This window comes from Oreochromis niloticus, linkage group LG9 (genome assembly GCF_001858045.2).
Source record: "Oreochromis niloticus isolate F11D_XX linkage group LG9, O_niloticus_UMD_NMBU, whole genome shotgun sequence".
Taxonomy (NCBI): Eukaryota; Metazoa; Chordata; class Actinopteri; order Cichliformes; family Cichlidae; genus Oreochromis; species Oreochromis niloticus.
Window position 1 is genome coordinate 10,823,388 of NC_031974.2, and position 123,010 is coordinate 10,946,397.

Genomic DNA, 123,010 nt, shown 5'->3' on the forward strand with positions numbered 1-123,010 from the left:
GGAATTGTGTGGATTCACAGAAATTCGACAGCATCCCCGCTTTTCACCAAACATGTTGACAAAGAGAAAACATGCCTATGATTGCCACTTGAGCTGTGTCTGAATGGCAAAACTATTTGAGCAAATTGCGTTGAAACATCGTCTGAATTTTAACACCTGGAGTTACTTACCACATTTGCAACTTTATCTGGGAAAAAAATATCAAGCTTAATTTGCCCCAGGAGATGCTTTAAGGTCACTGTTGCTTACTGTTATGAACTCTCGCAAGTCATATAAATGTATTTCTGGTAAGATAAAGTAAGTATTCTCCTAATAAATGCAGAGTCTGTTTTACGCCTTGATGGCTGTTGAATCAAGTCTTGTTAACCTTTACAGAGCTATCTTCATAATTATGCAGACAGAACATTTTCATTGTCTGGCTTCTTGTTTGGCATTTTCTAGAAATTGGTTTTGAATGAAAACATGATACAGGTGGATACAGTCGGTTTCCAAGAATAGCAAAACAACACTGCTTGTTTATCTGTTCTCTCCTCTTCACCCTGCACAAATAGCAAAAAGAACTGTGAAAAATGTGACTGAATTCAAGCTTTTTTCCCATTTAACCAGCACCCTATCACTGACTTCGGAATAACAATAGTTGCAGTGGAAATGACTGTCATCAAAGACAGAGATGTCACTGCAGCCCATGTTCTATGGTGCAAGGAGTATGAGGCTGCCTGCATCTGCTCTAAATGTCAGGGATTGTTTGATTTGAACATGTTTATTCCTGCAGTAGTCTTTCAGCAGTTCTTTTTGGGGGGATTTTTCTTTTCAGACTCTAGCCATTCTTTTATTTATTCATATTTTTAGAAACATTACAAAGAATAAGGCAAGGCAAGGCACACAGAGCACTGGTAGACAGAGAAGGTGTTGGGTGGATATGGAGAAGCAGTGTGCGAAAAGCTAAGCATATCCTCACAGCAATTAAGGCGGTAAGTAGAACCAATGTTCTGCTAATTTTATATACAATTACCACAAAAAGTAAGGACATTTATTGTCACGATCCTGGGTCGTGTGACCCAGTGTTTGAGTTGTCTTATATTTTTATTGCTTATGGTTTATGTTTAAGTTCGGCTCATTCTATTTCACCTAGGTTGGCAGTTCAATGATTTTTAGATCCCCTTTGTGTCATCACCCCCTGTGTTTAAGTCTCTCTCGCCCTTCATGTGTTTCTCTGATGTCCGTCTCATCTCCAGTTTCCTTTTTCCTCTCTGTGTATTTATAGTGTACCTGTTCCTCGTCACTTGGCCATGTTAAGTCCTCGTGTCTTAGTCTGTTATGTGTTTTATGGCTGCGTGTGCTGTGTCATCAAGCTTGTGTTGTCATGTCTGCGTCCCTTTAGGTTTCCTGTTTTATTTTGAAGAGGTCTGGTGTTCCATGTTCAGTGTGTTTAGTTTCACTTCCGCTATGGCGTCATTGTGTCATTCAATTAGGTGTTTCCCCATGTGTTTCCACTTCCCCTGATCACCTCCTGTGAGTATTTAGTCTCCGTGTTTTCACTCAATTCCTCGTGCGTCCAGTTACGGTTATTGTTTGGTTTCACCTTGGTCTTTGTTCTTGTACTGTTTTATTATGGTGTTATTTTTGTGCCACTATTCTGAGCGCATGTAAAAAAAAAATTTGAGCGCACGTAATAAACATTTGCAGGGTTCCCAGGATGCCATCCTGGGAACCCTATGAGACCACAGATTTGCTGGAAATGCATAGGAGAACATTACAGTAGTGAATAGACCAATTACAGTCATTCAATCATGTACTTGGTTTGGGTTATGGCGTAACTCATGTGGATTTATTGTTACGACGTACCTACAGCACAGATGCAGGGTGTACCATCCTTCTCACCCTATGACCTCTAGGATGAGATGGTAACATTTTCTTGTCATTTTTTCTTTAAAAATGTATTCTGTAAATTCCTAGAAATCATCCACCCTCGAGCGCCCAAATAATAATTTGGTTACAAGTGCGTCTCTCCCACTCATTCATACTGATATAAGTATCCTTGTTATAATAGGGGATATTATAGGACTGGATTATGAAGTGATTTGTTTAACGCAGCACTGCAGCAAAAATAAATCTCCACTCATCACTCATTAACACTGACAGATCATTGTTGCAGCAGCGAACAAACGTGTCCCTCAGTGCCACGGCATGAAAGATGAGCCTTTGGCTTTGAACTTGAACTGTACTTGCCCCTTTTCTGGTCTCTCAGAACCTCATTTGAGAATACTGCTAAATTGCAAAGGCTTTTTATCGAATTTAATTTGATGGATTTGAAGTGTGTTTGAGCAAGTCTGAGGGGGTATGTGACCTTGTTCACTGTGGGCATACATCAGCTCAATCTCTCACACTGGAGCATTATGTGTGTGGTTATTGATTTGTAAAATAATTTCCCATATGCTTTATTGATATGTTGAAGTGCGTGTGAAGTGGACATGATGCCAAGCTCTCCTTCACTGTGCTGAGATGTGTGTAAATAATAGCCGCATTTTTGGACCTGGAGGAACTTTTCTCATAATTCTGCCGAAAATGGTGTGAATTATTTGAGGAGGTATCTGCAAGGCCTGAGGACAGATTCGTAGAGCTTTTGATTTTAGGGTCTGTATTAGCTTCTACTTCAGCGTAGTTTTGCTCCCAGCACAAGAATGAACATAAATGAGCACAAGCAACTGTCATTTTAGAAAACCTACATAAACATTTGTAAAGCATTAGTCATGTAAACAACAGCCTCTGCTAATGAAGAAAAATGTATTTATTTATGCATTTATTTATTTTTGTGAATACTCCAAGTGATGATGCATTTGTTGACAGCAAAGCTTCTGTATACATTTCCAATATAATGCAGTCCTTTCATGTCATTTTCTCTCATGTTGCAAGAAACTAAAAAATCCAGACTCAGATAATTAGACAATGGATGGAGAGTTTGTTATTAAATGTATTATTTCCAGGCTGGGTTGGCTGTTATAGTGTAAAAAACAAAAATTAGCTTTTTTCCTGATTTCTTAATTTTTTTGCATAGTTGGAACATTTACATATTTCAGGTCAAGCAAATTTTTATTTTATTGACAACTTGAATAAATTGAGTTTTGAAATGATGAGTAAACAGTTTTTAAATTATGATTTCATTTATTCAGGGAATAAATTATCCAAATCTACCTAAATCTGTGTAAAAATGTAATTATATGCTGGACATATTAACTGTTTGTGCCACATTTGGTAGCAAAAACGGTGATCACGTGGTCTTTCACATCACTGTGGAAGAATTTTAGTCCACTTTTCTTTGCAGAATTGTTTTGATTCAGGGACATGAACTGACATGAAATAGTTTAAGGTCATGCAAATGCACCTCAATTGAATTTAACTCCAGACTTCAATAAGGCCACTCCAAAATCGCCATTCAGAGATGGATTTGCTGGTTTCTGATCATTGTCCTGCTGCATTACCTAAGTACGCTTGATGTTCTAGGCACCAGCTGATGGCTCAACCTTCTCCTTCAGGATTTTCCGGTAGAGAGCAAAATTCCCGGTTCCACAAATTGGGGCAAGTCATCCAGAAGTAGAATGACTGAAGCAGCAAACCAGCCCCAGACCATCACACTACCACTACCATGTTTGACTGTTGCTCTGATGTTCTTTTCATGAAATGCTGTGTTAGTTTTATGCCTGATGCCTGATCAGTCCACAGAATATTTTTCCAAAAGTCTTGTGGATCAGCATTTTTTTTTTTTTTTCGACAAATGTGAGACAAGCCTTTGTGTTCTTTTTGGTCAGCAATATTTTTTGCCTTGAAACTCGTGTCGTGGATGCCATTTATGCATAATCTCTTAGTTAATCTTGAATTATGAACTCTGGCCTTTAGATATGGTACTGGGATCTTTTATGACCTTTTGTTAAGTAATAGATTAGGTAGCTTTGGTAGATTTGGTTGGCCACTCTTGAGAAGGTTTATCAATTCCAGGTTTTCTCCATTTGTGGATGATAGTGGTGCGGTGGACTTTCAAAGTCTTAGAAATGGCTTTCCAGACCGATAGATGTCAATGACTTCGTTTCTCAGCTGTTTATGAGTTTCTTTAGATCGTGGCATGATGTGTTGGTTCTTCAGATCTTAACCTACTTCACTTTATTGTACAGGTTATTTTTAAATGTTTTATGTTTGATTAAACGGGTCTGGCAGTAACCAGGCCTGAATGTGGCCAGTGAAAATGAACTGAGCTTTCCAAAAAATATGGTTAATCACATCTGATCCATGATTTAACAATGGAGGGCGGCTAATACTTTTTCACATAGGCTTTCTGTAAATAAACTCCTCATTTACAAACTAAATTTCATATTTTTCCGATCCATCCATCCATCCATTCGCTTCCGCTTATCCTTTTTCAGGGTCGCAAGGGGGGCTGGAGCCTATACCAGCTGTCTTAGGGCGAGAGGCGGGGTTTTTCCCCTTATGTTAAAAGTTATTTGATGATCTGAACCACGTAAGTGTTTGTTAAGACTTTGTTGTGGATTCGCAGTACATTTTCCAGTGTGTGTGTGTGGCCCAAATCAGCATAGAAGTAAGAAAGGATTGCACATCAGCAGCATGGATAATCAACTATATGGATTATCGCTTTTTGAACTCCTCTTGTAAAAAGATAAGCTGTGATCTATGACTGTCTTCTTTTGTGAAAGTAACCTGCTTTGTGTTTTTGTTTTTGTGTTTCAGCACTGAGTTTAGGAACAAACACCAATGACCTTCTCTGTTTGAATGAAATGAATGCCAAAGTACAATCATTCCAAAGCACAGATGAAATGTCAGTTGCAAGACGCAGGGTGACCGGAGGGAGATCAGTGTTTCTCAGGAAGATGTCTCTCCCTCTGAAGTAAATCATCTGGACTAGTAGAATTTTCCTTGATCAGTTCAAATTGTGACAAGACTCACCAGGTGATCTCAGCTTCTTTAATCTGTCTAATGCAGTCCACCAGGCTTTCCTTTCATCAGATGTACTGTGTTTTATCCCCACACACCTACTCTTGTTCCCAAAAATTATCATACTGGCATACTCAGCAGGTGGGCGAATTGATGGCTGGTTACAGAATCTCAGGTGAATGAAAAGTTACAGCAGTCTTATCATCATGAAACCTGTGAAAAGGGGAAGTCTGAATAGTTTTTTGGATTTTGTGGTCCTTGAACTTCGGCTTTGGTTTTTCCTTCTCCTTATAAATGTCACTTACTGTCCAGATTCTTAGATGACAAATATTGATAGGTGACATTATACCAACATTCAAATTACAAGTCCTGAGATTGGCGCTCTGACATGAGAGAACTTGTATATTTGCTTAGAAACAAAAGTTCAGTACAAGAAAAAGACTTAGAGTAGAGCAGCATCAAATGGAAATCGCAAACTAGGCACTGAAACTGCAAATCATTATTCTAATATATAGAACTTTTCCTTTCCATGACTGCATACTAATTACAAATGCAACTGTGAGATAATCCACCCCATTTCAATTAATTGCTTTATTTCAATAGCTGGGGAAGTAGTGTAGTGTAGTATAATGAGTCTTTGAATTTGAATGTATTGAAAGTCCAATAATGAGTATTTTGAAAAAATAAGGCACTAGTAAAAAGTAGATGAATACATGAAAAAAGAGAAAAGTTACTCAGAACACAAAACCGCAGATTATATATTGAAGGTAAGAGTTTTCCATTGGATTGGAAATTAAGGTTGAGCAATGTGTACAAACAATAAGGTGAGCTCCCTGCCTAAAAATTCACAACGACCAGTTTTTTTCCCCGTTAGTTATTCCAAGATGGCAATAGCAGCATTCATTGGACTCAGTTGTGACAGTGTCATGGTCCTGTTTTCCTTCTTTTTTCTCTTTCTTTCTCCTCTCAGGTGGAGCAGTGGGCTGGCGCTTTAGATTTGCTCATCTGCAGGCGGGCCCTCCAGTTTTCACAGGCTCTTATCATCGACTCATCAAACCAGTATTTAAAGACCAGATTGAGCCTCCACAATCTGCCAGATTGTTGCCTCCTCAGTGGTAGTAATTAGGCTACCAATGTTTCCCCCTCTGTTCTTGCCTTCGGAATTTTCTAACTCCACTTTCTTGTGTGTCTCATAGTAATCATTTGGTGTTTTGATGGCTGTAAATGCTTCCCTGTGGGGAAATTCAAGTTGACTCCTGCAAATCCAACTCAACTTTATCCTGGAGCCAGTCTACTTCTACTCAAAAGAGAAACACTTACCAATTGCTCACCTGCCTTTCCACTCTCCACTGCTCACCTCCACCTCCCCTTAGCACCTCTGGCCTGCATGCTTGCCTCCCTGCACCCTGCTATAACAAAGTAAACAAGTAAGCAATCAAACCAGGACTTAAAACAACCTCAACCAATCACAGTTATCTTTACCTCTGCCAAATCTACCCACACATACACTTCTGCAGCAAAGATTCAGCCTATCTGTTTACTCACCTGTTCAGAAGTGCTCAATCTGTGACTCTGAAGTTCTTAGTAAATAAACTGCTGAACTGTTTCTGGTCTGAGTCCTGCACTTCAGTCCATATTTGCTGACATTATGACAGAGAGAGGCTCAGAAGTCACAACATGATGCTCCCACATGGATTGGCCGCCACAGAGTCCACACATTAATACACTGAGAATCTTTGGGGTGTACTGGAGAGGACTTTAGTGGTCTGACACTCCCATAGTAAAAACTGGATGGAAATAATTATGACATTGCATGAGCTTATCAAAATGATGCCATAGTGAATGCATGCCATCATCAAAGCGAAATATAGATTGAAATTTTACTGTGTGACAGGTACAATAATATGTGATTGATATTTACCAACCATAACTGGTCAGTCTGTGACAAACTTTAACAGTTTTGAATGGTGGAAATAATCTCAACATATATTTTTCTTGTCTATAATGAACATTTTACAAAAATATACATAAAAGTTAAAAGTATTAGTAAATATTTGCCTGTGGTATAAGAAAGCAGCATGTGGTGGAAATAGTTATGTACAATACAAAAGTTTGTATTTAGCTACAGCGCAAATGCACCATCTCTGTAACAAGCACATCAAAACAGCTTAACTTATTCATAGCTATTGTCACCAGTTTAACTTCTCAGTGTTTTACACATCCTGAACATTATCGGAATATTCATGAACTAAATTTAGGTGCTTACCTGCTTGTGAATTGATAATCAATAATCACGTTGTGGGTCCACTAAAGTCACATAATTCAAACATAATTCATCCAGCATCATTACTAAGACTGCTAGAAATGTAAACCAGTGATGATCTGCTAATACAACTACAACAAAAGAGCTAATGGAAATTGCATACTGGCCAAATAATGACAAGCTGATGGGAACGGAGCATATCACTGCTCTTATAACTTGTCATAGTGTATTGAGCTTCTGTAATGGAAAAGCTTCATTTAAACCAGCTGTCACATAAGACATGGTCCATAGTCGCATCTTTCTCTGAAAGAGAAACACATTATTTCCACCAGAGTATACAAACTTAGTTTGACAGAGTAATACTGGGAAGAAATTGTCTGAATGGGTGACTAACGCATTACAGCTGCAGGAAAAGAAGCCTGTTCCATAGTTGTACCCTGCTGCCATTAAACTATGTAAATTACCATCTTAGCATGTAATTGTTTAACTAAGACTGATGTCTAAATTTACCTGGAAGCGGCACAAAGCGCTCTCCCAAATTGAGGCTCTCTCGCTTGTCCATGTCTAACCCGTTTCTAAAAACAACAACAACAACAACAAACAAACCAAGCTTAAAGGTGGCATCTGGCCACAGAGAGTGTTTGGCAGTGTTTTTGCGAGGTGGTGACTTTAATGAAGATGCATCGCGCCTGTTTCAGGTTTATCTCCTATCGTATGGCCCAGCAGATGCTAATGTAGTGTACAAACTCCACAGCAGAAGCCCCTCGTTGCTAAACACCACTGCATCCTCATCAAGGCTAATACACCGTAGATCCAAGCAGCACGTCTGTTAGGAACTTTCCAAGCTCTCCCTGGGAGTTCACTGTAGACGCAGGATTACAGCCAAGGAAGAGTGTATGTGTGTCCATGTGTGTGCAGTCTTATCTGATAGGGCTTGGGCAGCAGATGGTTATTTTTTTAATAATTATTTTAGCTCTTCAGTCAGCGTGTTATGCTTAGTGTTCTTCAGAATTCATGTACACTAAATTCAGACTCTGAAAGCAGACAGGAATGTTCGCCAGGAGTATATTGATGTTATATCGGTAGACAGACATGCTGTCTACAAGAAAACGTCAAGTTATGGATCAAATACGATCTCCTGACTTCCTAATACTCAGTAATTGTACTGCATTTATGTAGTACAGCCTGGAGAATTAAGCAATAATTTGGGCAACAGAAGTGTGGAAAAACAACTCACCTTGTATTTTCATTTTCACATGAAAATGCCAAAAAAAGTTAAATGCACAGGTGGGAAAGCTGGCATTAGACTTACTTCATTAGGTACACCTCTCTAGTACTGGATTTGACTGCCTTTTTGCCTTCAGGCACAGATTCAACAATGTGCTGGAAACATTCTCAGATTTTGATTTGTACTGCTGCACATGCATGATGTTGAATTCACCACATCTATCAATGTAACAACCCTAAAGGTGCTCTTTTGATTCGATATCTGGTGACTGTGGAGACCGTTTGAGTACAGTGCACTTATTGTCCTGTTCAAGCTTTGTGACATGGTGTGTTATCCTGGATAATATGCAGGTCATAAAGGGATGAGTGTGATCAGCAATAATATTCGGGTAGTCCCCTGTACCATTATACCACCATGTGCTGGTGATAGAAGGCTTTCATACCAAATTCTGACCCAACAATCTGAAATTTAGCATTAAATTGAGACTCATCAGACCAGGCAACATTTTAACAATCTTCTATTGTTCAATTTTGGTGAACACATGTGAATTGTAGCCTCAGTTTCCTGAGTTTAGCTCCTAGCTGATGTAACAAGCGGTTATTTGATGGTTATTTGATGGCCAGCTTGAAGCAGGCTGGCCATTCTTCTTGTCTGTCCTCAGCAGTATTTTCTCCCAGAGAACTGCTCCTCACTGGAAATTTTCTCTTTTTCTCTTACAGCGCTAGAGATGGTTGTTCTCATGTGTATTTAAATAATAATACTTAATAATCCAATAACACTGACATGTTAATAAATAGCTATGTTTTCCTCTTCTTCTTCCTCTATAACATTTGCAATGATGCAAAGGCAAAAAAAAGAAAAACTGTAATAATGATTTCAAACTCCACTTCAGCTGCCAGTGGTGGGAGGATGAGAATTAAGTACAGGGGCTGGCTTTTACCTCACCGGTAACTGCATTTTGACATGACTTTTTGTATGTTCAGCCAGTTTTGTGTTGCACAGACACAACCTAACAATTTTCCCACTATTAAATTCTAACAGCGCCGCAGTACGACATGCTTCAGCTCTATCAGACAGGAGCGGGTGGCACCACTCCTTGTAGAATAACATGCATTAAGCCCACGGCCTGTGTTCAAGTCATTTTTGAGTCAGTCAGCGGTCCACGGATATTCCAACATGTCTGCTGGAGCTCCTAGACCCTCAAAAGCCTGATTGTATCCCACGCCTGATTTCAGTGCTAATTCAAGCCTCACACCCAATATCATTTGGCAGTAATGTGAAGGTAAAGCAGTGGCAATCTCAAAGGCATCCTTCAGTCCTCACTTCCATATGCTCTTTGAGCCAATTTATATTTAGTGTTCTCTTTAACCTCTGTGTTATCTGGAATTCACAGGCATGAAGGACAGAGGATGAAACGAAATGTTTATTGAGTTGTAAATATTGTAAATGGAATCATGATATGGCGCCCCCTCCTCGCTTGGCTTTCCAATTATGGAAGGGTAATAAGACTCCTTTGTCAGGTCAAATCCAGCATGTCTAGTTCTGTGATTGCTCCAGAGGTAAGTAAAAAAACTGGCATAAGTGCTATGCTCAGGAGACACGCTGTTTCTGGGAGAGACTGTCCATCATCGGGTACCCGGAGCAAACACGCAAAGACGTTCTTGTTGACAAAATATGCTTGTTCCCGTTAAAACAGGTCGTTAAGTCTTTATTAGACGTATCCTTGTGACGTCCTCATTTGTCTCACTGGTCATTATGGTGTAATTCAGCCTCTGTGTAATTGCTTTCCATGTTGTTAAATATGGTTAATATTTACAGTAAGGCTGTGTTTTGCTCACACTTGAGTACCTTTATGGCACCAAGAGAATGCACCCAAACACCACATCACACCCTGAATGTGTTCAATTATTGACGAAGAGACAAGCGAGCTAGCTCCTGCACGATGTTCACATGCTGACTGACTGACTGCTCCAATGCTTTGTTTCAGTCTGCGTATTGATGCGGGAACAATTGCACAAGCAGACATTTATGAGCTCGTGTAAGAGCGAGTTAGTCGGCACATAATAAGCTGGCGTGTGGAGGTGAATGAAGCACATCTGCTGCAACAAAACACTTGAATTAAAGGAAACAACCGCATCATTTTGGAAATTATTATAAGGGAAAATAAGGAATACAGCTGCCTCATGTTTGGACCCATTACATTTTTACTTCAGTGCAATTAACTTTCCTTAAACCATCTCAGTAGAAAAGCAAATCCATTTTGATCGAGCGAGACATAACTAACCTGCAACAATTTGTCTCTGATTGTTTGCAACACAATAAATTAAGCCATCTTTGCTAACTAAATGAAGTCTTGGTCCTTTTATGCTGCTTAACAGAAACTCCCGAAGTGTGGGAGAGACCAGAATAAAGCAGCTACTAAGATCTGTTTTAAGCATCGGGTTAGCTATGCTGGGTAGTTTCAGTGAGGAGAAAAAGGAGCCTGATTTAGGAATCACAATTCTTATCCCTCAAGATTATGATTCAATTATCGAGCCCAAATATCAGGTATTATAATTGATTATGCAAACATTTTCTTGCAGAACAAAAGTGTTATGACACACATATAGAGATGATTTATTCAGTTTATTTTACTACCATGTAATATTTCAACCAACCAGTTCTGTTCAAAGTCACTGTCTGACTCTTACACTGTCCAGAATCGCAAATAAATGTATTTTAATTTTAGCACAGCCTTCAAAAGCCTATTAGCCTGTGTGAACACCTCAGCCATGTGTTAACATTTTGTCAGCTGGGTTTCAGCTCTCTGAATAATCTTTTTCTAAGCTATTGAGATAAAATTTTAATGCAAATATGCTTCTAATTGCAATGCAAAATGCAAATGTTTAGCAGACACAATACCATGAAAATCAGCTTGTTTTTAGCTCATACAGCTGATGAGCTCATGCTATTGCAAGCAATTCGTTGTCACAATATAATGAAATGTACACCTAATAGGTCACTTTCCATATTCTGGTCAAGGTCAAGGTTACATTTCTAGCAATATTGGTTATAGTTATCATTTATATGCTCCTTTCCATTTTCACAAGAATTGCTATTGCATCTCAGGCACAAGCTTCTTGTACTACTACTCCTGAACTCAGACTATCATAGTCTGAAGCTGGGAGCTGGACCCAAACACAGGACTGAAAAACAGACCTTTAATTAGGTAGTGCAGAAAAGTCCAAAACACCAAAGCAAAAGACAAAATCCATAAACATAATCAGGAGCACACAAGGACAGGCAACACAAACACCCTGACAAATATTATAGGGAAGGCAGGGCTTCAATACTCACACTGAGGCAATCAATGGAAGGGGACACAGGAGGGTAACGAGACACGGTTGAAACTAATTAAAGCGGCAACTAGGCCAGAAGTAAAACTAAGAGCAAAACACGAGAGAGGAAAAAACAAAATAAAACAGGACGATTCTCAGCAGGGGAACACTGAAAAGAGCTGAGGGCTTAACAAGAAGATACACAAGAACCTACACTAAATACTAAAACATGAATGAACACAGCATGAACAGAATAACAATACTAATACAAATAAATCAGGAAATGAGTAAGTCCACAGTGATATTCAAAAGTAAAGCTGGAGGAAAATAAGAAAAATGCAGCTGAAGAGTAGAAAAAAAACAGCCAGAAAGACTCCAAAACAGACAGAGTCGATGGACCACCACACAAACACTTTCATTGGGAGGTGAACAAGATTTATTTGTCCTGGATATGAATGCGTCTGAGCCTCCTGACTTCTTAGTGGAGTTTTTGTTGGCTTATGCAGCGCGGCCAACCAAAACGTATCACTTTGTTTTTGTACTTCATACATTACAATAACCTGGGAGCTGTCATTTATCCCGAGCCAGATGAGCTACTGTGTAACGCTCTGGTTACATAGTCACCCCATCAAAATCCCCACATGTTAAGGAAAAAATAAATTCTTATTTGTACACCTACTACAGTTCAGCAAAGTCTGTCCCATACTTGTTCACTCAGCCACAAATCCTCAACCTCAGAGGGGCTGGACAAGCAAAGATTTGACCAGCTGGTGGTGGCAGCAGATAAAAAGCCAGGGGATGACCAAAGTAAAGTGCTGTTCAAGTTTTAATGGCAATTCCTCAAAAAGCTTTTGAGATTCAGCCTGAACAAAAGCACAAAAGCCTCACTCAGTCACACTTCAAGAGCTGTTTTTGCCTTTTAATAATGTCCCACACAGTTAATGTTGTGTCTGCTAAAACTCTCACACTTCTAATTTCTGCAGGTGGATGATTGAAGCCTGCCGACAAAAAGACGTGTCCACAGAAAGTGGGTCTGTATGTATTGATGGCTTATAGCTGTGCCTAATGGAAGCTTAATTACCAGCCCCAGTTGCAAGGCTGGTATTGTTTCATGCTTTTGAATCTCTCTGTGTGTATGTGTGCGTACGTTTCATCATGGCAACTGCAGTTTTGATTAACCTGGTTCTGCAGGTTTTCATATGCCTTTCTGTTTATCTTGCCACAGTTAAGAAAGTGTCCAAAGACAGACAAAGTGATGAAACTGAGATCCTTTTGGTTATCCTGAGACAACCAGAAGAACCAGTGGCTGGATTCTTCAGTCAATGATGGCAGCAGTAAGAAAGACATGTTTGGGAATCTCCCGAGTTGGTGACAGAAAGCAATGATATGAATTATGACATCTGTGGGTAAAGATGAGCAGACTGCTTATTGAATGATATAGAATATGTTGTTCTGCAAGACAGCTTGCAAGTGCAGCTGCCTAGGAGCGCAGATTTAATGCAAATATACAGTTTTACATTGTGTATTATGTTGTGTAATACAGAACGTAAAACTGTCTTACTATCAAACATGGCAAACGTTGTTTATGCGTGTTGTAGCAGTTTTCAAGGAAAGCCTCTGGCTTTCTGCTTATGAAACAACCTCTGCTCACCCACACTGCCACTATAATATAACAAAATGATATTCAAAGAATACAAACCCTACTAACGTCATAGAAATATTTTAGTGTCACGGAGAATCAGTTCATTCTGGGTTATACTCACTGGGGTGTTAATAATGAGCAATGATTTAAATGAGATTCTGTGGAATAACGGCTGAGAGTCGGGTTAATACATGGATGTGACTTCAGTGCCCCAGTTGCAACTGATTTGAGGCTGATTCTAAAACATGAAATAGTAAAATCACTGCATAAACAGTAGTTGCAGACTGCTGACTATCAAGAAGAATTAAACATGTTTTGTTGGAGATGAGGAGTTTTGAAAAATTATCTTTTTGGCCTATTTTCAAAATTTGGTCCTGCTTTCTTGTTTGTTGTCTGTGTCCGTGTTTACTTGAAGTTACCAGCTTTTAAGAGAGTACGTTAGATTGTTCTGTAGATCTGCTAGAATGGCAGAAACCACAGGAAAATCAGGGTAGGCAATGACTTGAACTGTCCTTTTTGACATACAGCACACAACAGGAGATGTGTGTGTCATTCTAAATACTGGAACTACTACAGGGGTTACTCCTTAGGTTAATTATGGGCTAACTCTGCATCGTCGTGGAATTTTTCTGTGTTTACATGCGTTTGCAACTTGCAAGAACAAATATAATAAGACAGAGAAAGAAAGGAAGACTAAGTACATAATGGGAAGGGCAGCTGAACACAGGTGACACTTGTTAAACCATAGCAGTAATCACACTGGTGGAAAACACACAAGGGCAGGAAGCAGAAGAGAGGGATGTATTAAATTAAAAAAGAACAGAAAACAATGCAAAAAAACAAGTGTGACCTTTGACATGGGCCAAGTCCTCACAACTGCTGCATTATGCATGAAATTAATGAGCTGGTAATGTCAAATGAAAAGTCCAACTCAGACTGTGTAAAATATGGATGTAGTCAAAGTGACATCACCCATTTGTTAGTGAAGTCATCACCACTTCAGCTTTTTGGAACTGGATGTGAAGAGCGAGCGGTGGCTCGAAATGAGAAACTGGAGACAGACCGCCTTCATACTGTCAAAATCTGTCAATTACAATTTAGTTCTGGCCTAAAGGATACCGTGCTTTATCATCTAGTCTGAAACTTGTGATCGAGGCTATAAACTCATCAGGAAAATGTTGACTGAGGTCATAAATTCTGTGAGAAGATGGGTAATTTTCTCACAGATGTCTATCCGCCTGTTAAGTGAAGCTGTACTAAGTCTATTCATGAGCCCAAGTGTCTACTGCACTGATTGAGGATGTCATCTTTTGTGTTGTAGTGGTTTATGTTTTTTTTTTCTTTTTAACTCAATAGAAACAAACACTCCCAAAAATAATATTCGACCTTTCTCAAACCTGTCAGGCTTTATATTAACACTATTTATGTGTAGCGAGGATACACTATGTGCTCGGGGTGTCATGGACAACTAATATTTGAATGCTTCAGAAAAGAATCACCCTCAGGCGCACTTAGATTTCAGGATGGATATTTAGCTTAGGATCAGAACCTTTTCATAACGACCAATTCAAACCATGCAACCATGCAGAAACATTTTAATGACTAATCTCTTGTTGTGGATGGGCTCAGACATATTCTCTTGGTTAAAGTTTTGTCGATTTATGTTTGTCTTTGCCGATCTGGGACTCTCAACATGAACTTTGAGAGAGAACCATTTAATCTTCTCTGTGGGTTTAACCATAGCTCTGTAGCTATCCAGCTAACACATCATCATATCTCAGCTTGCCAAAGTTTACTGACCTTCCTAATGTCTTTGATATTTAATTTTCTTAGTTATGTCCAATAATTTGTGTTTTCAGAAAACTACTTCAGTGAGAACATGGTATATCTTTAGATGGAAACTAGCTTGCTAATTTCCTGATAACTTCCAAGTTAGCTAAACATTTTAAGTCCTCTTTTTCACGGACGTCTCAAAAGTTCGGCTGCACAATTATTCAAATTTGATCTCAATCAAATCAAGATCACAATTCCCACAATTAAATAAACGTGATTAAGCAAAGTGTGTTGTCCCCCAATATAATGCAAACAAAGTTTCAGAAAATTAAGGACTCTTTAAATCACTAGCTTGACCATGTGCTTAAAAAAATTTAAATCTAAGAACTGTACAAAACTCAACTCATTAAGAGTTCATCTCTTAGCTAAATGTACATTCTTTACTCATCTGGGCACTTGATGTGAATAATTGCATCAAGATACCCAACAGCTGTGAGATCTTTGCTACATTTGGCATACAGTGCAGGTTTTTTTCACACTAGAAAAATAACTGCATCACAGGATGACATATATTTTGTCTACAGCTGTTCCCCACATGGTGCAATGTGAAATTTCCTGGACTGGTCTGGATGAGTAACACTCCTTTAAAGGACATTTGTCTGTGAAGGTTCTCAGTCATCCAGGTCATCGTAGTCTAAGGAGCTTGGATAGAAAATTGTCTGGACATCTTTAAGTTTATTGAAGATGTTTCACCTCTGATCCGAGAAGCTTCTTCAGTTCTAAGAGCAATTGGTGATTTTAAGCTAGATTTTAAGCCCTATGGGAGTGTCCCCAAGAGCGTTATGGACCCCCTATTGACCCTCTATCTAATCACTCGAGCCAAGGTGTGAAAGCGGGTGTGGGTCACAATCAGCCAAGGTTTCGGGTGAACCCATTGTGAAGCCTAGCCCCACCTTGTCAAGTGATTTCCTGAGCTCAGAAGGCTCAGGATGTGAGTGGGCGTTAAGGCGTCTGGGAAGGGATCTCAAAGCTGCATTAAAGATGGCAGACAGTTGGTGCCACCGCCTCCGTTCAAAGATGGTTGTTCACAGTGGACATAGATGGCTTCATTCACTCGTCTTTCGAACCATCTGTCTTCTCTGTCCAAAATGTGGACATTGGCATCCTTTAATGGACAAATATACAACAAAATTCAAATGTCTGGGACAGCAGAAGGTGACAAGATCGTCTTGGTAACCAAGACTGGTTAGACTGTGTTGCAGAGTTGCGCTGCAAAGCAAACACACCACAAACTGCAGTATAATTAACACACGAAGGCTAAGAAAAACAACATCAACACAGAAGGCCATAAAAAGGTGCTTATACAGCATGTCAGCATATCCATCCAGGCCACAAAGATAAGGCTGAATTCACCGATGTAATCTCGTTCCATTTGGGTAAAGATGTACGTTGGTGTGAGTAATGGAGGTTACAGGAAAATGGTGAACTTAATGAACAAAACGAAAGCAGAATGAATGGAGTGAAATAATATATATTTGGCTTCTATGTAATGTACTTGCCTAATTAATAAGAATATAGCACAGGGTAAAGGTGAAGCAATTGATTTAGCCTTGTAGTTGGTACAGTTTATTATTGTAAAAACCTTCTTCTAAGAGCAGCAATAAATTAAGTGAAATGAATGAAGAGGACCAGTTTTATTTTGATGCAAAGATTTATACATTAGCATGACTGTAGCACAATGTGAACGTTCAAGCAGTGGTATGGTTTTATTAAAGTGGAATATAAAAAACCCAGATACAATCCCAACTGATGATTTTATTGCAAACAAAAGAATATGACCATTTTTAACTCTCAGTATTTGATTACTCTGGGGAATTGAGATGACTGACATCAGACTTTACAAGCAGATACAACCAGACAAACGTTGCCCTTGCTGCTGGCCATCACAAATAATGCAGGTTTTGCCCACTTTTTTATTGGTGCTGATACTGCAGTGTTAATACAGGGCCAGTATTCTGATATCAATACCGATACTGAGACTTTTAACATTTAAAGGCAGCTTATCTAGTGAAAGCAGTGTACCATGACTTATGAGATGAATTATCATCAATTTGCAAATTCTGAATACGTTTTAACAACCACTAAATCACTGTGATTTTTACTTTCCACAATATTTAGTTAAAACAACAAAACACACCTTTCAGCTTTTCGTGTATATTGAAATTAGATTTTTTGGAGACATGGAATGTAAATGTGCCCGTCTCTAAAGGACTTAACCTCTGTTTAATTGTGCTATAAGCTGATAATTAAATAGACGTGACAGTCAGTACAAAAAGATTCAGACATTTTTCATAGTGCAAGTTCATTTCCAAAGGATAATTGGTTAGCACAAATCTGTGGGCTAGATACTGAACTGAGAGGACAGAAACAAAGCATTGATCCTATCACACTAATATTGATCTATTACCAATACCAGGGTTATCAATACCGATAGTATTGATATTTGAATCAATCCGACCACCTTGATTCTTCACTTTGGCTTTACTTTTCAGACCCAGAGGCTGTGGCCACCTACTACATCCAGTGAATGAGCCAATCCCCATCTTTAAGTAGTGGTAGCTCAGTCCTGTTTCTGAAAGAACACACTTGATATACATGAACCTTAGCACCCCATAGTTTACAGACTACAGTTATTTTTGTAGGAATTTTTGGTCCTTTCACTAACTGTAAATGCCCTTTTATCTGAAGAAAAACACCCCCCAGGCATCCACACCACCAAACTCATCCTCACCAAAAAAGGGTCCAGACAGTATGAAATCATCAGTGGAGGAGACACTGACTTCTATTTTTGTCAGGGAAAAGTAGACATTTTAACTCTCCCTGCCTCAAAATGTGCGAGGGGGGTCAGGAGACACCGAGCTGTACTTAGTGAAAGATGTATGAGCTCAGCTTCGCAGACAAGAGCCTCAGGGAAAGAAATGTAAAGTGGGAGGAAAATCATTAGCTTTGTTTGCATGTTCTCTCTCAATTACTTGTCTACCAAGTCTCGCAGAGCAGTGAAAAAAGAATAAGATTCGCAGCTTGGATAACAATTTATCATTCGCTTTTGTGTCACGGATGCATGTGGCTTCAAAAACCTTCCTCGGCTGTAGCTGCCTGAATTACAGCTCTCGGCTCATCCCCTGCCCAGGCTCAATCACAAAGCCACATTTCACAGGGAAGGGGGATGTGGGCGCCTCCGTATTGTGACAAAACTATTGCTCATTCCACCTCTCAGTGTTTATCATAGTACAATTTCCCCCCGCTGCCTCGCTCTCGAGGGCATGATTTATGACACGCTCACCCTCAGCCTCATCAGAACGACGATGCGTTCATCACGGGGACTTTTCACAGGCATCAGTTTTGTTTAATCCAAAAGCAGAAGAGGAGAAGAAGAAGAGAGGTGGAGATGGATGGAAAAGGGGGGGGGGCTAACCAGAGAGAGTGAAGCAGACTAAAGGAAGGAGGGAAAAAGTCAGCAACCACTTATCTATACATCAAAGAGGTGACACTGCCTTGCAAATTTGCTAAAGCTCATTTGTAATGTTTTCCGCTTGTCACTGGCCTTAATGCACACAGCTCATGGGAGTCACAGCCTGCCACATGATCAATGGAAAGAGAGGGAAGTTACATCTCACCATTAAACGCTTTTGACTCGCAATATGCAAAGCGCAGCCGCTATGAGTGATGCGTTTTTGCGCCGGCTGGGGGGAAGTTGTCAGACAGATTATAAATTGCGCTTTTGGTGCACAACCGAAGGCACGCTCCCCTGCATGTAAAGGCAAAGGCTTTGTTGAGCACTCTTTCAAAGTCACCCTCGGCCTCCAAATGCCTGTGAAGCAGCCTGTGTAGTGGGACCACTTTTGGGACTCAGGCCAGCTGTAATGGGAGAGGAATCAGAGCTTGTTATCTATCTGCCATGCTTCACACACCCTTTAATGATTTTGCAGTGATTATGAACTGTCTTCAGGGTCGAGAGGTCTCCACTTTAAATCATCTCCTAATAGGCCAAGCTGGTCATTTATGGATTAGGAATAAAGAATCACTTGGTACTTTCAGGACTCCTGAAGTACTTTGTTCATCAACTTTTTTTTTCCCAGGTCCTTTGTCATTGCCTACACTGACTCCTTATACACGGTGTTAAGTGTGCCTCCTCCTGAGGAGGGGCAAATGAAGTCAAACAACTTCAACGTGTCATTTATCATGATTATTGTATACTTATTGAATCTTTCTGGGAATCCCCCTGAAAGTTGCTTCACGCTGAGCATTATTAAAAACAGTTCAATCCACAAGGTATTTAAAGTCTATTAGAGCATAATCATCAATTACAGATGCTGTAATCTATTTTTTGGCTTTCACTAAACACCTCGACCGTTAAAAAATCCTTCACATCTCCGGCAATCCTAGGAGACATATTTGACAACCGTTTGAATATCGTAGACTCCGGTGAAAGAAAGGGTCTTTAATTTGCAGAGTGCAGGGGTTTGGGGATCCGTTTGTAATAACCAGGTTATTGGAAGAGGTAAGAAAGTGGACCAGATCTCATTTAGTAGGTGCATTTAAACATGGAGAATCCCAACATGCGTCTTGACAGAAGCTCAGTCTTCTTACTCCTCCACAAATTTGTTTATGAATATCTCCACAAAGAGATACCTGAGGACACTCAGATGGGGAGTGGAATCCAGTCATCAGTCAGTGGGAGAAAATTGCAAACTGGCACTCCGCTTCGCCATTAGCAGTGCATTAGGAGCACCTGTCAGCTCCTGGGTCTAATTCGCCCGTTTAAATTATAACCTGCTAGTATAAAACAAACCTTGTGAAAAGATTGGGCTTTTTTTTCCTGCTGAACTCTGTGCTTCAGCCTCCTCTCCTGCAGGATTAGCAGCAGTAGATGTCGTATGAAGCCGCACACACACGCACGCACAATACCTTTATTGCTGACTTCAGTGCAGGTAGGATATTGTGTATTCATTGTATGTCATAAAACTTTCTGCTTGGTGCAACAAATCCAAACACAATGAAGCCCCAGAGGAAATTTTAGCTTTTCTTGGCCTGATATTTCCTCCTGTCGCACACATTTCACTGAATATATCCATTCAATTTCCTCAACTCTGTGAAGTCCATTTGCTTGGAAGGGGACTGCCTCGCCCTTCCCACGCACAAGAAAAGCAATAATGATATAAATGACCTCACAAATGAATGGAGATCTCGTAGCTGTATATCAATTCTCCTACTTAAGAGGAAGCTGAAGGATTTAAAAGAGGACCTGGTCGGGCACTGTGTGCAGTGGCTCACACTCCCCCAGGAGCACACTGTGAAATACTTGGTTAAGCTGTTTATTGATCTTGGAGGAAAGGTATTCCCAGACTTGTGCTTCTTCCTGTGGCAGCAAGCTTTTTAGAGGAAGACCTCTCTGCACAAACAGTCACTGCTGATACACATCACGTATCCATCCACCCACATGGTCAACAGCAGATATCAGACAGAAAGCACCCACACATACACCCATTCACAGGTCGTAAAGGACACGGAGACATACAGCGCACCCCGCTGAGTTTCTGTTACAGTACAAAGGATATAAAAATGTTTCTGTGCCTTTATCAGCACCTGTTAACCTATTTAACGTGGTTTAATTCAGCAAGTGACTTCTCAACTGTGCTCAGTATCAGATGAGCCAACGTAAAGCAAAAGGAAATGTCAGAAAGCTAGACACATAAATCCATACCCAGACATTCTGAAAGAGAACACATTGTTAAAGGATATGATGCAGCCAGTTGTCAGTGATGTATTCATTCCAGCACACTGTTAACAATGTCTGACCGTTTAATGCTTCCTGTCAAGGGTTGGAAAGATCTGCAAACCAGAAACAAATCACAGTTATTCAGATACAAAGTGATGAAACAATTTTATGCTGCAACATGTATAATATGATATAACACGGGTTCATTATCATTTATCCCGACTTTCAGTAAATCCAGGTAATTGTCTGTATGGTGATAACAGGAAGTACAAATCACTTTCACAAAGGGCTTCCCCTCAAGCAGATTTGCCAAGATACACACAACCAGGCTACGGTCCAAAAACAACTCAATAACCACACATTCAGCCAGCTTAACACTTTATTTTGAAACAGTTGTTCATTGCAGGACTGGCTGATGTTGCTCTGATGTTTCAGCTCATAATCTAATATTGAAATCTGAACATTTCAAAGAAACTTTTGCATCTGGCATTTTCCTATTGCAAGGAACATGGGGGGTGGAGTGAGAGGGAGCACAAGCCATTGTACTCATTTGGCTAGTCCCAAGCCTGAATGAATGGGCAGGGTTGCAGCATCAGGAAGGACATCCAACACCAACTTTTTGCCAAATCTTTATGCAGATGAGAATAATTCCATACCTGACTGATAAAGGTCCAGATGGAGGCAGATGATTGTGTAGCAGCCAAAAGAAGATGAATATTTGTAATTGCTAGGACAACCTAATTATAAGTATCCAAAATGATCTAGTCAGTTATTATAGCAGAAAGTCACAAATTTCTTTGGTAAGAACTGTTTGAATGTTTGGTTGAATGGAAGAACAGACAACGTCACGTCCTCTTTTCTGAGGATTTCCTCTGACTTTTTCTTCCTACTTCCTGTGCGGATCGTGCCTCGTTCAGTTTGGTCTCTGGTTAATTCTGAAGGTTAGAGCCTCATGTCCAAAGATCACATCAAAGTTTTTCCCCTGTAGAAACAAGTGCGGGTAAAAATGGAGGCTACAGTGCTTACTTATACTTCACTGCTCATCATTGATTGTGCTACCTACTGAGTCAGCTTTAACTTTACTCTGGGTACTTTACTAGCTTTGTGTTAGCATGCTGTCTGTGCAGAAGAAGAGTCGATACTATGTTTTCAGCGGCAGACAATTGTTTATACTCTGTTTATACTCTACATATACTGGGCAGTTAGCACTTTTTCATTTTCTTTTCATTGTGTGCAAAAAAGGAGTAATATCTTTACCTCCACTCCTCAAAATTTTTGGACCACTCAACCATTTTTGCCCATATGCAGATAATTCAAGAATCTATGCGATGCGATTAACAACAATATTGTAACTGAAATCTGATTAATGTATTCAGTAAAGTGTTACAAATGTTAATCGATTACATTAATGTTACTTTGCAATGTGTTTCACACAATAACAGTAGTATGTACCTGTTTTCACCGTGCTGTCATTTATTCGCCCTCTGATTCATCCTGTTTGTCAATTTCAGATTTTTTTTCTTTCCTGCCAACTGTTGTGGTCCCGGTAGGTTTTTCATCTTTTGTCTTTCTCTCTCTCACTCTATCAGGTGGCGTTGTGGGTGGAGTTTTTCCTTCTGTCCATCAGTTAAGTCATCAGGGTGGTGTTATTTAAGAGCAGCCTGATGCTGCTTTTCTCTGCCAGATAGTTATTGTCAGGATGAATTTAATCAGGTCCTCTTTGAAACCTGCTTGTTCCTGGTAACGCTGTTTCTCCATGTGAAGCCCGTCTGTCTCACTCCTCCTGAGGAGTTTTACTGACACTACCAGCCAACCTCTGTTCTACTCTGCAAAGGAAAATACTTACCTGTAACTCACCTGTCTGCTCGCTCTCTGTTGTTGCCTTCTCTGCCTGCCAGCAAATAACTCCTCAGAATTTCAAAGTATGAGTAAGGTCTCAGACTCTAGTCTCAAGCATTGCAAGATTATTTCATACTCATTTTGGCCCTTCTATCCTCTTCTCTCTGGCAGAGCTCCCAGTCGTTTTCCTTCTGAGAGACCTCTTTGCTGAGCCACTTGCCCCCTTTCAGTTAACTCGCCGTTTCTTTTCAATAAAAACTGTAAACCTGCCAGTGATCTATTGAGTCTGTTTTTTGAGTCCATTTTGATACTACCAGCATGTGTTATTTTTACATTTTTACTTGTTTCTTTGTTTGTTGTTTTAGGATCTTCCAGTCAAACATTCTGTGCTTTACAGTACTGGGATATCTTGGCAGACTTGTTTTTTTGCTTAATTCTTTTTGAAAAAAGAACAAATGAATATTATTTAACCCAAAGACAGAGAGCTCTTATAATAACATCTTATATTTTGTTTTGTATAGTTTTATCAGGCACAAGAGGCTCTGTCAGATCAGCCATCAGAGCCACTCCCACTTTTCTTCACTTCACAAACACACACACACACACACGTAGGTAGGACACATGGTTCTGTAGCTCAGGCAGATTATGTAGTTCCCTGAAGTATTTTCAGCTTTTCCAGATTTTGGCTGAATGGCCTCTGTGTTATTGCTCCATAAATGTCTGCAGTTGTCTTATCTCAAAATGTAACCGTTAATTAATTGATGATGATCAGTAAAGAGAATTAACATTGCATTGCATTGCTTTTGGCTAAATTAATTACCTAAGCTTTGGCACTAGGGAAACCCCCACGCAACACTTTCAGTAGGATTTTTTTTTAAAAGACAGAAAAATGAAATCCTCAGTTGGGCTGCTGTAGTCATGATGCATTTAAAAATCCCTGCTTTAAATTTTTTGTTTGAGCACAGAGAGGATATACAAAGAAGAGAGGAACAAAAGTAAGAGCTGGCTTGTGGAAGCAATAATCTTCTCCCATCAGGACCTACTATAGAATCATGCAGATAACGTACATGCCTGCAGAAGTCACAGGAGAGCTCTGGTAAGTAATTGTACTAATTGCAAGGAGCAGATGAGACATGTTGGTGCTGATCTACCGATTAAGGAGAAATTGGTTCTTCCTTCCCATTGAGAGCATTACATTAGCTCTTAATATGGACTTTATTCAAGGATTCAACCAAATGTTTTGGGAATCTTAAATTATGTGTTTGATATGATGTGTTTTAATCATTTCATCTGCCGGGAACAATGCTCAGTTCAGTTATGGTCATGGGTTTACAAAGGTTCAGTTACTAACTGGTTGGTTTCATTGCAATACTGCAAATCAAAGGTAATGCATTTTGATTCATCAACCAAAGGAACAGCTAGCTGCAGCTAAGCTGAGGTGGGACTTAAAAGACTTAAAGCTTAAAATCCAATACAAGTATTTGCATACTTCCGTGTGCATGATGATACTGTCCACAGAAAGATATTTTTCCAATATACATGAAAGACATTAAGGCTTGTGGATTTCTGGAGAAGGTCATTGTCTTTCTGTGCTCACAGTAGCACAAGATAAGTGAAATTAATTTACATAATATTCAAGAGAAATCACACATCTATGAAACTTTTTTTCATTTATTTATGTAGGGGTGTCTTTTAGCTCAGGATAACAGTTTTAACTTAACTACAACACTTAATCAAGACTTGGTGCAAAAAAAAACCCAGCAAAGCTGAATAAGACCAAATAAATGGTTGATATTAAAAGGGAATGACATTTTCTTAGGCCAAATGTTTTAAATTAATTAAAAGAAATAGCATTAGTATTTTTTAAAGGGCCACTCTGTGTTTCTAAAGGCAATCTAGAACTCTTACTCAGATTGATACACTTGATACTTGGGGTAGATCTTATCACCTCTTTTATCACATCTAATGATATTTCAGATCCTCCCTCCATTTGGAAAGAACTCCAGATGTAGCTGAATGTTTCAGAAGTTATGTTCATTCTTTTTCAGTGTACTATTTCTGAGGTCAAACTATTAGTGACAGTATAAGGAGTATGAGTAGTCTTACCTAAGCTGGGTAAACAGTCCAGTTTCAAAAGCAGCCAGGGTTTCACATACAAAGCCTACGGACCAAATGCTGTCGGCTTGCAAGGTTTAGCTAGATAACGTGGTTTGAGTAGAACATCACGCCAAGCTGGCTTTCTCTATATCCAAAATTAATGTGTATGTAGTGTATATTTTAATATTTTAGCATGTTCCCTTTAAATGTTTTTACTTAAAAGACTAATCCATGTATATGACTTAATATCAAGTGCGTCATTTTGCACTCCACCAAATTCAGAGAGTGGCTTTTCGGCACAGATCAAACCTTCTTAGAGTTAATGTAAAATGCATTAAATTATATCAGTCATAAACTTTATTTTTATCCGTTTTGTTTTTCATTCCAGTTGTTCACTCCCATATTGAAATCCCAGTCAGATCCCATCTTTTATAGAGTTAGGGTAATTTTAGTCCAAACAATGGAACACTTAAATCCATGCAAAAGTCTGTGGAGCCTTGTGGCACTATTTGAAATTTATATACTCAACATCTAAGGTAAAAAACATGCAAGTCTGAGCCAAACACTGATGTGATTTGCATGTGTGTGTGTGTGTGTGTTTGCAGCAATCTTCATACACAGTTTTTAGAAGCTGTTTATCTTACAAAATCCCCCCTTCCCCATACATATCTGACCCCCCTTCACCACAAGCCTCCTATCTGTCTCAGCTCTGTTGCGTTCCTCAGCCTTCTATTAGTGTCATCACGCTCTATTGAGCTGCACTTGTCATACTGATACCAAACTAATCAAGACTAATGAATTCATTTAACTGATGATAATAATGTTATTAAAATGCAAATTGTTAATTTCTTTTAATTGCTCTACATCACATGTAATCAATCACAACAACTTCTGTCGTCACCACATATCTTTTTGCCTATTTCTCACTTCGCCCTCACAGTTAAAAGATTTCCATTTTTGCCTTTCCTGTGAAGAGTCCGGCTGTGTTGGTTATTTCTGTCATGGTCTGGTTAGAGATGTGATTGTGTGTCATATCATTTTTTCTTAATCTTCTTGTTTGTCTCTGCTCTGGTGGTTCCGAATGGTCTGGTGACTGTAGAGCTGTAATTGGAAAATGCATGACTGATTTGCAAAGACGGAGCAAACACGCAAGCCTTTTTATCAGCATTCAGTGTTCTTACTGGCTCAAAACTGTAATGTTAAATGATAAATAAGAGATTCTTAACTCCATCCTGGTTACCAGAGCTCACGTAGAAACCAATAAAGAGGTTCATGGAGGTTATTAACACGGCTTACTCGGCGTGACTTCATGAATATTAAACTTATTAACTGATTAATACAGCTAATATAGAAAGAGTGTGAGACCAAACAAAGTTATGCGCAGTACTATAATACTAAAGATGAGTCAATAGCAGAGCCATTTATCAGTGGAGCTCATTTAACCACTTCTGCAGATAAATCGACAACTGTAAGGTGAATGCAATCAAGTACCATATTGTACTCTGCTTAGTTACTTAGAGATTTTATTGATTTTGAAAGAAAACGCATTTGTTTTTATCTAATATTCCACAGCAGTAACTGCACAGATAAAAATCACAAATAATTTATAATTTTAATTAAATATCAGCAAAAGAGGCCTATTGTCAGAATCCATCAATTCTCTGCTCCAGTGACACACTGTGTTGTGTGATGCAGGTTTATCAAGGTAAAAAGACTAATTGATGTTTACGAAGGATTTCTTTTTTTTAATTATCGGAGCACAGAAAAGACAGTTCAAATGATTAAAGAGGCATTATAGCATTTTAGACTTTGATAGTCTAAAAATGGACTTCTGGAAACCTGTCAACCCTTAAAAACCAGATTGCTCAAGTTTGTAAAGGGAACAGTAACATTTTAAAACTATTTAAAATAATGAAGACAATCAGCTAAGGAAGTTTAGAACTTAAACATATAACAACAGCAAAGCGTATAATAAAATTTCTTTATAAAATTGTAATATTTTCATTTGTATATGATTTTAATAAAATATTCAAGTCTTATGTTTTCTCTACAGAAACAGGTGATCTGATCAGACCTTAATATCAGAATATAAATTGGGAAACTGTTCTGCAGTATCTTTGATACTCTCACAGGTTCTAACTGGTGAATGATGCTGGATTATGTTGAGGTTAGGGCTGATCTTTTGACTGATGAGTGTGGCTATCAGCCCATCACAGCAGCTGCACTATCATTCAACCGTACATGTAATTTCTTCACAGATGCCCCTCATAAAGTTTAAAAAGTTGAAATAAAAAGTTGCATATCTCACATTTGCAGGGAATTGTAGAATCAACAATGAGGCAAGTGGCTGACACAAAGCAAACAGCGGTGCTTGGAGGCTTAATGAAAAGGTGGAAGGGAATAGATCTGAATATATATTAAGGAACCAACACATGAACTTAGTTACAAGGTTACCACAGAAATATACCCTAAGATAAATTTCAGACCAACTTTAAGATACATATTCTTAAAATATAGCATCATCATTATTTTCAACATTGCTCTACAGCTGCATCTGAAAGTGCTTTTCACTCCTCAGCATTGTTCAGTGTACCGTTTCTTTTAGTTAGGTGTGTGTTGTTAATGCACAATATGTCAGTGCTCACTGAAGAAAAATAGCCACAACCAAAAATCAATCAGCAAACACAATGTGGTCTGCATTTAATCCAGAGGGTTTATGACCTTCACAGCTTAGAATATCAATTCATCTCAAAATTATTTTCAGCACTCCATCTTCCAGTGTTTTGTTACTCTGCATTGTCAGGCCCACAAAATTAATTTGGTTTCATCTCAGGCAGAGATTAATTTGGGACTGAACTGTTGGTGTTTTATCAACAGTAACACTCTAATCTTGTCAACTTGAAGCTAAAACTGGAATTTAAATGAGAAAGTCAGGAAATCTGGGAAAAGGAAAAAAAAATACTGCCACATGCCATTGACACATTTTAAGTGTCACTAATGTTTTGTATATTTGTGAAGCTTCTTAAAAAGCTGTAGTAGTAGTAGTTTTGGAAACTTTGTTGCAGAGTATGAATTTCTGGCACACCTTGACCCAATTCCAAGGTACATGGAGAGGAAAAAGCTCCAGCCCTGTTTGTAATATACAAGACAAATGTCATGGTCCTGGGTCATTTGACCCAGCGTTTTGTGTTTATTATTATGATCTTGTGTTCTAGTGTATTCTGTCTATGTATTTGGGTTTAGACTTTTTAGTTCTTAGGGTTTTGGTTCTTTGCTTCCTCTGTATTGTGTCTGCCCGTGTGTTCCCTCTGTTCTCTGTCTGTACCGTGTCTCTGAGTCCAGTCTGTGTATTTCCTGTTTTACATTGAAGGTCTGTGTCTGATGTCAGTGTGTTCAGTTTTGCACCCTCCCTATTTCGTCACGTTAATTAGGTTCAGCCGTGTCTCCCTCCTGTGTGTAGTTTCCTCGTTTCCCTCTGTGTATTTATAGTGTGTGTCCTCTCGTGCTCGTCGCTGGTCCGTCTGTGTTGCCTCCCTGAGTCTCTCTGTGTTTCAGCTGCACCTTGAAGGTTTCAGGTCTGTTTTCTTAGCTTCCCAGTACAGGTTATCCTTAGTTTCTGTTTGTACACTGCCTCCTGAATAAAGCTCACTCGCATCTCAGCCGTGCCTGCATTTTGGGTCCTCTCTCTCACAAACTCCACATGGCTTGCCACCACAGCCGTGACAAAAAACTTATAGTGGCCTTCCTCAGAGTTGGAAAGTATATTGCAAATAAATATGAGTGAGGCCCTCTGGGCAAGTTGGGAACATTTCTTACCAACATGTTTCTTACATGCTATGTGTTGATTTTGCTATTTATATGTCAATACATACAATAGGGTCAGTGATTATAGTACAAGACCAACCTTAGCAGACATAAGGAGGCTGATTGTTCAACTGAACCGTCCAGCATTTTTCTTTAAAAGCTTGATTTTTGATGATTCAAAATGTTTCAGTGTTGATTGATAGCTTTTTCCACCAAAAACATCACAGACTTGTAAAGGAATTAAGACCTTTAGGTTGAAGCACCAGAAAAAAATGCATTGGGGACTTTCAGCTTATTTTGTCATCACTTGAAACCTTTTTTACAGAAAAGTAAATGTTTAGATTTAAACCTTTGGTCTAGATGAGTTTATACGTTTTCAAGTTTGTTTGTCATGTTTCACCATTTCTAATGAAAATGGTTTTAATGGGGTGAAATATTTTTACTGCATTAAGAAAAACTCTGAGATTGCTTATATGCAGTAAAAATATCAGTTCCAGTTATAGCACAGGGATGTTTTCATACTTAAAAATGGTACCATTTGTCAGAGTGAGATACAGTAAACCCCTGCTTGCTGTTGTTTTGTGTCTTTAACCAGGAGCAGTAACAGATGATCCCCCGTCTATGTCATGAGTCTCTCTATTGTGCTGGCATTGTGAAAGGTTAGCATTCAGCCTTTGACTCATGGAACCATGGATCAAATGAATTGTGCAGTGGCTTTGGAAAGGTTGTGGCCAAGGCTACAGCTGAGCAACAGGAGGTACTTTTTTAACTGTGTGTATGTGTATTCTTATGTGTGTGTGTGTGTGTGTGTGTGTGTGTGTGTGTGTTGTCAATAGAGGGTTCAAAACAAAGCAGTATGTACAGGCTTCAACAAATAAAAATTACTCTGTGTGTCAAAGGTTTACTCGAGAAAGATGTTAATACACATCCAAATAAAAAAAGCTAGGAGTAAAATGTCAATAAAATTTTGTAAAAATCATTTGCAAATCTTATGAACCTATATTTTATTAACTTACAGTATAACACAGGAAACATCTAATATTTGAACTGATAACATGTTTAATTTTAATAAAAAACTGGAACATTTACAGAAGCAACACGTGTCAAATAGTCTGATATGGAATTCTAGCTGCTCATCAGTCCTGGGTCTTCTTGTGTCAAATATTTTTAATTGTTGAAAAATCCAGACTGAAGGCAGGCCAGTTCAGGGTCTGGACTCTTCAGTTATGAAGTATGAAGTTAGTCTTTCATGATAGACATAGCATGTGGTTTAGCATTGAAATATGTAAGGACCAACAGGACTGAATAAAACTCCTGAATAAGAACAAATGTTGCTCTAAAACTGATAACTTTCACCATTGATGGTGTTTCCAGGTGTAAGCTGTCAGTTCCAGCTGTCAGGCCCTAATTTACCCCCATAATATCAAAGATGCTAGCTTTTGATCTGAGCATTGAACCCTTATGTACTTTCTGGTCTTTAGTGTGGAAGATGAAATGTTCATGTTTTCCAAAAAAAGAATTTTAAATTTCCATTCGTCCAGAACATTTTTTTTTTTTACTTTGCCTCAGTCCTGTTAAATGAATTTTGGCCCAGAGAGAACAACAGTCTTTCTGGATCATGCTCATATATTATGTTTGGGAAAGAAGGACCCAAATGCATCAATCTTATGGCCAAACTTAAACAAAAACAACCTAGATTTATGTGCACAACTGAAGTCAATAAAAATCAAAACAGCATATTCATATAGAGTTTAAAATATTCCTGAACTCCAAAAGTAAACAAAAAAAACTGGGGAAAAAAAAAAACAACCTTATTGAAATTTCATGTAGTATGCCTAAAGGCCAGGTCTGTGCCAACAAACCAACCAATTTAAATGAACTAATATAAGGAACCAATTCTGCCAAAACAAGAGGTCAAATATCATGTCAGAATTATTCACCTTGACCAAAAAACATCATATTCATATAGAGTTTCACCTTGATCAAAAGCATTTGGTCAAGGTGAAACTTGCAAAGGAACATTTAACCAAATATTAATAGGTGTGTATGTAAATCTCCTGTGTGTGACCCTGTCTGGACTACAGAAAATCCCCCAAAAAGCCCAACTTGTGCTCAAAAATCTTGTACAGCATACATGATTAAAAAACAATCATTCCTCCTTGGACAAAGAACAGTCCAAAGATCATTAAAGACCATAACATTCACACCATTATGTGTCACGCAGATAAATGAAATGTTTCACTGAAAACACTGTCTAGAATAACACAATCAGCTGTCTGGCATTTCCTTACCTGAATCTATGTATGCATAAAGACATGCATTGCAAATAGCTTAAATAAACTAGACTAGGTCAATAAGGCAAAAAATGGGGGGGAAAGGCTCAATCAGGAAAAATTACAAATGGGAAAAGAGCTCAGTTTAACAAAGAAAATAAAGTAAAACACAATTAAGGGCTTCAATAAATAAAAGTCTAAATATAATCAATAGCGAACAGATTTCTTGGGTTAATGATGCAGCAACTCGGAAAAATACAATTCAGTGTACATTAGAAAGCATTTTACACAGAAGCTTTGTAACAGGGAAAATTAGTAATAGATTTCATATACAGTGCAACACATTTTGTGTCTAATAGTAAAACTGAAAAGCTGCAAAATGAAAAAAATGACTGTTTAATTATTGTTCATAATTATGTATCAAGAGTGACTGTTTTGGGGGGGGTTTTCCACCCATGTGCACTCATCACCCACAAGCATATGTGTGTGGGCGATGAGTGCACATGGGTGATTCTGTCTTAACACACTCGAGTCAAATTGGCATACTCTATTCATCTGTCCATCAATCAACCTGCAGTACATCATAATGATCTGACGGGATGGGGGGGGCAAAGACAAATGCTAATCCCTCTGAGAAGCTCCAGAAGCTCCCAATTAGAGTCTTGCCAAATGTCAGTCAAAACAATTATCAATCAATCAGCCACAATTATGGATAAACCTGATTAAATTATTGTTATTTCTGACAACTGAAACTATGTTGCATATCACACGCACTGAGTGATGTGACAGCTTTGTGTTTGTGAAGGATTACTGTAGCATTATAAGGAAGCTGGGCAGTCACTGGTGTCCTGCTTGAGGACATCTTGGTAATGTGTTTATTAATGAAGGATTTTAATTAATTAATTCCATCAACAAAGAAGAGTATTTTATTTACTATTATCTTAGTACTACATTATTATATTATATTTATATTATCAATACAAATTAATAGGGAACTGCATGCACTTATATGTGTAGTGGTTAGCTTTCCTCACTTTAGTAACGGACGAAATGTTTATCCACCAACCCCACACAGTTATTATCAATCAATACACAACATAGGGTTTCAGAATATATTTCAAAGCTTTTCTTTGGATATCGGTTGCTTTCTTTCAGTTCTTGTACCTGACCATTTCCAGAGGAAAGTTTTTGGTTTGTTAAGCCACTTAACACTGACCTATGAATCATTCTAGCATAAAAAGGCCCCTAACCCAAGAGATGACATTATGAACAAGTGGTGTGTTTACATAAAACAGTTAAGAACCAGTTTTAAGATGTAGCTTCCCTGCCACAAAGACATAATTTGTTACCATTTCTCTAGAAAAATGTCACAGCTAACAGTTTGACAGACATAAAATTGTATTTTTGCACCAACAACTATCTACAGGAGATGAGCAGTTTCTGAAAGTTGTGCCCTTAAGAAATAGGGGGGAAAAATCCATCAAAGACTTGAAACAGGACCTAAGAGATGCATCTGGAGCTTCAGCTGATCCACCTACTGGTTGTTTAAGTTTCATCAGAAATGGTCTGAATGGAAGGGTGGGACAGCCATTCTTAAGGAAGGTAAACAGGAAGAAAAGTGATTCCAAATTACACAACAACGAGATTAAAAATCGGTGGCAACAGGTCTGATGGAATGAGGAGAACAAACTTGTAAATTTTGGTTCAAACTGCCATCAATATGTATAGAGGAGGTCAGGAGAGAGGTATAACAGTGAGTCTACAGCCATCGGTAAAACATGGTGGATGCTCTGCTGTGGTTTGGGGCTGCATTTCAGCCAGACGGTTTGGGGATCTTGCCTGATGGAATTATGAACACAGAAAAGTACCGTCAGATTTTGATCCATCATGCAATTACATCTGAAAAGTGTAAAGTTGGCAACGGCTTCATTTTTCAGCACAACAACGATCCCAATCATACTGCCAATGCGGTAAAAGCATACCTGGATCGAAAAACACACAGTGGAACACCATCAGTCATGGATTAGCCTCCCCGGAGCCCAGACCTCAAAGTTACTGAAATAGTGTGGGATCATCTTGACAAAAATGAGAAAACGGCAGCCAACATCATTTGAATGTCCTTCAAGAAGCCTGGAAAATTATACCTGAAGCATACTTAAGATTTGGCATGACCACTGTTATTCTTCAACACAGCATGGCCTTTCTTAGCCGTTTTCTTGTCATTTCCTTGACTTCCAGCTCATTAGAATTATACAAGCTCTGTTTTTGCCTTATATATTTTATCTCCAAGTACTTTTACATGTTTCAATAAATCACTACGCCTATTTCTAATTTTCCCAACAAAATATAAAGAAATAGGAGATGGCACAGAGCTGTTCTTTCAGTGGCCCAATGCATCACTGATGGAAACAGCCCCATAGCTTGGCTGGATTAATGCAAATGTCTTTTCGCCTAAAATTGAAAAAAGCTGAATGTCTGCTCTTCAATCACATATTAATCCTTTTATTTGGTATGTTGTGGGGTTGTGGTGTGGGAGTAACATGTCAAAATAGTCCAAAAAACTGAGTAACCACATATAACCAGAATCATTACCTTTTACATTAACTTCTTCACCTCCAAATCATCCAATCTGTGCTCACTGAGAGGGAAAAAGTCCTGTATTTTCAGTGGGGCTGTTCCTTCAAGTAGTATAACCAATACTGCAACCGCAGCAATGCTGTATGCTATAATATCCTTATGCAGCCTTCAGTTCACTCTAACACTGTCTAACATAGGAAGAAACGGGTGTACCCTGATTACTGAATCCCTCCTTGGCTATTGTAAGGGTCTCTTGCCCTGCTGGGGAAAGCAGAGTGGCTTTCCCCATTAGTGTCTGCTTTGCTGAAGGTGATGGATTCTAACATTATGTGAAACTGTACATACACTCGCATTACCTTCCCTCTCATTAGTCTCATGCACATAACTTATGAAACCAAGCAGCTCACATGCAATGTCACTCCAGCCATTCCTTATTGACACCTTGTGCTCATTGAGTGGGCTGCAATGATTTGGCTTGATAATAAGTCGCCTGACTGAGTCCATTTTTTTTACCCAGGAGGCATATATTCCACGGTAGAGCTGCTAGGAGACGATAAGACGGCGAAGAGATAACGGCTATTGGTATGCCATGTTATAGCACCTGAGAGGGCGTTAATTACCGTGCTTATGGGTGTTTGACAGGAATGCTGAGAGGCGAAAAGGACAGCACTGTATTGTCAAGAGTGCACAAGGCGTCATTATTGCAGGATTAGGACTTCTGTGGCATCAAGCTAGATAGTGTAACATCAGGAGTACACAAAACACAGCAAAGTTGTTTGAAAATGAGTCAGCTGTTTTTTTTTTCTCTCTCTCTCTGTCTCTCTGCTTAACAATGTTTGATTTAAATTTAAAGCTGATGAGCTGCAACACAAAGATGTCCAAGTTTAGATACAGGCCAACTTTCTACCAAGTGATTAATTAATTTTCAAAGTAACAGCTGCAGCTGCTTAGTTTGAATCCCAGTGGTTTTCTCTTACTTCGTTCTGGTGTATAACATTGAAAATGTTATTGAATTTATGTATAATATACTGTACTCTTAAGCCTAAATGCTGTGAAGCAGCTGAAAAGATATTTTGCCTTCAGAGTTGATTATGACACCTCAACAGCTGGAAGCCTTAAAGCAAAACTCAAGTTTGTTTTTTTTTTAAATAATACCAGGGTCTTTAGTTTTACTCATTATAGAATGGTGCAATATACTGACAGCTGCAACAGAAAACTAAGGAAAGACACAAAGAGTCAGAAGTTTACAAGTTCATCTAGACCAGTGGTCCTCAAACTTTTCACAATGAGTACCACCTCATAAAATATGAGGCTCTTGAAGTACCTCCCTTATGACCAATAGGCCTATTTAACACCACATACAGTTTACACAAGACAATTTTATTTCTTATATGAATACTATTTATTTTAGCTGTCATAAACAGGATGTGACAAGTGGTGATAATAACAACTGTACTGCATTAAAGCATTCACAGCAGGTGGGATATCCAATCTTTAAGTGATGACCTGATGAATCCTGCTTCCAGGTCCAAACTGCTCAGCAATTATTAAGGCTGTTGTGTTTTTAACATGTTTTAATGCATCTTGTTCTACTTAATCTGAACAAGCCCCTAAAAAGTCAGTGGTTACTGTTCGTCTCTCTCGGTTTTTATCATCACTATTCATTTTAAAGCTCAGTTTTTAAAACCTTACGATATAACTACAGCCCAGCCCATGCAGCAGTATATTAATGACTAACCTTATATTGCAGTTGTTCTCCTGACTGAAGTTTGGTGCGTTAACAGCATCCTGCCATGCAGTTACTTTTGTTCCTAACCATCGGGAACCCTCATTGAGGGTTTATATTATGCTTACCATAGCTGTGTAGCTAGCCACCACGTAGCACATCATTATATACAAGCTAGCCCAACTTCAGTAACACTACAAACATCACTGCTGTTTAGTTTTCTGTCTTCATTTATGTCGGAAGTGATAGCAGAGCTGTACGTTTTAATTTTTGCTGTGGCAGTTAAGCTGCCGGATTTTTGGCTTCACGACCCTCCTTCATGGTTCGTGCACGTCGAAACTCAGTTTGCTCTTCGTGGCGTTTCGGCCGACGATACAAAATGCAATCATGTGGTGGCCTCGCTGGATCCGATGTCCACCCGCCGTGTGATGACCCTCCTCCGGGATCCCCCAACCCAAGGGAAATACACCGCTCTCAAGGCGCTGCTCCGATGCAGAGCGGCCAAGAAACTCATCTCTCTCTCAGGCCTGGGTGATGGTACCGCTCTCAAGCTCATGGAGAGCACGCTGTCCTTGCTAGGAATTGTATATTATTTAATCTTAAAAAAAATTAGAGATTTCCCGCGTACAACCAGAGATTGCCCACGTACCACTTTGAGAATGACTGATCTAGACCACACTTTCACTGGATACAGTTTGCGTATGAACATCCATTGTTTTCAACCCTTGTATGAATAATCATTTTTTAACAAGATTCAGAACTCCTTCAGTAATCTTAATGTGCAGACGAGGCTGATCAAGGGTGTCTTTATTATCCTCCAAGGGGCAATTTGTTATACAATCAGCAGAAATCACACAACCATCAAACAATAATAAATAAATCAAATGAAAACGAACACACTTAGAAAAAAAGCAGCATAGGAAACATAGTGAGCTTTTATGTCTATTTATCCTGTGTGTTGCCTTGTAGCCACACAGAAGCAACTTGAGCTCCTTAGATAAGGGGTGGCTAGGCCTTGTTCAAAGTTCTAACCTGTTTCGCTGTTCGTTTTGAATATACCTTGAAGTCTCTTTTTCTTTTTTTTAGGTTCAGTGACTCATACCAGCTGAGGAAAAAAAAATGTAATAACAGATTCAATAAAAAGGGCTGTTGAAAGAAAAACCACATAGCTCACAATAAAAGTTCTACAGAGAACATCCACCTCAAACTCAAAGGTCAGCTGATTATCAATTATAGTGCCAAGGTGTTTAGACTACTGCACAAACCTTTAACACCGCAGGCGAGATGGTTGTAGAATCCATCCTAAAATCCATGATCATCTCTTTAGTGTTGAATAAGGACAACTTGCACCAGTCCCAACAATAGAGCCAAGATCAGGTCATCACTACTCAGTAAAGTCACATTGAGTGCCCTGTCTGCAAACTTAAAAATATGCCGCCTCACGTATTGGCTTTAGCGCTGGTTGGTGTATGGCACAAATAAATAAGCAGCTCTGTGGTGTTCCAAAGCAGCAGAGAAGAACATCAGATAAAACACCCTTATATTCACACAGTGTAAGCCAACATATCGAGCCAGCTTTTATGAATGTAATGAATACTTGCAAACTCTCCTGCTGAAGCCTCGGGCCAATTACAAAATTCTAAAAGAAAAAGACACCTTTTTTTTAAATGTGCAAAAGTCTTTGCACCCTCTAAGTTTGCCAGGACCATAGAGTGCCCAGTGCATCATCAGCACCCCTGCATGACCTAAAACCAATCTGGAATGGGTTCAGATTTGCCTGCACTGTGTGTGGAAGCATCTCTTTAACTATCATCTCAAATTACTCCATTATAACAAGGCAAATGTCACAGGCCTGTGGTCATTAAGTGGCTTAGGAGCGGTGTTTTTTGATAATGACATTGTCATTAGTTTCACAGGTATTTGCAGGATTTGGCATTTTTACATGATGGCAGTGGGATGGGAAAATTAAAATGCCACCAAAGTTAATAAAAATCCTTCCTTACAGGGACAATGAATGTCTATAAATAATGTCATATCAGTCCATGCAAATGTTGATGAGACCTGAAACAGAAAAGATCATGGCTCTAAAACAAAACTTGGGGGAAACGTCACTGACACTCAAACTCTAGACACTATGAATAATAATACCAAGATGATCTAAATAACATGTTGAGCCATCAAATAGTTGTTGAGAAATCTGATTTAAAAATAGGGAAATTTGACTGTGAGTCTTTCGTGGTTTTAATCAACAGCTCTTCAGATAACACCAGCAAATAATATTTGCAGATAATATCACAATAGGGATTCAGATCAGGTGAGTAATCTTTCAGGTAACTCTTTAGTTCAGAAGTTCTGAGGCTCAAGTGCAGTTTCCAAAATGCACAGGATTAGGTAAGTTTTCGCTCAGACTTGCAACATACACTTGGTAGTTGAGTCTGTTTGAGGTCAGATCATGTTCACACCATAAACAAACCTCTGGAGTTCTTTTGGAACCGGACCAAGAACACCTCCTCCAAAGGGTCTTGGTCCGGTAATTTTGGCCTGTACACAGATGTTATCACTGTGCTCAAATCTGCACAGGAAAAGCCAGAGTTGTATTTAAACTACTAAACACTGCAGTTATGAAAACACTGAGAAAAAAGTCAGTCGGAGTCATTTTGTTGGGGCTTTAACTATCTGTGCAAAATTGCACTACAATATGTGTTTGTCTGTTTGTAGAGTAATACAACACTCATGTCACAAGAAAACTTTTTCATTCTAGCTTTGGTATCATGTCATTGTGGGAACCACTGAATGTGAAAATGACAGTAAACACAACTAAAACTAGTTGTTGTGCCCATTCATTGCAGTTGAAAGCACATGCATTGAGTTCTGGTACATCTGGTAGGTCGAAGTTGAGGGAAACAATATTCTCTGCACAGCTAATGTCATCATGGTTTTCAATGTTTGCTTTGATTGCTGTTCCATCTCTTTTTGTTCATGTTTGAAATCTCAGTTAATGTCATTGTTCTACTCTGTTTCTCCTACCTTTGTTCTTCTTTCCACCAATTTTGGTTATCGCCTGTGTTATTTGAGCTAGTCAGTACACCTGGCACCCTAGCTGCTCACTGTTGAGTTGCCAGGCTGTCTTTGAACCAAAGGTCCACTGCAGTCAGGCATCGGCCATTCTCAAGTTTGTTTTCCTTATGTTTTCTTGTTAGGGTTGTTCTTTGCGACCTCTAGTCTGTTCTTAGACTTTTGCCTGGGTCTTCTGTCCTGAGACTTTTGTCCGAGTCTTCACCTTTGTACGTTATTTAGTGTGTGTTTTGGTCTTTCTCTGGCTTTTGCCTTTTTTCCTCATCCTTGCTTTGATGCTTCAATAGATGACAACCTGCATGTAACCTCGGGTGTTATTAAAGTTTGGGATTTTTTACTTTTGCCTGTCTCTGTTCTCCTATGTTTGGATCCTCTCTGTTGTGAATCGCCACAGATGAATATAATAGGGAAAGTTTGAGTAATAACCTCTCATGTAACCTGTAATTTCAATTGATTTTTATGTAGATCAACAGCAGACGTCCCTACATCCATGCTTCTGTTCTGCAATTTACAAAAATAAAGCTGGTGACTAAAATGCGCAACCAGTAGGATTGTTGTGCCAAATATGATTTGTTAAAAGAGCATCCTGTGGGGGAGCAAAATCTCTTTCACAAGCCTTAAAATGAATGTGCACAGACTGAGAAGTTTTCTCTCTGTGATAAAAATGAATAAAATAAGAGAAAACAAGTGCAATCACTGAGTAGCTCCCCAGTTGGGCAGTTGGCATGGCAACAAGAAAACACTGCTCTATCTGCTCTTTATAGGGATTATCAACACAGTTGGGATGCATCCTTGATCAATCTGACACTAAAGGAAAACGTGCACAGAAGGAAAGCTACTGTATGTGTTTCTGAAGTGAAGTCCTAGAAAGTAAAATATAAAGAAATAAAATTATTCCTTTTCTAGTTTAACGTGTGTTTGAGAACTTTGCATTGAGAGACATAAAAGAAACTTTGCACTTGGAGAAAACTGAAGTCAAATGAATGGGAGAATTGACAGCTAACACTTAAAAATGTGCATTAAAAAGTCTTGATGCATGCTCAATGATCAGTGTTTGTTGATCAATGGTCATGACAATTTGCATATCAATGATCAAGGAACTGACCTCACAGCCCATTGTTGTTTATAAGGCAGGGAAAACCTGCAGTCAGCTGAGAGTGAAGAAGTCACTTGGATGAGTGACGAAATGTTTCTCCCATTGAAAACGCTATGTCCAGATGAACAGGATCAACCTTTTGGGTGCATAAAAATGATTTATTTTGTGTCGTGTCTCATTACTCAGATTTAGTTCGGCCCCATAAAGTTCCACTTTGCCCTCATCACTTCCTGTGTATTTATCCCCTGTTTGTCTCAGTTCCTTGTCACTTCGTACTGTTTCTGTTTCCCAAGTTGTTGCAGAGGTTCCCAGAGTGTGGGGCCCGCCCCCAAGGGGAGGCGCAGAGCCATTGCAGGGGGGGCGCGGTATGAAAAGAAAAAAAAAAAGAGCGCTTGGACACTGTGGACAGGTTTTTGACGGGGCTCCCACACAAACGCAAAGCAGGAGATGAAGCATCGCCAAATATGTTTCCAAACCAACTTCCTTCCAAGCCAAAGACTAGAAAATATGGTGAAGCATATCTTCCCTGTGGCTTCACCTGCACAAGTGCCAAGGTAGGTCTCCCCTGCAAAATTAGTTTCCCTGCGTCGGGAGCAGCGCTGGGCTCTCCAAATCACGGACAAACAGTATCCCACATTCTTGAGTTTTAGTTCACAAACACTTCTTGTAATGACTGACTACTCCTGACATTTTGGACATGTTAGCTCTTTATGCAGTAAAGTTACAGTGGGATACAAATAATATCAGGCTGATCCTGCCGTAATTTGTTCCCCCGGTTCAAATCACGGACAAACAGTATCCCACAGCTGTTTATGTGTTTAAACCCATTTTGCACAGAGAGACATTTTTTGAAAAATGTATTGACAGCAATGTTGAAATTTATTACACAGGAAAAAAAAACAACTACATGTAAAATAATTACACCGTGACGCCTCTGCCTTTCTAAATGGAGGGACAGTAACTGCGTGTGTATATGTAAGCGTGTAAAACCTGAAGATAGAGACAAAATACTGTTACTGTTAATCTGACTATCTGCCATTCTGCAATTCATCTCGTGTAAACAATAACGTGGCGCACAGCGTGACGTGAAAGGAGGCACATACCTTTGTCGTTGCGTGACGAACTCTGTATTCCTCGTCCACACGTAAACGCAAAAAAGGAGTTTTAAATAATCTCCGTTTTCGGTGAATCGCAACACCGTTTACGTGTTGACGAAAAGCCCAAACGCATAGAAACAGCTGAGTTTTCAAAAATACCCGTGTAGGTGTGGACGTAGCGTAAAAGAGTTAGTAGTATATTTTATTACTACCTGTAATTTATTGCCGTTTACTTGTATTTGCTTAATTGTTTACTAAATGTTTGAGGTGTGAAATAAACAGCAATGGAGTTTGTAAACAAAATATGGGTGTGTGTGTTTGGAGGATGTGTTAGGTGGTGGGGGGGCGCAAACATTTTTCTTGTAAAAAAGAGGGGCCTGGCAAAAAAAAGTTTGGGAACCACTGTCCTAGTGCATCCTATGTTTGTTCATGGACTTTGTTATTGCTGTCAACAGCACTACTGCCTCGCTTCCAGTAAAAGCTTATTTTCATTTGATCCCTGCATGCCTATGAGTCTGCATATGTGTCTAATATGACATCTACACATCTTATATCAACCAGTAATACCTCATAAAGATGCATATACCTCATTGGTCAGAGGAAGCCAATTCTTTGAATTCATGTATGTGTGGCGCCTGGATCCACAATTAGCATTCATCACAACTCATTGAATTTTCATGTGGATTTCTGCGGTACAAATGCTAAATGTTTATTTGTGATTCAAAGTGTGTGTTTTCTTTTTTAAAAACACTGCATCTTATTATAATAGTAAAAGTAATTTCTTTAATGTAATTTTTAAAATCAGTATTTAAATTCTTCAGATACTTTTTGCAATCATGTGTTTGAATTGGCTATATTGAAACCTGTTGATTCGTAAATTATTTAAGTCAACAGATACAGTTTCTAGGATTCAATTTACAGAAGCGCCAACTTTGCAAAGATGAGCAGAAAATGGGAAAAATAAAAACAGCTGCCTGTTCAGTTCTGTCAAATATTTCTGACATAAAATAAGAGCTGGAGACAGCTGAATAGCCATTTAAATCAAAGTCTCTTCTGCTCAGTGTTCCTGTCTATGACACCTGTCCTCTACCTTTATCATCTGGTTGGTACACAGGTCTGTCTGAACAACCATGTAGTTCATGTAGTTTTTTAGCTACATTTCAGTCAAATGTGCAAGGTAGCTGCTGTGTTCCCTGCATTTTTATCTGTCCATCCACCCATCCATTTTCTTCTACTTATCCAAAGTCAGCTCATGGTTTCAGGGTATTCCAACTGGTACTAAGTGGCTCTTATTACGGGCTGAGCATCATTTAAATGCCACAGTCTACTTGAGTATTGTTTCCCACCGTGACTGTCTCTTTATGATCACAGTGTACCCATCTTCTGATGGCTGCATCTAGCAGCATAATGCACCATGTCACGAAGGTCAGAACATCTCAAAGTGGTTTCTTAGACACGACAGTGTACTCACATGCCCTCCACCATCATCAGATCTCAATCCAAAAAAGCATCTTTGGGCTGCAGTACAGGAATTAGCATCATGGATGTGTCTGCAGCAACTGTGTAATGTTGTCACGTCAACATGAAGCAAAAACTCTGAGGACTGTTTCCAGAAACTTGCTGATCTGTGCCAGTGAGTGTACATACTCAAGATATCAACGTATTTATTCATGCAAAAATTTACAAAAGAATTCTTCTCTGTTAGATTTGGCATTTCATTTTAACCCCAAACTATAAAAAAAATAAAAAATAAAATAGAAAGAACTGAACCTAACAAGTGCAGCGTCCACATGTACTGTATGTTTGTGCATATGATTAGCTTACCTACACTAAAAACAGCAGTTACCACTGCTGTGGCTCTGACTTCATATCGAGAAATTAGAAGCACGGTGAAAACTTAGGAGGTGTTGTCAGTTTTGGTGTAATTACTTTCACTGCCAGAAAGAAAAAAAAAACTTGCAGCAGATTTTTTATACTGCACTTATTCATACACATATAAATCTGTCACATCCACACCCTTGACACGAATTTAAAATATCTTATTGTCGATAAAATGAGTCATACCATCAATCTTTTATTTAAATTTCTATTTTTGTAACTCTGAGGTGTTAATCTGAAACTCAATGCCCAGCTGATTAAACTTCTGTGCAACGTCCAGTAATAACATCTAAAAACTACCGGTACAATGAAAAATTAAAGGAAAACCATCCTGTGCTCACAATATAATTACAGCCACTTACATATTTCTGTCTGTCATTTAAAAATGAGTGTCTGAGAGCAGGATAATGGGAATAATCCTGCTGCCCATTTTCAAATTAAATTTTGGTGTTCGTGGTGAGAGGAGTGTGTGTGCTCATCTCTTGGAAGCAAATCCTCCATTTGAATAACTTCCCTCAAGGCTTGATGGATGTGATACAGATATTAGATTTCCATCACTTCAAACTCTGAAGTTTCTGCCACTGGGTGACTAAATAATTGAAGACTTCTCCCATAAAAAACGCAATATATCTGTGTGAGAAAAATGTTGCTTCCTTAAATTTATCAGTCAATATTTCAAAAGGGGGGATGAGTCTATCCCCAGCAGCATAACTATTTGTAAGCAGAGGTCTTAAAATGACTCACTTTTACGCCAGCACTCTAAGATTGTGTCAGTTTTATTTTGTGCAGTTGACATGAAACTTGTTGGTTTAAATGTCAAGTTTTTAATTAAACATTTACTAGTTGCTTTTTAATCATTTCATTGACTAATATGTGTGTGTGTGTTTGTGTGTGTGTGTGTGTGTGTGTGTGTGTGTGTGTGGGTGGGTGTGTGTCTGTGTGTCTATATATAATCCTGTGATTCATTTGGTTTTGGTTGTCATTGCTTTGCTCTGTGTGTGTGTGTGTGTGTGTGTGTGTGTGTGTGTGTGTGTGTGTGTTTTAACTATCTTTACGTCCTTGCTGCCAGGTGTTTTTAAAGGTCAGATCTGATGGTTAAAAATAGTGACTTCTGTGTCATGAAGACAGAGCTCTAGCTCGAACTGAAGAACCTTCGGAAGTAAACTTTCCTCAGTGTCTAGGTTACACAATAGTGTCTTGAGCAACTCCTTGTTTTTTTATATCTTGCTAAGAAAATGGGATTTTGAATATGAGCAAACATACATGGAAAAAATATAAGCAAAAAGCAGGTGTATATCACTTTAACCAGCTTAAGTCTTTTTTGATATGTCCATCTTTATTCTTCGGCACAGCCTGAATTCTTCTTCTTTGCATTTCTTTAAGAATAAAGCTTTGCATATGGCTCGTGTCATCACTGTACACAAGCCATATGTAAAGCTCTTCTTTGGATGTTTGTTCTGTTCTCTGTCAAGATGATCCAACATTGATTCTGTGATCTTGAGGCCAATCCATGTCTGATATCATTCCTTTGTTTTTTGGTTTGTTTGTTTTTTGTTGGGGGGGGGGATCCAGGTGTGCTATTACCACATTGGCCAGTATTGAGTAGTGGTTCAAAATCTGACAGCACCTTTTTACATTCATAATTCCAGCAATTTTGTCAAGATCCCCAACACCACCAACTGAAATGTAAACCCAAACCATGACAGAGGCTCCACCTTGTTTTACAGATTGCAGATACTCACTTTTGAGCTTCTTCTGTATGTCTCAGATTTCAAATTTGGATTGATCACTTCATAATACCTGTTGCCTGATTTTCAGTCCATTGCTTTTATGATTTGCATATGATAACTCAGTCTTTTCTCCTGGTTTCTCTTCCTTAAGAATGGCTTCTTGACAGTCAGCCCTGTCTTGTTTTGATCAGCTAAAGGTCCAGATACATCTTTCATGTCTGGTGTCAATTCTTTCCCAGATTTTTTTCTCTATTTCTTAGGGACATGACTTCTAATGATTCTGTTCATCTGCTGTAGATACTTTTAAGGCCTGCCACTTCTTCTTTTGCATGCACGCCATACTGAGTTAAAAAGTTGGGAATTCTTTGGGAATCAACTTGTTGATGGAAAAATACTATTTTATTCTTATCAAACTGTACTATCTTTGGCATTTTTCATAGATTCAACTATAGAAATGGGAACAAGTTATTGTTTGCAACAAGCTGCCAGTAATAAAATCCCAAAAGGTATAATTTAAAATAGGCTTTTTGCTAAGCTGTGCAAACAACAGAGTGCTTCTTCCAGTGAGTTATGTTTTTATGCTTGAATGATTCATGGGTCAATGTTAAGTGGATTAACAAATAAAAAATCATTCCTCTGAAAATTATCACATACAAGAAATAGATTGAGCCAATGCCCAAAGAAAAACTTTGAAATACCTCCAGAAAGCCTGGAGAACTATTGCCAAAGGCCACTGTAAATCTGGCTCAATGGAAGGAAAACATTTTTAAAAATGAAGGATGGTGGTTCAAGAGTTTTGCACAGTACTTTACTTTTAGAGTAAAATACTGCATTTAAATGCATGCTTCTTTGCAGAAGAGATTAAGATGACACAGTTCCACAAATAATTACTTCAGTTATTTATATCTGTAAATAAGGGAGACCTAGGCAATTCTTCAGACTTCTCAGGATATGACTCATTGTATTCTTTTACAAAGAAGGCACAGTGGCTCTTCATCTTCAAAGTCAGTGACTGCCAAACCCTTAGTTGTTTGCTTTGTCCCTCAGTCTGCTAAAGAGTAATTAGCAGGGCCGTTCATTAATTACTTATGAGTTCATGGCCTGACATCGGAGCGCTGCCCGGGCAGGTGACTGTATCTGTCAGCTGAATCCAATTTTGCCAACTCGCCGGACGTTCGTGATTTGTTCAATCAAGACGTCACAGACAATTTGTCTGGTACGCCTCGGCCACCTCCGAGCTCTTCACAGAAAAGAAAATTAGAGTATCCGTCAGCCGTCCCAAAGGGTCTTGCCTTTGGGAGATGTAGCATCCTCCCCCTCTGTTGACAGACCTGGCGCCTGCCTCACTTGTCACTGTAATTAGTTTTGTTTCACTACCATTGTGCTCAGCAGCTCTACTTTATTGCTGCATAGCCGTGTGCAGTCAGGGCTCATTCCACAGTGTTGTATTAAACTAGGCTGCTTTTAAATGCTCTGACATGAAAAGCAAGCTTTCTCCTCAAACACTGATTTCTCCTGCTCTCAGCAGCTTGTAATAAGTAAACATACTTTTTGTGTCCAGCTCCCTGCTTATTTGCAACAATTACAGCCCAGTGTTCCACTGATGAACTGTGGATAACTTTAATTAATCAGCTGGATAATGGTGCATGTAGGATCAGTGCAGAAGAAAAAGGTCATGTGGGGGCTTGGCCCATCATGGATGGGAGAGCAAATCTCGGAGACTGATGAACGGCAGCAGAATGTTATTTTATCAGCCAACACATGGTCTCTCTGGTAGCAGTTATCTGGTGTGCACAGGATTTAAGGAACATGGAACAAGACCAAAACCAGATTTAGCATTATGTCTGATTGTGGAAATGATACCACGGTTTAAGGAAACCATGCTCATCGTCTGCAGACAGATATATTTTCTTATAACGTAACAGGCTTATTTACCAACCTGTTGTAACCAGTGCTTGTTTGCCCATGAATCCAAAGCCAATACCAAGAGACAAATGAACTCGGGGATTTATGCTAGAAATAGCAAACTGAGGCAAAGAGAATGTGCCCTGTATGTTGGAAATATTGTAGCTTGAGGAAATAATTTGCACTTATGACTCAATTTTGAGACGAGTATTGAAGAAGAATAGAGCGCTCTCTCAAAGAAAATAATGGAAAAAAGATTGAGATTCTGGTTTCATCTCACACTTAGGCATGCTCTCTAAACATTAGTAGCGTGCAGTTTGTGTGCACTACCAAATTAAAGTCTGAACAAAAAAGAAAGTACATGCCCTTTAACTTTTAAGGGTTTACAATACATCTGGTCCTTAGCAGGTCTTAAAATTGTTTAAATACATTATTTTAATATAATAACAGATGACATATTGCATTGTCTCATTGTTTATTTAGAAAAAACGTAAGCTATAATGCTGAAGCAGTGTGAGAAAAAGTAACGGTGAGGGTAAGCAGCAGCTGTTCAAATGTCTTTGATTAAATGATCATCGACATCTTTTTGTTTTTTTATTTTCTAAACTGTTAAAATTACAGTACAGTCACATGCTATACCTAAAAGTGTAGGTCAAAGTGGCATTGTGGCTATGCATCTACAACAAACCTAAGCTCTTTCATGAACAGAGAATAATAGCACCGTAAGACAGAATGGGGTATTCACAGTTGTGCACAGTAACTCAAGGATATCTTTGGTAGCTAAACAGACTAAAAATAGGTAACCTTATGAGTAAGAGAGGAAAATAATGAACAAAAATGAAAGTGAATGAAACAGAACAGAGTAAGACAGAATAGAATAGAATAGAATAGAATAGAATAGAATAGAATAGAATAGGGGCAGCCAGTTTCACCCAGATATAGCTACACGGTAAGGTAATATTTCTAAATGGTTGAAAAAGAGTTTCCATGTGTTGAAAAATTTTGCAGTTGACCTGCGTAGAGTATATTTGATCTTTTCCAACTTATTAAAATGAAGCGCATCTCTGATCCAGGCCTCATGTGAGGAAGAGGAGGATGACTTCCACTGGAGCAAAATCAGACGAGAGTTAAAAGGGCCACGTTTTGGCAAAACAATCTCGCCAGGTGTCACACCAAAGAGAGCAACTGAGGCAGTTGGATCTAGGTGTACCTGAAGTACCTCTGACAGTTTACTGAAAATTTCTGACCAAAGGGACAGAACCAGAGCATGTGCATCAGTGAGCCAGGAGCTTGTTTACATCTATCACAGACAGAGTCAACAGTGTAGATTTTTTGGAAAGCTTGGGTTTTGATTAGTCTGCATGGTACAGCTCCTAAACTGGACCAGACCATGTAGTGAGTGGACTTGGATCCGGAAATCACCCAGGACTTTGGGAGCAGGACTCTAGGAGGATACACTCCTCCAAGTCCTGCTCCCAAAGTAACCTAATAGCTGACAATGGGGCACTCTGAAGAGGGGTTTCCTTTGTAGCTTGATAAAATTGCACCTTTTTTATTCAGAAGCTGAAGCAAAAAGGTGTCAATAGGTGGAGTTAAAGGTTGAGAGGGAAAATGATGGGTCACTCCTTGAATAAAATTGCAAACTTGAAGGTATCTGAAAAAGTGGGTTTTAGGGATCCCATATTCAGCTACAAGTTGTTCAGCAGAAGGGAAAACATCCTCAGTATACAGATCATGAAATCCTTATTAAATGATTTTATACACAAAGTAGACAAAGCCTCCTTCCCCTAGCAAAGTCCTAAAAATATGATTCCTGCGGATGGGAGCTTGCAAATTAAAATCTGCAGGCCACAGTGGCACGTAATTAAGTCCAGATTTTAGGATCATCTTCCCTGATACATTTGTGCAGTATTCTTTAATGTCTGGACCTCTAGAGGTCTAGACGAGAGCAGTCAGGGATGATGGTACACAGGAAGAACTTGCTATCCTCAGCCACTCTGGGATGTCAGGTGCATCGTTCTCATGCAGCCAGTACTGCAGTATATGGAGGGTAGATGCCCAGTAATAAAAGGAAATTTGGTAGCGCCATTCCTCCAACCTCCTAGGCCTCTGTAGAAATATTTTACTGCTCCTTGAGGGTGTTTTATTCCAAACAAACCCTAAGACGATCCCATCAAGTTTCCTGAAAAAGGATTTGGAGATAAAAATGGGACACACAGAAACAGGAAGGACAATTTTGGCAAAACATTTATCTTAACTAGGCTTATCTGACCAGCTATAGACAGAGGTAGTAGGGGCCGTCTATCCAAATCTTCCTTTATTTTAACAAGGAGTATATTTTAGAGTCAAATGTGAGGGCATCTGTCTGACGGTTGCAAAGTCAAGCAACAAGACAATAATCACAAGCTCAGCAGCAAATCTACAACAGAATGGATTAAAAAGAAAGTGACCCAGTCAAAGTCCAAACCTCAACCTGATTGAAGAGAGCTGTGATTAAATGCATGCTTCCAACTTCAATTAATTGAAGCTATGTTATAGAGAAGAATGGCTTAAACTTCCTCAACAATGACGTAACAAGCTGATAAAGTTCTTCAAGTTAGGGCTGCACGATACACGTGCACAATAGGACCAGAAATGATTATGTGAGAAACGTTGCCATGACCTCTTTATGTAAACAGAACACTGCTTTTACATCTTCAGCTGCATCAAAATAAAACGTCCTTTTTGTTCACCTGAATTCAGTGGATCTCTTTAAAGAAAAATATCAAAAGTAATTTCAAAAATTGTACTAAAGCTTTATTAAATTGGTTCAATTAAATCAAGAGGGCACTGCTCTCGCCTTTATATTGTGCTACATTCCGAGAAATCGGAAAAAAATATGTTAATTCAACTAATCAAAAAAAATTAGACGGGGCCTTTCACTCCATTTATTGAATCTACATGATGGACGTCAATAACACTTGTAGCAAAGTACTCAGCACCTGTGAGATCCCTCTATATTTCCCTTGTGATGTTTTGTGCACACTGCTATTTTAGAAAAGCAATTGCAAGTGGGGATAAAATATCCTTTGTCCAGTAAGTTGACCATTTTCCTGAAGCCTTTGTGTTTCCTGGACACGTATCTTTGGTCAAACTTGATTAGGTTGATGATTTCAGAGAATGCGTGTGAGCTGACTCACTCTCATGAACGTCTGAGCTGATGTTGAGCTGATGATTCGCATTAGCAACCATTGCATTGTTTTTCTTGGCCTTCATGCATTAGTTATGCTGCTGTTTGTGGTTAGTTGTGTTGCTCTGTGGCTCACACACAACTCTACATTACTCTCTATATAATTCTCTATATAATTTCTTCTTGGCTAACATCATTTGTCCTAAATCCATGATAGTATTTCCAAATGACAGATGATGATCCACTTCTAAAGTCGAGCTCTTTCCCCTCTGCTGTGCTAGACATTTGATTTTTTACATAAAACGTCAAGCTGCGAGGTTCAGGGAACTGTTGTGATTGGCACATAAAGGTGGGTGATCAGCATGCGTGTGCATTAGAGACATTAATGAATCAGGTGGACGTGACTGAGTTCAGGTTTTAATGGGTACATTTTATAATTTATGAGCAACAAATGAAGAACTAATGGAGAAAGGTGCCACTTAATGAAAAGAACACAACAAAAGATTGAGTTTAAAAGAACAAATGTCTCATTTTAAAGAAAAAAATAATAAACCTGTGCTACACTTTCTAACCACAACAAAACAGCACCTCGAAACCCAGTGGCCTTTTTTATTTCCTAATTTGCATCTCTCTGTCTCCTCTGTCTTCTGTCCTCCTGCCTGTGATCCAGAAATCAATCGCTGAACACCATGTTGAAGGATGTGTGTGTGTGTGTGTGTGTGTGTGTGTGTGTGTGTGTACTAAACCTGGAACAGGGTCCCAGAAGCAGCTCTACCCTCTGTGTCACTTAAAATAGCACTGGGTCTTTTCTTTTCCCCAAAAGCTACATCAAGCGTACAGAGGGCAGGAAGTCAGATGGGAATGGTATAAAGAATCCAGTCAGTTTTCAAAATAAAAGACAAAACACACTGCGCCTCAAAAGCTCCCAATCTGTGTGCGTGATCTGAAGCAGTGCAAAGCACAACATCAAAAACATGCATCATATATAGGAACTGAACCAAAACAGGTGACAGAACCAAAAATGAGCAAGCACATGTTTGTAAAGCAGAACATAAAACTCGTGAAAGTACATTTAATTTAAAACTTTAAAAAAACAAAACCTAAAAAGTGAAATTTACTCTTAGAAAATTGTGAATCATAGTGATTAATATGCCACTCCAGTGGCCTACAAAATACTGAAACCTGGCTTTAAAGACTGGCTCCTATTCAGCACAAAGGCATTACTGAAGCTGGCTACTGATGGTGATAAGGTCTGACTCGCAGTCTGAGTTCCAATTTATCCCAAAGCTGTTGGATGGTGTTTTAGGTCAGGGCTCTGTGTAGGCCAGTTAGGATCTTCTAAATCAAACTGGGAGAAGTATTTCTTTATAGACCTGGCTTTGTGCCAGTTTGTCGGGTGGGATGGGGTAGGGTGGCGGGGGGGATTGCCAAGGTGAAAAAGGAAAGGGTCGAGCACAAACTACTGCTGGAAGCACACTCTTCTCTATAATATCACTGAATGCTGAAGCATTAAAATTTCTCCTAATTAGAGCCGAGGGGCCTAACCAAACCATGGAAAACATGCCCAGACCACATGCATTTGAGTGTAGTTTTCATACTGAATTATAGTCGAGGCAATGTAAGGAAAGAAAGAATTATGCAACCTCTGGGAGGTCCAGCTTTTTTTAAACATGCTGTTTCCAATCATCCTTGCTAGTTGTCATCTCAAGTACACACCAGAATAGGCTCCATGCTGTCTCGCCCACCTTAGCATACATTTTCAAAGTTCAAGTATTCATTGAACTATTTTCTAGTTGTTGTTTTTTTCAAACCCATTTTTTTCCCACTCTCAGCCTAGGAACACCTGCTCTTTTGCAGCGTTTCGTTCACCTATGCTTAAACCTCTTGAGTACACAGCTTTTAGTTTGTTCTAGCATCAGTCCACTCCTCTCACACGCAGGTATCGCATCCTCCGACTACAATAACAACAGTAATGAACTGACTGGCAAGTGGCAGCTGTGCTCTGACCGCTCCTCTGACTTAAACCGATTCACTTCAACCCATAATGTTTTTTTTATTCCCAAGGCTCCAGTATTACCAATACCACACACATGTTGCGGGTTCATTTATAACCAAGGACAGCCTTTTAGTAATCAGATAGTGGTTCGATAAACGCTGAACTGCTGACTCCCTTGAGGAAGGCTTCTGAAGGGCGATTTACCACCTCAGTGCTGATGTGATGTCTATCCTCTGCTGGCTCTGTGTGTCTGTATATGGAGGAGGCGTGGGGTATATGTGTGTGTACAGTCCTTTGAGAAGGGATAGACAGTGTGTGACAGACTGATAGGCCCAGAATCCCCTTTGGCTCCTCTGGAAAAAAAATAGCAGCAGACAAACATCTGATGATGCAGCCTTATATTCTGTCCAGTGACAACACAATTTACACCTCTGAAAAGACATATTGATGCATAATAGCGTCTTTGACATTTTCATATAAATAAACATTTCCATCCCTCATAATGCAAAACAAATATTACGCAATAGGGGCTAAACCTCGCTCATATCCTGAAAGCATTTCCATTTACTGTTTTTCTTTGATTTGATTTTATAAATATATATATGTACATACGTGCCATGCTGTAGACCTTTTTATGGGAATAAGCTTGGTGGCCCACAGGAAATGATTTTTTTTTCCTCACAAAGCAACAGTGATGCACATTTTTAATAAATACAAGAAAATAAAAGAAATGAAAGACAGAGAAACTGGCAAGAGGGTAAAATTCTTTACAAAGCTGTAGAAACAGAGTACAGAGGCTGTGGCACAACTCTGCTTACTTCCAAACACAGAGAAAAGGAGGATATGATGAAATTAAAGCTACAGAAAAAACTTGACCATCGCATTTCAGCTTGGGGGTCTTCATCAGCATCACTGTAAAATATATACAGATAACTTTTTAGTATTGGTATAGAGTGGAAAAAAATTAAAACAACCAGTTATATACACTGATTAGCCAGTTTGTTAGGTAAACCTCTTAATGAAAATATCTGATTAATCAGTCAACATTTAGGCCTGTAGACCTGGTTCAAACTGAGCATCTGAATGGTATCATTACACCTCTTATTACAGCCAATGTATGCAGAAAAGATTGTCTAAACGCACAACATGCGATGAGCTGCAGCAGCAGAAGACCACACTTGGTGGAACTCCTGTCAGAAATGAACAGGAAACACAGGAAACAACTCATACAGCCTTATTAAAATTGGACAATAGAAGATTGGAAAACATTTCAGATGGCAGGGTCATAACGTCACGTCAACAACACGAACACTTGGATCCATCCTGCCTTGTGTCACTTGTTCAGGATATTTCTGCTGGTGTAATGATGTGGCTGATATTTTCTTGGCATACATAGTACAAACTGTGCATCATTCAAACAACTTCGACAACAAAAATGGACAACAAAATGTGCATCTTACGTCCCCTCAAAGTGTTGGGTTTTTTTCATCTAAGTCATATTAAGGAGAAGCCCTGAGGAAAAAAATACATCTTTTAAAGAAAAGGCAATATACCACCTATAAAATGAAGAGAAAAAAAAAATATTGTTTTTTCTGCTGGAGAGAATTTCTGAGACTGAAGCTAAGACAAAGTAAAAATTGATTTCACCTTTTTTTTAATGCAAACCTTAACCACACTTTGATATAGTTAATGTAACTCGTAATCTTGATTTAAAGGAGCAACACCATGACAAGAAGATTGTATTACAGCAGCGAATTGTTCACAGTTCAGCTGTGTTTTTAGCACTCGGATCAGCAACTCTGATATGAAATGGAAAATGCACTTCTAATTAACATTTACATGATTAACATAAAACCTGATGTATGGGTTGTGTCAGTCGATTCCAAGAACAGATGAATAATCGTCTTTCCTTTCATAAAGGAGGATCAAGCAAATCTTTCACTAAAGGAGGTAATAAGGGAAGCACTGAAGCACCTTTCCTTAGACTTTGAGAACTTGGACAGTTGTTGTTATGACAGCTTCTCAGATCATTCTTGCTCAATACTCTCAGTTGGGAGAATTTCAGAGCAAAATTGACTATTCAACCACATCCATCATCCAGTGTCCAGGGGAAAAAAATGTACCAAAAGGGTGGTGTTTAAGTTTGCTCCGTCTACCCAGAGTAACATAGATCCACTTAATGGACTTAAAAAGACAATTGTAAAAAAAATATATATATATATATATTCCAGTTGCAAAGCACTACCTACAGAAAAGTTATGAAAAATATATATCTGACAATACCACAGACAACTGATTAAAATAATGTTGCCATAGAAATGTCACAAAACCCAAAATAACCTTTTCAAGTATCATAAAAGAAGTGTCTAGAAGTTATGGATATCTTTCTATAAATATGTTTTACTTTGTTCTGCGAGCTTCAAATGTTCATGAGCATGCAAACTTCATGCACAATTTATTCATAAACATGAACTCATTATACAGGCCTCATAAGCACATTATTTCTGTGCCGCTCAAGTGAAAAAGAATAATTTAAACTCGATGTACAGCGTGCTTGTGGTAAAAGGGAGCTTCTCCCCCCATTTGTGATCTCTTGCCTCTGCTCAGCAGCCTTGCATGAATAAATATGTGCATCTCCTCCTGTCGTCTTCAGTTTCTTCAAGGTTTAGCTCCTCGAAACAATGTCCTGGGCAAAGGCGGGCATGGAGGAGGCTGTATGTTTTTTTGTTTTTCCCCGCCTTCCCCGTTCCATTCTCTGAAGATTATGAACATATGATGACAGCAGCACAGCATAATGCAGAAAATAGAAAAAAGTAGCTTAGCGCTTCTCACAGGCTTGACAGGGACACTGGAAGACAGACTGTGCTTAACAATCAAACAATACAGTGAACATACATTTTGCATTGGTTTCTGACACGAAAAGACACAAAAGTAGGGGTTAGAAATGTAGCAGGAATCCTGGAATCCTGTATTGCATCTGTGTATTGTAAACCCCCATTTTTTTTAAAAATAGACTGGTATTTATGTAGCAGTTTTCAGCTCTTACTTACCTCTCACAGTGCTTTTACACCACAGACCACATTCATACAACATGTCACCTACTCAAATCTATACCTATAGACATTTTAGACTCACCGGTTAACCTTAAAGTATATCTTTGGGCTGTGAAAGGAAATCAGTGCACCCAGAGACAAAAAATAGATAAATATACAGACACAGGAAGAACATGCCAACTGCTCACAGAAAGCCCCCAGGAAGATCTGAGCCCATGAAATTCTTGCTGTGCTAACCAATGCACCACCATGCCACCGTTGATTTTTACGCATGAAGTTCAATGGGGCCCAGGATTTTGGATAATGTTTCCTGTAGCTCTGAAGTGAGTTTTTCAGAGCTGGAAAGAATAAACCTGATGATGTCATCAGGGTGCTATTGAGCTGCATTTTGGGAGTCCAGTATTTTTGGCACTCTGGTACTCACAAATATGATTGTTATGCTGGCCTCTGGTGCTTTAAAATCCACCACTTTTTTCACTGTGTGAAAGTGTAGTCTAAAATAAAAAGAACCACTTTAATCTGAAAACTGCAGTTACTCCAGTTAACTATAGTAGGCCTCTGAAATATACAATATACAAATGTGGGGCACATAGAAGTAGAGCAAAATTCACCGTCCACTTTGTAATCCAGGCAGGAATCATACATCTACAATCTAAAGGCTGGAGCACATATACATATATATATATATATATATATATATATATATATATATATATATATATATATATACATATATATATATATATATATATGTATTGAGAGAGAGAGAGGGGGAGAGAGAGAGAGATATTCTTTTAAATGGAAATAACCCCAAAGTTAATCCAGCAGGGGGCGACTCCCTTGCTATAAAAGGACTTCCAGTTCCTTAGATGTCAGCTTTTAAATGATCCCACAGAATAAAACATGTTGTAAATCAAGGTATGATTTATGACTTGTTAGTCACAACTACTGTGACCAACAAGCAAAGAGAAACCTCAAGCGACACCCCTGCCCACCCAAAAAAATGCAGTCACAACTGCCACCTGAGGCTGGGTCTCCTTAGACTCCCATGCTAAATTTATTTAAAATCAAAAGAAATGCCTCATCAGCAATATTTAACTCCCTGCACTCACATACCTGCATGTAGAAAGAGTATTTATTTAGTTATATCTTTAATTTGGAGAAGAATTCGTTCTCTTTGTTTCCAGTTTTATGTTTTTTCTCGGTTACAGTGTTATGTTGCCTAGTGACAGGAGTCCTGACTCCTTTTCCTGCTACTGTGGCAGTATAGCAACAATCTACAAGGAGTGACAATAGCTTCAAAACAACTGCTGTTTACGTGACATTTCTACCACAAGTGACTGAAAGAATCACTTCACACACCTGACAAATTCAAACTTAGTGGGAAGGTGGAGTTTTACTTTTGCTGTGTACACACCTCAACCAGGTAGTTTGGGGGGTTTGGTTATTTTCAGGCCACTTTCAGTTCACAGCAGATGAAGGGGAATCTCGGCTCCCTCCATGGTAAATGTTGGTCTTAGAAATGGGTTGTGGGAACAGTAAGGTGCTGCCTGAGGCATCTAAGAAAAGCTATGTAAGTGTGGTGCAGTCACTAGTAGCTTTCAGTAAAGGACATGAGGATGATGATGAGCCAAAAAAACAAAAGAAGAAGCAAAAAAGTCCATGGTTTTCTACCAGTGTTGATAATCCTCACCTAGGATCAAGCAGCAAACAGCAAATCAAACAAAGACAAGAATGGAACAAGGTTCCCAGGTATAAGGACAAGTTTGAGCCACGCGTCACAGCACGGTAAGTGTTCACAGTTTGAATAATTATTCAAACTGTTTTTAAAGCAGCCAGTATTTTACCTGCTATGCTTGCTGGAAATTGTATTTTGTACATTCATGATATTTAAATCTGACAATCTTGTACTGGAAAAAAAAAAATCAAGATTCAATTATAACATGGTGGATGGTTGAAATTTAGGCCTCTCAAAATCCAGGAAAGTGGCAACTGATAGAATGGCTTTTATCCACTAATCTTGAGGCCAGTACACTATTTGGCAATAGCAATTTACACCCAAACATAAGTGGAAAAGCCTACATTTGCAGTGCTCATAGGAGCCTTTTAACATTCCTCTTTCTCATTCTTTCCAACCCAACATCCTGCAATAATGGTAGACAGTCATTTGAGATCCCTGGGGATTTTAATGCCGGAACACCGCCTTCCTGTACTTGTCAGATAACGGCCTAGAAACAATTAAAGGAACAAAACTGATGTCTTTTTAAGGGGAAGCATGTGTATTGCTCATCATCCCATAATTCAAAGTTTGCATAAAGTATTGCCTTGTTTATTGGCGATCTAAATCAGGATCATATGTATTGGTTTGATCGACTTTGCATGCTGTATAGCATAGTGCAAAAGATATATTCCCATACATCAGGACTGCAGCTGCAGGGAGAGACATTTAGTGCTTTGCAGCAGTGTATCATGAGATAGTTATGCTGTAATGAGTCACCATTCCCCTTCTGCCCTGTCAGGTATGACATCAAAGCCCTGATTGGTCGTGGAAGCTTCAGTCGTGTTGTGCGTGTGGAGCACAGGGCAACTCACCAGCCCTTTGCCATAAAAATGATGGAGGTAGAGGCCCCAGAGGGTCGTGAGGTGTGTGATTCTGAACTGGCAGTGCTGCAGCGGGTGAGCCATGCTAATGTCATTCAGCTGGTTGAGGTGTTCCAGTTTCCACAGCGTGTTTACATGGTATTGGAACTGGCGACAGGAGGGGAACTTTTGGACCGTGTTGTCAGCAGGGGCCACTTCACTGAGCGAGATGCTACCCAGGCCATCCAGATGATACTGGCTGCGTTGGCATACCTGCACAACCTGGGAATCACCCATAGAGACTTGAAGCCTGAGAATCTTCTGTACTACCACCCCGGAGCAGACTCCAGATTGTTGGTGACCGACTTTGGATTGTCTGCTTTTGCCAGCACACTCACAGGGTGTGAGGTTTCTGAACGCAGCAATGAGGAAACTGGAGAGTCATGGTCTTTGAGGACCACTTGTGGAACACCTGAGTACATGGCTCCTGAAGTTTTGCTGAGGAGACCTTATTCCTGTGCAGTGGACATGTGGGCTTTGGGGGTAATTGCCTACATTTTGCTGAGTGGAACCGTGCCGTTTGAGGATGACAGCCGCTCACGGCTCTACAGATCCATTGTGAGAGGAAAATATAGCTTCCGTGGAAACGTAAGTTTACTGAACTTTTTGTTGCAGATTAAAGTTCAGTTATGTTTAGTAAGTAATTTTGGATAGCAAATAGAGGTTCTGGAGGATTTAATAAACTAAATGAGAAAATTTTTCACCCTAAGCACATTCTGCTACTGCTAAAACTCTTTGACCAGAATAAAGGAAATATGAAGACAGAGTGGATTTAAGTGCCACCCACAGCAGATTCAAGAAGAATTTGTGTCTTTCTATTAAGTTTTTGGGGGTAAATGTGCCTGCTTCTTGATGTTTTTCTGCTAATCATGAAATGAAAAATACACAAAATGGCAATGTTGTTAGAGAAACTATGAGCAGGAAAAATAGTCCACAGATGTAATTTGTAGGCTGAACTGAAAAACTAACCCTTTAATGACACACAAGTGGATATCAGCCATAAGGACCAGGTGAAAATGGAAAACTGTGGCATCTTAAAAATCTGTAGCCCGACTTACTTACTGATAAGTATCCAAATTTCAATATCAGGCTATTTTGTTTCTGCAAGTTAACCTAAACCAATTTATAGAAGTAGTATGTCACTTGTGTTGGTGTAGAATGTGGATGATTTAAAAGCTATAGTATTATTAACATTAATATGTTTCGAAGTGCCTTAGGTCAATCCAGTATAGGTTGCTAGCACATAGCTAATATTAGCCTTTTAGCAGCTAACTAGGTAGAGTGCTAAAATAATTCCATACTGAAATCATATTTTTATACAGTTAAATGTGTTTTCTTTGCATTTTATATTGTGAGGTGACTTTTCCCCCCACTAAGAGTGGTATTCATATGCTGAACTCTAACAACACTCAACAAAACTGTCTGTTTAAAGTGACTGTTAACATGCTGTAGCTTGTTGCTAGCATAGTGATTGCTTAGTTTAAGGAATGCAAAATTATGATCAAGTTTTATACTTCTTTTATACTTCCCAAATAGTGCTGTGGTAACTTTTATTTGTGATCTACATGTTGCACTGGTTTCTAAACACAGGCACAGTCGGTTTATTTCAATATAACATGCCTAATCTCCCAAGAGCCATTCAATTTGGAGCATGATCACAAACTGAGTGATGAGATTCAGCTGCAGGTAATTTCTTAACAGGACAGGCACAGCTTGTTAATTGCAACCAGAAAAGCATATAAATCTAGGTCATGCATGTATATGTTAAATCTAGGCCTAATGTGGCAAAGAATCATTATAATGAAAACATTCTTCAGTAATTGACAGGCTCTAATGTGGGACTGCAAACCATGCAAATATTTTTTGACATTGGTTCTGTAGCTCTATTCTATTAAAACAACTTAGATCACTTCAAGGGAAAAAACTAACAGGAAATGCCTGATTAACAAAAGTTTATTTCTGTACTGTCAACACCTTTTTTTTATTATTATTTTTTGCACCTTTCATGGGGAATCTTGTGTGTGTGTGTGTGTGTGTGTGTGTCTGACAATCCATGACATATAGAGCACAGATACACAAAGTGCATGTAGTTGAATTTGTGCAGGTTGTGTTAGAGGACAACTCATGAGATTATGGTGAAAGTGCTGAGCGCTGTCCATGGTCCTGAAAATTTAACAGTTTAATTTGACTGTAATAAAACTTTATTAGGGAAAACTGTGTTTGATCTCTATCTAAGGCATGATTATTTTCAAGATAGGGTTCGAAGTCCATGTCGTCATCCCTTTGTTCTCTCAGTTCTTCAGCTATTTCACTTCAAATCTGATCGTGCAGGCTGTGAAAATCCTGCACCTGCATGAGTTTTCATGCTTGATTTAAATATTCCTCTTTCTATATTTTATGCCTTGAGAAAGAAACTGCCAGGAATGCATATGCAGGAGGCTCAATTGCAAAAATCTCCAAGTTTCACCTCTTACAAGCAATCTTGCCATTGCGCTCTCTTTTTAATTACCAACAGTACTTTTGTTAGGCCAAAACCCAGTTTGTGTTGTCATAAAGCATTAAATCTTAATCTTGAAAACAGGAGTAAGCTGAAGAAAACTGTCAAGGTAACCTTGAGCATCTATTAGAAATGCGTATTTGTTCATTTTCAACTCTTTGGCCAGCTGTGGCTTCATCCAATGAAGTGAATCTGCTTCCAGCATAATCATAAAAAAATGTAGTTTTAACTAAGTCCCTGATTTTCATTTTGACATCTGGTCTTCTCCCTATAGTACAATCTGGCATTATTTATGATATGCATGCTCTGAAATTATGCAAAACGTTTCTTCACATATGGTCATTACATCTACTCACCACACAATAATAATTCATACCTTAATCACTACGCTATCAGAACTACCAGAAATAGTACCATCCTTCCATCCTTGCCTGACATAAGTAGGAAAAAAAAGTCAGCTCAGCACATTGCAGTGCTAGTGTGGTAACAAGGTGAACCTCTCCTTGTTTTCATCTCTTCCTCTGCAATATTGCAAAGCACATGAACGAAAATGTGAAAGTTTGTTGTGATGTCTTTGAGTTTCTCGCTTGGTTTGGTTCTTTGAGAATGCTTCGAAATGGTGGGAAATGGGGTCTTGCATGATTTTCTCCCCACTTCCCTATGTCATATAACTGAAGTGGGTATTTTTAACAGCCTATTCAGTCAAGCTCAGTAGTGAGTTCGGGCTTGTTCTTTCACGCTGATTACACACAACGCTGGATTATTCACTGGGCTTTAAGCCTGGGTTGATTCTTAGGGATGCAGTCTGACATTTTAGTCTGGCATACAAGAGGCTCCCTTACATAGGCCCTGGACTATTATCCCTGTGTTTACCGCTGCACTGACCACCAGCTGAACAATAATGCAAAATCCTTCTAGACTTTATGCAAGAGCCTATTTTATGTTTTTCACGGTGGTTTTCGACATAGCTCATATGTAGGCCACGCTAGTGAGGAAAAATTCTTGACATTAAAGCTAAAAGCAACATTTATAGGACCGTACGCTCAGTCTCTCACATCTCAGTGAGATGCAGTCAAGGCATCAATCTGTAAATTCATATAGTGGTATTATAAAGACATCATACATGGCTGAGTAGCAGTCCAGGGCTTGATAGATCAGCCATCAATCACATTTCCATGTTGACAAGACACTTATTCTCTGTCATGTGCGAGTATCCACCCTCTCCAGCAGAGTGACAACACAGTTAAGTGCGCACGCTGTGATAATAATGTAGTGAAGGTTGACAAGTACCCACAAAACGTGGACGTCTGTCATCACAAGGGCTCCTCGTGTCATTAAGAAGGGTTCCTCTCTTTGGGTGCCTCAGGAATTCCTTTCACATACTAAACTTGACTTGAAGCGCATCAGTTGGAATGATATGTCCACCAATTAAACAAAGTAACTATTGGACTTTGCCCCCTTCCCAAAAAATGTACACAGTGCTTTTCGCAGCAAGAAGGGGAACACTGACTGACTGGATCCTCAATGTCTTACGGCGTACTACTATTGAATAACAGGGGTGGTTTGCCTGGAGTGATATCTTCTTGACTTGAGATGTTACAAGTGAATGTGATTGGATGTCAATCCAATCTGTGCATTTTCACATCCACAGAGACTGGAGCGCAGGTGTTGCCAATAACGTGAACAATGGCTCGTTCCAATCAAGTGTCCCAGTATGGTGCAACAGTGTGAGCAAAGCAAATGCCATAGCGAGACACTGAAAGTAAAGCAGTTGAAAGGAATGAAGACATAATTAATTCGATTTCTGTGGTCAGTAGGAAAAAAAGGACTAAAAATAAAGTTGGTATGATCACAGATGCAGTCAGCATGCCAAGACAGCCTTTGAAGACATTTGCTGGCAGTGCACATTCTGCTTCAACAAGATGGCAGAGATGCAGTAAATTAGTACAATTTGACACAACAAGTGATAATATTAAACAGTGGAAACCATCTGGTAAATCAAGATATGGTTTAAAACCCAAATACCCGCTGCTATTTATTTACTGAAAAACTGCAGTGCTGTATTAGAGCAAGCCCGGTACATTTATTAGATTTTTGTTACCTATCCAGCGTATCAGTCCCTTTTGCATTATGAAGTGTTACATCAACGCAAATTTGTTTATTGGGCTTTACAAGAAATAAATAAATAAATGCATCAAAATTATGTATACTTGCTGCCTCATAAAATATGCCTATCTGCTTAATAAGGGTGAATAATAATATTTTGAGTGTTTAGTACTAACGAGGATAATTCACATGAACTGAAAGAATTTCAGTTTGAATTAAATGCATTTTGGCCAACTTAGGTTTTAGCAAATTTTATCATTTAAAAAGCAAAAAAGAAGTAAAAAAAAATCCCAATTCTGTTCTCCACAATAACAGGTCCACAAACCCTAACAACACCACTGACCAGGAGCACTAATCAAAACAAGAATCTCAATCACCACAAGACTCAAAGTCAGACTGCAAAATAACTGAAACAAAAATCCTGCCCTGGTAACTTAAGGATTTAAAGTTAAATGTTAACAATGCAGAAGATGAAACCAGATCAAATTATTAAATCAAACAAGTATGCAAGGCTGTACTCTAAAGCAAAAACTCAATGCAGATAACTCAATATAAGTGAGGGCATTGTTTGCACTTACAGTGTTACAGGAATGAGTTATTACTTTAAAGTCTGAAAGTTTCACTCTACTCAGCCCAAAGCCATGTTAAGTAAGTTAGCATATTTCTGTATAACCACATGCATTTCAACTATATTGTGTAGGTTAACACATGGGGTGTTTTATGCATTAACAGCAGACTGCAGCCATCGGAGACCATGTATAAATATGTATTTAATGATGCAGTGTAGCAAAAAGAATTAACTTCAGGTACAGATGGACATAACTGTTTTTCTCCTCTTCCTCACTATGTAAATTAATACACAGGGGCTGCAATTACAAACATTTTTCCAAATGTATCAGCAACCTTTTGTTTTTATTCAGGCTGAACGGGGACTTTGGGCACATGTATGTGTGTAATTTTGCGTGAAAATGTGAGTGGGATGGGGGAGGTTTGAAGAGAGAGGCGAAGGTGAGACTGAATTGGAAATGCAGAAGGCTGCTGGCACCTTCCCACGAATTGGGTCCCTTTGTCTCACTGGCAACCCCCACCCCTTCTTTTATTGCACTTGCAGCAGACACACAAACGGTACATTCATACGTGCCATGCACGCTCCACTCACAGGTGCAGCAGCTCCTCGCCTGAGGACCTGTAGTGCAAACTCACACTGATGCGTTTGCTCGGTAGTGAGCGTGAGGAAAAGGGGGAGCCGGGGATTGATGGCAGGGGAGTGAGGGAGGATGTGAGTGAGGAAAGGAGGAGGGGGCAGAGGACAAGCAGGACAGAAGAAGGAACGGATGTAGCCTCAAGGGCTTTGAACGCCTTATCACTTAGTCCCTTCTCTCTGTATAAGACAAATAATTTCCTTTGCACATAATCGGGGACATCTCATCTGTGTGACTGTATTTTGTTTGTGTGCCTGCGAGCGTGAATGTGTGGCAGTCTTTTGCATGTAAAGCAGCAGTCCTCGCATTAGTTCTGTCCAGGTAGCCTGGTAACCTCCTCTGCATTCTGCTGCTGCTGTGTTATGGAAGACACACTTTCCTGACCCAGCCCAAATGTCTACATCTCCAAGCAGGAGGCCAAGTGGGGTAATGGTTAGGCCAGTCTGCCCCCTAGTGAGCACCGTGTGAACAGCCCCAGCCTCCACTTGGCCACAGTCTATTGTACATGACAGCCCACTCTCTCCTGCATCCGAGTATTGATATTTTGATTACTGTGGGTTAGCTGGGACTTTCACCTGAATTAGCAACAGGCCACCTTCTCTATTTGGACTTATTATGATGAAGCATATTTACCTTGGCTTTCTTGCTCAGGGAAGGCTGCCAGATTGCAGTAAATTGTGAGACAGACACTCGTGGAGTCGTTCATGTGATCTGCTCTTGCTGCTTCTCCCTTTTTACTCCCAGCAGGAGCCTGGATGGTTGCACCTGAGAGGTGAGAGTGACAAAGCCTGCTCCTTTAGTCCACTCTCTGGGCATCACTGTGCTTCTCCCTGTCCAGCACCCTGCAAACATTTACCATGCACCACTGACACCTGACACGTCAACACCCCACTACATGTTCAATTAGATAAACTGATCAGGAAATTGAACCTTGTCCTTTGTTTGTTGCCGGCCTGAGCCGAGCCGGTAACACTCATTACTCAAAAGTGCGTTATCCTCCTGATCACATTAGCGCAATCCAAGCTTCTAGCGTTTTCTTCATTTGTTGCAATTACAGCTTTGTCAGGTAAAGATGTAGCGTGGCGCAAACACAGTCACTGGAGCTTCTCATTCACTCTAACAAGATGTTGCTCAATAAGCCAAGCCCTGTAGGTTTTTCCACTGCTTATACCGTATCTGCACTCCACTCATCTCCCTCCTCTCTTTCTCTCCCCTCGTTGGCTAGCTCTCAGCTCAGCAGTGATGTATAACACTAGCTCTCGCCCCCTTCCTCTAAACGCAATAAAGCCTTTGTGTATTTTGACGTGAAAAATGTTCAAAATAAGGGGGAGAGATAAACTTCCTGAAGGAGGCTCGGTTCCAAGGAGGCAACTCAGTTATGTCTCTTCTTCTTTAGGTGTACAAGAGGAAGGGAAACTTTTGATACCTCTCAACAGCAGCATCAAAGACTTTTACTGCATAATTCCAGCTTTTTTCTCATACATAGCCATCAGGCACTAAACGTATGTATTCCCGTTATTTCAGATCAAGGACAAAAGGCATCTGCTAGCCACAGCTGCTATCAAGTGTATATTTCGTGGCAAGGTAATAAGAGGCCTCGCCAAATCACCACCAGCACCAGATAAAGGGGAAAGTCAGACTTGTTAGTTGTGGGAGCTCAATCAAACGGTGTCACTCTGCCTGCCTCTCAGGTGTGAAATAACAACAGTGTGAGAAGAAAGTTTGACTGAGAAGCTTTTCTTTTTTTTTAAGACTCGTTCTGCTGGCAGCTCAGCACCCTGTGCTGTGCTTACACACACTCCCCACCCCACCCCCAGTCACTACACTGTGAGAATAAGAAAGTCCCCCACTTCTTTGAATTCCTCTCACCGGCAACAGTCTCGCGATTGTCAATTTCATGCTTGATTAATTGTCATTACTCCGCCAGAGACAAAAAAAAAGGAGAGAGAAATGTATTTCAGGATTAAAATGGAGAGCGAGACCTCCCTAAAGAGTGAGATTTAGTCTGAGCAAGGTTGAGCAAAGAAGCGGAGAGTTTTACACTCTGATTTCACTGCGTTTAGCTTTTTCTGTCCTCAGACAAACATGCCAGAGAAATATTTGAGCTCACTGTGCTGAATATGGAAATAGAGAACTGAGATTAAGAAAGTGATCTTTTCATTGTACTCATTACTACTCAGTAATAACTGAAATAACCAAATTTGATGGAAAAATCATGCAGTTTGTTTGGTAATTACTCTAGTTACATAAGTGTTAACGAAGGTGTGCCACAGGGTTCTGTTTTAGGACCTCTTTTAGTTGCCATTTTTTTAAAAGTGCCAAAATTTAGAAGGACTACAATTCATCTCTATCTTTAAATGATACTCTTAGACGATAGTTCCTTTTGTGGCCCAAATGGTACTGTACTCCTACAATTCAGTCCTAAATTAATTTAAACTCAAATCTAAATGCTGCCTTTAGAAGTAAACATCACTACTTTCAGCAGGACACATACTGAAAACTCTCATACTGAAAATATCCTCTCATTAAAAAATTTAAAAAAAAATGTGCTTGGCCTGATGACAAACTGTGCTTTAAATAAAACATATAAGTGAGTTTTGTCAAATCTCTGGCTTCACATATATGTGAAACTTTAAATCAGTATGGCACTGAACCAGGTTCTAAGATGAAAACTGTCTCTTAATGCCAACATTAGAAAAAAAATGGATTTAATTTGCTAAAAGCCAGACAAGTGGAACCATCTGAAATCTGTACAATTATAGAAGTTAATTTCTTTTAAATGTGAAACTTCTTGGTCACATCAAGCACAGCAACCTTTCGTTGTGTTTGCTTTTGTCATTTTTACTTAGATTATTGCTTTATTATGTCAAGTTTTTATTGTTTTGAATATATTTTTTATGTATGTTTTCTTAGTTTAGTTGTAATCAAGGATTTTTGTAAAATAGTCATAATGATTATGACCATTCAACATTAACCAGTTGCCTGTTTTTCTTTTTGCTTTGATTCCAGATCAATCTAGTTGAAAATCTGTATCAATAATATTTTTATTTAAAATTTGATGGAAGCACAAAGGTCATCACTTTCCCGAGGCAGGCCTCTAGAAAGTTGACTCCCTGACTAAGAACCAAGGCTGTGATGAATAATTTAATGAATTTGAATTATGATAATGATTCTGATGTCTTCTCTCACCCTGCAAAGATGGCTTTGCCGATTTCAAAGCACTCTTTAATGTCAGCTTGGGTCATGACAAGGCGGATGATTTGCAATGGATTCCACTGAAGCTCATCTTTGCTGCCTTTATTGTGAAGCTAATGCAGGCTAAGATTAAACGTGCACCCAAAAAAATCCCACACATGCAGCAGAGCTGTCCTACCTCCCAGTCTTTGTATTCATTCAGCCAAGACTGCTGCTTCCTTTTGCCCAGTGACATTTAGCTTTCTTTTGAGTTTAGTTCTGCTTGTTAGGCCTGCAGAGCTCAGGGATCATAGTTTTATGCTTTGTTAGAATGAAATCTTGCATCCCGCTTTGAAGCAGCTCGGAATCTGTGCAGGCGCCTCTTCTAGATACCCAGCTATTAGAGCGCTGTGGGTGTCTGTGTGTGTGAGGGGTTGAGTAGGCTGAATTGTCATCTTCTTGGGTGAGTGCGTTAATAGTCTGCTTGTTCTATCCACAGCCTTGGCCTTCAGTGTCCAACTTGGCTAAGGACTTCATTCTGCGCCTGCTAGTGTTGGACCCGGCCACCCGCCTCACTGCCGAACAAGCCGTCCGCCACCCCTGGGTGGTCACCATGGCATCCAGCTCCTCCATGATGAACCTCCATAGATCTATTTCACAGAATCTCAGGCAGCGGGCATCACGCAGCTCCTCCCGGTGCCCCAGCAGCACCACCACAAGCTCCACTGATGCCAGCAGTCTGGGAAGGCTAATGCCACCAGAGACAAAGCCGAAGCAGCAGCAGCAGGGAAGAGCAGCTGGACTGATTCAGCCTCAGAGAGCCATACAACCTCGAGCCAGAGGGCACAAGGAGCATCAGCATCATCCAACTAAAGCATTAGATTCACGAGAAGGCTAATGAAAGGATGGAACCAGCTGCCCCAGCTCTGCTCACGAACCACAGGGAGCCTAAGTGCCTGGGACAGGTGTTGTGACAAGAAAGTTTGCTGGATTGAAGTCAGGTTTTTCTACCAGAGTAATAACCCAGGTTCCCCTAAAGGCTCATTTCCATCTTCCATTAGTTTCTTGTGGGTGAATATGCTTTAATTCTGAGGTTCTGTCCAATACAGAGACAGAGCTGTCCACCTCCACAAAATCTCCAGCCACTGGTTATTCACACAGCTCAGACTAATGGATTCAAGGTCTCATTTAGATCATTATGAGTCACGACATCACCTGCCTGTGAAGAGGTTCATTCTAAAAACCTAAAAATTTATCATTTGAGCAATGGGAGATAATCATAGCCAGGATGATAAAATATTGCTGTTTCCTCTTTGATCTATTTTTTTTAAATTATTTAAACTCCCCCATCACCACACAGCATATTTTGAGGAAAAAGAAGGAAGTATGACAGCGCTCTTGTCTTTCCCTTTGTTTTCATTCCTCCTACATAGGAGCACCCACAGTCCTGTGGAAACACTGAAAGCACAACCCATATATATACAGTGGCAGGCCTCTATCACGTTAAAACGAAGCCCTGGGATAAAGAGCTGCATCTTCTCCTGCATACTTTGTGTGAGCTGTAAACAACAGCAAAGAGCCTTCTTAAGAATATGTGTTATTTTCCAGTGAGAAGTTTTAAATTGAAATTCAAATATGTTACAGGAGGGGAAAGGCGTGGAAAGGCTGTATTAAAATGCAAGTGTGATGCCAAATATAATTGCCAGTGAAGTCCAGTCTTATTTATCAGACATTATAACTGGTGGATTTTCTTTTTGTTGTTAAATCTTTTAAAACTAATGCTTGGACTGTCTATAGATTCAAATTGTTTCTGACAATTGTAAGCGTTGTAAGTGTGAGAGAGTGCAATAAAAAGACAGCACAAGAGAGATGAGATGGTTTTTATATTAAAGTTTAATATTCAAGTCCATGGTTGTAAAAAAAAAAAAAATCTAGATTATTTTCGAAACCACTGATGCACATATACAAATTAGCCACAACACTGAAACCACTGACTAGTGAAGCAAAACACATTGATCATTTCAGTGTGAAATCCTTTGATTTGACACGTACACCCTGCCTAAACAATGGCAAGCATTGGACTCCCTGGCACACCCCAATGGCAGTGGTCTCTTGTAACAGAATAATGCGCTTACTCAACTTGTTCATATTATTCACACGGTCAAAAATGTCATAACACTGTTAACTTTTGTAAATATCTTTAACAAAATGCTAACTAACAAGATGTTCCATGCTATGCTCTCAATCCCTTCTCGTGGCCTTCGGCTGACAAATACTACAAACTGTTTAGTATCAGCTTGAGCTATCTTGGCCAAACACCAGTCGGGCAAAATTAACTTCAAGGTCACATCATTTTTGCTCTTGATAATGAAATTTTAGAGATGGCCGTGGGATGCAGCTGGAATCTTTAGAAAGTGCTAATAAATGGACCTTAAGGTTGCCACTAAAATACGAGTTCAACTTGGAAATACACCCAGCTCCATTCTCACGGATACAGCCAAAAAGATGCTTTACCAAGCCGTAAAAATGTACACTATGATGTAATTTGGAAGAGGTTTTTGTATTATTTCTTCAGCAGGGAGCACAGACACTTAACACTCGCCTCTCAAAGGCTGCCCATACTCAGTGACCCGAGATCAATGTCCCTTTGGGCAGAACAGAAGAGCTGCCGGTTGATATTTGGAAGTAAAGAAAAAAAAACACAGAGAACAGCATACAAGTAGGATGGTGGTGGGCAAAGAAAATCTCCTTAAAAGACCTGAGCCAACACTGCGTGGTCTTCTTTCTCTGTCCTTTGATGCCTTTTCTATATTTTGCTTTAAAATGAGTCAGTAACTTTTTGCTCTTAGAACCATATCACTTCATATATTATGAGAAAACTTCATTTTCTTTGCCTTTTTTTTTCCTGAACTGTTTGCAAAGTTTGACTGCACGCTTGAGAATGAGCTAATTTGTTATGGATTTCTGTTTTAAACTCTGCAAATAAAATTCCATTCACGGGCTGATAAAGAAATTTGAATTGAATTAAACCAAAACGAAGTCAGCAATAGTGGAAAGTGGTCTTTTTGTTTAATCCTTTATCTTTAAGACGGGAAAGCAAACTAACTATCCCGTCTTTGTATTTGCCAGCTCATTTTTGCACACTGACTAATTCCATTGTTTTTGCTGTTATAGTAGGTTTAGAGTGGGCAGTGAGAGCCGCTTGATCTCGAGGAAATTTCTATACATATTTACTGCTGTCTTTAATAGAGCTCTGCAGAAAATCCCCCTATTATTTTAGCTTGTGATGCTATGTGATCAGTCAGCTATTGCTGCGCGAGATAAAACCATACTATTATTCATTATTCCCACCAGTTGCATGCAAATAAAGCTACCGTTATCATTCACATAGATTATTTTTTGACTTCTCCACCTTGCAAATTCAAAGCATTGGATTTGAGGTTTAAAATATCTGCTCTTGCAAGTGGAGGAAAGTCCTGAGCTTCTGTATTTTGAGCAAGAACTGTGTCGTCAAAACTCATTTAGCTTGTGTGCTGCTGGGTCAATATCTTTTGGGGCTTTAGTCGCATGCTGTGGTCAGCAAGGCCAAACAATCGAGAAAGCAGAGCACTGCAAAGATTGTAAGAGATAGCGTGTGCTCTCTAACACCAGCCCAGTGCTATATGAGGACAAGTATGACAAGTAAGTGTCTTTTTCTTTTCTTCAGCTTTTCTCAGCAGAAAGCTGGGGAATTATTCTCTTTATCTTTGGCCTTACTTGAAGAGATCATTTGCTGCTCAGGACCCTGAAACATAAGCCAGTTGATCCACTTGTGGCTGCTACAGGAAAGAGGATAACAGAGGGAGGGAGAGGTGGCAAAGTCCCATAGCTCGTGTTTTGCACAGGATGTGTATAAAGAAACCATCTGGTCCCTCCCCCAGAGGGAAGGCACCCCTACTCTCCTTCACGTTTGTCTACACACGGTAAAATCAGTCAAGGTAAGTGCCTTTTATTTCTATTGTATAAATCAAACACCCACAGGTCAAATTCATAGTCTTTTGTAAGCTGCTCAGTGCAGAGATTATTTTCCTTAAACAGCAATTACAACTCCACTCTGCCTTAATGATTTGAGAGGAAAGAATGGTCAACATTTTAGCCAGTAAATTACTTTTTTTCTTCCAGATGAGCATCCTATTTGCTGTTGTCCTGTTATTGTACTGCAGATGCAAAGCCACAGGAACACAAGGTGGGTCAATACTTTTCTCATTGAGGATGCAATGAAAGTAAACTGTCTCATTATTCTTGCCGCTCAGAAATTCTCATTTAGATTGTAGCCCGGATCCCACCAGTTGTTTGCCAGTCAAAACTTGCTCTTGTCATCTGCTGCAGGCTGAGCTGCTCTCTCTTTTATATGCAGCGCAGTTCCAGACGCGATGGGACAGCAGGTGGACGTGCGTTCACTTCTGTGGGGCAATTTTTTTTTTTTTTTTTTTTTTGCAGTGTGTCACATTGATAAAAGCAAATGGGTTTGAATCAAATTTTAGGAAATACACTTATGTTAGTTGCCTTCACAGAAAGATATCCAGGATATCTTTCGTCTTTGTAATCACTACTCATTCTCAGGCAGTTGAGAGAGGATAGACTTCCCTCTCGTGTGTCTGAATGCTAAATATGAAGCTGCAGCAAACAGCCAGGTTCATTAGCTCAGTGGTTCAACCTTTTTTGCACCACAGACCGGTTTATATCCGACAGTATTTTCGGGGACCGTCCTTTAAGGTGTCGCGGATAAATACAACAAAATAAAACCAGTACCGCTACCAAAAAAAAGAAGATTTATTCATAACACGTGGGAAAAGACCCAGAGAAACCGAGTTAATGATAAAAACAATAACAAAATAATGATAAAACTGATAAAAACCACAAATTTCACACCTGAGCCTCAACTTGCAGCCCGGTACCAAAAGACTCACGGACCGATGGTTGGGGACCGCTGGATTAGCTCACAACGAATGAGGGAACCCAGTGGCTAGTTAGCCCATTTAGCCTTTGGGGGCAACAGTATTTTTTGTTTGGCTCATAAACTCTACTAGCCACCAGTATGCCCACCATGTAAAGTCCAACTGTTTCCAAATAGTTGTGGCTCTAAATAAGAAAGTAACCCTAAAGCATACCTTCCTTTATCTCTTTTTTTTCTCTTTCATAATTAAGACCATACACTCAACAGGAAAATACTCAGAGGTCATTTTCCTTTTCCTTTCTGCAACCAGATGTATCTCCCCCTGCTGGCCATTGCCAAAAATGCAGGTTTATGGCACTTTTCTGACCCTAAAGCTTGCGTCCATCTTTTATTTACCATCTATACTTGAACATATAAGCAGGGTATCCAGTTAAAAAAACATATGTATGCCTCAAAACTTCCTGTTCTGTCCACCAGCCATTGTTTCCATCTATCCACCCATTTCATTATGCATATCAAATTCAGGGTTGCAGGGGAGTTTGAATTATGATTTTTGTTTTTGTTTTTTAAATTACATTCTGGTTTTTTGTTTTTCTGGCGGTTTTTTTGTTTGTTTTGGGGGGGTTTATTTCAGTTCCGTTTCAGTTAGTTTCCAGAGTGGATTTTCTTGTTTCAGTTTAGCTTTTATTGTTTGAAAATGATTTCTTTTTTAGTTTAGTTTTTATTGGTTTCAGTGTTAGTTTTTCGGCTTTTGAATTATTATTACATGGTGGGAATATGTCAGTGTCAAGACATCCTGTATCCACACAACAAAATGTTCTCAAGTGTGACTGATCAACAGAAAGTGCTGCAAAACATCTGTTTGCTAGACTACAGTTATCTGCATATTCATAAGCAGATATCACTTTATAGAGATTCAGTTAGCTTAAACAGTTAAGATAGCTCTGTAGTTTAAAAAAAATAATCTGTTTATGGACTACGATTTAGGAGGTATTGATGCATACAGATTTTTAGTGTGACTAAACTGACAACAAACAGCCAGCAGTGTGATTCTGATCATATATTGGCTTGAAATGTAATTCACAAAGCCTGTATTTTTAACATGGGAGGTCAAGTACAAACTATAGAATGGTTTTTAAGTTGTAAGAAAAGTGTTGCTAGGTGACTGACAAGGAAAAATGTGCATTGACAATTTGTGGTTTTGTGCTATGAGAAACAGAGAGAGGAAAAATCTGATCTGATTTTTACTTGACTTCCAAAATGTATCCAGTACAGAGCATAAAAAGCAAAGTTTGCTTTTCTTCTGTGTACGGTGCATTCACATGATGGAATATCGGAGCCTCTTGCTGGTTTCTGTTCTCTTGCAGACCATTCACATCACGAATGTGAAAGTCAAGGGGTCAGGAGCTGTGGAGAGTGCCTGGCAGCAGGGCCACATTGTGCCTGGTGTACTGAGGAGGTGAATGGCCTCGGAAATACTCTGTGACTTCTTTTTTGACGGGTTCACTGTTAACTGAACACCGAGCATATTTTTGGTCCACAAAAAGTTTTTCAGTTTATAAGGTTTGGGGAAACCTGCAGTCAGCTGAGACTGAAGAAGTCACTTGGATGAGTGACGAAACGTTTCTCCCACAAAACGCTACGTACAGATGAACAGAATCAACTTTTGGAGATTTACTTTCCTGGATGATTGAGAATGCATCAAGACAGTACTCCAGATCTTTTCCCTTAACAGAGAGATGCTTAGTGGATATAGAAATCTCCAATTTATTTGAGTGGAGACCTTGGAAAGTTAGCAGTGGACAGGTTAAGTCCTAGTTTGTATTTTGTATTAAGATTGAATGCTATTACTGATTAATCCTAATAAAATTAAGTAATTACATATTTAATTACTTAAATTACAGTACTGTGTAAAAGTCTCAAGCCGCACCTTATATCTTCATATGTTGCTTGGGAAATAGGTGTAAAATATAGAAGGCAAAAACAGAGTCTGTACAATCTAAGGGACTTGAAGGTGAATATTTTAAAAAACAGCCACCCTTCAACTGAGAACATTTCTGATCAAGATTAAACTCAAGCACCTCTCACAGGTGCTGTGTCAGGTATTTGCTGCACTTTTTCCTATTTCTGAAGAACATAACTTTCATATAATCTTCAATTATAGCTATAGTGATAGCTGAGGAAGCTATGGCTTTTTTAGGCCTGCCACTTCTTCTGTTCTCTATTTGTCCAGTTCTCCAGTTTCCTTAATTTTTTATGGGCAGACTGCACACGATGCCAAAATATTGCATCTTTTCAGCTAATAGAATCAGCTTGTTGGTTCAAAAGTACTATTTTATGTCTATTAAATTGTGTTATCTCTTCCTATCTCTCTTTCTCTCAGTGTTCAGTGGTTTAACAACTAAAAACGATCCCTCTAAAAATGGTCAGATACAAGGACTGAACTGAAAATGAGTGAAAAAGGAGCCACTGTCCAAAGGAAAACTTTGCAAGACCTTCAGAAAGTCTGAAAAATTATAGCTCAAGATGCCTTTAAAAAAAAACTGCATGAACGTCTGGCTCCTTGGAAGCAAAAATATAAACTATTCGAGGGTGGTTCAAAACTTTTGCACAGTACTGTATATTTAGTACATCATATGTTGTCATGTGCATGTTGTGTTGTATTAAACAGTGATGTAAGCATGTATTTTATAACAACAGAAAAACCCTCCAAGCAAGTTTTGAATATGGAACATCATATGTGTTCCATTTTAATGATGTTGTTGAAAGATGAAGGGCTTTGTTTTTTGAGTTAAAAGAAACACACAGACACACACACACATTCACATCCTTTCTGTACTGCTTCCATTAACTGCAGCCCTGACTTTGCCCTTTTTACAGTGTTGATGTAAGGCGTTGAACTTAACTTAAACCTGTGTAAAGAATTTTCTAGAAGTGGGTCAGCACATATGGGAGCGCTGCGACACAGCCGGAGCCCTGCTAAAGAGGGGCTGTCCTTTTGATCACCTGGAGGACCCTAGAGGTCCCACTGTCCTTCTGAAAAACCGGAAGATCACCTTTCATCCTAAAGAACAAAGACATAAACGCCGGCACAGAGAAGTGACCCAGCTCCAGCCTCAGACTGTCCCGCTGCACCTCAGACCAGGTGGGTATAAATCACCAGTATAATTAATGCATTTTTTAATGACATTAGTAATGTCACTTATTAGCTTTAGCAAACTGCGCATAAAAGAAGGATGTAGACAATGTCATTAGTTTGTGAAATACAATTTTTTAAGCTCTTAGCCTTTATCGTGATAACATCACAGGAAGCAAAGGACACTACATGTATTGTATCATGATGACAATGCAAAGTCAAGTGAATAAGGCCCCAGTCACACAGCCCTAAAGACCAGTCTGCAGCCATTTTGCAACCACTGGTTGCTGGGGGTGGCAGCACAGTGGTGCGGTGATTAGCACTGTTGTTGTCTCTGGGTACTCCAGCTTCCTCCCACAGTCCAAAGACATTTGATTAGATTAACTGGTCATTCTAAATTGCCTATAGGTGTTAATGTGAGTGTCTTTATGTGTTAGCCCTGCCTCTCACCCTCCTGCCCTATGGTAGCTGGGGTAGGCTCCAGCCTGGTAGCAGGGAGGATAAGCGGAAGATAATGGATGGTGGATCAGAGTGGATTGATATTTGCTAGGGAAAAATGTGTATTACCCAAAAAACTCCTTGCAATTGCTTGAGTCACTAGCAGATTGCTAGTTTGCTTACTTGTCTAAAAATACTTTGTATAAGCAGGACTGAAACTCTGAAAATGCATTGCCTTTAAAGTTGCACCTGGTGAAATGTGTTGGCTTCAGCACTGACACATAAGTTGTATTTTAAGTGAACTCTCTCCATTTCTAGTCTGTGTTACTCCTTCTCAAGTTTTTAATATCACTCAGCTAGCAATTAACAAGTGTTTGAAGACAAGTCAAGGTCTTCCATGTAGACGTAACGGATGACTGTGGCAATCTGCTAGTGACCGAAGTAGTCTGGAGATTTTTGGTGCAGCTCTCTCCTTGTGACTGATTTCACCTAATGACAGCTTTCCTTCAAGTTTTCCTGTTCATCTTATGAAACTAAAGCAGTCATAAGTCAGTCAAAAAAAACACCTTTAGAAGCAATGACCAAATCAGGTTTACAGGGTATTGTGCAAAACCTTGGCTGAGTAATGACTCAGGTTAGAAGACCAAAAACACCCAGTGACACCCACACACAAAAGAAACCATGAACCACAAAGTCTTTTTGTATCAACTGCATAAAAATATCAAATGTAAAAGTAGAAACCCTCCACAAATATCAGAATCAGCCTGAAACAGTGTGTGATGTGTGCACACTTCCAAATAGTACAGAGCTACTTTTATAGCTGTGGTGTGTTTTTGCAGGCGAATTTCCACATTTCCCATCTATAGGAGAACCCCAGAGCTTTGAGGTGAAGTTCAAACATGTGGAGGACTACCCCATAGACCTGTACTACCTGATGGATCTGTCTTTTTCCATCGAGAATGACCTGATGAATGTTAAAAAGTTGGGGGCTGACATGAAAGAAATGAAGAATATCACCAGTGACTTCAGATTGGGTCTGTCTGCCTCAGTTTCCTTATCATATGAAATTTAGGTTAATGCAATTTTCTTATAACTTTTTATATCTGCATATTCATTTTTTGGAATACCCTTGTGCCCTATTTACAAAGTTATACACCTGGGAGCTGCCCAATATAATCATAATCTTACTACTGACCACTGAGCAGCACTGCAGGAGTGATTGGGAATTAGGTGCTTTGCTCAAGGACAACTGGTACCCTATCCTTTTTTCCATTCACATCTCGGCACACAGTACTTCTTATTTTTCTTTGTTCCTTTCCACTTCCACTTCCAAAAGATTTTGGTGCATTTGTGGGAAAGACAGTGATGCTATACATCAGCCCTGCAAAGGACATGCTCAGAAATCCCTGTAAAAGGACTTAGCCCTGGCCCTGCACCCCTCCCTTCACCTACCACAACATCCTAAGTCTCACCACCAACGGAAGCCTCTTCACAGAGCTGGTAGGGGGGCAGCGGATCTCCAGTAACCTGGATTCACCAGAGGGTGGGTTGGATGCCCTGATGCAGGCCACCATGTGTGAGGTAATGTGAGAAAGCCCAGCAGGGAGCTCGACTGCAATACAGATATTGTTGCTTTTGTTTGAGTGGGCATTATGTGGAGGAAGTGGAAAGACTGCAGACAATAGATGAAAGGGCTATTACAGAATACTAAGCTTCCTTTGGGAAACTGCATCGCTCACTTTTGGGTGTATCTTAGACTCACGAGCTCTTAAACATGAAAATTTGATTTCTATAATTGAATTTCACAGGTTTTTGATCTAAGCCCTAAACTTGAAGGCACAAAGTATTACTCATCCACAGTTATTTGATTACATAGAAAAGCAGGAAGGTAATTCTTTTCTAGAAGTCTGTCAGAAGCACTTAGGTCGTGGTCGCTGTGTTCACTTTGCGGCCAATCGGTAATTTATTGACTAAATGTTCTTCACTTGCTGCAGCAGATTGGCTGGAGAAACGTGACCCGTCTGCTAGTGTTCTCCACGGATGCTGTTTTTCACATTGCTGGAAAATTATCCTGCATTGTGCTTCCAAATAATGGGAAGTGTCACTTTATTTTTTTTATTTTCACTAAAGAAAAAAAGTTCAAGCTTAAATGGTGTTTTCATTATAAGTCTATTATAGTTGGACTTACACTGAAATGGGCCAAATATTGAAAATCATTGCAGGATTAATGTTTTATTTAATGGTTTTAGGATATCAAGAGAAAAAAGTGTATTTTCAGCAACTGCACAGTGGTTAACTCAAGGATTCCTAGTTCAAACCTGTCAGCTGCATGGGACACGCAGGTTCTCCCTGTGCATCCATAGGGTCTCTCCAGGTATTATAGGTTCCTCTCACAGTCCAGAGACATGCATGTCAGATTAATTGGTGATTCTAAATTGGCCATAGGGCTGAGTGACTGTCTGTCTCTCTGTATTAGTCCTGTTACAGACTCACCCATTATCAGTTGGGATAGGCTCTAGCCCCCTGTTTAAAAAAATGGATGGATAAATCAACAACATGTCCATGTTACTTCAGTGTGCTACAGCAGACCATGGATAATATCTTTCAGTCCATGAAAAACACAAGCACTCTCATGATGTGATCTGTTGCTTAAAGATGTGCAGTGCTACAGTAAACAAAAAAGTGTGTTCTCCTCTGTCACTGGACTCTATAGACAGGTACACCAATCCAAATTACTGAATTCAGGTGTTCCAATACCTTCGATGGCCTCTGGTGGAAGGGCAGTTATATGTGTGGTAGTTTTTCAGGAGTTGGGCTCAGTCCCTTAGATCTAAAGAAAGGAACTTTTAATGTGTCAACATAACAAGACATTTAGGACTGTTTCATGCTCCCAACCTTGTGGGAACAGTTTGGTGATGGCGCCTTCATGCTCCCACATGATCGCGTACCAGTGCACAAAGCTAGGTCCATAAAGACATAGATAAGTGAGCGAATGTGAAGAACCTGACTGGCCTGCATAGAGTCCTGACCTCAACCTTATAAAACACCTTTTAGATGAATTAGACCAGAGACTGCAAACCAGGTCTGGGAAGATGGTTAAACATTCCCATAAACACACTCGTAAACCTTGTGGAAAGCCTTACCAGAAGAGCCGAAGCTGTTATAACTCCGATGGGTAATCCATATTAAACCCTGTGGATTAAGAATGGGATGTTTAGCACCTCGAGGTGACTGCTGTTGTGATTTGGCGCTTTATAGATAAAATTGAATTGGACTGAATGTTACTGAGGCATACGAGTGGATACTTTTGAGATTACAGATAGATAGATAGATAGATAGATAGATAGATAGATAGATAGATAGATAGATAGATAGATAGATAGATAGATAGATAGATACTGCTACTTCTTTGGTTTTTAAAACTCAATCCAAATTACTTTTAGATCCAAAAAGGAGATCTAAAAGGCTTTTATAAACCCAAAATATACACCAGCAACAAAAGACAAATATTTTTCATGAATTAATAAAGACCTTGCAAGAACTAAAAGGAGTGTAAATATCAAATTTCTATCCTTTTATTGCTCTGCAACACAGTTTAATAGGGTAATAATGCAGCTCGTTGTCTGCTGGGGTTGTCTGTCAGTTTCTTTTCAAACTCATCTCACTTGTTGAGAAGACGGATTAATTCTGCCTTGTGAAATCCCACGGTTATACTCACAGGTAAAAACCGAAGCTTTACCTTGCCAGAATGAGCCATCACAGAGGTATATGTGTTTTCACTTACTTTCATGCATGCTTGGGTGACTGTGGTCCCAAGGAGCATACAGTGTTTATCCTATGGACCAGATATTGCAACGCGTGCTAAATTGATTCCCGTCTGCAATCCAAGCAGTGAAATAGAGGTCCAGGCAGCTGCAGAGAAAGTCAAAGACAGTGATTTAAAGGTCAGAATCAACAGCACAGTTCCCTGGGTAAAGAAGATGCTGACAGGCACACCCTGATGGGAAACAGCTGGAGTGTTTGTGGAGTAATTCAAACCAAAGCTTTCATCTCTTAATCTCACTCGGGTTGTGTATAGAAGGCTGGGTGGGTGTGTGCTGTGCAGGTGCTCAAAGAGCGTGCACGCCTGGGTGTGTGCTTGTGAGTGTAATTCTTTATACGCGTGTGTTAAACATCCATATAGGTGTCTCATTAGGTTCATGAGACTGTTAGTGTCTTGACCTCATTCCAGTCCAGACACTTGACAGGTGGAGTGAATATGGATGCATTATTAATCTATTTCTGTCTGGATGCATGGCCACCCAAGGCTGAAAATGGATGTGCAAGATGCGGGCGTTGCTCCTCTTTGAATGGTACTTATTTATCTATTTGGAGGGAATGGAAAGTCTGTTAGGGTGAGTGAATGAAATGAGCAATAGAAAGAGTTGTTAGATGGGAGGGAAGAGGGAGGACAGCAATAGAAGGAAGAGGCAGAGCATGCTTAACTACTTATTACACATATATATTCTGGCCTGACTGTTATGCATTGCAATTTGCATCTGCCCTGACTCCACTCTGACAGGACCATCCTTCGGTGGCTCAGATTGCTGAAACACTGAGACAGAGGAACGTCCAGATCATCTTTGCTGTCACTGAAAAAGTCGTACCCTTGTATAAGGTATAGCAGGGCCTATCTGCAATAATTTATCATTTATATTTATTTGCTTGTGTATATTTTGATGCTTTGCTGTTTGAGTTGTTACCTAAAGCTGACTGTAGACTGTAGCTCATATAAGTATCCACCATGACATCACCCAATGATTTATGGACTACATTTCGGAAGCCTCGAGTCTGGCATTTTGTTCTGTCTCCATGTTGTTTTATTGGAACCAGAAATTATCATATTTGCATTGATTAGCTAATGCTAGCTAGCTTGGATAACACTCCATGACAGTTTTCAAAGGATTTTCTGCAGTCACATGAAAAACTAAATGATTCAATAGGTTTTATAGCTTTTAGCAACAATACCTTTAGCAACAATAACCGGAATTTCTGTACGACTTTATCAGTCTTTCACATTGTTTTGGAGGAATATTAGCCCACTGTTCTTCATAGCTTTTTCATCGAGGTTTGTTGGCATTTCTTTATGCACAGCTCTCTTAAGGTCTGACTTCAGCATTACAATGTGGTTGAGGTCTGGACTTTAACCGGGCCATTAAAACACCTTGATTATTTTCTTTTTCAATCATTCTGTTGTAAATTTGCTGCTGTGCTTGGGGTCATTGTTCTGCTGCAATGACCCCAATGACCCATGACCTGCTGCCTTGACCCCAGTTTCAGTCCAGCTTTAGCTGTCAGACAGATGGCCTCACAATTGACTCTAGGATACTTTGGTATACTGAGGAGTTAATGGTTGACTTAATGATTGCCAGGTGCCCAGGTCCTGTGGCTGTAAAACAAGCTCAAATTATCATCCCTCCACCACCGTTCTGATAGTTGATATGAGGTGTTTGTGCTGATGTTTTGTGTTTGATTATCTCCAAACATGACAGTGTGCATTATGGCCAGATATTTCCACTTCTTTTCATCTATCCAAAGGACATTTTTCCAGAAGTTTTGTGTTTTGTTCAGAAGCAACATGGCAACTTAAGCCAAACTGCCATGTTGTTTTCTAAAGAGAAGAGGCTTTCTCGGGGGTTTTTTTTAGGCCTGTAGAGTCTAAAATGTAGCTCTTCAGTTTTTTAGCAGTTTCTCTGAGCATTGAAATGTCTGACCATGGGGGGAATTTGCTAGGATGCTCACTCCTGGAAAGACTAATAACTGTCTTGAATGTTTTGAATGCCTAGACCAGGGGTCGGCAACCTGCGGCTCCGGAGCCGCATGCGGCTCTTTGGTCCTTATACTGCGGCTCCGCCTGGTTTGGGCAAATAAATTAGAAGTATTTAGCTGAAGTGTATTTTATTTATGTTAGTTCTTTTTAACTCGTAGTTCTAAATTGGAAGATTAATGTGATATTGAAATATAAAAATAAAATTATATTCTGTTATTTTTTCATCGCTCAAAATAAGAGTCACACTCGCGGAAACCGGTGTACCCGCCGAAACGCCGTGCATTTATCGAGACTTTCAACCCCAGATAGGCCAATTATGGATCTTCGGATCCACATTATGTCAGCAGCTGTTCTCCACCGTGAACTATGTTAAAGACAAACACGGTTCACGCCTGACAGATGACAGCTTACAGTCCTGCGTAAACTGACTTCGTATAGCCCCGATTTGCGGACTCTGTGCGCAGAGGTTCAGGAGCAGAAGTCCCATTGTAAACATATCACGGCAGACCCGACGATGTTTCCATGAGCATGCTTTTGAGCAAATCTTTATTGAGCACTTTTCACACACGGTTGCTGTACGCATACAGCCGGCTGTAGCTTTTCAGCTCACAGCCCGACATACACCACCAACAACACAACAGCACAGATAGCGCAGACGTAAAGGCAGCGAGGCGTGATTGCGGGTGTCGCTCAGGTGCGTCCGCCTCCCCTGCAGCTGCGCTGCAAACCACGCCCCGCCGCACGCATTAACCAGGTAAAATACATATTTAGGCAGAATTTTGCAAATATCTATTTTTCATTTTTCAGCAGCATAGTGCTTTTTTCCAATTATTTTTTAAGAGTCAGGTCAAGGCTCCAACAGCCCAAAGGCGATATAAGGGAGGCGGCTCACAACAGTTTTTGTTTGCTACATGGATCATTTTAGTTCAGCTGAGTGTCTTTCCTTTTGTTATATTTCTTTAAGAGTTCAAAATGTGTTGATTACATAAATATAATTTAATTTTCTCTGTAGCACTTCATGGATTTCATAAGCAGCACACCTTAGTTGTTCACACAAAGCATAAAGATAAAAAACAATATATACAGTGTTATCTTCATTTTAGATGTCAAAAAGTATTTGCGGCTCCCAGTGTTTTCTTTTGCGTGGAAACCGGGTCCAAGTGGCTCTTTGGGTGTAAAAGGTTGCAGACCCCTGGCCTAGACGTTAGCTAACATACTCTTTTACCATGCATAACTTTAAATCTTACTCAGTTTAGTTTGATTTGTATTAAACAGGAAAACCAACTATTGTACTATTATACTATTTATTTCTACTATTTGCTGTAAAAATGTTTACGTTTTAAGCTAGAAATTCTGCTGGTTTTGCCACTTCCCTGTTCTCTTGGATGCCAACTGAGTAAAATTATATAGCAGTTTCTGGAAAATCTATCATTTTTTAACCACTTTCATTGCACCTTTGCCAAAAACCTTCCCCACATTGCATCTTCACTGGTTACCTTTTACATTAAAGACCTAAAAAAAACAAAAAAACAATGTGCATTATTGTAGAACTGTTTTCCACTGTGCATTTGGTGCTCCAGTAAATATTAACTGCAACTCTCAGTTGCTGAAGTAAACTAAACTACTCAAGTGCATTATAATGAAGATAGATGAGACTCATTGCAAGGGTTTCGCTATCAGTTCTCTATTTTCTGCACATGGAGTGCTGGTGCCTAATCAAGGACCAATGCCACCTATTTCCACTTAAAAGTAGTGACAAAAAGCTACAAAAAACTTTACTGATGATTTGCCTGCAGATTCTGTCCGCTCACGGAAAATACCCTAATTTTAAGAACACAGTTGACATCTATAACACACAGGAATGAGTTGTTCTACATTGCCAGTTCACTGTTGTTCTGAATCTTTATGCTATATGTTGGTGAATCCAGAATTAAAGTTAATCTTTACCGTGATCCATCAGAGGGGGTTATTTTCACCATAACTATTCAAGCCCCTGTGACAATACGTTCCACAGTCCTTAAGTAAGTCATCTGCTTGGCAGCCATCCTTGTTATAGCTCCAGGCACGCCTCCTGTCTAAATGAAAGGTTCCACAACTTTAATTTAATTGCATAGCTGGTTCATTCAAAACCAGTCAAAGAATTTTACTTTTTCCATAAATTAATAAATGACTAAAGCCATCCCTCCACACACAGTTTATGTGATACACATTTGAATTAGCTGTAGTTCAGTATAGAAATTTGACATGCTTGTATTCTCTGGATCTTTCTGTCAGAGCACTTGAACAAATGCCATGATCATTCCCATTATGAATACAGTAAGTCATGAAAAATGCATACTTGTCTGCTTCTTTGTTTGTAATGAGTTTGCTTCTGGCCACACTGTTATAACTATCATGAACCTCTACCCTGGCATGCATCAGTGCAACAACACGACAGGCTCGTATGTTAGTTTAGCTCGTGGAAGGGCAAAGGTTGTACGCCACCATCTTCACTTATCAACTCTTATAATCTCTCTGAAACATTTGGTTCGATTTTGCAAGTCCAGCTGGAAGACTTTGAATAAATGCATAAGCATTAATTTGACATTAAAGATGCATTTGGGAAGAAGCATCTTCCCAAAATGTGAGGTCAGAATGCTGTCCAACAACTCCCACAACATCCTGCAGATAATTGTTGAAGCATATAGTGTAAGTGAGCCACAAACTCCCTTCGTACAAAGGTCATTAGCCTCATGTGTATAGCTTGCTGACACCACCTCATCTTTGAGAGGTTAACTGCTTTACTGGCTATAGGCACTGACCTCTGAGGATGTTATGGAGCACAGCAGGTTTCCACCGGGCTAGCACATCTCCTATACTCCCACTGTAAGGACCACAGGCCGAGGCATGGAGAACAGGGGAGGAGATGCTCCAACATCTCTGTAGGTGACGAGGTGCGTAGCTGCATGTAGCCGCGGCTCTGTGTGTGGTAAATTGTGTGAGTGATTCTGTTAGCATGCGGCCATCCTCGGTTGAAGCAATGGTAATGCTGATTATGATTACCTCATTAGTGGAGGATTATATTGGTGCTCAAGGAATTCTCACCCCCCTCTAGGTGAGCTTTAATGTAAGCATCACAGCACCTCAGTGTGTGGCTGCTTCACAAAGACCATACCGCTTTATTATTAAGCCCCAAGGCTATAGTGAAGAGGTTGAGGTCCTGCTGAGCCCCATATGTGAGTGTTCATGTCAAAAGGACAGGGTCCCACACAGTCCTTCTTGTAGCCATAGCAACGGCACTTTGGAGAGTGGCGCATGCAGGTAGGTGAAGTGGCTTGACGGCATCAATTTGGCTAACAAGTTTAATTCCAGGTTATTAAGGGGGGAACAAGCTGATGTGTGTTCCTGTGTTGCAGGTGTAAAGCAGGGAGAGCCGGGACATTTTGTGAATGCGAGCAAGAGGAGTCGGGCACAGCAGTTGACTCACACCTTTGTCGCCATGATAATGCATCTGAAGTGTGCAGTGGGCACAGGGAGTGCGTTTGCAGGAGGTGTGTTTGTCAAAAGAGCAGCAAAAAGCCCAGCCATGTGTACTATGGGGAGCTGTGTGAGTGCAGTGATTTCAGCTGTGATCAGTACCGAGGACTACAATGTGGAGGTATAGTAGCAGGAACACATCTGCAAAAAAATAACAGGAGGCCAGTGTGTCTCTTTTAAAATTGTTTCATCTACTGTCCCAGGGCGCGGCAGGTGTGTGTGTGGGGAGTGTTTGTGTTTCCCAGCATTCAGGGGCCGAGCTTGCGAGTGCCCTCTCAGCTTGGAGTCGCGTCTGTCTCAGGATGGACAGATTTGTGGAGGCAGAGGCGACTGCCACTGCGGCACCTGCATTTGCCATGACAAGCGCTTCCAGGGCCCGACCTGTGAGCTTTGCCCTTCTTGTCCCAGCATCTGTAACTTGCACCACTACTACGACCTTTAAAGTTTAGGGCACAATTAAGAAAACATGAAAATGAAATATTCTGCCACACTCTTTTTCAAAAGCTGACATTTTTATAATCATGAATATGTCGAGTAACGTTAGTCACTTGCTACTTTCCAAGGTTGCTGCCTTTGCAATACAAGAAATGAAGTGCATGTCGGTTTGAATGCAGCCTACTACTACGCCAGAAAGCCAGCAAGAAGCTTGTTAATTTTCCTCTGAGTGACTGCTCTGGCCAAACTAAAAGCTACCTCTTCTGTTCCTGAGCTCCACCACCGCCATCATTCTCCTCCTCAATGTGCCACCAGTGCTGTGGAGCTGCTGTGCTTAGTTAGTTTGCAGGCATCCTTAATCAAATTTGAAGTAGAGCTCCTCACAGCTGACAGACACTTATTATCACCCAGGCACAGTTTCCTTTTCCCTTGTTGTTCTTTTCCCTTTCACCCACAAATGTAAAATGTTGCAAATTCCTTCACCTCACTGGCTAAGACCCACATGCACACTGACTAATATACTAATAAACAACTACATACAAAAAAGCAGCGAACAAACAGAAAGAAATGCATTATTAATCTGTTATGCTTGGTTCTGTGGCAATAAAAGGAATGGGTAACACTAACTTAACTGTAATGGATTGCTTATATTAAAAGTGACTAAATAAATGATTGCTTGAACTGCATAACTAACAGAGTTCTCCGAAGAGTTACCCCCTACATTGAGAGCATGTTGGGGGTGCTTTAATTGCCTTTATAACTAAACACATTTTCACTTTTGATTATGGTTCTTTTCACAGAGAATGTGTGTCATGCAGGGCCTTCTCAGTGGGCTTGAGTCCAAATGAGTGCGAGATGAAGTGTGCCCACCTGAACCTCACCTTGGTAGGTCAGACTGGTGTCTTAGCAACAGTGGCTTTCTCTCCAGGCCTTCGCAAGTGAATGGAAGTGGACTCAGAAGGTTGTATAGTGCATTTTTTGGTGGGGACCGTAGGAAGAGATAAGTCTTTCTATGTAGCTTGCAAACGAGGTAAGCAGAGCCAAATGCTTTATTTTTTTATGACTACACCAGTATATCAACATTAGATGAATAAATTCTGTCAGTTGTAGCAGCTCCAGGGAATTGTTTTATGTAAAAACACATTTTATTATCGTAATAAGGGAAAGGCAGGGCACCAACAGAGATATAGATTAAACCTCTTTAATGTGCCTTATTGGCTGATGGTGGCATAAATGCAAATCACGTCTGTAGAATTCTTTAGGACTTTGTATTCTGCAGTCTGCCCTTTGTAAGTTGGTTAATGATGCCACAGTGAGATTGTACAAGCACATTAATTTTATCTGAAATTCACAACCACGCAGTCTATGGCTGTTAAAGCGCTGTGGCTTCTTCTTGTCTTTCAAGAGTGCCCACCGGGGCCGAATGTGATCCTGATTACCACAGTGCTTTCAGGCTCTGTTGTGGTGCTGGGTGTGGCTTTGTTGCTGCTATGGAAACTACTCACCAGCATCCATGACCGCAGGGAGTTTGCCTGCTTTCAGAGAGAGCTGGAGCAGAGACGCTGGAACAGGGTGAGCCCCTGCCCAAACAAATCCTTCAGTCTGTCACAGACTGTACAATAAATGCAGGAGTTTGTCTAGGGGACACCAGTACAGAGACCCATCAACAGTTAACACAATAAAGTGGGGTAAATTCAGTACCGAGGCAATAGGAAATTCAGCAATAGCCAAACAGAAATGTATGACTACATTAAAAGTAAAACATTCATTCACCTACACCTCCAGTCAATCAATAGGAAAGTAAAGCAAATACGGAAGAACAGTCATGTCGTGACACTTGTTTTGTTGTGTTGCAGGACAACCCCATCTACAAAAGTGCCATCACGACAGTTGTCAGCTGGAAATATAAAGAGAACTGATAGCAGCCGTGGAAGGAGATCAACTTTTCAATCAGGATCCCCGTCGTGAAGCACAATGAAACAACATCCTTCCCCCTGAACTGTTGTCAACAGATGGGACCAACTTGTCTGTGTGGGTTGGTGGGTTGGGGTGGGGGGGCTGGGGGCGAGGTGGATGTTGATGCTGATGTCTAACTTACTCGCCTTTGATCTCAAACACGCAACCTTGGACTGCCTGTCTTCAATCCTTTGCTGCATGCACGGCACGCACACATATTCAAAGAGCATCTCCCCTCCATCATAAGCTGCTTCTTATATACAAGCTTGCTGTCCGTGGGATATATGCAAAGTTATGCCCTCACATTTTGAAATTCCACAAAGGCTAATTACATATAGCTGAATATTTTGTTGGGGCATGCATATGTGTTGGGGTGGGGGGGGTTCCCATTTATGCTGATGGCTGGCTCAGCTGTGTAACTCGGGGCTCAGGAGGCGAGAGATTGTGAGGTGAGCACCCTGCATTCTGCATTGCAATTCCAGCGGAAGCACGCGTCTTTGCGCAGGTCTCCACTGCCCTCTAGATGAGAGGAAAAGAAAGTGTCACCATGCAGGAAAAGATGGAAGGTGCTTCGAGTCACTGTAGCTATAGAAGATGACATTTTTGACACCAGTGCAAAATCCTGACTCTTGGGATTATTTTTTTTTTTTGTATTCCAGCAGACCTGTGCATTTGTTAAACAGATATAGAGACAGATATGCTGCACAACTTTAAATGTGCAGCTAGTGTATGTGCCAACCACTTAACCAGTGCACTGGGCTGAATCGTGTAAACGCAGAGAAACAATGGGATGTTCAGATCTAAATGGATATTAGGGTTTTTTCCACTGCCTACAGATGGCTGCTGATGACCTTGCTGGGAGAGTTGAGCAAAGCAATATTCATCAAAGTGATGCCTCCCCTCCACTCCCAGAGTCACTGGGCAGGCGTGCATGCAGCTTTAACAGCTAGTGGGGGTAGTGGGAGGTGGGAAGTGGCGGCGGCAGCAGCAGCAGCGGTGGTGGTGCTGAAGCATCACAGAAAATGACTCCATATGCTTCCACTATACTATGCAGCATTCTCTTTGGACTGTGTCTGATCATGAAAAATGTGCAGTGCAGATATCAGAGCATCAGAAAAGGAAGGAAGAAGGAAGCAGGAGCAGCCCTGCCCTGCGACAAAACTAGTGGAGGGGCAGAGGGCGGTGGAGGGAGGTGACCAGCCCAGGAGACAGTTATGTAACAAATACTGCAGCTATGTTATGAAAAAAATGTATCTGATTATTTGCTGTTCAGTAAGTGGCTCTAATAAGTTTTGCCCTTTGACTCCGTCTGTGTTTAAAAGCCTATTTGAATCCTATTATTTGCACACTACCGTAATAAATTCGCATTAATGCATGACAACATTTTTCCTATTATTATTATTATTGTTACTTCTGTTGTTGTTATTCGTGGGTGGGCGGGGTTACTAGTGAGCTCATCCTCCCCGAGTTCTCCACAGGTGATTGGTGGCTTTCACCGTCCAATCACAATCCGCCTGTAAAGTGGTTTGGTGGTCACTTTGGATCGGGTTTTTTTTTTTTTTTGGGTCGAAGTAACCTAAGCTAACTAACCAAGTTTTTCGTCAGCGACAGGACATCTCCTCCTTTACCCTTGCTTTGGCTTCCAGTGACCTCTCTTTTTGCATTAACGGCACTTGCAGACATATAAAAAGAAACTGAATATCCTTCTGTTTTTTTTCCTCTGAGGCGTCCTAGAAGAGAGCTAACAAGCGTTAGCATTAGGCTAGCATGACAGCCAGAAGAACAACTGCCACCATCACCATCCTCCTCCTCCTCCACTGTGGGTTTGCTGGCATCGGGTAAGTTGCGAGTCAAGCTCAAGCTAGTTTTCCCCGTGTTGTATCCGTGGGAAGCGAAAGTTGTGGCTTTAAAGTCACTTGCGAGCTCAAATGAAACTGTTGGTGGGCTGTCCGCAAACTGTTAGCTGGCTGGTAAATGGCGCAGGGTCAGGGTAACTGGGCTAAGCTAGCGTTAAGCTAGCATCTATATCGCTGTTCTTTGTGCAAGCAGCTGTGTGGTCTTGAGAACTGAACGAATTAAAAAGCCCTCGAAAACTCATTTTTCCGGGGTCGAAGCGGTGCCCAATTGCTTGTCATTTGCTAAAACGATACCTTACAGTTTTTTTGCTGTCGTGTCCTGCTCTGTTTACCCCTCTGTTCCACCATATATGGCTTACTCTACTGTGTACTCTATTGCAGGAGCAAAACTTGCTCTGTGTGCTTCAAAACAGTCCAGAGCCAATGGATATGGGAAAATTCATCCGTACAAACGTTTACTTGGCAGCGTTAGTGTATACGTAGGTAGCAGATGTAGAAATTGTCGAGGTTTTCTCCAATGTAAACATGCACACAGAGTTAAAGTGTCCTATAGAGAAAATAATCTCACAGCAGATGCTGAGATGTCTTCTGGGCTTAGAAATGATATTTGTTTCCAGTAATAACTTCCAGTAATAATGATGTTTATAAGCACTTCTTTTTTTGACTCATTTTGTTTCACAGGCCTCCATTATGGTCTACAGATGTGAGCCTATGTCTCCCAAATGGATGATGATTATTGTGACCGAAATCTTCGCCTGGATCTTGTTTTCATCGCCACAAAAATTTTCACCCATTTCTTCAGGTTATTTGCATTTCTTCTTATTTTCAGTGATTTTGACGAAGACTGTAAGGGGAGGGTAGTTGGTTTCCATGGTTTTCTTCCACTTACCCAATTCAGGGTCGTAGTAGGGCTGGGGCCTATTCCAGTTGTCAATGGGCAAGAGGTGGGGTACAACTCTGGCCAGGGCTAACACAAAGAGACATAGATTCACATTTATGATGAATTTAGAATCACCGCTTAATCTAACATCGATTTCGCTAGTAGCAGGTCTGAGATTTATGGATTGAAGGCCTTGGTGAGGACTGGCAGTGGCCCCAGGTCAGACAGATCCTTGTGTACTAATGAGGGGTGTGAGAACTGGGAAAAGTGGGGAGGAGGGTGAGGCATAAAAATAAGAACAAACAAGCTGCAGTGCAGGAATGATCAAGGAAATCAAGGAAATGGAACAAGCCAATGTAGCTGTAGAGAGAAACCAGGCATGTACAGGGAAAACATGCAAACTTCACACAAAAAGGCCCTAGCAGGTCTGTGCATTCAACCCCATCCACTGTGCCTCCTCCTAATATCTGTATTAATCCTGTAGTTTTTAATGAAAACTGTAAGCTTCCCATTTTGTATTCCTCAATATTGTGCCTATTCATTATAGTATATGTAGGGACTCTGTGGTGTAGAGGTTTTACAGAGTTGGTTAACAGCCTTATCTTTAGCTTTATAAAGTGAAGAAATCGAAATCGCTCCAAACACCAGCCTCTCAGATGCTTCTGTCAATATCGGATTGGCAAAGCTCTGCTTTCCAGCATCCTGAGCAGATTTTATCTATTAGCTTAGTTTACTGATGGGTCAGTAAGGCAGCAAAGGATCAGGCTGGTTTGCTTTATGCAGAGCGGTGAATGCATCACGCACAGGATAGAAAAGAAAACACAGTATAGTTTGGAGCTTGTCTAAGTAAGAGTTCATATTCAGTTTCTGTATTGAGTCTTCGTGTATAATAGTACATGTTTGCATGCCGAGAAATCAGCTTGGAGCAGTAATATTAAAAGTAACAAGTGCTGTGTTCATAAAGCCAGAAATATCCTTATTCAGGCTGCCTACTTTCTAGATCAAATATAAAAATGGAAAACAAGAATTCATGCAGCTAATGGCTTAAAGGTCAAGAATGAAGAAGCTATTGCATTTAATTACTGTTCCATTAAATGAAACGGACCAGCAAATGTGCTGTGATAAACATTTGCTGAAATGAACAAATTTGGAAGTTGGTGGCTTCCCTGATTTCTTTTAGCTCGCTGACAATGATGCACCAATGAAAGTGAGAAATGTGTCATCTAACATTTGGTCAGATGTAAACTACATCTCAGAAGGACCAGTCAGGGTGGTAGGTTTACTTTTCTGCAGCATTTCCTGTACTGGCAACCAACAATGAGAAGATGAAGCTTTGCTGAGATGAAACTACAGTTAATCACAGCAAATTGACACTTAACAAATTAAAGCATTATATGCACCAGTGTACTTTTGTTTCTGTTGCCAAAAAAAGGCATGAAACATTGTTGTGGTTAAAACGGCATGTATGTACTCATTAGAAAGAGTTATTGCAGCACTCTAGGGTACTTCTTATTCTTCCTGGCCAGGCACCAAAAAGATGATGCACATTGTCAAATATGAAATACACAGTAAGGGTCACTTAGTAAAGTAATGCACTTGAAAAATGACTTAAATAAGGGCGCTTCCTGGATTCAGATGTTTTTCTATATTGGGATGTAATCACTTTGTTAGGTAGACCTTTTCATTAGTAGTAACTCAATGCATGTAGGTATGTAAACATGGCCAATGCAACCTACTGAAGTTCAAACTGAGCATCAGAATGGGGAAAGAAAGATGGTTTAAGTAGCTTTGAACCTGGGATTGTTGATGCCAGATGGCCTGGTCTGAGTATTTCAGAAACTGCTGATGTACTGGGATTTTTCCACACACAACCATCTCTAGGGTTTCAGAAAATGTTCACAAAAGAGAAAATATCCAGGGAGCAGCAGTGCGTTTTGTGACAATACCTTGTTGATGTCAGAGGTCTGAGGAGAATGGCCATACTGCTTTAAGCTAATGGGCAAGGTAAAAGTAACTCAAATACCCAGTGGTTACACAGAGCATCTGTGAATGAACAACACGGTGAACCTTAAAGCAGATGATCCACAGCTCAGAAGACTACACTGACTGTAACTCTTGTCAGCTAAGAACAAAAAACCGAGCCTGCAGTTTGCAAGTACTCACCATAATTGGAAAGTAGAAGTTTGGAAAAATGTTGCCAGGTTTGAGTCTTCATTTTCTGATGTGACATTTGGAAGGGTCACAAGTTGTTGTAAACTACATAAAAGTGTGGATCCATACTGCTTTTTATTAATGGATCAGGATGATGTTGTGTGGGATATTTTCTTTGGGCCCCTTAGTAGTAACTGAACTAACCTGGTACTGACCATATTTATCCCATTATGACCAGTGTGCCCAGGGTGCACTGCTCTTCATTTTTGTTTGTTTAAAGAGAACACTACATAAAATAACACAAATAAGGCCAGAATACATATTTGTTTATTGCTCAACCTAAACCAGTTTTGTTCCTGTTGTTCACCTTCTAGATCATTTTATATATATTCTGTAGTATTTGGGCGTAACGTTGCTACTGTGATGACGACACATCGGACTACTTCCTGGCTCTGACCATGTTAATACGTTTTGTGCATTCGCATGAACACAAGACAGTCCAGTTATAATTAAAACTGTAGTGTTTGCACCACAGGGTGGCGATATTTGCAAAACAATTCACTAATTGATACAGCATGTTCTGGTTGTTCATAATAATTTAAACACACGATACAAGTTTGAAGAATTGCGTCCTTGCTGTGCTAGAAAACACCCGTGAAACCTCAGAGTTACGGTGGTGTGTCAGTCGTTAATACGATCTGTCTATATGTGGCGGCATAATGAATGCGTTACGTCCTTTTTACGTTTTTTTTTTTTTAAAATATCTATATATACTTTTTTTTTTTTAAAAAGATGTAAAATATATATATTTTTATACGTCAGCATCAGCCTGTCGTATAACAGGATGAGAACATCCCGAGCCTAGTAAGTTCACATCCCATCATCAGCATCCAGCGTTTTTGCCCCCGCTGTCGATTCAGCCCCTCCTTCCTCCCTTTTCTCGTACCCCAAGGGTCTCGCGAGCGCGCACGCGTGCGAAACTGCGTGGGAATGGCTGTTTGTGTGATCGAGGGGGTTGGGCCGCTTGGAGCGAGCGGTGAGCTGCATGAGTTTGTAATGTCCGCCATGTTGGCAATGGCGTATTGAACCGGGGAGGAACAGCGGTGCCTACGAGAGAAAGAGACCGACAGAGAGCGATCGAGACCCGGGCCTGCCCGGCTCTGTTCGCGCTGCTACGGACCCAAGCCCGCCCTCAATCGACCGGCTGACTCTCAGAGACCGTCACAGATTCATCCATGAGAACTCGAGGCAGACCTGCTGTTATTCCTAGCAGATCGAATAGATTTATGCTGCATCTTTTATTATAAAAATGAGTAAATTGTCGTTTCGGGCACGGGCACTGGATGCTAGTAAGCCCCTGCCCGTCTTCCGCTGCGAGGATTTGCCGGACCTGCACGAATATGCCTCAATCAACCGGGCAGTACCGCAGATGCCAACGGGGATGGAAAAAGAGGAGGAATCGGTATGTTATTTTATTGCCGCCCGACTGGCGGTGGATCTTTGGCGGCATTTTCATAGCGCGAGGCGCCGCTATGTTGCCTGCGCAAGCTTGTGCAAAATGGCCGCCATATTTTCTCTTTCGTGCGCACGATGGAGCTCGATGAAAACTGAATTTTACTAAGCCGTTTCACCACGAGTGGTTGTATAAGGTTGCAATACTGTGATATTTTATTGGCAAGCCGTGTTGTGTCCGTTTATTTCCTTTTAAGCAGTACCTGAATGCACAAAGAAGTCACGTGACCTCTATCTGTGCCACCATTTTGTTGACTTTCTCGTTGGTAAAGGCGAGCGGGATAGGCCTTGGACGTGGTGTACTTTTCGTTAGCAAATGCCAGGGGGAGACACTGAGCCTTCAGCCCCGGTTGACAGCTAGGCGCCTCGTGTTGACAGCCACAGCCCTGCCATGTGTGCTGCCTGTTTCGCGGAGAATGCGGAGTTTAAAAAAATAAATCCCAGAGCTCTGCTTTCTGATTAATAACTGCACACCTCTTCACATATACGTGGTGCAATGGCTGTAAAATGTGTTACGACATGCATGGTGTAGCCATGACTGTGCTATTCCTGGGGAAGTTTCATTCATGTAGTGCAGCACGAGGATGTAGTCTTCATTTCTGGAGCCATATTCCAAGTATCTTATTGGTTAGAAGCGTCGATGGCAAGAATACGGTGACGATAGAAAAGTTCAGTTATGTTCCTGAAAATTGGGCTTAGCATAAATTACTCTTATGAAAGTGCCTTATTGCAACTACTTATTTATTACTTGAATTTCCTTCATAATTGCATGAGTTTGGCCCACCGAGATATGCCTGTACTGTGGTGTTAGTCTGATTTTTGTTTTTTAACACTGTAGTATATTGTTCTGCTTTTACTCACGTGTTTTGAGATAACACATATTCAAATTATATCCAAATAGACATTTTTGCATTTGAATGAAGACTGATTAGGCTATGTTTTGATCACAAAGCCTTTCATTTAGAGTTTATACCTGAAATGAAAGCTGTTTTTCTGATTGTAGACAAAGTTTAAGTTGCTCATGCATTACCTGCTCATCTGGTCGGCTCCACTGAATTTTTCTCATTCACTTTTGTACACCCCCTGAGATGCCTCAGCAGACACAAACATGATCCACAGATGGGATGTAAAGCAAGTTGAAATCCTGCTTTCATACCTTCCTCAACTTACTGTGCACATACACAGCAGAAATTACATAACAGTGTGACAGAAGAGATAAAGAGGACAGTTTTACTACAAGCCTGTGCGTGGCTTAGCTCCCTGACCCACATCCTGTCCAGCAACAGTGGGGTGTTGTTGCACTGACTAAATACCCAAATGTTGGCTGAGAATTATGTTGTTCTAACTTACCAGCAGGCACAGTTTGTGAGTGTTTGTTGCGTCACAATGCATATGCATGACTTTGTCTCTTTAATTCAGAATTTTAGCTTGCAAGTGTAACCAGAATCTAAAGCAGGTGGAAGTTTTTGTTGTTGCTGTTATAGTATAATCAAGGGATTAACTTCATCAGCAGTTAAACCTTCAAACCTCTGGTGAGCAATTAACTTCTGAAACAATCTGTTTTTGTAATGCAACAGGACATCTTTGCTTGCACCATGTCCTGCATAGTGTAAATAGTTTGTGTGTTCCAGTGGCCGTTACCTTTACACTCACACTGAATTGTTCCATAACGTCTGGGGAAGTTAAAAGGTAAATCTGTAAGCCACGTTTTTGACTACAAAATTAAAATGCTTTAGAGATGGACTTTGTCCCTGTGATGCCACAATTTATTATTCACAATACATCAGCCAGTAAATCCTCCTGTCTTTAATTATAATTTACAGAATTGCCTCAATCTTTTATTTAGTATGACGCTAAGTCAGCAGGAAATGGTTTACTGATGGAGGGGAAGGGAGTTGAGGCTAGTTTTTTCCATCTGTAACAGTAGACAGCCTTATTCACCTAGAGAAGTCGCCCCCTGCTGGCTGTGAGGTATCCACTTTTCAGTCCTGGAAGCTACATCTATCCTTCACACTGTTTACAGTCATGATTTCTCTTTGTGTGTATTTATTAACACACAAAGTATTGAACAGTTTGTTTAATCGACTAACTGTCTTTGAGTGATTTCTAAAATTTTCACTAATTTCTGGTAGTGTTACTAAAATGTGTGGCACAGTGAAATTGGATGCTACTGTGCAAACAGGAGAAACATGTAAAGCCAAACAAAACACAGCCACCAAAATGCTCCGTGTGGATCTCCTTCAGAAAAACCAAATGGACAAAAATTATGTCTGGTGCACACTACGTCCATAAAACTACCATATTACAGCTCGACTATAGGGTCATTTGACAAGTATTAGGTATGGGCATGTGTTAAGTTAACCTTTGTTAAATGTGAAATGTTAATACTTTTGAGGGGGCTGGCATTCGTGACCACTTTAGCTTTAAATTGAAAGGACTTCTCCCTCCCCCATACTAATCGTATAGTACTTATGCACCTGCGTGATGCCGTGTTTTGTGAGGGTTGATATTGAGCAGCATTGTTTCTCCACTGAATTTTGAGTGTTGTTCAACATAAATCACTTTTTCTCATCTGTGGAAAACTAGCAGTACTTGTGGATTTTACACAATGTGTGTGCTTGGATTTACTGAAATGCACCACCCTCACTTCCTCGCCTTCCTCTGGGCACGTTGAGCTGAAAACACCTGCTGGAGGCCACACTTTTGTTGCCATGGCAACTTTTATTGGAGTCATCTATTTTTCTTGGGAACATTTAATGGAGGGAACGCGTGGTGCTGTGAAAAATAGATTTTCATTTGTCTCTCCTCGATCTGCATCTGTGACCGTGACAGAAAGCAGAACTGCCACTGAGTCCCAGAACATTTTGTGTGGGAAGAACAAGAGAATCTGAGGTTCAATATTAGATCGTGTTTTCTCGGGTGAAAAGCTGTTAGAAGCTACTTTGTAGCCAGTTGTTTTCACTATTTGTGCCCACTTTGCACTAGATGTGTCACGAGACCAAAAACGTTGTCTGTACCAAAATAATAAGTCAAATGCATACATTATGAAGCATACAGTGTGTTAATACATGATCATGAATCATCATATTCTTATAAAATGAACAGTAAGCCTACTAATTAGCTATTAGAGTAGCTTTGCATGATCCACTGCTCAAACTAATTCTTTGCAGCCCCTTAGTTCGTCCTTTGCGTGATGCAAACTGTGCAAGCTCTTCTAAATTTAAACCAGCTTTTTTCTTATTGGCTGCATCTTACAAACAAAAGGCTTGACCTGAAGTTGGGAGTGACTGCTGTGCTGTGTGTGTTTCCCTGATATGACCATATGAGAGAGATCTGCTTTCACTGACATCATGCAGAGCCAGAAAAGAAATTGTGTTCAGATAAGTGTGAAGCCTGAGCGTCAGGCCTTGTATGATACTTGTAAATATGCTAAACTCATCATTTGAACATTTAGCTTTTTGTAATATGCTTATTTCATCATTGTAACTTGATTGTACAAAGCAGGACAAAAGAAAAGGCATAAAATGTAATTTACTTAAAGTCCCAGTTTCTTATTTTTACTTTTTTTGGAAGCAAGACCATAAGGACAAGTAATTTTCAGCATCCATAAACTGTCAAAAGTTCAAACAGCATAATGGCACGTCAACTTGAAAGTTTGGCTAACACGGGCTTTTGCTGTAGGTCCCGTAATAACCTGGTTCACTTGTTCTCATGTGCCATTCACAAAATCCTTTTATCCCACACTCGCCCAACTCCTCTGCAGAGGAAATCCCAGGCTGTGAACCATGCTTGTGAGGATCACAGCTGTGAAAGATCAGGATATCTTTAGGTCAGAGAAGGCTCAGGGCTGCCTGCTGCAACCTGCCGAAGCAATATCCTTTATAGAAGCTCGCAAAGGCAGGTCTGGGCCAGGCTCAGGTTTAATTGGCACCTTACGTGCACGCTTTATGCAGGTTCCTTATCTCACAAAGCTCCTGGGTTCATCTGCATGTCAGACGGTAGGGTTCAGAGAGGGCAGTTTCTTTGTGGCGGTTTTATGGGCAAACGCATCCTTCACTGTGCCAGTTAAACATTGGATCATGTAGTTTACATAAGCTCATGTCATGTCAGTAGACAACGCTTTGCTAAGCAGTACTCTCTAAGCTGTAACAGTTGCTGAGTAACAGTGCAGACAACAGTTAAGTACATTTTGTAAGAAATGTATTTCAGTTGAATACTAGTTTGGAGTGGTTTGATTTCTTGCCTCATTGTGCTTCAATTTTTGCTTGTAATTATCAATACAGGCTGGTGTTTCAGAGACTTAAACTATGCTTTTAATTTAGATATGAGAAGTTTGATCTAAAATGTGCGTGCAAAGCTTATTGTGTAACTTTTAACGTTTTAAGTCGCTGAGCTCAGAGAACCACAGCTTCTGCAGTTTTGGTTTAACCCAGGAAGGACTTTTTAAATGTACAATGACACAGAACTGTTGGCTAATTTGCAGGAAGTTGTGTGTTTGTGGGCAGTGAACATGGCTGTGTGAAATTTTTAATAAGTGTGCCTGCCCAGTCTGCACACGCTCGCAGCCAAATCTGGCGCTTTGTTTTTGTCCTGACCCTTCAATTTGTGTAACCGTGCCAAATTCAATCTTGGTTGAGAGTGCTATTCAAGCTTTAGATTGTGATTAAGTTAGTGCTTGGTAAAAAGTTGTGTATTTCTCTCTTGTGCTCTTTTAGAGCCTGCGGCAAGCAGGAAATGCTGGGATTTAGGACGTTATGGATGATGTCTAAAATCCTCAATGGTGAACGCTTTCACAGTTGACACAATAAGATGTTTTCTTTGCGTAGACGGCGCTTGATGGCTTTACAAGGGGCAGATGGTTCAGCTCTGGGCACATGCTGTGTCCTTTGATGCCAGTTCACAGCTCTGACATGGTTCCCCTGTTACTCCATGCAGAGCTCCTCATGGCTTTGAATTATATTTAAGGCAGTTCAGACACCCATGCAAGTGTGGAAGTGTATAAAACTGAGTCGTTGTCAGGGAACGCTTGTTTGTGGTCATATTTGCCAGGCGCAGTTGGTATCTCTTAACATTGACCCATATTTCAGAATCTAGCCAATAAACTGTAGTTGAGAAAACCTGTGTGAAGTGTAAAATGAGTAGGAGCTCTGTTAAAATACTTGTTAGAGCAAGACGGACCTCGAGTTGGTTTGACTTGATTGGCCGTCTGTTGCATCGACCACAAATAAAAGGCCTACAGATATTGTGTGCTACAGAGTGAGCGTGCAGTGCTAGTAAGTTGCAGTGTCTTTGATGCAGATCTTAATGCCAGGGCATAAGCGAGAGCTTTGCTTAAACACCTGTCATTTAGTAATAACACTGCTTCTGAACACCGCAGAGCAGTATGCTGTTTGGAAAATTAAGACACTGTTTTATACAGGGGAAAAAAAAGATTCATGTTTTTGTGGGATTCTTCTAAACAACATATATTTCAGGTAACTATCAGTTGTGTAATATGAAAACATTTTGTACTTGCTGAGTTCAAGAGTCAAACCGTCTGAGTCATTTGCCCACATTTATGCTTCTGCTGCCAAGTTGGAGTACCAGATTTGCAGCTGAAGAAACTTTGCAGGTATTTTAATACGATCCACTGGCTCAACATAGGCAACAGAATTTCTGTAAACTTTTTTTTTCCTCTCTCCATTTGTTCCACCTGAGAGGTGCAGTAAATAATATTGAGTCATTGTTGTGAGTGATAGTGGGGTTACCTGAGGGGTGCTCAAAATGAGGTGTTTGCCACAAAGCACATGCTACAAAGTCCAACTCGGCTGACTGTGAAGCTCACCTTTCCAAACTCATTGACATGGCAGTGCACTTGCTGATACTCCTACGCTGTTCTCCTGCTGATGATTCATTTCTCTGAGACATCATTACTGTGTTGGCATACATTATATAGACATAACAAACTATGATAAATATTATGCTTTGCCTGCCAGACAAGCCTAGACAAATGAATTGAGATTAGGTTTAAAAATGACAGCTAAGAAATGCCACACAAACACCGAAAGATAATGAGCGAAGGGAACTGAAGAGGATTCACACCCAGGAGGTGCAGGATGTTCAGACGAGAGTGAAATTTTTTTTTTTTTTTTTTTTTTTTTTTCTTTATTTATTTATTTATTTTGACCCGGCGGCTGACATGTTTGTCCCTGACTTTGATGATGAATACACCCTAGAGGAAGAGGAAATGTTGGCAGCACCATACGAAGCCAGTGAGGGTTTCACAAGGGAGGGAGAGATGACCATTCATGTAGCAGGCCTTTCCTGTTTTGAAACATTTTGTATTTGAACAACTGCCATCATGCTTTGCACTGACAAATAAGATTGCAGTAGCTGATGTTTATATGTTAAGCGTAAATTTCTGTTTTTCTGTGTTTATTTCATTCAAAGGTTAGTGTGATGAAGGGATTGTAGACTTTAAACTGGTTTCCAGGGGGTTTCCTGCCTCTTAAACAGGCATACGAAAAGCTGGATTTACAAAGCTGAGTCTGGGGTTCCTTATTTAGCAGAAGTCTGTGATTGTGCTTGTGGTATCTGTTGCTGTTTGATAACCAGCGATGGCGTTTATGCTTCACTAAATGAAACCCAACTAAGAAAAACATTATTACTATCCTGGTGTTGATTTCAAAGAAGACAAAAACTAAATCCTGGTTAATTTTGGGTGTAATACTGAGTATAGATTTGTTTTTCTGGCACAACAAGATGTAAACAGTACCTCAGTCTACTATCAGCCAAAATATTTCAAACATCTGCATTGGCTCAGAATTTCACAATTCTTTATTTCACAGTGTGACAGATGTTTAAAACCAATCAGTTGGAGCAATAAGCAATGCCAGTGTTTTTTGTATTATTTCTTCTGTGCCAGGGAACTAAAGAAATCCCCAGAATGAAAACAACATTTAGGCAGCGCAAAATTGAGCCAACACAAGAGATAAACATCAGCCGCTGCCATCTTATTTGCCAATATACTGATGAAAGCCAGCCAGACCATAAACATTGGCCAGCCTAAGACATTTGCAGAAAAAGGCTAATATCAGCCAGTCCTGACGTGCATCCTTTGGTTTTACATACGGATACTCGATGTTATGTATATGCAACATTTCACAGCTCTGTCCTCGCAGACCTTCCTCTGGAGCTCTTCCAGTGAGAGGTTTAGGCTGTAATCTCTTTAATGTGAGAGGTCTGAGGCCACAGATCACATTTATTATCCTGTTAAGTACAATACTTTAAGCACTTGGCTTTCTTTAGCATCTGGACTGCCTATGGTTATTAGTCCTTGCAAGCACAGCGAAACGATATCACGCACCTCATAATGAAACAACTTTTGGTCTGAACTAAATCACTCATGCTCATTGTTTCCATTACACACTGTTGTACGTGCATGCAGATGCACAACAGAATGAAATGAAGTGGAGGGGGGGTGAGAGAGTGTGATGTGTAAAATGAGTATTGAAGTAATTAAAAGATTTTTTTAGTTTGCTTTCTTAAAACATCTGGATTACAAGTTCACAATCCGGAGTCTTTTTTTTTCCGTCTTTTTTTAATAATTCCTTGCGTACTAATGTCTCTCGACAAATCAAGAGACTGATCACTGCAGGAGTCTTTACATTTTTTTTTCTAAACAGCAGCTTCTTTCTCTCTTTCAGGAGCACCATCTCCAGCGGGCCATCTCGGCGCAGCAGGTATATGGCGAGAAGCGGGACAACATGGTTATCCCCGTCCCCGAGGCGGAGTGCAACATCACGCACTACGAGTCCCTCTACCCTGGGGAGTTCAAAATGCCAAAGCAGCTTATTCACATACAGCGTGAGTAGCAGGCTGCGTGCAAGTGGATTATCTTCTTAGCTGTGTTAGTGGTCTGTGAGCATGTGGTGATGTTGCCGTTTGGCTGCACCGGATGGCTTCAGGGTGTTTATCCTGCTGATTGAGAGATTTTAGTGTTTATGGTTTTGATGAGAAACCTGTGAGTAATTAGAAGCACTTTTCTAAGAGATGTGTATTTATATTGTATGTTTTGTTTTCTGGACGGTTTTCTGAAAGTTAGAGCTTTTTCATGTGGACATAATATTGACACACACAGTTGTTGCTTTTTTTCTTAAGAAAACTTTAAGATCAAGTCTTGTTGTTTGGCATTTACTGTAGCCATTAAATGTACTGTTTGCATTAGCGAAATGTCAAACTTTGAGACTGCTGTTGCAGATACTTTCACCATAATTTGGCAGTCATCTTAACATTTTAAATGTAGGGGCGGTGAGGGTAACACTGCAAGCTTTTCCAAATGCCACTGGCTTTGACAGGTTAATGTGTTGATTACAGTGGCTCTGATAGTGGCTGTGCAGTAAACATCTTATTTTTTCACCCAAGGGCCACAGTAGTGACAGCCACTTTTAATTTATTTTCTGCAGAATCTCAATGTCAGATTGGCAGGGCCCAAAAAAAAAAAAAATACAAAGCCAGGGGCAATATTTATGTTCAAATAGTAGATTAAATTTACATCTCATATTTGTCCTAAAGTGTTCCCTTATTGAATGGGTGAAAGCACACAACTAAACTGAAGCACAGCGCTTTGTTATGATAAAATGCTGTTTATTTTTTGAGCAAAGTTCGGCTGCACTTGGCTGAAGATAAAGGCTTCAGCAGTTCATATCCTATGGGTTGTGTTATTGACATTGCTTGAAAGGCACTGTTGCTAAATACAAAATGATGGTGAATTATAAAGTCTCTGTATTGTAAGCCTAGGCTTTGCTGACTGAAATGTGTCATAGTCATCTAATATTGATTCATCAATTTGATACACACTGCAGCCTCTGCTGGTATTGTTCAGAAAAGTGATGTTTTGTTTAGTTCAGCAGCCTCATTCCTGCAATGTCTTTGAAATATTGTCTTGGCTGCATCTGTCTCTCCAGTAACCAACTCTTTTTTTCTTTTTCTTTTTTTCTCACAGCTTTTAGTTTGGATACAGAGCAGCCAGACTATGACCTAGATTCAGAGGATGAGACGTTTGTGAATAAGCTGAGGAAGAAAATGGAAATCACTGCCCTGCAGTTTGAAGAAATGATAGACCGGCTGGAAAAAGGCAGTGGACAGCAGGTATATGTAACCCTGTGTGGGCAAAGTATTGCTTTGCATGGACACAAACAAGTCTTTTTATTCACTTTACACTGAATAAAATGTACCCTCTGAGTCACTTCTTGCATTACTCCATTATGTTTCATAACTTGTATTTTAGTCATTTGAGAGGCCTGTCATTCCCTTTGTCAGTGGTTTCTTTAAAAGTTACTATTTCTGACTTTTCTTTGACTAATAAGCAGTTCACGTGAAGACATAATATGAGTTTATGTGATGTGCCTGAAGGCAGCGTGACTGCTTAAAATCTAAAGCCTTTGTGTTGTTGTGTCTTGGTCTGTTCATAGTGACTGCTTGTTTAAACCAGCTGGACTTAATTATTACACATAGCTGAGCACTTATTTCCAGAATGATGTGGCTCAGGCCACTACACTAACTTGGTCTGGCCTATGTTGCTCTGTAGCTTGTCAGTCTACAGGAAGCCAAACTGCTGCTGAAGGAGGACGATGAACTGATCAAGGAGGTCTTTGACTACTGGAGCCGGAAGAGGAAAACCAGCAAGGGTGGCTGCCTCATCCCCAGCGTCAAGCAGGAGAAGAGGGATGGCTCTAGCACCAGCGACCCTTATGTGGCCTTTCGCCGACGAACAGAGAAGATGCAGACTAGGAAGGTAGGACTTTCTAGCCAAACAATGAGTAAGATAAAGGCAAATAAAAGGACATACATTATGCTGACCTACATTTTATGTACATATTTGAGTTGTAGAAGTCTACTGGGGCTTCACCAATCCAACTTTTGAAGATAAAAACTCAGAATGCTTGTATTATCTTTTCACCAACGTAGAGCTGGGCGATATAAGATTTTTTCATATCACGATATGTTTTTTCATTTCAGGCGATAACGATATATATCACGATATAAGCCAAATAACTACATTTGTAAGATTTAAATGTGCCGTTGCTCACAAGTAAAATGTGAAATAATTAGGTTGTTTTAATTTAAATATTTATTTCCCATAATAAGTTCAACAGGGTAGATGTACTTAAGGAACATGAGACTTCAGTTTCAGATAAATAAAGGCAAATATTGCAAACTACACAAAACGCAGCCGCTAAAGCGTTTAAGTTTCAAAATAAAACAAAACAGACTACTAAATTGTCAATTCCACTTAGAAACAAAATTTTAATTCTAAAAATAAATCTTAGTTTGTTTTACAGAAGAACAGACAAAATTGACTAACTTCTGTCAATATCAAATAAACTGAGAACTAAAAGGAAATTCTCAATCTCTCCTTGTTGTAAAGCTTAGCTTTTCAAACAGTTTTAACAGTTACTTTAGTCTGACAAAAGCCGAATGACGAATTAGCGCTTTCAGTCAGAGATTGAGCATGCACCGCTTTATTGTCTTTCCAGACTTTCTTTCGGCACAATTGACGGTGCACGCTACTCTGTTTTTTGTCAGACTTGAAATAGTCGAAATACCTTCACACTGCGGAACTTCTGTGGCCCTTCCGTTTGACAACCTCTCCGGCATTGGAACCATCATCGTTTTTTTCTTCGGTAACCTTCGGTCACGCTCTCGGTTGATTTTTCTCTAGTCGGCACACTCACTTCCTCCATTACCTGGGCAGCCCAGCTAGCTGCTTCCCAAACAAATACATGTGCGCCTTGACACTTGTGCTGCACGTAACAAGTCACGTGACGTGACGCTGTGGCTGTGATTGGTTCGGCTCTGTGCTACTTAATTTGGATTGGCTGTTTTTGGTTTTTTTTTTGTTTGTTTTTTGTTTGTTTTTTTTTTTGTTTTTAAGAGGACAAGAGTGATGAGGTCTATCGCAATAGTTTAATTTTTCTATCGAGAAAAAGTTATTTCGCAATACATATCGTTATCGTTCTGTCGCCCAGCTCTACACCAACGTAATTATATAAGTAGTTTCCATGGGTTTTGGTATGGTCTAAACATATTGGCTTTAAAGTGGTTCAGATGAGGCAGATAAATATTTTGTCCCTACAGTAGTGTTCCCCTAAGATGAAAGATGAGCAGTTGAATATTTCCATACCTTAACCTTTTTAAAGATTTTCAGTTAAAATGGAAACTAATTTGAGGTGGCATCCGCCAGACACCTCACGGAATGAGATTATCACAATATTTAACTCACAGTATGACATTATTTTGGTGTTTAAAAAAGATTTTTTTAGATTTTGTGATTTGCTGACTATTGCAATAACATTGTGATTAATCACCTTTTTTCAATTGCAGCTACGGTTCTGTATTGATCCAGTATTCCCAAGCAAAATATTGGAATTTAGATTTCTGACACTGAATCATCACTGCTCCATTTTCAGAATCGAAAGAATGATGAGGCCTCATATGAGAAGATGCTGAAGCTGCGCAGGGACCTGAGTCGAGCTGTCACCATCTTAGAGATGATCAAAAGAAGAGAGAAGAGCAAGAGGGAACTGTTGCACCTCACACTGGAAATTGTGGAAAAGAGGTAAGAAAGTTGACTAAACTGCACCTTGTCAGACAAGTAGTTGCTATAAAGGAGACCTTTTCACTTTTACTCGCAAACCGCATGCCCCACTTATCTGATTGGATGAGATTTTCAAAAGCGGGTCATTCAGGGTAATGGCTAACGGCTGTACCCTTGTCCTGTTTTGGGAATGCTTTCTGATAACATCTTAAGAAGCTGAGATGATAACAGCGTGGTGTTTTGGACAGTGTATGTGGTGAACCTCCATATTTGATTGCCCTGTTGTTTACTTGCCAAGTCTGAAATTCAGCACAATGCTTGTCTGCATGACCGATCATACAAAAGACAGCCACATATTTTCTGTAAGGCCAGGCTTCACTGCTCCTGTTAATTGGGGTCACAGTTAAATGCACTTTTCCATGCAAAGTTCACCTTGTTTATTCAGTAGTGTTTGGACCACATTAGCTGAGTGATGTGTGGGTCCTGGTCAAGGCTTTGCTTTGCCCAGTCTTTTAAGCAGTATAGTGGACTGTATCTCTGTATTATAAAATATAAACTTTGTGTTTTCCAAACTCCATTTTGGATTGTCCCCCCTCCACCCCCCAGTGGAGCCTTTGCAATCCATCTAAACATGACATCCGAATGGAATGAATTTACTCTGAAAGTAGCTGTCAGCGTGAGCTTAAATTGGACCCTTCTCCTTGAAGTGCTTTTGATTTGTAGTGACATTTCAATTTCCTCTTGTTATCCCGACCTGGTTTCTGCCGGGGCATCACAGCTAGTGCTCACTCTCAGACTGGACCACTCTGTTCCCAGTAGGTAGTTTTTCCCGGTCACTTTATGATGCTATGCTGCTGTAGAGGGGCTCAGGTGTAATGTCTGGTGGGTGCAGTCTGTCATTTGTGTGTCTCAAGGCCTTACTGTGCATCGAGGTTTAGGCTCTTTTGTGTTTAAACTGTGGTTGCCTGATGTTAGCAGTTATACATTATTCATGGTAATGTTAGTGATAAATTGAAGTAGTTTACACAAATTTCCAAGCTTAATATAGTCAACTAAAACTGTGGGGGGGAATTTTTTTACATAACATAATACGTTGGAGATGCATCTGTTAGAGGCCGAGGTGTCTTCATGACAGTATGTCATCTACAAAATTTAAGACTGAAGCGAATAAAAACAACTTGAACCTAAGTGTATAATATTTCGCATTATTCCGTCTATTGTTATTGTTAAACTGACATGTTGCCTGAAGTAAATATTAGGGATGCACTGATCCAGCTATTCATTTCTGATCCCATACCAGTCTTAAGTAAACAAACTCTGCTCCTCACTGTGAGACTTTCTAATCCAACCTGCCATTGCTTTGCTGTTAACGTCCTCTATAACAAATATGCAGCAAAAAAAAGAGAAGTCATCGCCAGTAAAAACCAGGCACTCTGTCCATCTTCACAGGTCTGGAGTTGAGTGCACTGTTACTTTGTAGCTTGTACACTTCCAGTGTCTTTTATGATGCATTATCTCCTTCCGGCAACTCATACACTGCTGCTGATTTATTGTGTAGTAAACTGGATCAGCTATAGATGGGCTGTTGTCAAATATCCGATTGAGCTTTGTTTTACCAATAATTGATCATACTTACTGTGTGAGCTGATAAAGCTAAAGTTGGCAGGAGTGCAGTTGTAATACTACAAACGTTAACTTCTTTGCTTTGATTCTCCTCATATTTTGCCTTTCTCTCTGTGTCCACCAGAAATGTGTTGCCAGACTTTGGCAGTGAGGTGATGGCAGAAGCACTGGCACAGCGGGCTCTGGTGAAGCCTGTTTACACCATCCCCATCATTCCTCTGTCCAGCAGTAACCAGTACAGACATCAGGACCACTTGGACATGAAGGACTACAAGAAAGTAAGGACATGTTCATCAGGAATCGTACAAAAAACCCCACATTTCCCTCCTTTCAGCTCTGTCTGTGTGTGTGTTGAAACAGAATGGCAAGCAAACTATGGGAAATTGTATTGACTTTGAATTCGTCCTTTAGTTGAGTCGATTCACTCAAGCTGCTTAATGCTGTACTCCGTATTGACACACTGAGTCATACCAGACCTTGGCATTTTCATTCTGAAAGGGTGCATGGTTCGAAATGACAACTAGGTCTAAATCATTAAAAATAATTTCCCTTATGGACAAGAAACTGCAAATTTGTACTTAAATTTATTATAGTATAACTGTTCTTAACAACAACAACAGGGGCAAATGTTGGACAGTGTTTTACCACAATAAATATCCTGTTTATCCTTTAAATTTAATGAAATAAATCCAAACGTCCCTTTGTTTACATATTATAGTACTTAATTACTTGGCACAGTTGTGACCTCAGTGTCATCAGAACTTCATTAGCTCCAGTGTCCACCAGCTCTCCCCTTGCCCTGCAATGAGACACCCATTTCCCCTTCTTTTATCTTCTGCCTCCTCCTCTTCCCCTTTACCAGCTGGCTGACTTTTTGCTTTTATTTACACACGTTCATTTTCAGTTTAACTCTACCCCTCCTCCCTCGTCACTCCAACCCTTATTTCTTCCATTGATTAGGCACAGCAGTTCTTCACTGTAGCCTCCCTGCCTCTCTGTTTGCTTTGTCCCCAGAGTGTAAGGACTGAATGAAATCCTACTAATCCTAGCAGAAGTTGGACTGTGTTCAGACAGGGAGGGGTTGTCCCACTGGGGAAGTTGTGGGGTGAAAGGTGGCACGGGGTAGATTTAGGAGGGAGGGGGAGGACAGCCATCTGGCTAGGCAGCGGCATCTGGCACGTGCCGCCATCTGCATATCAATGCCTCTCTTTACTTGCTGTTGTTTCTGCACACACTCTAGGCGCCTGTGCGTAGACCACCAACACTCAATTACTGCCAGCAGTATTGTGTCGCGTATGAAAAAGTGTTCTTGATTACACAGACTGCAGTATAAACGTGTTTTCATTTCCTTTCTCTCTTCACAGCCCGAGAAGACAGAGGCAGTTCGAACCAAAAGGAAATATGAAAAGAAACCCAAAATCCTGCCTCTGTCAGCGCCTCAACATTCAGGGCCCTCTGTGTTCAATCCCAAGGACCTTAACCAGTATGATTTCCCCAGCTCAGATGAAGAACCATTCTCACAGGTAACATTTGGTTCCAGCCCTCCTGTTGTGATGCGATTTCAGTGGGATTTTTACAGAGACTAATATTACACATGAACAAACATGGAACAGAAGTTGAAAGCAGTGTGACCTAGCTGATATTGTGTGTTCCATCTGTAAAAACCATGTTTGGCTAGTAATACATTTATTGTCCCTTTAGGAGGGCGTGAATTGAAGTCCCTAGCTTTTCCTTTACTTACTTTTTTTGTGTCATGTAGATCCATTCAGGTTCCTCAGAGGCAGAAGAAGAGAATGACCCAGATGGCTGCTATGCGTTCAGGAGGAAGGCCGGCTGTCAGTACTACGCTGTGAGTGCCCTCCTGTGACTCCTGTGCTTCTATTTATAGTGCCAACAGCAGGCTGGCCAGTCTGGCTGCTCTCTCTTCCACACTCTACTGGACAGAACAATGCAATAATGAAATCACCTGTTTTATTTTCAACTTCTGTTTGTTCTCAGATCTAATTGTTTTTTGTTTGTTTGGGTTTTTTTTTTTTTCTCTCCCCTTTATCTTCCCTCAGTGTCGTCCAGACAAGAGTGGCAGCTGGCCCTGGGTAAGCCCGTTGGATGGTGGGCTCGGTGACCCACGCTTCCGCTACTGTCTGACCTCGCTGAACATCCCAAGGCGCTGCATAGGTTTGTCAAGGCGCCGTGTGGGCAGAGGCGGCAGGTGAGTTCAGTCTGGCTGTTTGTTACAGAGCCTTTGAGGTTCATGCATGCGTTGATCATTTGGGTAAATCAACCTGCCCCACCCCACTCCAACAAAAAAGAAAAACCAGTGTTATTTCTTTAATTATTTTTAGCACTTCATGTCTTGTTGCTGACATAAAGAACAATAAGGGTGACATGAAGGTATTACTATTCATGGTTTTCATGATGTACCAACTTCTCCAAATTCTGGAGATATTATTAAATATGAAATGTGTTTAGGAATTTTGCCAGTATCAAATGGAGCAGAGAAAATTGAGCCAAGTGTTAGCTGTCACTGCCAAGGTTGTTTACCATTCCAACTCTTTGGCAGGTTACCAGCGACCGTTTGGCAGGCACATTTTATTATAAATATCAAGCTGGCAGGTGAAATGAACATGACAGTCCCATTTTAGGATTTACCTGCCACTGTAGCATGTGTTTAGTTTAAAAAACAAAACTTAAATGTGTCCTGCAGCCTTTTCTGATATCTCCTCAGTATTTACACAGACAGTTAAATACACTGAGCTGGGTAGCAGCTTCCTCAGTGCCAGGTGTGAAAGAGACCAAACGGGGGTCACACAGTATCTGGTCCCCGGGCACACATGAGATAAGCAATGTTCTGTTTGTGTCTGCAGTGACCTTATCAACTTCCCCAAGGGAGACTGAAGGATTCCTTTAGCTCTGAATTGAAACATCTTTTCAGTATAATGTACTATGGTAATACCCATGGAAGTGGGTTAAGAATAGTGTGGCTGTGGGGTTCGTAATGTCAGTGACGGTTCATTTGTTTGCCTTTGTTGTTTTGTTTAACAGGATGTCTGTAGGTTGATAAAGGGTTTTTTTGTTCTTTTTAAGATATTTACTAACAAACACTCTTTAAAACAATTTAACACCTTTAAAGTTGGAATGGTCTCAAATGTTTTCATTCACTTTTTAAAATACATCAAAAACACAAAGAACTGATTTGATTATGTTCAGTTTTAATGTGTATTTTAACTGCAAGTTGGTCTTAAACTTCAAATAAAGTGTTATGTAAAAAAAGAAACTCTTAAAGTTAACTAAAACCTGTAAGACATATGTATAAATTGTAGTACTGTGCTACAGTGCATTATGTTTTGTCTTGTTTTCTGACATTTCAAGCACAATTTTAAATATTATAACATCTTAAAATGTCTCTGTATGTTTTTTTTAATAGGGCTAGAACATGGCCTTGCACACTTTGAGTGATAAAGCTGTAGACTTCTAACAGCAGTTGTCTCCTTTTTTTGCTAAATTTTACCCAGCTGAACCTATGAAGTAATAAGCTAGACTTGTGTCATTACAAAAGTATTCTATTTTTCTCATGAAATAGCCTGCTATATGAGGTCCTCTCCATTGAACATTTTTGTTATTTGAATGGTAAACAGGGAAATGCTTCACTCAGTGCAGTCATTATCGTAGGACCTTGATGTTGTGCTGTTAATGACTAAAGCATGTTTTTCATGTAAACAGACCTTTAATGACTGGTAGTAAAAAGCTCACGTAACATGTTGATGTTTTAGGATCTTGTTGGACAGAGCGCACACAGATGTAGACAACATCTGCCAGAGCCTGGACTCTGACCCAGAGCCCGAACCACTCGCCTCACCACTTCCAAGCTCTCCGCTCCACAACTCCAACGCCAGTACCTCAGAAACCAATACCTCGGACCCAACCAGCTCCTCCCACCTTCCCCCATCTTCATCACCCCTGTCGTCATTAAAACCGAAGGACCTCAGCCAGATTCTTTTGAACATTAAATCTTGCCGCTGGAGGCACTTCAGACCACGGACGCTATCTCATCACCCTTTGGGTGGAGATTTGTCACGCAGAGGATTTAGGGATTTTAGTCGGACTGTGTCGGGACTAAACCGAACCCTGTCTGGAGGAGCCAGCGCCCAGAATCGCATTGGGCCAGCCACCACTCCTGTAAATGGTAAGTCACTTGTTTGTTCTGCCATGCTGGTTATTGTTTTTTAAGGGTTGGTGTACATTACTCGGTCACAAGTGTCCCTACGCATGCAGTTAAATAACATTAGTTGTCTACATGTCTATAAAAAAGTATACTGAAAGGCTTAAATCACAAATGTGGGTCTCTCTGGGCAGCCTGTTTTCACTTTGTTTATTGTCATAGCTCTGAGTGGAAGATGGTAAAACACTGAATTGTGTGTTCGAAGAAATTGGTTCATCTGAGTAAAATATAAATTTGTAAGTTATTTAAACAATCTTTAATTGGAAATAGGTCAGCACATAAAATGTACAGGCAAATTCTGTTTTCGGAAATGTGTTGCTGGCTTCAAATTTTTTTTAAAAACAGTAAAATGTTGGTTTTGGAGCCTTGGTACCACTGAGCATCACCTCATCTTTAAACAGTGCTTGCTTGGAGAGCGCTGAAATGAGAAAACCAATTCTTCTAGTTTTGAAAGCAGAGTGTTATCAAATACTGGTGTAGATACAGTGCTATGCTGTTGTCCAACTTCATTACTGAAATTTTGGGCTGTGGAATAATAAAAGATCTCATGGGCCATTCAGTGTCCAGTTTTTATGCAGACAGAGTTTTCCTTTTAAACCCTAGTCTGGCTTAAAATGAACTAGGGCCTATTGGAGACTGCTGTACCTGTATGCATTGTTTTTCTTTGCATGGTAAACATTTCAGTTGCATTTAGTGATCCACTGTGTTCACTGACAGTGGTTTTCAGAGAGGTCCAGGAATTGATTTTTTTTTTACTACAGAACCTGCATTAGTTTCCTGCTTTGGCTGCTGCATCCAGAGATTTTTTTTGGGGGGGGTGTGCATTACACAATTTTGTTTTTGATTTTTGTTTGTTTGTTTTGTTTTGGGGGGGTTTTGCCAATGATCAAACTTTTTTTTTAAAGTGTTTTAAAGTTTTACACTATGTCCCAACAGTTCTATAAACACATTCTGTGCTCAAAAGAAGTTTATTATGGCATCGGGAGTGTGCAGCCACTGTTAGCTCCATGTCAAAACTATAAACACATCATTTTGTATTACACACACTTGCAGGAAGAAATACAGTTTTGTTTTCAGTTAATTTTACAGCTGCTTTAATTATGGGTGTTCAGCCATCTTCTAAGAATCTGGAGACTTGTTTGGAGTGAGGCTTGTAGAGCACCCCGCTGTACTTCATGATTGTGTCTTATCGTTTCTAGATTTTGTCAGTTTTCAGCTCATCTTGTGTTTACAAAAACACATCCTGCAAAATTGTTTTTCTGGGTTGCACTTGGAGCAGTGCAGTTAAGTTTATCCACGCATAATGCAGCAATAATGCTGTTAGTTGGCATTTATTTTGTCATGTGAGCTGTGCAACATTTTGTGATGAGGCACCTTAAAGGTAGATTGCTCTGCTCATGCCTAGTAAAATCACAAACTTTCTACTTTCGTTCCCCCTTTCCATTTCATACATAAACTGGTATGTTCCCCTGGCTTTGGGGATTTACTTAGAACATGGCTTTTTATAAACAGATTTGTGATATCCTGTGAAGTGAATCAATGCTGGAGATAGGAAAACAGGGTGATGATTTCAGAGGCTGGGTAACAATTTAAAGAGGATGTGAATTTATCAGAAGCCTGGCTTGACTTGGTTTACGCTTATTTGTTTGACAGTACTGGCAAGTTAAAGAGGAAACTTATTGATTTTGTTGTGTAATGACAGAAATTAAGCACAGATGGAAGCCAGTTTTTCCTCCATGTCTTCTCAACATTTCGTCTGCCTTTACAAAAAAGGAAAGAAATGCGACTGCCAGGTTACTTATTCACTATCACCAGTTCACTGTTTTGCTGTTCAGCCCTCACAGCTCCTGACAGTGCTTACATCTGTAAGGGATGCTGTAAAAGAGTACGGTCAACTCGGTCAGATACTCCACCTCTTTCTGTGATGGGACATTTTAGATAAGCAGCATGTAAAGTTTAGTCAGCTGAAAGCTGTGAGGAGCAGTGCAGTCCTCCAATACTTTGGTGTAGGAAATAAGTGGTTGTCTGGCAGCTGTGTCAGAGTGAGCTGACATGTAAGTAGGGCTGGGCGATATATCGAGTTTTTTTAAAAATATCGATATATTTTTATACGAGATATAAGATGTGACAATATCCTTTATATCGATATAGTCTATGTTACGTTATAATTATACTTGTGGAGCTGCAAGTTTGCCTCTCTTTCGTCCACTTTTGTCTTTACGCAACGTTACTCGGCCTCGCCTCTCTCCTTCACTGAACACAACTCCCCCTCCTCCCCCATCGCTTCACCTGCAGGCAGCGACAAGATGGACACGGCAAATCTCCGTTAACGAGTTACTGGGCATCGCCCCGTGCGTGGGGCTGGATGCCGTCAATGTGTTAACGAGCTAACCACGCTAACGCTATGCAGCCCACAGGGGCTGCACAGCCTAAAATCCTTTCATTTTCTCAAAAGTTGACAGTGCGCCTTATGTATGAATTATGGTTGTGCTTGATGACCGCGAACCGATTTTTATGTGGTACACGGCGCTCAGCAATACGTCAAAAAATGTTTTAGTACGACTTTGGTAAGCTATGGAGCTGCACCGCTTGATGGATTGTCAGAGCATTACAGCTACCGAGGAGCCTCGCGGAGTAATACGTACTGTGCTTCAACGTAATATTTACTGTACTGTGTGTATATAAGGACCATAAATGGCACCTGTTAAGAGACATGGTTACGAAGCGGATTTCAAACTCCAGGCTGTCAGTCACGCAGTAGAACTTGGGAATAGAGCAGCTGCGAAATCTGTCTGTCTTTGTTATTATGCTCAGCATCTGTTAGTTTACATTTTGACTGCACAATTGTGAGCTCTTTGTTATGCACAAAAACAACATTGTTTTATTTTATTTATGGAGCATTATTATTTAATAAATGCTCATAATTTGAGTAATTTTTTCATGTACATCTACGCTGTATGTTAATAAAAGTGCCTGTGTGACATCTGGGACACAGCTTTGACTAAGAACTCTCTTTTTGTTCTTTATGGCTTTAAAAAAATATATCGAGATATATATCTTATATCGCCATCCAGCTAATAAATATCGAGATATGAATTTTGGGTCATATCGCCCAGCCCTACATGTAAGCATTTAGCCCAAGCAGATTTGTTCATACATTAAGCGTCATACATTGCAAAAAATCCTCAGTTTAAGAGGAGACACAAATTCAAGCGGCTTGTGTGCTCATATTGTCGGTCACAAGCCTGGATAAATGGGAGTGTTGCGTCAGAAAGGGCATCCAGTGTAAAATCTGTGCCAAACTAAACATGTGGATCCATCTACTGTGGCTGCCCCTTAGTAAATAAAGAAAGCAGCTGAAAGTACCTTCTGTTTTCAGCAAAAGAGATGAAATGCATTATTGATTTTTTTTTTTTTTTTTTTTTTTTTAAGAACCAAATTTCTTTATATTTTAAATATAGTTTTAATTAAAAATAAGTCTGGTATCCACTGCAGGGTGTAGCCTCCCTCACCCTGTGACTGGGATAGGCTCCAGCTTCTTTGTGACCCTGAGTAGGTAGGATGAGTGGTTAAGGGGGAGTGAAATAAATAAATGGATTAAATTCAGATGTTGGGGAGGTGGGGCGCGCAAGGTTATCTGGTAAGGAGCTGGTTCCTGACCAAGCAAGGGCGTGAGGGCACCTGTTAGTCTAGCTGATCTATGAATCATTTTATTGACCCAAAATTAACTAAATAGTTGAGTTAGGGTTTTCAGAGAGGAGCAAAGACACACTACTTTATATGACAAATTTCCTAAAAAGCAAGTAGTGAAAATTTATACCAAAATTTCGGATTTTTTTTTTCTTTTTTTAATTATTCAAAAACAAAATCTTATTTTTAATTAAAATGTCTTTTTTGCCCAGCCTTTGCTGCCACCTTTGAAAAGCTTGAAATGAAATGATGTTGATTGTATGCATGTCCACAGCATGGCGTCATGAGGTGGCAGTCATTTAATTGGACTGCCTGTAATTGGTGGATATCTGAGAAGCTATTTAGCTCTCAGATCTCAGCATATTTAGATTTAGGAATTTCATGTTCTCCGCAGTGTTGCCAGAAAAAATTGATTCTAGCTGGGAGTGAAGATTTCTCTATTGCGTCTTTTGGTTTTAGATCTCTAAAATCAGAAATTATGGTTTGTAGTCAAATTTTATCAATACTGTAAACTACATTTTCTTGGGGGTTTTGTCTTCTCTTATTAAGCATTTGAGCTAATTTTTTCAAATCATTGAGCCATAGTTTAAACCTGGATAGAGATGTTGCTGTTTATAATGCAGTATAATACAAACTATGTATGAAAACATGAAATATGTCCCTGTTTGCTATTGTTATTCTTGTCCTAGCTTGACACCTTCTCGGTCACAGTGCAGTGTTGTACACTGTTGAGCTCTCCAACATGTGCAAGCTCACGAAGTGGCCATAAGCCCTGCTAGCATGAACCTTATATCACTGTGCATATACAGGTTTGAAATGTACAGTCATGCCCCCGGAGCATAAACCATTGTGTGACTGTGTTTGAGAGGCCTTCAAACTGGTCTTTCTAGCTCGTTATACATTTTTCTGTACTTTGCACCCTGTGGCAACACGCCTACACCAACCAAACCTTTGGATCTTGCTCTCTAAAAGCCCCCCCAAAGGAACTACATTTATATACATCTACAGAAAGCCAAGTCGTGTCTGTAACTGCTTGTATTAACAATCATTCTTGAATGATTTTGAAATAAATAAATGCTGCATGTATTTGTAATTTATTTTATATTCATCCACCACGCCGGACCAGCAGATCGGGTTTACGAGCCGCCTACATTTTTCCTTTTGTCTGCTAAAAAGGCGGGAGTAGCTTGAATTCTAACAATATGGAATCATGTTTTAGTTACTTTATATAACATTATTAATAAAGTATCTAAAGGCTTTTATTTAATGTAGTAAACTAAACACTATTTCCCTCTTTTGAGATCCCTGCAGGCTATCAGCAGCCAAAGAAATCAACCAGATTAAAAAATGACGCTAAACCCAACATCTGCTTAGAAATGTTTTCGTTTCAGCTTGTTCTTACTTCGACGCCTTCTATGTAAAACAAAGTGTTGGTCGTTGGAAGCAGCTGAAAAGATCAGTTTTCTTCATCTTTAAGCATGTTGATAAAGGGCCGTTATTGGCGGTCCCTTTTTCTGACTGATGCTAGACATTTCAGAGCTTTAATCAGGGACTTTAAGAGAAACCACAGTCTTTAAATACAACTGTGGTATCCTGTTAAATTAACCATCTATTTAACTTTACAAATGAACTGATGGCTTTTGCTGCCTATCACCTATAGTTAGCTTTTTTAAAATTTGCCTTGTCTCCTTGCTGCTATCATAACGGTAGAAAACGGCTAATATGGCTCCCTTATTTGCACAAAGGTTGACAGAGCACATTGATCCACATGTTTAATTTGTCACTGATTTTTATGCCAGATGAGCTTGCTGTCACAGCTCTCCCAATTACCTGAGCCTTTAACAGGCACCAGGAGTACACTAGCTTGTGACTCCCAGAAGCTGGGTGTGTTACTGTTGGGTAGCTGCTAAAAGTGGCTACCTTTTAATGTATGCACCAGCCAGGGTTAACATTATGGATTACTGTTCATTACTTAAAAGGAGTTGAAACAGGAGGAGTAGTGACCTCTTGTGTTGTTCAGCATTGTAAAGGTGAACTACTGCAGTTGCTAGTGAAGGGGGACTGTGTGCCTGCCTGTTGGCAGCAGTGTTAGCTGAAGTTGTGTGTAAGCTGGAGGAGGCAAAGACAGCACTGTTGGTATCAATACTGTCACAAATGAGTAAATAATCCAATAATAAGCATTTTCAGGATCAATTATTATCTGGGAATTGATTTAACCATAATCTGCTTGCTGACAGCTTGAGCATAAACCACACCCTTAACAGTCCTGCAGTCTTTACTGCTGTGTAGAAGCCAATCGGGCTCAACCTTATATGCTAATAATGTTGAGGCCTGCACCACCAGCATCACTTTCCTGCTGTTTTGCACACTGCTAAGCAAAGCTGCTATCTCCCAGTAACTTCAAATACTTCATTAACATGAAAATACTGAATACAAGAAATAATCCTCATTAGTAAGTGTTGCTTCAGCCAGTTTGCTTCACAAGTAAATTTGTAACTGCGATTGGAGGAGAAACGGTCACAGGTGGCCAATCAGTTCGCTCAATAAATTCTTTGCTGTCACATGGCCATGGGTTATGTGGAACCCTGTTTAAATGGGCTCAAACTTATTAGTGACTATTATCTTGTTTCAAAATTTTTCCAAATTTGAAATTCATGATTTCTGTGCAAAACATTAGAATTTCTTGTATCACTTTGATGTATACTGTACCTGTAATTGCATGTGATAACTGGGATGGGGAAAATGAGTACAGTGATGTAACCTTTCAATTCCTCTTTTGATGGGGGTGTCAGCCCTTAATTCCAAGGAATGCTTAAGCGAAAAAGCACATTGCCACATCCTGTTTTTCACCCTTGCCTTTTATTTCACACACAGTGTTCACGGCTGAGCAGTACCAGCAGCACCAGGAGCAGCTGGCCCTCATGCAGAAACAGCAGCTGGAGCAGAGCGAACAGCAGCAGCAACAAGCCAACATTGTTCCTACAACTACCAACACACAGGTCAGTGTAGACAGACACTAACACCCTTTCTATACCTTTTTATTGTAGTAGACGCAGGTAGCCATCCAGTGTTATGAAGGCAACGGGATTAGGAGGTGGTGGTATTACCACAGAAGTGTAATATTCTGGCCAGAATTGCTGGGATGATTCTCAACACTTGTGTCATTCTCTGCAACCAAGTGGCACATTTAAAATGTGCTTTTCTGGCCAAGTAGTCAGAGTAAATGAGCCAGACTTCTCCCACTGATTTACAGCTGAAGGTCACTTCCCTCATCCTTAGGAAATGGGACACATCCTCATTCCCACGAGCAGCATTAATGCCCCTAGCTGCTTTGGCAGCATAAGTGCTGAGCTCAGTTGTTTCAGCAGTTTCATACATTTTAACACAGGAGTCAAGCTTTTGGCACAGACCCACGTTTTTTTTTTTTTTTTCTCTACGTGTATCTGGTTTCCAGGCGCTCATATCCAAGACATTAGACCAGGCCAGCGCCCAGTTTGCTGCTTCAGCCCTCGTCACCACGGATCAGCTGCTGGCTTGTAAGTCCAAAGAGGACCCAGTACCAGTAGTCACGAGTGGAGTCAATGGGATCCTCCCAAGTGCAGGTGAGTGACTGAAACATGTAGTCGCAATGTGCATTTATCTGTATGTTAAAATGAGCATGAGCCAAAGATCTTAGGGACAATTTCCAGGATACATAATAGTTGGAGAGACCAATTTAAAATAATATGTTTAGGGCTCAGTTTTTGGAAATACTTGGTTTAGATTGTGCATTCATGTCACCTCAGAGGCTGGGGAGGAAAAACAAGCCCAAAAAAGGCAAACGACAACAACAACAAAAAATAACGCTGCCAACAGCCTCACAATTACCATAGTGTTGCATCAGCACCTCTGACGGTGTCAACAAACCTAACATAAGCTTCAGAGAGATGGAAGTTATTGCAGCACTGTTGGTTAGGATTGCATTAGATTGTGCAGGTGCACCTCTGATCTAAAATGGTATTTTGTCATTGCACAGGGAACTTTATAGCTCCAGGTTTGTGTGCCTGCCTGACCACATTAGCTGTTATCATTTGCATTCATGAGACCTTTTCTTCATCCACCAGGTGTTTTCAAAGGTTTGCACCTATCCAGCACAACAGCAGCCCATCACCAGACCAACCAGACGACGCACACTACCACCACCGCAGCCCCCACTTTCCTCCAACCTTCCTCCAACTCGGCCACCCCTTCGCCCGCAAATGCCGTCCCCACCTCCCTCAACTCCAACCCCGGCGCTCATGCAGCAGCGGCACTGGGGCTCCTGGGGTGCAGCGCTGCCAGTGCCACCCCTGCCACCACTCAGGTCCTCCTCGGGAACAACATCTGTCTGGGCGTGCCGTCGGCCGCCAGCCTGGCTGCACGCCACATCCCCCGGACCCTTGGCAATGTGCCACCCTCTGCCTTAAAGCTGTCCACCACCACCAACTTGCAGATGCCCAAAGTATCTGGAGCAACATCCATGGACATGAGCTCCAGGTGAGGCTTTGCTCAGCATTTCTAATGTGTGGCAGGTAAATATAAGTTATTTTTTTTTACTAATCTTTATTGTTAAGCTTAAGTGAACTGGGATAATGCTGAGTAAGCATGAAATTGCTAAGTTCCGTTATATGTGATGTACTTATGCAGTGCCCTATAAGAAGCATTGGACAAATGTCCCACATAACACGCAGGCCTCCATAAAGAAAGATACACTTGTTGAAGATGATCACTGTGTGAGATTGTGGCAGTCATGTATGGGTGTGGGTTGCTGTCATGTGTAAACGGAAAACTGAGGCCAAAAAAAAATCAATTAAAATACAACCACATCCAGCTATCTTTATGAGAACCATTTTTAGTTTTGTGATTAAATTTAGTCAAAGTTCAGCGTCTTTTTTCACAAAATTTCAAAACCCTGATTAAGTGCTAACACTTGAAGAAAAGAAGGTTTAGGTCAGGGCAGTGGCTCTCGAGCTTTTTTGCCATGCTCTGCTTCAGAAGCAAAACATTTTTACGTCCCACCCCAACAAATTATTTCCTCACTCAAGCTGCGTTTTATCTACCCCCCAAAAAAAACAACAACAAAAAAACCTCAGTGCAGTAGTATGTCATGTTTAATTCCCCAAGAAATTTTTCTCCATTCAATTTTTTGTCATCCCCCATCTGTTGGTGCCTCAAAGCTTGAGAACTCCTGGGTTAGGGTAAGGGTTTATCTCAACATGCTCATGCTCAGTTCTTTTTAGCCCCCATGAAAGAGGTTTTGACTTTCCATTCAGGGGAATATAATTTTGTTCAGGACGTGAAGTGACATTAACAGGCTCCTTACCTTAACTGCATATTGACTAATGAGGCTTGCATGTGTCCAGTCATCCCCAATACCCAAGAAAATACCAGTGTTTCCCCAGTCAGTGCTGGGGAAACACTGGTAACAGAGCCCAGAGAATCTTTAGCCAAAATATGAGAATTGCTGATCTAAATATGATCAGACAGACAGCTGGACAGAGACTTCTTGAAATATTAGGCAGATTTGGCACTCAGAGGTTGCATATTGGTTCAATCTGAGTAAAACTCGCTGCTGATCACTACATAGATGACAGTTGGTTACTTTTGTAATATCAGTCAGCAGTATTCGTTGCTTCAGCTCAAAACCCAAGTCAGAGTTACAATTTCTTAAATCTTTTTTCCCCCCTGTTGTTTATTGGCATAGTTGCCACATCACTTCCCTCCGTCCTGCCTGTACACACCCTTTCAGAGTTCAAGGTTTTCAGCATCATTACTCTTTGCAGCATTGCTTTCTGTTAGTTTTGTTGTTGTTGTTGTTGTTTTGACTGACTTCACACTGTCACGATCTTTAATTAGTTTACAGCAGAACCAAAGCTGCCCAGACACAACATAAACCTACCTGAATTGAAGAAACATAAACATGCATAGAGGAAGAGATATTTTGAGATGTATTCATTCAGTCATCACATATTACACAGACTGTACAAAACAACTCACAAGAGACTTTATTGTAAGATTGTCAGTGTTGCAGAACTCTCAGATTAACTTTTATATCATGTTTGTTTCGAGATAAGCGCTAAAGCTTTTGCATTACGAGACACAATCCCTGGTTTAAGTAGTCAGCTGGACCTGGCAGATATGACCAAAATAACTGCCAGCAAGCCACAAGCGACACATAAAGTCTGTGAGAGAAAAGTTTGAAGAACAGCAGGGATTAATGTTTTTTTTGTCTCCACAGGGAAAATCACGATGAAGAGAAGCCAGCACTGAACAATATAGCAGACAACACAGTGGCCATGGAGGTGACGTAGTAGTGGTGCAGCGAAGAGTCCGCTCTTTAGGTGCTGTGCATCGTAGCATCGGGAATGCAAAAGGGACGGCAGGACTCGGACTCGCAGACGGGACGTGTGGCCGCGGCCGCTCGCTTGCAATTCTCATCTCTCTCATACTTTTTAAACCTTTTTTTTTCTTCCCTTTTGGTTTTTTTGTTACTGTTAAAAGTAAAATATTGACACCTGTAAATTATGAATATGGCAAAGTTAGTATCTGTACAGTAACTACATATTTGTAATATCCTCCCCACCACCCAGTGTATATATACTACTTGAATACAGAACTGTCCATTTGTGATGTTTTGCACTTGGGAGTCAAAGGAAAAAAAAAAGTGAGCCAAGTAACTTGTGGCGAGTGTGAGAGACGTGCGAGTTGTATAGAGAAGAGTTTTATTACATCATGTGCATGGTGCGGAGCCTGCTGTTTTTATCTATTTATTGTGCTGTGTTTACAGTTTCTTTGTTTTGTTTTTTTTTTAATTTTTTTTTTGTTTATTTTTTTTGTTTTGTTTTGTTTTTTTTATTTGTACACTGTACCTTTGTTGGTTCCTGTGCTGTAGTAAATGTTAGGTAGCTACGGACTCCTGGGTATTTTTGTATATTGTGAACACAAAGCAGGTCTCACCCCCCCTTACAAACACACACATATACACACATACACACACAGATTTATTTTGGTTCCCCGTGCTTCTCTCTGTGGATCGTGTTAAAATCAGTGGTGACATACATACAGACCTGGAGGCCAGGAGAAGTGGGCGGAGGAGGTGGTTGAAGAGGAGGTGGTGTGGTTCCCTCATGGAGAGGCACTCCTCTCTTCAGGGGGCTTCCATTAACATTATCCCAATTACAAGTAACAAAACAGGGATGAAGTCTCTTCCCAGAAGCTTCTGCCGCTTCTGATTTAAGCACTATTGTATTTTCTTTCTTTCTTTGAAGGTTTTGATGAATATCAATGCTGCTTTTATATTTTATTTGTTCTTTATGGGATTGTCCTTCATTTTCATGCAAGCGGAGTCCCCCGTTTTTATATTTGTTTTATCCCACAAACATTTTTATGTAAAAGAAAATCAGTTATTTTTGTATTTTTTTTTTTTTTCTCTCTTGTGGTAAACTTGATTGTAAGCTCTTTGTTATTTTGAAAGACTTCATTCTTTTGTTTGTTTGTGACTTGTTCATGCATAGGTGATAAGGGAGGTGAATGGACAGTAATCGCTGTACGTGTTTCATCATTCCAGTTTTTAATAACAAAAAAATGCTAATGAAGGGGCAGAGAGTTGTGAGAAAGCATCAGTTCTCTCCTCTCTTCCTCTTTTTCTTCAAGTTCTTTTTTTGTTTATTTCTTTTTTTCTTTGTTTGTTTGTTTTTCTTTGAAAAAAGAATCTCCAGACGGCTGCAAGGCCAAAAACCACAAGTATTGGGTGCCTTCCTTTGGGGAATTTTATGTTCTCTCTTCTATGAAGAGTTAGGCACAAAGGCAGCATTACTTAGTAGTGCTTCTCGTCTTTGTCAGAATCTGAATGCCCAGTCCAATGGCAGGATATATCCTTGAGGTTTACTTGTCCCACCTGGAGGCTGAAAAGACTAAAAAAATGTGACAAAACTCTCACTAAAATAAGACAATAAAGCCCAGGGCATTAAATGTGATTTGTTCCGACCCTTCTTTTATATTTCTGTGTCTGTGTGGGTATTTTCAAGGTTGCCAAACTGTACAGATAATACAAGTGAGGTTAACTTGGGTTTATCTGCGAGTTTACTTGTACATGGTCAGAAATGTAAGGGGTATACTTAGGCACCCACTATCAGGTCAAAAAAAATTGTGACACTGAATTCCTCAAGCAGTTTCACTGGTATTTACATCAGAAGTCTTACCGAACTGTATGTGTAAATTACACATATATGAATGTCAGAAATAATGTAGGCTATTAGTTTGATATTTAAGCTCTGGCTATATGAGACAGCCACGCCAGTGTTTTACCCATGTTTTAAATAAAGTCTTTGGGTTAAAATTTAAGTCAAATTACTAAAACTGACTTGGATCTTTCAAAAGTACTTAGTACTCTGTTGCATGTAAGGAAAGATTGAAAGCTCTCACAAGTGTGATTCTTTACATTTTAGTTGTGAGATGGAGTACTGGGTACCCCCCAAAAAAGCAGTGCCCTTAATTTCTTTTTTTCTTTGTGGTTATTAGTTGGCTTAAACAAATTCTGAAGGTTTTTCAAAGTTTTTCTGTGGACGTTGGCTACTTTTTCACTCATTTCAGTCCAGTTTTTGTACTTGAGGGATTTTGTTTGTTTGTTTTGCAAAGCTATTTAATGCAAACCTATGAATCATGACCATAAAAAGGCACCTAAGTGAAAGGATGAACCAGTGACTACATAAAAGAACCAGTTTTAGATTGTAATCCTTAGCCTGCCAGTAACAAAGTGCCTGTCACAAAACACATGATTTGTTCCCATTTCAGTGTAAAGGCCAACACAGGCACAAAATAGCATTTCTGCACCAACAAGGCCATTCCTGAAGAACTATTAGCCAAAAATTCATTATAACTTAGCAGTCCAGTGTGACCTTAAAAGATTGGAGGAAAGTAGACAGTTGGAGGACAAAAGAAGTGTCAGGGGTTAAAAAAAAATAAGCTCTGCTGATGAACAATATCTAAAACTGATGTCTTTAAGAAACGGGTGGGGGGGCAGGGCAGCAAAGACCTGACACAGATCTGACAGATGCATGAGGCCCTTCAGTTGATCCATCTATTGTTCACTGAAGCCTCATCAGAAATTGTCTTGGTGGATTGCAACCTTAAATCAAAGATCTAGTTTAGCCTGCCCAGGACAGCAGCACCAGGGCAGGGGCCAGGCCTTGGTTAAAGAGGCTAAACTGATCTGCCTTCTAAAAGGCCCACCAACCAGGGGCTCTGAGAGTTTGGTGCCTTGTGGTTGGGTGGCAGTCAAGGGGCAAAGATCCTTGCGGTTGACTCTTCAGCTTCCAAAACTAGCTTGAGGTACATGGCATTGACTCCTCCTAGGTGATGTTATTCATGCATGTCCTTCA

The 123,010-nt window shown here is 40.1% G+C and overlaps 2 protein-coding genes and 1 pseudogene across 5 annotated transcripts; all 3 read left to right on the top strand.

Annotated features, from left to right (window-relative positions):
• Window positions 1–55,443: 55,443 nt before the first annotated feature.
• On the top strand, window positions 55,444–67,576 carry LOC100694923 (serine/threonine-protein kinase H1). Its single transcript, XM_005449097.4, has 3 exons — window positions 55,444–56,046; window positions 56,778–57,486; window positions 66,377–67,576. The coding sequence occupies exons 1-3, from the start codon at window positions 55,766–55,768 to the stop codon at window positions 66,773–66,775; spliced, it is 1,389 nt and encodes a 462-aa protein (XP_005449154.1). The 5' UTR covers window positions 55,444–55,765; the 3' UTR covers window positions 66,776–67,576.
• A 4,497-nt stretch (window positions 67,577–72,073) lies between these two features.
• Window positions 72,074–86,158, top strand: LOC100694660 (integrin beta-1-like; annotated as a pseudogene).
• Window positions 86,159–87,639: 1,481 nt separating this feature from the next.
• On the top strand, window positions 87,640–121,606 carry LOC100694393 (enhancer of polycomb homolog 1). 4 transcript variants are annotated; one of them, XM_005449094.4, is made up of 15 exons: window positions 87,640–87,941; window positions 88,641–88,761; window positions 100,188–100,347; window positions 101,486–101,631; window positions 102,071–102,277; window positions 103,953–104,101; window positions 105,828–105,981; window positions 107,068–107,226; window positions 107,463–107,552; window positions 107,764–107,912; window positions 109,474–109,886; window positions 116,487–116,611; window positions 117,067–117,214; window positions 117,716–118,127; window positions 119,869–121,606. In XM_005449094.4, the coding sequence occupies exons 3-15, from the start codon at window positions 100,248–100,250 to the stop codon at window positions 119,939–119,941; spliced, it is 2,325 nt and encodes a 774-aa protein (XP_005449151.1). In that variant the 5' UTR covers window positions 87,640–87,941; window positions 88,641–88,761; window positions 100,188–100,247; the 3' UTR covers window positions 119,942–121,606. The 4 variants fall into 4 exon arrangements, with proteins under 4 accessions (XP_005449151.1, XP_005449152.1, XP_013132933.1 ...); XM_005449095.4 differs by lacking the exon at window positions 88,641–88,761; XM_013277479.3 differs by lacking the exons at window positions 87,640–87,941; window positions 88,641–88,761 and adding an exon at window positions 91,962–92,452 and having other exon boundaries at window positions 117,716–118,162.
• Window positions 121,607–123,010: the final 1,404 nt, after the last annotated feature.

Coding starts and splice junctions, on each gene's coding strand:
- LOC100694923 (XM_005449097.4), top strand. CDS start 55,766: ATGTTGGTCTTAGAAATGGGTTGTGGGAACAGTAAGGTGCTGCCTGAG. Junction 56,047..56,777: donor GAGCCACGCGTCACAGCACG/GTAAGTGTTCAC, acceptor CTGCCCTGTCAG/GTATGACATCAAAGCCCTGA. Junction 57,487..66,376: donor AATATAGCTTCCGTGGAAAC/GTAAGTTTACTG, acceptor TTCTATCCACAG/CCTTGGCCTTCAGTGTCCAA.
- LOC100694393 (XM_005449093.4), top strand. CDS start 92,300: ATGAGTAAATTGTCGTTTCGGGCACGGGCACTGGATGCTAGTAAGCCC. Junction 102,278..103,952: donor AGAAGATGCAGACTAGGAAG/GTAGGACTTTCT, acceptor CTCCATTTTCAG/AATCGAAAGAATGATGAGGC. Junction 104,102..105,827: donor CTGGAAATTGTGGAAAAGAG/GTAAGAAAGTTG, acceptor TGTGTCCACCAG/AAATGTGTTGCCAGACTTTG.